General features: G+C 41.4%; 3 protein-coding genes across 3 annotated transcripts; all 3 read left to right on the forward strand.

The window, feature by feature from the left end:
• Nucleotides 1–3,328: 3,328 nt before the first annotated feature.
• LMAN1 (lectin, mannose binding 1) lies at nt 3,329–36,508 on the forward strand. Its single transcript, XM_054031707.1, has 13 exons — nt 3,329–3,586; nt 9,272–9,426; nt 9,515–9,622; nt 16,079–16,140; nt 17,076–17,175; nt 18,727–18,850; nt 20,260–20,318; nt 21,042–21,174; nt 22,783–22,976; nt 23,105–23,175; nt 31,940–32,093; nt 33,651–33,772; nt 34,369–36,508. The coding sequence occupies exons 1-13, from the start codon at nt 3,361–3,363 to the stop codon at nt 34,403–34,405; spliced, it is 1,545 nt and encodes a 514-aa protein (XP_053887682.1). The 5' UTR covers nt 3,329–3,360; the 3' UTR covers nt 34,406–36,508.
• A 14,570-nt stretch (nt 36,509–51,078) lies between these two features.
• CPLX4 (complexin 4) lies at nt 51,079–81,384 on the forward strand. Its single transcript, XM_054033236.1, has 3 exons — nt 51,079–51,245; nt 54,485–54,572; nt 81,157–81,384. Exons 1-3 carry the CDS (start codon nt 51,079–51,081, stop codon nt 81,382–81,384), a joined length of 483 nt encoding a protein of 160 aa, XP_053889211.1.
• A 26,143-nt stretch (nt 81,385–107,527) lies between these two features.
• RAX (retina and anterior neural fold homeobox) lies at nt 107,528–110,196 on the forward strand. Its single transcript, XM_054032879.1, has 3 exons — nt 107,528–107,800; nt 107,999–108,232; nt 109,741–110,196. The coding sequence occupies exons 1-3, from the start codon at nt 107,528–107,530 to the stop codon at nt 110,194–110,196; spliced, it is 963 nt and encodes a 320-aa protein (XP_053888854.1).
• The last annotated feature ends 5,905 nt before the right edge of the window (nt 110,197–116,101 follow it).

Raw genomic sequence — 116,101 nt, forward strand, 5'->3', positions numbered from 1 at the left:
GAATGCAGACCAAAAGGTGTATTGTCTTGCGCTGTATAGAAAAAACTGCACAGTGCAAGCTCATAAAAATTCGACCTCTCCTTCAATGTGAAGAGAGATATGCACAGCTTCTTGCCCGCCCAGATATGGATTGCACAAACTGGGTTACTACAACACAGATTTTAAGTGGTTATAAGGGATAGCAAACAGAACAAAGCAGATTACTAAGCAAATAAAACAAAACATGCAAACTAAGCTTGATTCACCAAAGAAACAGGTCACAAAATGTAATTTCTCACCCTAGATGCTGAATTAGGCAGGATGCAGAGTTTGTGTAGATTAGAGTTCCAGTTATCTCATTTTACAGACTGGACCTCGGTCTCAGTCTGGACTCACACCTGCCTTTCCCCTCAGGTACTTTCAGCAGTCTTTCTTCTTGGGTAGGCAATGGAGGAGAGTCAAGACCAACCCTCTCCCCAGTCTTAAAAAGGATCCTTTTAAAGTATATGTTTGATAATATAAGTATAAGTATATGTTTGATCCCCATCCCCCTACAGAGGAAAAGTACCAGCAGTGTCCAAGGTGATATTTTGCATTAGGTGACATTATCACCTGACCTTGTAGTGTCAATGTAGCATCCCAGGAAACTCCAGGAAGGTGAGAGATTAGTATCTTCAGAGTTCTAGTGTCCTTCTTAAATGGCTCATTCAGGCTGATTGCTTACTGTCTGGTGGGCATTTTCCCAAGGACACACACAGTTGTAATTGTTACATAGTCAATATTCCTAACTGCAGATACAGAAATGATACATGCGTACAAATTGGATAATCACATTCAGTAAATCATAATCTTTCCAATGATACCTTACATGAGCCATCTTGCATACAGTATATCTTAGTTATGCCATATTCATATTTTTATGAAGAATATGGGGTGTAACATCACACACTCTAATACCTTATTCATAATATGAATAATCTTGCATAGTGGATGCACAGGGTTGTCTCAGAGTTTCTCCTTGTTCTCAAGGTGGTACTACTGGAGCAGAGTTAAGGGTTGCCCTGGCACAGCTCATTGCAGGATTGGGGCTTATGTAAGCTTTAGTACCACATTGTGAAAGCAAAGATCTTAGCAGGTGACATGCTATCCTAATTGGAGTGGCTGGTGGAGGGGAACATAATTTGCATTATTTCATGCAAATCAGATATGGTCTCCTGGCACTGTGCTAATACAGAATCAAACTTTGGGCAAAGTTTGGGTAGGACCCCTGCTCTAATCTCAATCTGCTGCTTTCCCTGCCCCCGCGCCACAATATTCCCCATAATAACCAGCCAATATTTGAAAGCTAACACCAAGAAAGACACTTTCTGAAAACAGGGATATTCCTCTTCCAGCTAGGTAAAAATGTTGCCCGTCATTTCAAAATGGAACAGTGCATGCTATAGGCCCTGGCGTCTGCATTAAAGCTAAGGGGTGCTTCCAGCAAGAGGGTGCACCTGTACTGTGGGGCATGGTAGCTTGCAGCACCATGCACTCTTGTGCATTTAGACAGAGGGGAAGGAGTGACACTGGCCACAATCTACTGTCCCTTCCTTCTCCCCATGGGGGACTCCCCTCCCCCGCAAGACACTCCTCTCTCCATAGGAAGCTCTTTCCTCTCCCTATGGACCTTCTCCACCCCACCTATCTATGACGTCCCCTTCTGTCTCCCCTCTGACTATGTGATACTGAGCCTACAAATTTCCCCTAATTGTGAGCTCAACTGTAAAAAGTAAGTGACAGTATATAAAAGGTCACAATAGCATATAATAACAAATGTTGATGGGAAACGGTACAAAAGGGAGTCAGAAAGCCTGAATTAATCCAAACCAAAAGACCTCCTGACATAACTCAAGGACTTTGTTAAGATCATGCTTGGTGAACAAGAAAGGGAGGGAACCAGAAATCAGTGAACTAAAATTGGTGTGTCAGAAACTAGGCCTAATTGGTGGACAAAATAATGAGAGGACAGGCTATTCTAACCAGCACTCTTTTTTGCGGGTCCTTAAAGAAAGAAACTTTGGGGTAAAAATTGACTACTGGCATGAGTTTCATCATCATGATTGCTACCCCACCATTTCCTGGGACCTTGGACCTTCTACATCCTCATTCTGACAGATGTCCTGAGCAGACCAGGCCAGAGAGAGCCAGATGATATCGCCACTTTCATCCATTGAAGCTGACTTCTGAACACCATGTGAGACTTTATCTCTTCCCCCAACCTCATATGTCCTTTTCTTTCTCTACCTTACTTCTTCTGAACACCATGTGAGACTTTATCTCTTCCCCCAGGCCCCATATGTCCTTTTCTTTCTCAACCTTACTTCTTCTCTCTCTTTTTTCCTTCTGTCTAATAAGAGTGTGCCTTAGCCAGCCAAGACTGTATATTTTGCAACACTGCTGTAAGGCTGTGACACAAAAGAGGCAACTAATAGAAATTTCCTAAACAGCTCACACTGTGTGCTGGGCCGGTGTTCGTCCAGCAGTGAGGTTGCAAGTGAGAGTCAACACCAGAGATGGAAGCTGCATTTTCTATCTTTGCTGTTCTTTTCTTTCTCCTTTCTTTTGTATGCGTTTTGTCTTGTTATGGCTTGTAGGTTGCCTTTAACAAAATAGCAGCTGCCCATCTCAACTAACTTTTTCCCTTTCCCCCAAAAAGGATAGTTATTACCATCTTTAATACCACCTAAGAGACCATCAAACGCGGGGGCACGGAGGTTCCTTCTAAAACCTCTTTACAGCGAAAGGAAAAGGGCACAAGGGATATTGTTACAAATGAAGCCTCGTTTAATGCTGTTCAAAGCCTTTAACTGTTTTTCCTTCTTTTCTGCATCTTTAATGAAAAGTTGAAAGGATTTTTCACGGGGTGTTTGCCATGGAACTGAGCTGGCAAACCCCCGCACCTTGTTGAACGCTGTGTGATGCTGGACAGCCCACATACTCCATCTAAACTAATAGAGCAGGACCACCTCCCCCGGGGGCCCCTCCATGGGACTCCACCTCCCACCTGACCCCGCCCCCTCCATAGGATCCCTTTCCCTCCCTTTGTGGCACCCCCCCCCCGCTCTCTGCCGCCCGCTCCTGGCCGGGGCGTGGCGGGGGAAAGAAGGGAGCGGGGGGGGGGGCGGGAGTACAGTGAAGAGGCAGAGGAAGAGAGGAGAGGCGGGGCGGGGAGCCCTGGGGGGCGGGGCCTCTCCGTCCCTGTCCCCGCCCCCGAGCGGCGCTGACATGTAGCCACGCGCTCGACTTTGCCCTTTGGCCGGCAGTCCCCGCCCCCTGCCCCCGCAGCCAATCAGGCAGCGCCCTGTTGGCCGTGCCTGGCTCCCCGTGGCAGAGTCCAAGATGGCGGTCTCCATGCAGCGGGGATGCCTGGTTGGGGGGAACGTACTTTGGGCCGCGTTGCTTTGCCTGGGCTGCCGCCTGCTGCTCCCCGCCGGGGCCAGCAGCCTGGGGGTCGCGGGAGGGGCCGCTGCCCAGCCGCACCGCCGCTTCGAGTACAAGTACAGCTTCAAGGGGCCGCACCTGGTGCAGGGGGACGGGTCGGTGCCGTTCTGGGTCCACACGGGCAGTAAGTACCCGCCGCTCCGCGCTGGGCCGAGCAGTGACCTATGACCCCCGCAACCCCGGTAGCGACTCCCTCCAGTTGGGGGGCCGCCTGCCTCCTTGGCCCCGCCCCCCGCAGTACTGGCTCCCTCCGGCTGAGGGGACGCCTGGCCTACCTCGCCCCCCAGTACGGCCCCCTCCGGTCCCGGGGGGCGCCTGGCTCCCTTGGCGGGGCCATGGGGAGCGCCTGGCTCTATGGGCATGATCCCCGGATTACTGGCCCCGTGAGTGTGGGGATACCGCACACAAACGTACATGCAGCTTGAGGCTCTATAGTCAGGGTTATCCACAGTACCTGAGCTCCTCGCTCCCACCAACAGAGACCCTGGTGCAGAGCGTGGGGGAGGGGGTGTTTCTATAATCATAATCCCCCCGAAATCATCCTCCCTGTGCTGTGTCTGGTAGCATAGCTGACTTTGGGGATCACAGTAAAAGTAGATGTGGAATTCAGGGTGACTATTTAAAAAAAAAGTTTCTCATTGCTGTACAAAGGATGCAGCTCTATGTCATTACAACCAGGTATGTAGTGTATCAGAGGGGTAGCCGTGTTAGTCTGAATCTGTAAAAAGCAACAGAGAGTCCTGTGGCACCTTTAAGACTAACAGAAGTATTGGGAAGTTCTTCTCTTGCATCTGAAGAAGTGAGGTTCTTACCCATGAAAGCTTATGCTCCCAATACTTCTGTTAGTCTTAAAGGTGCCACAGGACTCTCTGTTGCTTTTTAACCAGGTATGTAGTGTAGTTGTAGCCCTGTTGGTCCCAGGATATTAGCAAGACAAGGTGGGTGAGGTAATATCTTTTATTGGCCCAACTTCTGTTGGTGTGAGAGAGAAGCTTTCAAGCCACACAGAGATCTTCTTCAGATCTTTGAAAGGTACTCTGAGCATCTCAGCTAAATGCAAGGTGGAACAGATTGTGTAGCATATGTAATTAACACACATTTTGAGGGAGCTTAAATTCATAACTGTACTATGATGCTTGGAATGTATTTCCCTGATCTGAACAACAACTCTGGTGGCTCAGAAGCTTGTCTCTCTCACCAACAGAAGTTGGGCCAATAAAAGATATTACTTCACCTGCCTTGTCGCTCTGGTAAATATGGTGTCATTTGTGGTAGGGCAAATGTCAAGTCACTCTAAAACAATTTTGTGGGAGAAAGACAGATGCACATGTAGTCAAATTCTTGTAACTAGTCCAGTGACAATATGGCATCTGGTCTGTATAGCTATAAACAAATTAGGGTAGCTGGCAACTTTGGTCAATTCCTTGGCATATGCTTTCATCGCATTTATTGCATAAAAGAAACTTGGTGCTGATGGATTATCTTTCCATGATCTCCAAGCACTGTAGTATTGTTAATGAATTAAGCCTCACAGTGCACCTTTTAGACAGGCAAGTAGAATCTTGCATCACAATTGTGTTATAGATAGTTTTGGCCTTTACCTTTCTATCTGTAATGAGATACCTAAATAAGTGGTTTGACTCTTAAAAGGTGTGCTGAAAATGAAGCTACTAGTTCAGGTTCTTCAGCCAATTATTTTGAATTGACTTGCTCAAGGTCATGCAGGCAGTCAGTAGCAAGCCTGATAATAAAGCCAAGTGTAAATAACCACTTGATAACGCTCCCATTTGCTGTTTATCTTCTACAGCAAATGTATGTATATGTTAGCACTTCGGCTACAAAGCAGGATTGGGAGTTTCAGGTTGTTTTTGGCCTCTTGTATGGATTTGAACAAATCACTTAACCTCTCCGTGCTTTAGCTGTAAAATTAGGACAATATGAATCTGAGGGGGATGTTAAGAGGCCTTGTTAATATTCATAAAGCACTCTGAGATTTTTGAATGGCAAATATATGAATATAAAGTGCCATGTTGAAATATGAAAATCATATCTTCATTATGGTTTAAACAAGATAATATAATACACAATAATTTCATTTAAAATCCATGTCCCTCCTTTCAAATATTATGCTTCAGTCTGCACTTTTGATTTTGTTTTTATTAATAAAATTACTTACTTAATTGTCAAAACAGGTTTACTTACTATGTAACATGAAGCCCTTTCTAGCTTAATGATATCAGGAAAGTGTTCTCTTGTACTGACTGTTCTGTCACTGATACAGAAGCACTTGAAACAAATTGTGGTTACTTTACAAAAGACCCATACTGGGTCAGACCAGTGATCCATGTGGCCCAGTATCCTGTCTCTGACAATAGCCGGTACCAGATGCTTCAGAAGGAATGAACGGAATGGGGCATTTTCCAGTGATCCATCCCCTGTTGTCCAGTCCCAGTTTCTGGTAGTTGGAGGTTTAGGGGCACCCAGAGCATGGAATTGCGTCCCTGACCATCTTGGCTAATAGCTATTCATGCAGCTATCCTCCTTGAGCTTATCTAATTCTTTTTTGAACTCCGTTCTACTTTTGGCGTTCACGACATCCTGTGGCAATAAGTTCCACAAGTTGTCTATGCTTGTGAGATGGCCTTCCTTTTGTTTGTTTTAAACCTGCTGCCTATTAATTTAATCAGATGACACCTAGTTCTTGTGTTGTGTGAAGGAGTAAATAACACTTCCTTATTCATTTTCTCCATATCATTCATGATTTTTTTAGATCGCTATTGTCCCCTGAGTGTAGTCTCTTTTCCAAATTGAACAGTCTTTTAATCTCTCATCCTGTGGAAGCTGTTCCATCCCCAGTCATTTTCATTGTCCTTTTCTGCATCTTTCCAATTCTAATATATCTTTTTTTGAAAAGAAGCAACCAGAACAGCATGCAGTATTCAACTTGTAGGTTACCCTGGATTTATATAGAGGCATTATATTTCCTGTTTTATTATCTATCCCTTTCCTAATGTCTCCTAACATTCTGTTAGCTTTTTTGACTGCTGCTGCATATTGAGCAGGTGTTTTCATTGCACTATCCATGGTGACTCCCAAGATCTCTCTTGAGTGGTAACAGCTAATTTAGATCCATCATTTCATGTGTATAGTTGGGATTATATTTTCCAATGTATATTATTTTGCACTTTTCAACATTGAACTTCATCTGCTGTTTTGTTGCCCAGTCTCCCAGTTTTATGAGATCCCTTTGTAACTCCTCAGAGTCAGCTTATATGTTCCATTCTATGCATCCGATGAAGTGGGCTGTAGCCCACGAAAGCTTAATAAAGTTGTCAGTCTCTAAGGTGCCACAAGTACTCCTGTTCTTTTTGAGGAATTTTGTATCTTCTCCAAACTTTGCTTCCTTACTGTTCATGCCTTTTTCCAGATCATTTATGAATATATTGATCCTTGGGGGATCCTGATATTGACCTCTCTCCATTCTGAAAATTGACCATTCATTTCTACCCTTTGTTTCTTGTCTTTTAACCAGTTACTGATCAATGAGAGGACCTTCCCTCTTATCTCATGATTGTATACTTTACTTTGGTGTGAGACCTTGTTAAAGGCGTTCTGGAAGTCCAGGTACACTATATACACTGGATCACCCTCGTCCATGTGCTTATTGCCACGGTCAAATAATTAGAATAGATTGGCATAATTTCCCTTTCTAAAATCATGTTGACTCTTCCCCCAACAAATTGTGTTCATCTATGCGCCTGATAATTCTGTGGTTTGCTATACAGTAGTTTCAACCAGTTTGCCTGGTACAGAGGTTAGGCTTACTGGCCTGTAATTGCCAGGATTGCCTCTGGAGCCTTTTTTAAAAAAGTCTGTTAATTAGCTATCCTGTAGTCATCTGGTACAATGACTGATTTAAGCATTAGATTACATACCACAGTTAGTAGTTCTGCAATTTCATATTTGAGTTGGTTCAGAACTCTTGGGTGAATACCATCTGATCCTGTTGAGTTATTACTGTATAATTTTATCAATATGTTTGAAAATCTCCTCTATTGAGACCTCAATCTTGAACAGTTCCTCAGAGTTGTCATGTAAAAAGAATGGTTCGGGTATGGGGATCTCACCCATCAAAGAATTAATGTAGCTTTGTCTTCCCAGAGTGCTCCTTTAGCACCTCAATTATCTAGTGGCCCCACTGACTGTTTGGCAGCCTTCCTGCTTCTGGGGTACTTATAGGGTTTTTTGCTATTATTTTTTTGTGTCCTTAGCTAGTTGCTCTTCAGATTCTTTCTTGGCTTGCAAGAGTTTAGGCTTCTTTGTATTTTTCTCAGTAGATCTTGACTTCAATTTTTAAAGGATGTCTTTTGGTCTCTAACCACTTTTTACTCTGCTGTCTAGCCACAGTGGCATCTTTTTGGTCCTCTTACAGGTTGGTTGGTTGTACAGTAGGACCCTCCAACCTAATTGGGACCGGGGCGAGATCGGATAATCTGGAGAATGGGGAAAGTCTAAGGCTGCACCCGCAATCTAGCTACCACAGGAGTGATCGCCTTCTTCTGGACCTGCATGTGCTAGTTGTTTGGTTAATATGGAGAGCCGGATAATGGAGTGTCAGATGAATGAAGTTTTACCGTATACATTTAGTTTGAGCCTCTATTCTGGTGTTTTTAAACGGTCTCCATGCAGTTTGCAGGCATTTCACCTTTGTGAGTGTTCCTTTTAATTTCTGTTCAATTTCTGCTTCCTCATTTTTGTGTAGCTCCCCTTTTTGAAGTTCAGTTCTATTATGGCACTTTTCCCCCTGCAAGGATATTAAATTTAATTATTTTATGGTCACTACTACTGAACAGTTCTGTTATATTCACCTCCTGGACCAGATCCTTTGTTCCACTTGGGACTAAGACCATGTTTACACTAGCACTTAGGTCGCAAAACTTTTGTCACTGAAGGGTATGAAAAAAACACACTCCCAAGTGACATACGTTTTGCTAGCATAAGCACTTGTGTGCACAGCACTTTGTCAGCAGGAGATGCTTTCCCGCCAGTATAGATACTGCCACTCATTGAGATGGGTGTATTACGTCTAGGGGAGAGCTCTCTCCTCTCAGCATAACGTGGCTACATGAGTGCCCTTACAGTGGCACAGCTGTATCAGTACAGTTGTGCCACTGTAAGCTTGCAAATGTAGACATGGCCTTAATCAAGAATTGCCTTTTCCCCTTGTGAGTTCCAGGACAAACTGCTCCAAGAAGCAGTCATTTAATGTGTCTGCAGATTTTATCTCTGCATCTCTTCCAGTTGGAAATCAAATTGTTTAGTGACATGTAGAAACTATACTTTAACGAAGTAGATAGAAGTTTTGACTTGAAAAGTAGATTTATTGTACACTGTTAAGTTAATTTCTACATGATTTTCAGTGATGGTTTAAAGACTTGACTGTACTTCCAGGAGGCAGAGTGCTGCTCCAACCATTAGCATCTGCTATCCCAGATGAACTTTGAATAAGGCACTGTAAAACATGGAGTTCCCTTTAATTACAACATTTTGAATTACGAGATAAACAATGAAATGTTAAATTTAAACATGTTACTACTTTAATTGCCCCTTAACTGTTCAAATGTTAGGTTCTTAAAACTACAATCCAAAAACAGTTGGCTCTTCAATTAGAGGGACCATCTGTCTGCAAAATTATAAGGTAAAGTGTGCTTAGCAAATTCAGTATTTGCCTTATAATTGCAGGATGTGCTCTTCATGTTCTCTCATATGTTCACTGTTGGTATTTTTTTTTTCTTTTTTTCTTTTTCAGATGCCATACCTAGTGCAGATCAGATTCGAATAACTCCATCTTTAAAAAGCCAGAGAGGATCAGTGTGGACAAAAACCAAGTCTATATTTGAATACTGGGAGGTTGAGGTGACATTTCGAGTGACAGGGAGAGGCCGGATTGGAGCTGATGGACTAGTAAATGAACTTGATTTAATTTTGAAAACAAATTTATTTTATAAATGTAGATCTTAATTTATGACTTTTTTTAAATTTCTGTGCACAGGCAATCTGGTTTACTGAAGGTCAAGGCTTAGAAGGTCCGGTTTTTGGGGCAGCTGATACTTGGAATGGTGTTGGCATTTTCTTTGACTCTTTTGACAATGATGGAAAGGTTAGTTGGAAGCAAACTCTTATAATAAAGGTTCCAGAATGGTTTCACTTTTACCTTTGAGTTCACACATGCTTATACTTTTTGTGAAAAATTAGCTGTTTTATATCAGGGGTTTTTGGCTTTCAGCTAGATGCAGGTTTTTTAAAAAAGAGAAAATGAAGCTTACAACTTTTCTGTTATGTAGTTTCCTAAAAGACTCCTTTTTGACCAGGCTATCTTTATTTAAAAAAACAAACAAACAAACAAAAAGCTGAAGCTTGAAAGATTAACCTTGCTGTAATTGAGGATCAGTGAGGACCAGTTCCTTTGCTAGATTTGAAGGGAAAATGGTTTTGATAGTTATACATGTTGAAACCCCTTGTACTTTTATTAAGTCTAAATGTTTATGTATTAGGAGAGGGATACTGGCATATGTATGCAGATCAGGAAATGCACGTTTTTGAAGCTTCTTCATTTTTGATTCTTCTGCATCCAACTGCCCTGTACTCTACCTACCGTATATACTCGTTCATTAGCCCGTTTGTTTATAAGCCAACCCCCCAAGATGGTTAGGTAAAAATAGCAAAAACTGTATGACCCTTTCATAAGCCGACCCTATATTTCAGGGGTTGGCATACTTTGCCTCCTGGCCTGTCAGGGTAAGCCGCTAGCAGGTCGGGATGTTTTGTTTACTTGGAGCATCTGCAGGCATGGAACCCCTCAGCTCCCTGTGGCCCCGGTTCGCCATTCCCAGCCAATGGGAGCTGCGGGAAGTGGTGCAGACAGTTTTAGTTCTGTCCTCCCTAGCTGGAGGAATGGGTAGTGAGGTGTTATCTAAATTCCTTGTCCCTGTCTACTCTTCGATGCCTTTCCACTATCTGGAAAGTGGTTTCTTAACTCCTAAGTGCTTACTACTTTTATAGGCACTGTTATGGTACTACCAAGAAGTATACCTGTGCCCCTGGTATTTTCTGGGATTAAAAAAAAAAGTAACAGTGGGGAACTAAATGTGTATAAAAATTATATTGGGGCAAGGGCCTCATTAAGGTTGAATAGTTAAAATGAGTAAGGGAATACAGTAATTAATGTTCCAACAGCAATGTTAAGTTTGCATGTGCATCCCTGTGTTTTTTTCTTATCTAAATATTAAGGCATTTTTGACATCCTATAATATACAGAATTTGCAGTGTGACAGAGTTGCTTTAGGGATTCAAACTTTTGTATAATTTGTTGAAGATGTTTTGTAATAATGTCAAACTATGTGAACTTAATTCATTTTTTTTTTTTTTTTTTTTTTTTTTTTTTTTTGGTAATTCTAATAAGAAGGTCATTCTTATGGATTCTGATAGTCAAACTTTACACAGTAGACAGACTAGAATAAATTCTTCAATTTTGAAATACTGTCAGAACTACCTTTACATATGTTAACCACACCTATTAATACAAAGCACAGAAGTCTAAAGACATAGGTGAGATTTTATGTTGTACCTCTAAAGGGTATAGCATAGAACTCACAGCCCGGGGACAAGGGGTAAGGATGCCTTTAAGTCACCATTATGTTCCCCCAGTTTTGAGAAGGTCTATGAAGCAGAGTGGACCCTGGCATCTAATTGGATAATCCTGGAGGACTGAGTTGTGGCATCCTGTCACTGCTTATAGGCAGCAGTGCTGCTCAGAATCGTCACAGCATTATGTCTTGGAATGTATTCTACACTGAGGTTTTTGAGAGGGTCCTCAAAAGACAACCTGTGGCTGTCTTTTTCTCAGTTCCTGTGCCAGAGGAGTCCTCTCTCTGGCTGTATGGAAGTCTATTTGATTGTCTTTACATAGCTTTGGCCCCTTAACTCTGCATATGTGGAGTGGAGCGGAGGTAAGAATCGAACCAACCCAAAGTCTCATGAATCATGCCCTCAAAATCATGAAATTGATTTAAAAATCACAAGGTTTTTTTAAAATTCTCTGTCTCGGTCTTCTGCTTTTTGAGCCTTAAGTTTCACTTGTCTGTTTTCCATTTTCTCTGCAACCATGGCAAGAATCTTTTTTTTCTTTTCTTTTTTTTTAAATGACAACTAAGATACTCATGATTTCAGGAGCTGGAGTTTTTGGAAAAAACACCAAATATCACAAGACTTGGGATAATATTGTGGGATAATATTGATACCCCATCATCTGATGTTAAGAACTTTTTAAAGAGCAAAAACTGTCTTTTATACTCTTTGATTTTAATTTCTTTAGCTCTTTTCAAGGCGTTATATCTCCTTTCACTATTTGTCCACGTCTTATTTTCAGACATGACCTTTTACAGAAATCTGCTTGCTAGTTAACAATTAACGCAGAATGCTTCAAGTTAGGAGCTCCTATAATCTCTTCTAAAATACTTAAAATCTTAATTGACTGTGCATTGGCCTTTGAAATGCAAATAATTTGTAAACGTAGTCTGAACTATGTGAAAATATTTAAAAAACTCATTAGTTTCAGTTGAATAGTGCCACTTTTAAACTTAATGAACAGTTAAATGGTGCTAATAAAGTACTTTAACTTGACTACACTGCACACCTTACAACAGCCCAGCTGCGCCCCTGCAGCCACGCCGTTGTAAGGTGTGCACTGTAGCTGCTCTCTCTCGCTGGGAGAGAGCTTTCCCAGTGACAAAATAAAACCACCCTGAACGAGGGGCAGTGGCTTAGTCGATGGGAGAGCGGCTTACGACCACGAAGTGCTGTCCGCACCAGTGGCTTTCCTCGTTAAAACTTTTGTTGTTCAGGGGTATGTTTTCTTTCACACCCCTAAGCAACAAAAGTTTTAATGACAAAAGTGCAGTGTAGACATGGCCTAACTCCAGATAAACACTGACATAATTGAATGTGGTTGTATAATTAACCTACAAGATTAATTCTAGCCATAGAAAAGCAGAAATATTTTGTTTGTTTGTTTTTTGGGGTCGGGGGGGTGGGGGGGTTTAGTATAATTCCCTATAGTCCTCACACACTAGGTATTTTTTTGTATTTTGTCATACTGCAGGGACACAGTCAAATAGTTTAGGGTCTATAGTCAGAATTTATTTTAAAAGTTTGCTTAAAAAACAAAAACGCTGGAGGCTTTAATATGGAGGAATTCCCAAATACAATTCAAGAACAATGGGAAAGTGAACTCCAAATTTATATTTCTATTTTAGATTTCTTTCCCTCTTTCTAAGGACTTTTCTTTAGAGAATGCAAAGAATTATATAGAATTCTAGTGGAATAATATGTTCTTTGAGGAAAGGGAAAGAATTTTTTTCACCTTTTTAGGGGTCTCCCAAACTCCATGTTTTCTGCATAACTAATTCATCTTCTCAACCCTTGGAAGCTTTCAGTTAATATGGTGTTGTAAATCTGCTCTTCTTATATCTTTAGTTTCTTCCAAGCTTCTAACAACTTAAACCAACACTTTCAAATATACCCGTCTCTTATATGTGTAGTCTATTAGAAATTATTTGTAAGTGTTTTTTCTTATGAATGTAATGAAGTCAACATAGATTGATAGATTCCAAGACCAGAAGGGACCATTATGATAATCTAGTCCGACCTCCTGTATAACACAGGCCATAGAACTTCCCCAAAATAATTTCTACAGCACATCTTTTAGAAAAACACCCCATCTTAATTGAAAAATTGTCAGTGATAGAGAATCCCCCACTACCTTTGGTAAATTGTTCCAATAGTTAATTGTTCTCACGATTAAAATTTTGTCTTATTTCCAGTCTGAATTTGTCTAGCCTCAACTTCCAGACATTGGATTGAATTATGCCTTTCTCTGCTAGATTGAAGAGCCCATTATTAAATATTTGTCCTCCATGTAGATAATTACGGATTGTAATCAAGTCACCCCTTAAAATTCTCTGTGTTAAACTAAATAGATTGAGCTCCTGGAGTCTTATCATTATAAGGCATGTTTTCTAATCCTTTAACCATTTCCATGGCTCTTCTCTGAACCCTATCCAATTTATCAACATCCTTCTTGAATTGTGGACACCAGAACTGGGTACAGTATTCCAGCAGTGGTCACACCAGTGCCAAATTCAGAGGTAAAATAACCTCTCTACTCCTTCTCGAGATTCCCCTCTTTATGCATCCCAGGATCGTATTGGCACTTTTGGCTGCGGCCTAACACTGGGAGCTCATGTTCAGCAGTTTATCCAGCACCCCAAATCTTTTTTTAGTTATTGCTTCCCAGGATAGAGTTCCCCATCATGTAATTATGGCCTACGCTTTGTTACTAGATGTATATATTTACATTTAGCCATGTTAAAACACACATTGTTTGTTTGCTTGTGCTCAGTTTACCAAGTGATCCAGATCACTCTATATCAGTGACCTTTCCTTGTCATTATTTACCACTCCCCCAATTTTTTGTGTCCTTTGCAAACTTTATCAGTGATGATTTTGTTTTCTTCCATGTCATTGATAAACATTTTAAATAGCATGGCCCCAAGAGCTGGAAACAGGCCCATTCATTTTGAGATCTATCAGTTAGCCAGTTGTTATGCAGACAAAACTACACAGGATCGTTTTAGGGGGCAAGACAAAGATGCCACATTTATTATGATAACACAATTTGATTTATGACTAATACCTACACACAATGTAATGCAGCTGCTGTATAGTTACCAGTCCTGAACATAGCTTGAGTTCGTGGCTTGGGATCATAGCTTGTGACGGCTAACTGGCCAGGAAAGCCGGGCACAAGGAAGGGCTGGGTCTGCCCTCCCATGTTGGCAGCAGAACGTTACCCTCCAAAGTCTTCCATCTCACCCATCCTTTTTGTAGGCTTTAGTTTGAATCCAGAGTCTATAGGTCTCGCTGTGTCACGCTGCCTCTGGGTTCGGTGTGATTGATCAACCGTCAATTGCAGATGTGACTTTCAGCCTCGGACCGGGCTTTGATCTTCCTTCTATTGTACCTTTGTTATTTTCTTTTTAGGGTGGACTCTTCTTACTTTGTTAGGGCTGTTGTCTGCATCTTCAGCCTTTGGTGATTGAACTCTATTTCATCAGGACAGGCTGGTGCTGGAGTTTGATTTCATCATCCATCCATACCTCATTCACACATGTAAACTAGTAAGATTACAGCAGGGTTTTGCAAAAATGAAGGTTGCAGCAGGCTTTTACAAAATGGAGTGAGCGTTTTAAAATAGAGTTTGTATGGACAAGTGTAAGGAATGACAAAGAGAACAGAAGCTACAATGTAGACAAGTATAATGAATGGCAAACAGTGAGCAGAAGTTACAATGTTGAAACAGTGCAAGTTTCAGTGATTTAAGCAGCAATTGGATTGAAAGTGAAACTTACAAGGGCAGCTGGCTGAAGGCTATGGCTCTTAACAAGCATCTTAATTGTCAATTAGCCAGTTATTGGGGTAACCAGTTTTATGAATGAATGTTATTTCATTCATAAAACTTTACTTATGAAGTTACATTAATAAACTGAACAATTAAAAACAATTTCATTCATCAGTTCTACACAGTTTTAATCCATTTAATGTGTACCATGTTCGTTTTATATTATTCTAGTTTTTTAATCAAATGTCATGCTGTACCAAGTCAAATGCCTTACAGAAATCTGAGTATATTATGTCAACACTATGACTGTATCAACCAAACTTATGCTCTCATCGAAAAAGATGAGTTAGTTTAACAGAACCTATTTTCTGTTGATTGGCATTAATTACATTACCCTAATTTAATTCTTTATTAATCAAGTCTTTTATCAGCCACTTCATTATGTTGCCCAGGATTGATGTCAGGCTGAGAGGCCTATAATTACTCAGGTCATCCCATTACCTTTTAAAAAATTGGCAGATCATTAGCTTTCTTCCAGTCTTCTGGAATTTCTCCTATGCTCCAAGACGTATTGCAAATCGACATTAATGATTCAGTGAGCTCCTCAGCCAGCTCTTTTAAAGCTCTTGGATGCTTGTCATCTGAACTTGCTACTTGAAAAATGTCTAACTTAGCAGCTTTTGTTTAACATCCTCCAAAGATACTAGTGGAATAGAAGGTCAGTCCTTCACCTACTACTCCTGTTATAGTGTTTAGGCGTGAAATGCTGCATCTTTATTGGATTTGATCATCTTTCAACTAATACCTTCAGTTTTTATTTTTAAATTATCAAATTACAAGCATAAATAGTAAATATGAAAATAGTATGTCCAGAACTGAACTCCCATGCTTTTTTCCACCCACAGATCTTTTATAGAACAAAAGCAAGTTGCCGTTCTTTGTGTTGATTGACACAGTGCTATTTCATCAAACTATTTAGTTTTCCTACTCCCCTCCCACCAAAGCTGCATCGGAGTTAAGACTTTGGCTGTCTCTATAGCCTACTACCATGCTGTTGGGAAGGCTGTTAATGATATTGTATATTGAATCTGTTTCTAATTTGTAAAATTACTTCATTTTAAATTTTTAAACCGTTTGTTCATATGGTTTGTCTTTCAGAAAAACAATCCATCAATAATTGTTGTAGGTAACAATGGAAAACTCCTTTATGACCATCAGAAGTAAGTCTATTAATTTTATTTGGATGTGATAGACCTGTGGTATTGATTGCTGAAATGTTTGGAGGCTTTTTAAATAAGGTTGAAGACACTTAATTTTTATTGGTAAGAGAATGTCAAATAGTTTTTGTTGTGTTCCATGTAGGTGCACATGCCAGACAGTGTGTGTATGTGTTATAATATAACTGCATTGATTGAAATCACCTAGAAGCATACACTTTTCCTACAGATTGTCTTCTTCCATGGGGGTTTGAATTTGAGTAGAACTATAAAATGCTTTTTTGTTGTTGGAGAACCAGTATAATTTAATAGCTTTGAATTTTTTTATTTTTTTTTAACTGTTGTGAATTTAGCAGAAGCTGCACAGGAGTGCCAATTTTTCTTAAAAAATAGCATGGTGAATGTTGTGATAATATAATACCAAGTGTACCGGGACAAGGTGGCTCAGATAAATTGGTGAGGTACAGAATTTTTCACCTGTAGCTCACTCGTTCAGATATGCCCCAAATTCTCAGTGATCACAAGTAGCTACCAGTTGACAACTGACATACCTCCTGTGAAATGAATTGGTGGTCTCATTCATATTCCTGATGGACAAATGTCTACATCACATTTGACACCCTTGTTAGCTGTCTGCATAGAGAGTCTCCGGGAGGTGGTCCCTCTGGGTCAGTACTGAAGCATGTTGGAAAGGTAGCATTGGGAAGCTTGTACTACCTCTGCCCATGCTTCTGTTCTGTGCTAAAGTACTTCATTTCACTTCCAATGCTGTCAATCCTAAACCTTTTGAAAATGCAAAACTTAATTTAACTGTCCAGAGGGCTTTTGTTCTTGCTTGACATTTGTAATCCACTAAAATAATGAAATTTTCATGCCTTTTTTTCTAGCTAGTACATAGTAAAGATGTAGTTCTGTAAGCAGATTCTCTTCTTTCATAGTGATGGTTCCACACAAGCATTGGCATCTTGTCAGAGAGATTTTCGTAACAAGCCCTATCCTGTCCGAGCAAAGATTACATATTACCAAAAAACACTAACTGTAAGTACTCTAATAGTCTTGAGATAACACAGTACATTATTCAACTTCTGGAGCTTTTAAGTATGAAATTTTCGTGAACTCTTTTATTTAAAAAAAAAAAAAAAAAAAAAAAAAAGCCAAGTGGACTAAAACTTATGAAAATGAGGGACTGATAGAAATCAGATAAAAGTATAGTGTCGACAGCCACTTTGCAAGCTTCCCTAACTCTATGCACCTTCAACATTCTTGCTTCTACATTCCAAGGCTGCTTTTGGCAGGTATGTCCAGTTTTGAGGTGTTTTTATGATGTAAGGAAATGTCCAAGAAATTTTTTTACGTTTGTGGTGGAATGAACCCACTCCAGATGGAGAAATGGCACTAGGATGAGGCAGTTTGAAATAAATATTCTATTTTTAACCTTAATTCTGGGCTTCCATAAAATGTGCCCAATTACCAAGTTCCAGCGTAGTTACGTGAGCTAATTAATATGTTCAAGTCTCTTGCTTTGGGATAAAAGTAGTAAAATGTCCTCCAAAAAGCAAACACCAGGAAGCCTTAGAAAAGATGCATCTTTCCTGGAGCCCTTAACTGAGTGGGCCCTGACGCTCTTGCCAGTACTTTAGATCTCAGTTCTGTTAGCCCAAGCAAGTCAGTGCCTTTTGTGGTGAAGGAGGCCGTCTCTAAGCTAACATCCAAATCCTTGGCTGTCCATTGAAGCCAACCCTTTGAGTGGCACCAAAAAGCATACAGGAAATTATTACATTTGTCAGAACTTGTGTAATACTCTTGCATGCTGGATAGAACTACTTGTATTACCCCAGTGATGCTTAGACCGAGGCTCAGGAGTGCAAGTGACTCTTTAATGCGTCTCGTGGCTCTTCGCAGCATGATATTAAAACACTGTGATTTGGTTAATAATTTAGAATAGTTAATAATCAGGATGCTTTTACTATGATATTACTCAATTGTAGTTGATAAAATAATAATACTTGGTCAGTCATTTTGCAGTGAGAATAACATATAAATTAACATATATAATTTCCCCTGTCATACTGTTTTTAAATATGAATATGTAGTACTATGGTAAATGAAGCCATGAATTCTCCCCATTGTGGCTCTTTAGGGTAACGTTGATGGCTAATTTGGCTCCTGAACCACTGACCGCTGAATATCACTGAACTGGGGAGCTACCTTTGAATTAGAATTTTAGTTTTTTTTTTTTCTTCCATTGCTACACTTTGGAAAATTAAGTTCTAACTGCTTTCTTTCACTGTTAGTGTCCTTTGGGGTATAAAAGATCTGTATTTCATACCCTGTATGTCTAATGTCTAATGTATAATCTTATAGATTTATAAAATAAAGAAATAATGCATTTGCTGCATACTCCTTAACTAGAACTTTAATAGCTAAAATTATGAGGGGTTTTACTAACTCCTTATTTCTAGAGCCTCTTTCTAACTTACCTAATGCACTTTTTACTTTGCTTTATGCAAGTTCTGTACTAATTAAACTGGCATGTTTTAAGCATCAAATGCAAATTTGTAGGTGTAATCTAGGTGTCTTTCTTTCTAGGTAATGATTAACAATGGCTTTACTCCAGATAAAGAAGACTATGAATTTTGTGGTAAAGTGGAAAATATGGTACTACCATCGCAAGGGTACTTTGGAATATCCGCAGCAACAGGGGGACTTGCAGGTAATATTTTTCACTGTATTTAAGTTTGAGGTCCATGTTGATGAGCTGTGATGTATAGGGCTTCAGTAAATCATTACTCGGCAACTGACATTTTAAGATAGAATGAGGCTAATTGTAAATGATGGGATGCCGAAGGGGGTTGGTATGGAATGATGGTGATTAGCTGATAGTAAGAGTCTAGGCTGTGCTGGTCATGATAGCTGTTTGGCCTGTGTGAAATGACTTGCTGATCACTCTCTAGTGTCTATTAAACAATTAGCCAAGCTGCAAAGCTATCACCCTAATTAGCAGTACTTGGAACCCTTGTTGGTGATTCACTGTCCCTACAGATAAGGACGGCATATTAGCAGGATAGTCTAAAAAAGCATGCGCAACTGCTGTCTGTGCTGCACCTGTTTTATGGATGTGAATATCAAGAAGCCAACACTGCCCAATGCCTGAATAATTGGTCCTTGTGTAAGGATCAGTTCTGGGTTTGTGTGAGTAATGGAATGAATGTTGTCAACCAGTGGATGGCACAGTTACTATTTCAGTCTTCCTTTACTGTGGTTTCTGGCCCCATAATATAGATACAGTGGTCTTGACCTCCCCTGAAACCACCTTTTATACTTTGGCCTATTTGTGGCTAGACCAGAGACTCTTTTAACTGTATGGAGAAGGACACCACCCTGTGCACTTGCTCTGCCTGTGCCACCTCCACTCCTTGCTCCCTGTGCAGTCCCACTGCCCACTTTCTGCATCTGGGTGAATTTTAGAGGACTGCAGTCTCCAACAGTATTAACTGAACACCATTCATGAGTACTAAGCTCACTGGGGGGGGAGAGAGGGAATCTTGAGGGGATATATGAAAGGAATTGTTGAAAAGATAAACTTTTTAAAAACAAACACCATCGAATTGTTTAGGTTTGAGATCTGCAACTTGGCAGTTTCATTCCCAAATAAAACAAAGGAGTATTAGAACATTTTAAAGCCAGACTGACTGTACTTCCCAAATTCTTTCTGTGTGTGTATGTGTATATATAATGTATATATGTATATAAATAAAATTGTTTTTGTGGGGTTGGGGTGGGCAGGCAGGCAGGGGACAGATGGGTGGAAGGGAAATTATCTAATACACTAGTTAGTATGTCCTTGTAACTTTTTAAAGTACTGTATAGAAGACTTTTCTCACTTCTTCTGTCTTTGGTATGCCATTCATCTGGGCTACAAATCCAAGTGACCAACTAATGAGAACTGAGAGAGCATGCCACAAAACACCAACAGTCAAAAGAAGGCTAGAATTTTATTGTAGTAAATCAGAAACTTCCATAATAAATTAGAATGTGTTAGAAAAAATATTTCATAACTAATAGTGGTAATTTAAATACTAGTATATTTAGACTAATTTGATGTATTTGCTTTTTATTCAGATGACCACGATGTACTGTCTTTCCTAACTTTCCAGTTGACTGAGCCTGGGAAAGAAGCAGTAAGCATCTTTATGCATTAGAATATATTAATTTTACAGATATGCATATGTTCAGCATGTGGCTGGGAGTCCATTAAAATGTCAGCATTGAAGCACCTTATTTCATGTTTTTCTTTTCTGTTTCAAAATGTTGATGTGGGTATACAGTCTACTATCTTGGGAAAATGAGACTAATACAATAAAATGTCTGAATAGTAAAATGTGGAAAAATCTTAAACTAGACACTTTGAAAGGGCACTGAATTAAATTGAATAGTTTTAAAAACAAAATATACTTGTTTTGTCATATTTATATTAATAGTGAAATTTTAAAAAAATTACTTTTCACTATTTCTCTTTCCTGGAAAAATGCTTGGCCAGTTTGACTTTCTACTTCGCATGGCTCTTGTTTAGTAATGTAATATTTGTTCACAATGTCTGTCTATCTCTCACAGTAGAAAGTTCTGATGTTTCTAACTGCAAAAAAATTCCCACAAATTAAAAATGGTAGGAATCACAATAGGGATGTATAGTGTCTTATAATATCAACTTTACACTCTGAAGTATGTGTTTCCATAAGTATAGATCTTATAGCAAGTAGCATGAGTGTTGAAGCATGTTTGTTTGCCTCAGAATGTGAACAAATCTTGACAAGAGAGCCCCTGGGAGATAAGATTTGTTGGAAAGAGGACTGAAAATGTTGAGGATTTCTAGTAATACCTTGTTTTTAAAAATTGCTTTAAAGCCTATTCCAGATGCAGAAATTCCCGAGACGGATAAAGAGAAATATCAAGAAGAGTTTGAGCATTTTCAACAAGAACTGGATAAAAAGAAGGAAGAATTTCAGAAGGATCATCCTGACATGCAAGGGCAGCCAGGCAAGTTAAATAAACAAATTATTAATTGTCAGGGAAAACACATTATTAAACCTGAAGATGATGATGATATCCATGCTCACGATTACATTAGCTGTGCCAGTGTATTTAGAGCTGGGGCCCAGTCCCATAAATCCTGAACTCCCCCAACTCCCTTATGTCAATTATTTTATCCAGAAGTTCTTTGGACTTCTCTATGCCAAGGGATTGCTGAAATATTAACAGACATGTATGGTGTTCCTTTGTAACTGAAGGAGTGAATAGAAGTCTGTGTGCCTGTAGGGTGATGGGTGGACAGGTGGTTTTCTAATGGGCCAGGGGAAAAGTTTGACAGTTTCTTGAAAATTTATTGAGAAAACTAATCTCTTCTGCTGATCTGAAAGTAAGGAGCCAGGCAAATGTTTTCTGTGGATCTTCTTTCTGTCTGTGATGTGTTGGTTGTTAAGGCCCTAATTCAACAGTCCATCCCTATTCACTAAAGCCTTTGAACATATGTTTAACTTCAAGCAGATATTTGAGTCCCATTAATTTCAACTCTGCAGAAATAACTAGCATTGAAATATTAAAAATACCAGTAACTCATGTTAACTCAGGGTTAGATTTGAAAGTTATGGCCTAAGTCTATTGTATACCATACCTCTAACAAATAGGACTACCAAATTATTAACATCATGGTATTTAAAATATAAGTACCTAACAGTAGGCTCCTAAGCCCATATTTAGGATCTTACACCTATAGCTCCCAGTGACTTAAATGAGATTTGTGAGTGAGCTGATCATAAATTCAGGTCATTTATATTTAGATACCTAAATATGGATTTAGGGTCCCAGTTTAGAAAATTTTAGCTATGCCAGGTCTGCTGCTAGGATCATCTGTTCTGTCCAGTCATATGACCACCCTGCCCCCCACTTTGCATTCCTCCACTGACTCCCCCTTGCCCACTGTATCAAGCTTAAGCTTCTTGTCTTCACTTTATAACCCTCTACCATTTTAGCTCCACCTTGCCTTTCAAATCAGATTTGTTTTTTTATTGCACAGTTGATTTCAGCTTTTACTTCGCTACTGAATGCTAGTTTTGATTGACTGCTTTTCTCCCATTCCCACATTGCTTGAGAAGAACTCCTGTCAAAATTTGGAAAGAGACCTCTTTATCTCAAAATTCTCCTTAAAATGTACTTTTACGATTCCTTCAAATCGCTCCTGATTGACAATGGTTAGGCTGGTGACTACTGAGACCACTATGACTACTAATTTACGCAAACATGTCTGTCCATATTATTACCTTGTCTTTCTTGCACATTGTCTGAATCGCAGCTTGAGCTTTCTGAAGCAGGGACTGTCTTTGGTTGGGGTTTTTTGTGTGTGGTTTTTTGTTTGTTTGTTTGGTTTTTTGGTTTTTTACTGTGACTAATACAAAAGGGGCTCTAATCCTAGGCTGGGGTTTTGAGGTGCTGCAGGTATTAATATAAATACAAAAATGAGTGTGCTCATACCCTCTGGGTGTTTTTGGGGGCTGAGGTGAAATAAAACTTTATGGCATATGAACATGCATGCACATATTTGACTATCTGAAAATGGAGAACTATAATAAGTCATTTATTTTTTGTTAGCGGATGATTTCTATGAAACTGTAAGTGATCGTGAATTGAGACAAATCTTTGAAGGGCAGAATCGAATTCATCTTGAAATCAAGCAACTTAATAGGCAGTTGGACATGATTCTCGATGAGCAGAGGAGGTACGTCTCTGCAATAACAGAAGAGATTACCAAAAGAGGAGCTGGTATTCCAGGCCAACAAGGACAGGTGAACTCAAAATGTGTATCATTGTTAATATGTTGACATGAATTCAAACATGTAATCAGTTTACTTCTTTTCTACATGCATAGCTCTGTACTCTGGCATTGACCATTTTGGGGGGGTTGTTTTTTCAGGTCTCCCAACAAGAGCTTGACACTATTGTGAAAACTCAAGAGGAGGTCCTCAGACAAGTGAATGAAATGAGGTAAGTGTGTGTCCTTAGTGTCTTGTTGAAGACCTGATTCAAATTTCTCTTACACTGGTTTTACAAGGGTCTAACTCAATTTTTTCTTCATTGTAATTCTTCCTGATTTAAACCAGTATAGGTCAGGTCAAACTGAAATCTGAAAAATGTGTACATGAGTGTAGAGGGAACTTCATGTACAGACAGTAGTTAAGTGAGCCTCTTTACATTTCTCTTACATAGGTAAATGAAGGATTAAGATTTCAGATGTTGTTCTGACAATACGAGGTTAAAGGGACATCATCAGCTGGCAGGCTAGTCAATTTTTTAAGAGGTTTCAGGTTACTGTGCTTGCCTTTGAGTCCAGGTGTCAATTTTTCTGTTTTTACAATCTTATTTTCCTGGGTTTTTTGTTCTTAAAAGAGAAAACTTCTTCCCTGTTTCATTGTGGAAAAGGAGCCACACAAATTGGGAAACTGACTGTGGAGGGGAAACAGTGAAAGTGACTTTTGAGGAGCGTTATAGAAAATATTTTCATAGCATTTGTGATTCCCAGGCAAATTATCTTGGCCATAGCAAGATCCTTTGTGGACCTATGGAATTGTCTCATTTCCTTGATTATACCAAGCTCTTCTTCCCTGCATATAAAATGCACACAGTAAACAAACTGAAAGACATTATCTTTTCTCTAATCTTTTTGTCACCACCTAAAATGACTGTTTGTACCATAATAGCTTAAAATCCAAACTAATTTTGTTTAGTGAAAAGTAGGCAACTTTTTAATTTGGCTGATATTTCTCAATCTTGTAGCCTCTTGAATTTGGCTCTGGATATTGTAAAAATAGAATTTTTTTGTTCACACTATTAATATTGTATCACTTCTGATTACTGCTCTCCCCATGACATGACACTATCTATATAGGGGATTAGGTTGATATAACTCAAGGGTCCCCAACGCAGTGTCTGTGGGGACCATGGCGCCCGCCAGGGCGTCTAAGTGCACCCGGGTACTGGCCAGCGAACGAGCATCCACCGAAATGCCACCAGGAAGCAGTCATCCAGAGGCGTCGCTGGTGAAATGCTGCCAATTTTCGGCGATGACGCCTCTGGGTGAGGCTGCTTGTCGGCGGCATTTTTAAGCGGCGACACCCATTGACGTTGCCACTTGTCGGCGGCATTTTGGTGGCATTTCGGTAGATGCTCGTCCGCCACCACGATCCTCCATAGACTAAAAAGGTTGGGGACCACTGGTATAACTACATCGCTCATGGATGTGGATTTTTCATGAGCAACATAGAGGTGTATAGTGTCAACCAGATCTTAGGGATAAACAGTCGGGGACACACGTGCTCTATCATGGCTAGTCGCCATTGATGGACTTATCCTTCCTGAGCTTATCTAATCCTTTTTTGAACTCGGGTTTGTACCTCATCATGAGAAGATGATATTGTTAGCAATGTAACTATCTCAGAAGACCTTAACATTAGTGCAGTGACTTTCAACTTATGGTCTGCGGACCCCTAGGGGTATGCAGACTGGTTAAGATTTCCAAAGGGGTCCACACCTGTATTTGAAATTTGTTAGGGGCCCACAAATAAAAAAAGGTTGAAAACCACTGCATTAGTGAATTCTGGCTTCTGAAAAAAGCGTTTTCTGCCAGCCAGAGGTGTTTTTCATGCCAGGAGCAAACATGTGAAATTAAATATTTCCAGTATATGTGTTTAGTGTCAAACAAGTTATGTTAAGGACGTTAGCTTTCCAGGGACATTGACTAGCACTGTTCAAAAGTTCATACATTTTAATATTTTTTGTATGTTCAGAAGTTACCATTCAGATAAGTGTTTTTTTCTTCAGTATGTACATCAAAAATTATTATGATTAGATTAGTTGGACTTGTCCCTCTAAGTGTATCTAATCTTTATTGCTCTGTTTTTCCATTCCTCTTGCTTAAAGATATCTAGCTGTATGTTATACCTACAAACTTTATTAGTTGGGGATTGGTCCTGCTTTGAACAAGGGGTTGGACTAGATAACCTCCTGAGATCCTTTCCAACCCTGATATTCTATGATTCTAACTTCATGCTCTTTTTTGCCATCTAACTTTATTTGATCACTTGTTTTGAGTGAAGCAGCTCTGCTTGAATTACTGTGTGTGTGTGTGTGTGTGTGTGTGTGTGTGTGTGTGTGTGTGTGTGTGTGTGTGAACACGTTTTAGATGAAGTGAAGAAGCGTAGCTCCTTACCATAATGGTAGTTGAGATGATCCCTTTCCTAGTCACTATGATGTCTAAATGGCTCCACCTTGATCTGTAGCCTGTCTTTTAGTTTGCATCCCACAGAAATATTTTTTACAGTTGTTTGCATTTTTAGTCACATAGACTACTCAAATCTCTGTAAGTCGTGTATCGTTGTCCTTTGTTGTTTGGACACTCCCCAAATCTCTGTATTTAAAAACAAATATTTAGTATCCTAGTGAGGGCCCAATCCTGCTCCTGCTGAAGTCAGTTTCCCATTGACTTCAGTGGAATGAGAGTTCAAGGACCAGACCTGAAAAAGTACTGACTGCAATGTTCCCTCTTTTTCCATCCATGTGCAGAATGAATTTTGTTATATGCACCAATATGGAGGTGATGTGTGGCAGGGGTGGGGCGAGAGGTTTGGCATGTGGGAGGGGGCTCAGGGCTGGGGCAGACGGTTGGGGTATGGGGGGGGTGAGGGCTCTGGCTGGAGGTGCGGGCTCTAGCGTGGGGCCGGGGATGAGGGGTTTGAGGTATGGGCCCCGGGGCTGCGGCAGGGTGAGAGGACTCCCCCGGCCCTCTCCCTGCTGCAGCAGTCCCTGGACCAGTGCAACAGGAGAGGCGCCCCAAACTCCCCCTATTCTCCCCCACACACACATCTCTCACCTCTCCAGGCCCCTGTGGCTACATGGCTCTCCTCATCAGGTGCACAGTCCTTGATGGGCTCCTGTGCAGCTGCGCAGGCATGCACATTAGAGGGAACACAGACTGAGCGCTCTCAACTGGGGCTGGATTTTCAAAGTAGCCCAGTGCCTCTTGTCAGTCAGAGCTTCTGGGTGTTGAAAAATCTTAACTCTTGAAAAGCTGGCCTCCACTGGAGCCTTCTGAAAATTCTGGCCTAAACTACAAAGAACTCCTATACAAGAAAAATAAACGGTGTACTGTGTTTATAATGCAAAAAGTTAGGAAAATATCAAGCGTAATTATCTCTAATCATAGTGTTCTCATACAGTATCTGATGCCAAGCTGCACATTAAATACAGAAATGTTAACTGTAACTTCAGATTTCCTGAGTTCATGTGTCATGTTGTTGTAAGAAACATGTTAATACAATCTCCTGGATTTTGGCGGAAGAAACATTTAACAATCTCGCAGTCAGAAAAACATTTGCCTTTCAGTAACTGCACTTCAAAATAGATACATTGTGCTTCTCAGCATGTGTTTGTTTGTATTCATTTAACTTGTTCAGATATTTATCATTTTAGAAATGAATGTGGCAAGTCATTGTAAAAAATGGATCTATCAATTAATACACCAAAGTGTCTTTTGTGTAGCACAATTAATGACATTAGAGGTTAGCCTCTCCTCAGGGGGGAGGGATACCTGAGTGGTTTGAGCATTGGCCTGCTAAACCCAGGGTTGTGAGTTCAATCCTTAAGGGGGCTACTTAGGGATCTGGGGCAAAATCAGTACTTGGTCCTGCTAGTGAAGGCAGGGAGGGGGCTGGACTCAATGACCTTTCAGGGTCCCTTCCAGTTCTATGAGAGAGAGAGAGAGAGAGAGAGAGAGAGGTACAGCAAGGCAAAAATATTTCTGCAAATAGTTTATTTGCTGCAAAATACAGTTTTGGTCAACTCAAAACTATTTGAGTTTGACTAATAGTTTGGACTGAACCAAAAAAATCAAAACACAAAAATTTCAAAACAAAATGTCAAAAGCAAAGGAGGACTAGATCCAGAAAATGGCAGAGGAGGACAACCACTTTCTTTATAACCTTTATCCTAGTTGGTAAGGTGCTCACCTGGGATTTGGGAGGCCGAGGTTCTATTTCTGCCCCTCTGCCTGATATGGAGAAGGGATTTAAAACTTGGTCTCCCTCATAGGGTGAGTGGTGGGCGGGGCGGTCATCCTAGCCATTGGGCTATGGGATATTTTGATATGGATCTCTGTTTGTTCTGTTGAAGATGTTCTACTTTTTTTAAAAAACGCTCATTGTGGTAGGGACTTGAACTTAAGTATCCCACATCCTAGGTGAGTGCCCTAACTCCTGCGCTGTAGTCATTCTGTCTTTCTCTGGTCCAATGACTGTTCAATGCAGGGCTTTGGAGCGGAACCCAGAGCTGGAGCGCGGAGCAGCTCCAGAGCAGTGGAGCTGCAGGTTTTTGCCTGGAGCTGGAGCGGAGCCGGAGCACCGCTCCAAAGCCCTAGCAATGTCATGAATGACAGTGAATTGCTACCATGAATTACAGTTGTCTCTGGGCCACTTGTTTCCTGTCTCTGGGCCAGGAAAAGAGAGTGAGAATTACTCCTGTAGCCTGTTAGGGCACTTACTTAGGAATGAGGGACCCAGGTTCAAATCCCTACTCCAATGACTATTTATAGAGTGGAACACTTCAACAGGCGAGACTGAGAGAGACCCAAATAATGCATGTTTAAAAATCTCTGCTCACAGTTGTATATTGGCACACAGCTACTCTTATTTGAATCTTTTGTAAAAATAAATTATTACTTTGTTCTTTGGTAGTGGCTTGTAGCTTAAGTATTAATAAAACTAATGGTTTTTAATATTGGGAATTTTCTGAAAGGCATGTTTGTACATTGTATTCAAAATTGTTCACAGTTGTATAATTTGATTCCTTTAACTTTGTATTCACAAAAGTTAAAACATTCATTATCTTTTGTAAAAATTTTGCAGACAACTTTATGCTATAATTTATAAACAATTGTATTTTGCCAGTATTAATAGTTCAAGGGAAACATCTTGTAATTCATCTAAGTAGGTCAGGTTTTTTGTAGAACAAAGATTAGAGTACTTCCATTTTCACTCTTGTTCTTCCAGGAAAGCTTTTATTTTAATATTCTTGACCAATCCTTATGCCAAGCAAGTAAATTAGATTTTCTTGTTAACATTAGTAGTCTGCCCTTTCAGTGACTACTTATTAGGTATGCATTTGCGTAACATCTTAATATTTTCTGCTTAGATTAAAGAAATGTCTTGTTATAGATAAGGAAATAACAAAAATGAACAGCCCACTGCTGCTGTATTGGTCATCCCTGGAGGAAAAGGACTTATTGTCAAAGTAATTTTCATGTCAAGATTTGTAGATTTCTTAATCATCTGATTACAGAAGAATCCTTGCCAGTGTAGACAATAGCAACAAACAGCATGTTGTCTTTGTGGGAGCAACATAATTTAAATTTGACATGGCCCACATTTATTTAGAGAACTTAATATTTTCTTTTAATAACAAAAATGGATCATTGTTAATTTTGTCTTTTTTTTTAATCTTACCCCATCATGTATTCTTAGTGCTAGAAGTCAATGGTTGATTCAGAGACTTAGAACACCTGCTCCCGTAAAGCCATCCCATATATAATGTACAGAAATTATTACAAAAATCAATTTACTGTATTTGTACAGATTTCATTACAACAAGCGTTTATTAGGTGGAGGTCACTATAGCTGTTGAATATAGCTTGCATGGCTTAGATTACAAGCAAAATTATTTCTCAAATATATGCAGTCTGTTCCAGAAAAAAGACTTGTAAAAGTAATTCAAACAAAGGCCTGGTTTCACAAATTGACTTCTGATACAGTGATGATAAGAAAACTGCGGGGGGGAAAAAACAGTGGATGAAAAGTTCACTAATCTTACTTAGCATGTATACAGTTTGTGTCACATTCAGAGTTTTATTTAGGCTTGGAAGGATTAGATTTTTTTTATAGGTAAATGTCTGTAAACGACAATTTTACACACACACACACACACACACACACACACACACACACACACACACACACGTATTTCCATCAGTGATGATCGAAATTTACATATTAGGCTAAGTGAGAAATGCTGCTTGAGAACTGATATAACTTGGAGAATTTTTTTCACTTCAAGGTCCCAGAAACAAAGACAAGGTTTTCATCTCGAGGCCAAAAGACCAAAAATATCAAGACACTTGATCACAGCCTTGGATAGACCAAGATAGTTTGATTTAAGCATATTTGTATATTTTGACATGTGATGATGACAATTTGTGTTTTAATAGCTATAAAGCTTTAACTATTCGAATTTCAATATCTGCTGTCATTAAATAAATTGTCACCCCTTTTGCCTGATCATAATTTCCCTCAACTGTGAAAACTTAAATAGATTAAAATTAAAAATGCTTAAAAATAAACACTGATATTATCTCTCAAAATTGTTTAAAAAAAAATCGAATTCTGCCAAGCCTAGTTATATTTCTGACTGTTGAAGAGGAAAATTATAGAAAGGTTGAGAGTTGTTTGTAGGGCCACTTTGGCTAGTGTTGTTAGCAGTGGCTGGCAGAAGGACAAGGTAAACCCCTCTTTCTCATAGTGCATTTTGAATTGTGTTCAGAATGGGAACTTATTTTTGGCAAATACCAAAAGTCATGCAGTAACTTATGGCTGACAATATTTTGCTTATTGTGAAGTAAATCTCCAGGAATTATCCATTCTAAATTTGAAATTTAACCAGGAACAGCAGACTGTAACTATGTTCTTAAAACTCACTTTTTCTTTAATAGCTTTTAAACAGAGTAATGTGGAGTGGGATACTTCTTATGTTAAGGGTTTTTTTTTTTTGTTTTGTTTTTTGGGTTTTTTTTGTCTTTTTGTGAGAAACCTGAAATGAAAAGGGGATTCCTGAGTTTTGTCATTTAAGAAGACTAGTGGAGAAGAACAGTAGAATTCTTGAAAAGCTGTACTAAGGAAAAATATATCTAATAATGAATGAAAGTCTAGCATGTTGTATTGGTTGATTTTTTTTTTTTTTTTTTTTTTTTTTTTTCCCCCTCAGCCTCATAAAGAAACTAAGGATAGTAACCAAATTCAAGAAACCGATGAAATATCTAATTGTCAGCTCATGAAAACAAGAATATTTCCATATTAGTAACTGAAAGAAAGAAATAGATTTTTAGGCTAGTCATATCTAAATATTATACCAGTATGGTTAGTAATTAAATAACTTGAGTGGTTCTTATTAACTCAGTACTGGTTATGTCTGGGGTAAAACTGAGATGAGTGTTAGCCCAGGATATACAGTACTGATCAAGTTAAGAATCCTCCCCACCAAATGATCTAAATACACTTCATTGCAATCACAATGGAGGGAGAAACCTCTAGTGAGCTGTGGTTTAACAATACATATACTATTACAATCAAAAACACTCACAGAATCTGCAGTCATAAATAGTATATTTGTGGTGTAGTGCTTGTAGATATGTATGGTGCATTGTCCTGTTACCTTTTGGATACTTATACTTTTTACATTTTCCCCTTACAGAATTCCAAAAATAAAGAGACTGATCTTGAAATTCAAATGCTTAGTTTAATGATGTGACGGGTAATTAATGCAAAAGTTAGGGGGTGTTTAAAGTTTTAATTAAATTAACCATTATGTTTATAGATAATCAGACACTAGCAGCAAAACTTGATCTTTGCTTTCACCTCTAGCTCTTGCAATAAACGTAATCCTATTTTGAATTTTAAAGAATGTATAAAAATGGTTTAACAGTCTTTCTAGTGCGTGGAATTATACGCATTGGTAACTGCAGTACAACAATGATAAACATTCAAGCCAAATGACTTGAGTTTTTAGATGGAAGTTGAGTCACAGACCGTTGGATGAAGAGTTAGGGCTTTACATACAGATAGTTGTCAAGCTGTCTTGTCTGAACAAAATGTAAAGTTTAAAGTAAATTAAATCCAAGATGTACATTTTGATTATTCTGTTAATAATGAAGGGATTAACATTCACATGATAAATGTTTTAGCTGTAGACTTTAATCCTCTTTGCAACTGAAAAGAAGCATCACAATAGGGAAAAATTATATGACCATATTGATAGAGGAGCATGTATGTTTTCTTCATTGATTAGTTTATATTAGTTATGGAGTTTCAACTTTTTGTGGATTTAATTTGATTTGTTGTAACAACAAAATGAATTCATGTGAACACCGTATTAAGTATTACAGCAGTGTATATGGGGAAATGAGTTTCTCATGTAAAAGGTAATCATGGAACATGAATGGCCCTAAATCTTTTCTTATCCCTAAAGCCTCTTCTTTATTTCTTACATGACTGCATTATTTTATTTTATTTTTTTTTGGAACAGCTTTTAGTTTCCTTAAAAGATAGCATTATACCATGTTTATCCTAAAGCCTTGGTCAGATCCACAGATTCAAAACATTTGTTTGAGACTTCATCAAAAAATAAGCCAAAGCAGATGCTTAGCAAAAGAATATTCACCATAGAGCTGATTTTGCTTTTACTATAGCTTTGGGACATGTTGCACTCTACAAAATTGAGATTCTTCTGCTCAATGCAGGTTTAAAAATAGGTATTTTGAAAAACTAAGTGCTTCTTCACAGATATTCATGGAAGCTATAAAAAAGTGTCCTACCTTTGTTTGTAAGATGTTAAATTGAAACTAATCTTAATAGGTTATAAATGTAGCATGTATGCAAGAGGGAATTTTTCAGGAACTGCCCCCTGCTGAAACAAGTCGTCTTTTTGTTTTCAGAAATTCCATGGGTGACACTCTGAGGTTGGTCAGTGGAGTTCAGCATCCTGGCTCTGCAGGAGGACTCTATGAAACAACTCAGCACTTCAATGACATCAAAGAGCATCTTCATATAGTAAAGAGGGACATCGAGCATTTAGTACAGCGAAATATGGTAATTTGTGTACTACTAGTGTAAAGAATGGCTGCGGAAATTCAGCATATGGCTGTTAGTGAAATGTTGGGAAAAGCCAGCATGTAATTTACTGAACAATTAATCTTTCATTAAGCTGCTCTCCTGAAACAGTTTTGCCTTAACTGCATGATCAGTGTTTTGATAAGATAGGCATAAAAAGCATGATATTTTTAACTGCCTTAACTTGAAATCACATTTATAATGTGCACGCAAATCTTGTATTAATGTAAATAGCCAGTTAAATGTACAACTGCCCATTTGAGCGTGCACAGGTCTCAATGTTTGCTGTTGTAGTAATTGCACACTCAAACACAAACATGGTTCAGAATCTGATCAAAAATAAATGGGTGACCACTTAGAAGATAATTCCTCAGACTACACTAGAATTTTTTTTTTCAAATTGCATGAAGAGGACATACAGCAATTGTCGTAGCTAATACTTAATAATTAGAAAACGCTTTTTATTATAAAGGTACCTGTATGTGCATGGGGGGCACATACACTACTTTTATCATACTTGCAAAGCAAGAGCTGCAATCGTTTAAAAAACCCAGCTGTAAGAAACTGTGGGAATTGCTGTCAAATACTGCATATTAGTTGCTTTAATATGGTGGTTTGAATATTTACCTATACGGTAGTCTGAAACTTGTAACCGGTGGAATCACTCAATCTTGGCGGTGTGTGTTTTGTTTGTTTGTTTTTGTTTTTGCAATGCTGCAATGTTTTCTTTGTAAGCTGGGAACATTGATTCAAATGACTTCCTATTTGTCCATCTAATGTATTTAGCAGAGCTCCATCCATAATAGGCCTGTTCTGTCTTTGGTAACAGGCCTGAGATGCAGTCGGAGTATGAATACATCTCAGATATTTTTTGGCCATCCCATATTTTTAACTTCTGTATTTACAAAGCAAAAACGCTTGGAATTTCCAGAAAACTGAAAGAAAAGGTTGGCATCTTTTGTCCCACAGTCTGATGTGTTCCCCTAACAATGGCACATTATTTTTCTTTTCATCAGTTTCTAAGACCATAAGTAACTGGCTTCAGCATGTGCTTCAGTAATATCATCTGCAGACTTCCCAGCTGCCCCTGTTGCTGCAAGAAAAGTCCAAGCATGCTGATGTGCTTTAACATGGAGAGTGTCTATTTTGCATATAGCTCAGGCATTCGGAACTTCCCAACTACAATCCAGATTAGATAATTCAAGGCCCCTTCACCACCACTGCGCTCAAATGGCTTATGAGTCCTGCAAGAAAAAAAAATTTTTTTTTTTTAATTATTATGTCTGGGGTGCTTAACTAAACATGTATCCTCGCACTCCCAGCCTCCAAGTAATTTCAATCTGTTCAGCTCTCGTACACAAAAATGAAAATTAAAACATCTTGAGTCTCCTACCCACACATTCCTTCACTTTCCCCTGTTCTTTTTGTAAACATGTATGTGCAACTTTCTTTTGAAAATGTTGTTTTCTAAAATAGCAGTTTTAAAAATTCAGTTGGCATCTTTCTGCATTATTTTAACAAATTTTTGCTTTCTAGCCATCAAATGAAAAACCAAAGTGTCCAGAATTACCACCGTTTCCATCATGCCTATCTACAACTCACTTCTTCATTTTTGTAGCGGTTCAAACAGTGTTATTCATCGGTTATATCATGTATAGGTAAGTTACTGTTTAAAAGATTGATAGCTATCTTTATGTAGGAGTTCTAATTTTAAGTACAGTTAAAGTGACATGATCATATTAATCATTGTTTTCAAAACAAACTTGTATTAAGTTAGATTTTTAAAATATTTTTTGATTATATATTTGCGCACACACTTTGTCCAGGCTGACAAATTAAAATAGCACCGTCAGCTTTCCTCTTTGATGTATGTATCCCTTAGCACAGTGCTACACTGTTAAACTCAAACAGGGCAGAGGAATCTGTTTAACTATTTCAGTTAAACTTTCTCAAAATACGCTAATTAAAACTTTTTTTATGTATTGGGCTTGGTTTTCTAAAATGTTGTTTTGTTTTTGGCGGGGGGGAATTGGGGGAGGGGAGGTTATTTTATTTTTTTATAAAACCTAAATTTTGGGTTGAAGGTTCTGTTAGCCAATCTGATTAATGTCCCTGATCGTGCCATGCTTGCAATGTAATTGAAGCTTTATTGGAAAAAAAATATTGCTTATATGAGTAGCCTTCTCACGTAATGAAATGTACTAAGTTCTTTGTGCATTATCTCCTGCTTTTTTGTCTGTTTGTTTGTTTTTAGGAGTCAGCAAGAAGCAGCAGCTAAAAAGTTCTTTTGATGATCTGTTCCTTTTGTGTGTATATGCCTGCAGTATGTATGCACAGAATATTACACAAGTCTGTAAATGAGGGAAATTCTAGTGTTTAAAATGCTTCAATATTGTAAATTATTGAATTTTTGCTAAACAAAATAAGTTCTTGTTTAAAACATTAATACTGTGGTTTAAAAACAGCCCCTAGAGCAATGGAGCAAGTACAAAGGAAATCTGTGGATCTTTTTTACTTTTAAACGTTTCTGGTACATACTGGGACTTGACCATGGTATTCCTATTGTTTTATCAATAAGTTTCCAAGATAGGAGAATTGGGGCATAGAGGTCCAGTCGCTATTGCTGAGTATTTCATGTCCAATGATTTGTGCAGAAAAATATATTTAAGCATCCTGACATACGAGATTTCTTTTAAATAAAATTACATTCCTCTAATTTGGGAAAAAAGCATCGTTATAAATATTTTATTTGTCATTTGGATTTCAGTTTGGCAATGATTTAGTGGCTTGTAGATCTAAATTTCACAAGAGTTTGTAGAAATAACTTGGTAATTTGTGGACCCTGAAAGACAAAGGCCTTTAATAACAGTCTGATTAGTAGCTGCTGGAGTGTAGAACAAAGGCTCTCTATGCAGAACAAGCAAACAAAGCCTTGTCTCTTATGAGACAATGGGAGAAAACAATACATTCTAATAGAGTAGAGGTCCTTTAAGCAGTTGTGTGGGGATTGTTAGGGTTATAGTAGTTTCATGACTGACCGTAACTTTGTAAAGTAATTAATGGAACCTCTCCGACAAAGAGATAATATTGCTGATATTTCTTAAACTCCAATTGAAATAAGGGCATATTTAGATTGACAAATGCTTTTATTTTTATAAGCTGTTTCATGAATCTAATAGAAATATCACAGTGGAGACTCTGGTTAATATTTTACATAGTAAGTGTTGAAAACTAGAAGTTCTATGTACACGTTTCCTACTTCCTCACAAGCCGTTGCCTCAGACGTGTTTTGCTGTTAGTCCAGCAATTCTTACTGAACCAGTATTGTGTAAGTTAACTAAGTGTTCAGTCTGATGGATTTGAAGATTGTTTAACATTGCTTATCATGTGAACATTTGCTTCAGGGACAAAATGGAACAGATGCTCAAATTAGTAATAAGAAAAGGATTCACTCTACTTTGTTTACATATCCATAGTAATCTGTTCTTGAGTAGCTCTCCTACAGAGTTAAAGTATTTCTAAGTTTCTGCAAGGCACATGATGAAAACTGGACATTGGGACTGTTCATTTTTAATTACAGAATGTGTTTGTCTCAATACCTGCAGAAATTGTCTAGAACTTAATGTATGTAACTTTGACTCCTTTGGAGGAGGCAACACATGCTGTCAAGTTCAGTGTCATGAAAAACTATTTGTTAGAATTGTGCCTGAGAATTTGGGGAAATAAAAAATTCTATACAATATATTTTTGTTACTTTAAAAATTAAACTATCATATAAATGTGGATGTCTATGCTATACCAATAAAGTGTGATTAGATCCATTCCACACCTATTTGTATAGCTAAAGTATGTGATACACTATAAATGGTATAGTTTAATAAATTTACTTAAATTATGGGAAGACTTTGTTTACTGTACCGATAGGAGAAACTACTGCCCCAAACGGATCTACATAGATAAAGACAAGTCAATGGCAGAACCCTTGCTATAGCTTAGAGGAACACAAGGCAGCAATTAATCTGCTCTCTTCTCTCACACCAGTAAGTATTTACAGATGCCTTGGACTAAGCTAAATTAATGAAGAAAAAGCCAGTGTTTTATCAGATTGTTGTATTGTAGTTCATTATCTTTCTAACAATGCACAGTATTATTTCTTTCACCTCTGGCGCTGGAACATGGTCAAACAAACACAACCTCCACTTTCATGATAGATAAATAGTTCGTATGTTCTGCTGAAAGAATAGATCTCATATGATCCTACTTTCCAGAATACATTTGGTAAAGTGATGTACAGTTCTTAAAGATATCTTCCAATTAATACATTCTTGTTTCTCCATTTTGTGAATCTCTCCAACTATGACTTATTCAATTTGAAAATTAAAACGTTGAAGCAACCAGTGGTATTGTATCTTGTGTTGGGAAGAGGAAAACACTGGGGGCAACTTGTGCAGTTTCTGAATTCGCTCACTATCTAAAATTGTATGTACACTATCATGTTAAATTAAAATGCATTTATGCTGCGGATGGACCTGATCCCACGGGAAACAGTAGCAGTTTGCCATTGACTTCTGTGGAAACAGAAGGCCCAAAATGTGTAACTTTCAAAAGGTGATCGTATGTAATTCTACAATGAAACAATAATTCATGGGTTATCCTTGCTACTTGCTGGAGGGGTGGAAAGTATAAAACATCTTGGTAATTACTTGACTTTACTCTCATTCCTACCATGACTTTAAACTGTGGCTTTTTCGTCAGACTATCTTGTTAGCTAAAATACTGTTTCATTAGTGCCACTGATTGTGGCAATGTTGAGTGCAAACACACTTGCTTTTTTCAAACAGAAATTGAGTCTTAGAGAGATGAAAAAACTTGGAATCTAATTTTAACAGTTTGAGGGGCAAATTAGCCTGGTCTGAGTCTTAAAATTGAGCGTAGCATGATAAATGGCACATGGAAATGGAGAGAGAATCTCAACACAAGTCATCTGAGCCCTTTAAGCAAAATGCAAAATCACTGTTATTTAAATTGACTGTTTCCTGTTTGAGAGACTTTGACTTGTATTGATGTATCAATTAATGTAACACTGAAAAGGTTGTCCATCTGTTGTTTTGGAAGTAAAGAACATAACCTTATTTGAATAAAGATACATATTTTAGTAAATGTTTTCCCTCTGAATTTGGTACAGTAACTCCTCACTTAACGTTGTAGTTATGTTCCTGAAAAAAGCTACTTTAAGCAAAACTATTAAGTGAATCCAGTTTCCCCATAAGAATTAATGTAAACTGGAGGGGGAGAGGTTAGGTTCCAGGGAAATTTTTTTTTCACCAGACAAAAGACTATATACACACACAGTATATGTTTTTTAAACAAACAATTTAATACTGTACACAGCAATGATGATTGTGCAGCTTGATTGAGGTGGTGGAGTTAGAGGGTGGGATATTTTCCAGGGAATGCCTTGCTGCTAAATGATGAACTAGCACTCGGCTGAGCTCTCAAAGGTTAACACGTTGTTAATGTAGCCTCACACTCTACAAGGCAGCAGGAATGGAGGAAGAAGACTCAATAGAGGCATGGCAGTGGCTGCAAACATTCCCTGCGGAAACTGAACCCACGCAGATGAACCCACGCTATCCCGCTGGAGCACACCACTCCCAATACTTTCCAAAGTGCCGGAGCTGGGAAGGTGCATGTGTGTGTGGGGGGGGATGCCTACACTTACCTCTGGAGCAATCGATCCAGCGGGGTCGATTATCACGTCTAGTGAAGACACGATAAATCAACTGCTGAGCGCTCTCCCGTTGACTCCGGTACTCCATTGGAGCGAGAAGCGTAGGTGGAGTCAACGGGGGGGGCAGCAGCAGTTGACCTATCGCAGTGAAGACACCGCGGTAAGTAGATCTAAGTACGTCAACTTCAGCTACGCTATTTTCGTAGTGGAGGTTGTGTAACTTAGACCGACTTAGCTCCTGCCTTCTCCCCCCGCCCCCTCCCCCAAGTGTAGACCCGGCCTCTGTGTGCGTGTGTGAGAGAGAGAGAGAGAGAGAGAGAGAGATGCATTGCCCCTTTTAAGTAGGCTGACCCCACTCTTAAGTACACTGCCTTCTTAAGTAGATCAACAAGTTGAGACAGCAGGTGCTGCCAGCAAGCTCCCTCCATCCTGAGCCCTGCTTTGTGGAGATGGGGTACAGGAGCAGGGGGAGAGGGACACCCTGACATTAGCACCCCTCTTCCCCCCACCCCCTGCACAGCAAGCAGGAGGACAGGAGCTGCACACGGCAGTGCGGGGTGGGACACCTGAATGGCCAGGCAATTGATAGCCTACTGGGTGGCTGCGGCACAGGAACTTAGGGGGGCTGCCGGCCCACCCTGATTCCAAGTCCCCCAGCTAGCTCCAATGGGCTTCTCTTCCTGCAAGCAGTGGACAAAGCAGGCGGCTGCCAAATAACATTATAAGGGAGCATTGTGCAACTTTAAACAAGCATGTTCTCTGATTAGCGACGTAACAATGGGATGACATTAAGTGAGGAGTTACTGTATAGCAGTCAATGAAGTCACTTCAAAAAAAATCTTCAATCTATTCCGCATGGTGTCATGTTGCATAACTTTAGAAAATTTCCTGGGCAGGCAAACTAAAAGTTCTCTAACTGCTGTTGCTGCTTGGCAGAGATTGGATGCTTTCTGGGATTAGGGGCTCAGTGTCTTTAATTTACAGTGAAATGCTGATCATGAGTGTATCGAGCCCTTAGTGCCCATTGGCCTGGGGACTGGGATTCCACCGCTTTGTCTCTTGGTTTAATAATACAAAATGCTTACAATGAGGATTAACTACACTAACTCTAGTATCAATTCATTTTGTGGAAAGGAACTAATATCCTTTTTATCATGTTCTGTTAGCTATAGCTACAAATCTTAGCATTTGACTACTCTCAATCTACTTCAGATCTGCCATTGATTACAGTAGTAGGGTTACACAAAAATTTAGGCTTGAATATGGCCTTTCTGTATCAGCTAAACATTTAGTTCCTGATTTTTACGTTCGTTTAAACCATGACAGTATAAGTGAGATAGGAGTTACTTGTCTGTCTCATTTAAGATATGTGGTAAGAAGAATGATGGTGGTGTTAGGGTGCAGCATGGTATTACTGCCTGTTATATAAGATTAACGACTATGTTTAATTCACACACAGTTGTGCATCTAAGTTGACAATTTTGGCCCTAGAAGTGTTTTCATTGAGCTTCATAACAAACATCTTTTAAAGAGAAGCTGGAATAGTTCACACCTCTGCTGTTTCATTCTGTCAAAGACAGACCTCTTCTACACTAGAATGTTGTACTACTACCTCTATACATGTATCATGTTATGGCTATGGATAAAATGGTACAAACCTCCCTAGTGTGGATGTAGTTATATTGGTATAAATGTGCTTTATACCAATATAGCTATTCCTGTATGGGAAGAGAGAGAACTACCAGTAGGAGGTTTTTTTTATTTATACTGGTATAGCAGTGTCCAATCTTGTACTTAGACTGGTATGACTAATGGTTTAAAAAAAAATCCAATCCCTAACAGATATAGTTAGTTATATTAGTACCACTTCAAGTATAGACTGTTCCAAAGTTTACATTGGTTAGTAACAGGGCTGTCAAGTGATTAAAAAAAAAATGTTAATAATAGAATACCATTTATTTAAATATTTTGGATGTTTTCTACATTTTCAAATATATTTATTTCAGTTATAACACAGAATACAAAGTGTACAGCGCTCACTTGATTTTTATTACAAATATTTGCACTGTCATAAACAAAAGAAATAGTTTTCACCTAATACAAGTACTGTAGTGCAATCTCCTCATGAAAGTTGAACTTACAAAGGTAGAATTATGTACAAAAATGAACTGCATTCAAAAATAAAACAATATAAAACTTTATAGCTTACAAGTCCACTCAGTCCTATTTCTTGTTTCTGCCAATTGCTCAGACAAACAAGTTTGTTTACATTGGCAGGCGATAATGCTGCCCGCTTCTTGTTCACAATGTCACCTGAAAGTGAGAACAGGTGTTATGGCACTTTTGTAGCCAGCGTCGCAAGATATTTCTGTGCCAGATGCACTAAAGATTCATATGTCCCTTCATGTTTCAACCACCATTCCAGAGGACATGCTTCTATGCTGATGACAGGTTCTACTCGATAACGATCCAAAGCAGTTCGGACCGACGCATGTTTATTTTCATCGTCTGAGTCAGATGCCACCCGCAGAAAGTTGATTTTCTTTTTTGGTGGTTCATGTTCTGTAGTTTTCACATTGGAGTGTTGCTCTTTTAAGACTTCTGAAAGCATGCTCCATGCGTCATCCCCTCAGATTTTGGAAGGCAAAAATGTTAGAGAGCTAATACTACTTAATCTTCCAGTGCATCAAAGCTTTTAAGGATGGATGAGGAAACATATATATGTAAACCACAAGATTGTAAACCACTTTAGATAGTAGGTGGGTAGGTTCTTTCAAATGAGGAAACAATCATATTACCACTTCCTGAAAATGCTTCCCTTTGACAATTGGCATAATTCTTCTTATCCAGAGCTTTCTTAAACCAAACCTGAGGCTTGCTGTCTCTCTGCTAGATGTTTGGTAAGGTAAGGCACCACCTGGGTCTTAAAGAGCTTGAGACGATTGTCCTCCAGCATGTTGATGATTGTTAGCTTGCTTTGTGTAAACATGAAACACAGACTGGTAATTCTACACCCTGTTCAACTCCACAGCCAAGGACCTTGAAAAGGAAAGGCAGTATCCTGTTTCCTCTCTTTAGGATCTGACTGGAATGATAAGAAACAGTGATTCTCTTCATCGATTCTAACTTTTGCTTGCCTTAACAACCAGCCATGCATAGTTGGTAATACTGAAGACAATTGAAAGATCTAGCAGTGTTAGCAAGGGCAGCTGTCCTGATTGGCTAGTGTCCATAACTTCAGGATGCCAATTCTCCATGCTCTTTCCCAAATAGCAGGTAGTGGTTGCATCCCACAGTTGATGCCCTGACACCTAAGTGGCTCTTCCACAACCTAGACAGAGTATGTTGCTTTTACTACAGTAGAGCATATTCAAGCGCTGGTGTTGAAAAACATCTAGGACTTGGAACAAGCTATAGCATAAGGAGATCTTGCATTACAGCTATAGAAGAAACCAAGAGATCCTTCTCCGGTGCTCTAGTGACCACATTGCAGAGCCAGCAGAGGACAAAATTGGGAAGGCCAATGGAGGGCAGGGTTTCTGAGAAGGGTGAATGCTAACTTATGTCAAGTAGGTCCCAAAATATTTCTCTTCCCTTACCCTAAAAATATTAATTCCTTTAAAGTCTGTGAATGAAGATTATAGAGATTAAAAATGTTGCAATAGAATTGATGTTCTGTGTGCAGTGGAATGTAAGAACTTAAGGGGGGACTTGATTACAGTCTGTAAGCGTCTCTATGGGGAACAAATTTGATAACAGGATCTTGAATGTAGCAGAGAAAAGTATAACACGATCCAATGGCTGGAAGTTGAGACCGACAAACTGGAAATAAGGTAATTTTTTAATGGTGAGAGTAATTGACCATGAGTACAATTTACTAATGGTCATGGTGGATTCTTCATCACTGACTATTTTTAAATCAAGATTGGATGTTTTTCTTAAAGCGATGGTGTAGGAATTATTCGGGGGAAACTTCTTTGGCACGTGTTACACAGAAGGTCAGACTAGAGCATCACAATGGTCCCTTATGGCCTTGGACTCTATGAATTTAAGTTTGTTTACTTGCTGCACAACTTAGGTTTTTGTTCCTGTTTCACACTCATCTCCACTCATTAAATGGAACATCTGTGTCTGGATGTAGTGCTATGTTAGCTTGCTGTGGGTGAAGCCTACATCTGGATCAAATATTCCTCCCATTTTAACACACAAGTAAGTCTTTAAAATTATAAGAGAAGATTTCAGAAGTTTCACTCCTTGGTATTATACTTTGTTTTAGAATATATTTGCTGTTTACCCTGAGTTCTGTTTCCACTTGTGAGAGTGATGAGGAATCTAACTCTTCTAAAATTCAAGTATAATTAAGTATTTAACTCTTCACCTGTTCCTCACCTCTTGGCAACAGAGAGCTACAGGGGGATTTCTTCACATCTGATGTATATTAGAGCTATGGTGTTTTCCAGTTCTAGTTAAGTATGAAGGTTTCTTTAAGACAAGATAGGCTGTTTGTTCATGCCTGAATCTAGGTCTGTTAAGTGCTTAGACTAAAATTAGGGAGTAGGGATTGTGACGCTAGTATGAGAAGACAAGGGGGTAAAGTAAACTTCCATATTTATGTTCCTTAAGTTTCCTCATCCTGCCAACTGTTTTCTATACTGCCAGATTTAAAATTAAGAATATGTTCCTTGAATCATTTTCACTATGTTTGCTCCGCTTCTGTGGAACCTAAATTGGGCAAACAGCATTAACTTCTCACTGACTTAACCCATGAACAGGCATGGTGATCACCCTTTATTTTTAGAATCGCTTGAGCATAACTGCTAGTTTTAAAGGGCTCTTAAGTTTTTGAGTTATGAGCATTAATTACTCCAAAACATTTTTATGGTCTGTCCAGTCGTGCAAAGGCCATGCCTCTCCAGACCCCAGGGCTTATGGATGGGTCCTCAGGAAGTCACCCTTCTAGCAGACTTCCTCATGTGCTGAGACCCCTTTATGGGCCTGGAACGGGGGTGAGGATATCACTCTGTGCCAGCCCCTGCTTCCCACGCTTTGGTCTCATCTGACTATGGTAATTAAATTGCCAAAATGCCCTCTCTTAACCTCTGTTTGCATAGCTGTCCTTTGCCTCTGGTTTGCTGCTTGCTCTATGCAGGGCTTGGGGGCATTGTTAGCAGAAATCCCTGACAAGGTGATGTGTAAGGGATATAGGTGTTAGAGGCAACTAGGAAGCAGAGTTTGGAGGGAGCTAGAGTAGGACTTTGTTGAACCAAAGACCAATTCTGGTTTGGTGTTTCCTCCCCGTATCAGATACCAATGAATCAGGGAGTAACTTACTAACAGGCTTCAGAAGTGGCTTGCTGACTTTATATGTGGAAACTAAGGGGAAATGGTACTTCACAGTATTTAGCAAAAAGGCAGTTGGGGAGCAACACTGTAGACCACACAGGTGGGTGTTGAAGAAGGAGACTAGAGAATCTTATATTTCCCATTCCTCACTCCTCCCCATGCAGCACACACTTCTGTTCTCCACAGCCCAGCTGCAGAAGCAATGTTCTATGTTTCTGAAAGCCAGTCTTGTCAGGTGCTTCAGCGGTGATGGTCAGCATGTGTATAATCTGGAGAGGAATAGCTGAGCAGAAATTTTCAGCTGTAGAAAAATGTCAAGAGTGAACACAATCAGAAATGGTCTCTTACTTCCCTCCTCCTCATGCCCATCTGCTAAATGGCATTGTGCCCATTCATGCCTTTTGACTGGTTTATTACAGCACAGACTCCAAGGACTTAGACAGGCAGCCTGCATAAAACTAAATGGCTTCTTGTATCCCACAGGCAGCTCCTCCTCTACACTGAGCTGGCTAGTGTTACATGTCTCTTCCATATTTTGACATTTACTTTTATTGTTGTGACAGGCTGGATCACAGAAACCCCCTTGGGAGCTGCCACCTAATGTACCAAGACTACCCCTGTTCCTGTTTTCCCTGCCAGCTCAGGACTCCAGCACCCTGTCTTGCAGAGCCAGACACTCCCGTCTGCTCCAACACAGACCCAGGGTCTGAATTACTTGCCCCAAAGCTGCAGGTTTACTTGAAAACAGCTCACAGCAGTGTGCTTGTCTATAGCATTCAGATGCCCAACTCCCAATGGGGTCTAAACCCAAATAAATCCGTTTTACCCTGTATAAAGCTTATGCAGAGTAAACTCATAAATTGTTCGCCCTCTATAACACTGACAGAGATATGCACAGTTGTTTGCTCCCCCAGTTAGTAATTAACTCAGAGTATGTATTAATAAGTAGAAAGTGATTTTATTAAATACAGAAAGTAGGATTTAAGTGATTCCAAGTAGTAACAGACAGAACAAAGTAAGTCACCAAGCAAAATAAAATAAAATGCGCAAATCTATGTCTAATCAAACTAAAGACAGATAAGATCCTCACCAGTTTCAGAATGCTTCCTTTTAGAGGCTAATCTCCTTTTAGCCTGGGTCCAGCAATCACTCACACCCCCTGTAGTTACTGTCCTTTTGTTCCAGTTTCCTTCCAGTATTCTCGGGGGTGGTGAGGCTCCTTCTTTAGCCAGCTGAATACAAAATGGAGGGGTCTCCCACGGGTTTAAATAGACTTTCTCTTGTGGATGGAGACCCCCCTCCTCACTCCTATGCAAAGTCCAGCTCCAACATGGAGTTCTGGAGTCACCTGGGCAAGTCACATGTCCCTGCATGACAGTCTTTACAGGCCCAAGCCATTGTCCACATGGTATCTTGTATGTCTCCAGGAAGACTTCTTATGTGGATTGGAGCATTCCAAGATGCATTGTTCCCCAAGTGCTTCCTGATCAGGTACTTAACCTGGCGAATTCCTTCCTAAAGAAACTGACCAAATGCCTCACAAAGCTTACTTAGAAACCAAGCAAGCCTACAGCCCATATTCTTAACCTCAAGTACAAAATGATATATATGTACAAATAGGATGAATAGATATAGTAGACCACAACCTTTACGGAGAGATGTTACATGGCACAGGCAGCACAAAATATATTCCAGTAATGTCATACATACATGTATAAGCGCACACACCCTCATAAAGCCTTATGGGGTACACTGTCCCAATTGCTTTATGGATCAGTATGGCTCGCTCTTGTTCTCTTGCAAATCCAAGGTAGTCTTTCACTCCAGGCATCCCTTCCCCAGTTTAATGTATTGTTACCCCTTAATGTCTGAGCTTCAGCTGCATCACTGCTACAAAACAGCATGACATTAACAGGGCAAAAAGACACTAAGTTTTGAAGCACCTCTGTTCTGCTATGGTGGTAATCAAAAGCTATACAACAGAACCCCTCCTCCCTGGCTAGGCTAGGAACGTTATTCTTGTAGACCTCCCAGCCTTTTTCTTGTCTAATGAAGGCTCAAATCAAGAACTGGAAGCTGAAGCGAAACAAATTCAGACTTGAAATAAAGTGCAAAATTCTAACAGGGTAATTGATCATTAGAACAACTTAGGGATGTAGTGGATTGAAATCAAAACTGCATATCTTTCTAAAAGATGAGCTCTAGCTCAATGAAACATTATGGGCGTGATGAAGGGAATACTGGGTGAAATTCTGTGGCCTGTGTTATGCAGGAGGTCAGACTAGATGATCATAATGGTCACTTCTGGCCTTAAAAATCTATGAATCTCCTACATGGCTGCAAGTGTGGTCACCAGCTAAGCCATGGCTAAACAGAGCAAAAAAGGTGGAGACCAAAAGACATCCTTTAAAAATTGGAAGTCAAATCTTACTGAGGAAAATAGAAAGGAGCATAAACTCTGGCAAGTCAAGTGTAAAAGTATAATTAGGCAGGCCAAAAAACAGAATTTGAAGAGCAACTAGCAAAAGAGACAAAACTAACAGGAAAAAAATTAAGTATATTAGGAGCAGGAAGCCTGCCAAACAATTATTGGAACCCCTGGATGATTGAGGTGCTAAAGGAGCACTCAAGGAAGACCTGGCCATTGTGGAGAAGCTGAATGAATTTTTTGCATCGGAATTCACTGCAGAGGATGTGTGGAGATTCCCACACCGGAGCCATTCTTTTTAGGGGACAAATCTGCGGAACTGTCCCAGATTGAGGTGTCAAAAGAGAAGGTATTGGAGCAAATTGATAAATCAAGTATGAGTAGTACATCCGCTCCTGTCCAGATGACTGAGGGATAGCTAATGTGATGCCAATTTTTAAAAAAGGCTCCAGAGGCGATCCTAGCAATTACAGGCCGGTAAGCGTAACTTCAGTACCAGGCAAATCGGTTGAAACTATAGTAAAGAACAGAATTATCAGACACACAGATGAACACAATTTGTTGAGGAAGGGTCAACACAGCTTTTGTAAAGGAAAATCATGCCTCACCCATTTATTAGAATTCCTATAAGCAGTTGACAAATGTGCAGACAAGGATGATCCAACGAACATAGTGTACTTGGACTTTCAAAAAGCCTTTGGCAAGGTCCCTCAATCAAAGGCTCTGAAGTTGTGGGATAAGAGGGAAGGTCCTCTCACGGATCAGTAACTGGTTAAAAGGAAACATAGTAGGAATAAATGGTCAGTTTTCAGAACGGTGAGAGGCAAATAGTGGTGTCCCCCAAGAATCTAGTACAGGCGCCAGTGTTGTTCAATATATTCATAAATAGTCTGGAAAAAGATGTAAATGGTGACCTGGCAAAATTTGGAGAAGATAGAAAATTACTCAAGATAGTTAAGTCCAAAACTGACTGCGAAGAGTTACAAAGTTTCTCATGAAACTGGGTGACTGAGCAAGAAAATGGCAGATGAAATTTAATGTTGATAAATCCAAAGTAATGCACATTGAAAAACATCCCAACTATACATAAAAATGGTGAGGTCTAAATTAGCTGTTACCACTCAAGAAAGAGATCTTGGAGTCGTAGCTAGCTCTGAAAATATCTGCTCCATGTGCGGCAGCAGGCCAGAAAGTTTAGGAATCATTAGAAAAGGGATAGATGATAAGACAGTAGATATAATGCCACTATATAAATCCATGCTATGCCCACATCTTGAATGCTGCATGCAATTCTGGTCACCCTATCTCAAAAAAGATACGTTAGAAATGGGAAAGGGAAACAAAAATGTTTTAAGGGTATGGAATAGCTTCTATATGAGGGGAGATTAAAAAGACTGGAACTGGTCAGCTTTGAAAAGAAATGATTGAGGGGGGAATATGACAGAGGTCTGTAAAACCATGAATGGTGTGGAGAAAGTGAATAAAGAAGTATTATTTAACCCTACACGTAACACAAGAACCAGGGGTCACCCAATGAAATCAATAGGCAGCAGGTTTAAAATAAACAAAAGGAAACATTTCTTCACACAGTGCACAGTCAACCTGTGGAACTCATTGCCAGGGGATATTGTGAAGGCCAAAAGTATAACTGGGTTCAGAAAAGAATTAGATAAGTTCATGGAAGGTAGGTGCATCAATGGCTATTAGCCAAGATAGTCAGTGATGCAATCCCATGCTTTGGATGTCCCTAAAACTCTGACTGCCAGAGGCTGGGACTGGACAACAGGGGATAGAATCATAGAATACCAGTGTTGGAAGAGACCTCAGGAGGTCATCTAGTCCAATCCCCTGCTCAAAGCAGGACCAATCCCCAGACAGATTTTTGCCCTAAATCCCTAAATGGCCTCCTCAAGGATTGAATTCACAACCTTGGGTTTAGCAGGCCAATGCTCAAACCACTGAGCTATCCCTCCCCACCAAAGTCACTTTTCCCTGACTGGAAAATGAACCCAGGCTGTGCCAGTGAAAATGCCAAATCCTAACCACTAGACCACCAGGGATAGATCACTTGATATTTACTCTGTTCTGATCATTCCTTCTGAAGCTTCTGGCATTGACCACTGTCTGAAGACCGGCTACTGGGCTGGCTGGACCATTGGTCCGACCCAATATGGTCATTCTTATGTTCTGAACATAGAACTAGAAGACTGTCCCTGCCCTGAAGAGCTGACAGTCTCAAAATGCTTTATTGTACTGACTAGTAGGAAGTGTCTATGGACAAGTGGTGGTCCATCAATCCAACTGCTGGCCTGTTGGATTTATCTGGGATGCAGGAACTCTAAATTCTAATCCTGCCTTTGACACTAACTCACTGAACGGCCTGGGGAAAGCCACTTAAAACTATGTCTATGACATTGAGAGTTACTTTGTATCCTGCCCATCTCTTATCTGTTTCCCCACCTATAAAGTGTGGCTGGTAACTATGCAGTGTGATGAGGACTGTGTGTGTGAACCATACAGAGCTATGAGATGGCTAAATGCTGTAAGTGTTACATTTTTGTTTGATGCCTCTTGAGAGGATGTTATGTTCAACTGCAGCTCGTTTAGGTCATTGAGGAATGATACTACCGAGCGCAGAAGGACAGTGACCAAAAAGAGGTGTGAAACAGAAAAAATGGGAGGAAGTCTGTATCGTTTGGGTTTTAAATATAGTTGTGGCAGGGAAGTCACTGGTGGGAAGGAAACATCCATCACATGGCTCATAGTCTCAAGTGGTCTTCGCACATGATTGGATTGCTATCACTGTGCACCACAGCCAGCAAATGTTTCTTCCCTAAGAGGAAGATGGGCTGCGCAGGAGTGTTGCCAGCCTGCTTCTGAGAGGTCATCTCCTGTCTGTCCCTCATGATACGATCTTATGTACATTAATAAACAGAGGACAGGTCTTACTTGATCCTAACAAAGAGAAAGGGAGTGCTTTCTAGGGCTGCTGTTCCAGAAGCAGCGTGGTGAGATTTTTCTTGTACCAATACATCTGAATTTGCTCTGTCACAGTAAGCTACTCCAAGCAAAACTAGAGAACTCCAGGTTCTTAGCTTCAGAGTACGTCAGCTAACTGCCTGAAGAATAAAATGCCCTATTCAGGTTAAGATGCACCAGTCATCGTGGTATTTGAGTACCCGAATCCCTGCAGAGCTGCCAGACTAGAGAAAACTTATGCAAGGGATTCTGAACACCAACTCCAGCAGCTCTCTGGGCACTTTGCAGGACTGGGACAAAGATCTAGCCAGATGTTCTGCAAAGTGTACAGAACCATGGGCCTATCAACCCACTTATGCAGGACCTAGTAAAAGTGATATTTCTGCTATGCCCACATAGCTGAAACATGCCCCCTGCTGTAGATTGGGGATGAAGACCATTCCTCAGCTCCATGTGCATTTGTCTGGACTGTGCACTCTACCAAGATTTTACCCTTTAACAGCAGCCATGATCCACTTTGGAAGCAACTTCCCATCTGTGATGAGCATTGTGATGCCTATCTATAGAATCTGTAAAGGGGCTATGTAAATGTAAGACATTAATTACTATTTTTGCTTAGTGCTACTCTCTTCTGTGTAATGTGGGCTCACAGTAATTTAGAGATTGGCAACTGTATCGGTGCAAATTAGTCCTTTGTCAAAGCAAAAGTGATGTTTCCTATCCTGCATGTATCTGTACTCTGGCCAATGAACAGAGCAGGTTGGTATTTTTGTTTTTCTGTTGCAAACTGTGTGACTAGATAATGAGTTTTATTCATTATTTGGCAAACAGTTTGTGCATCAGTTTCTGTCTGTGGCTTGCTCCTGAGCTGCAACTGGTCCAAATTTTCTATTCAAACTGTGATTGGTCACCTAATTTGCATGTTCTTGTTTCTTGGTCCCTGATTGGATGACTGAAACTCTGGAAAGTACTTGGGGCCCAATTTTGCTAGGGGCTGAATAAGCCAGCAAAGTAGAAGGCAATTCCTACTCCCAAAGAATTCAGTTATGCAGACTTTAAAGGGGAGCATAATGTTTACAAAATGATTTCAGGCTTTAAAAAGCAATAGTTTTGTAAATCTTTTCAGTAGACCAAATGTATTTTGCTGGATTTTAAATTCTCCTAAATAATATTTATCTGTTTTCAAAAGGAAAGTTAAAGTCAGTTGATTAATCAGAGATAATCCAGGATTACTGGACATCCTGCACTTTTTTTTTTAGTAGCAGGGAGTGCTTTAATTAGAAAGGTACTAATGTAGATTAGGGCATTAACTGAACTGGACTCCTCCCATATCGCCAATGAAATGACGACTGCATTGGGAGAGCCATTTTGATAATCAGAGCTCAAAAATATTTCATTAAACAGTACCCAATAATCCTCGGCGTGATTATTAAAATATCCCACAGTGTGCAAGGCATTTGAGACACAAACAATTTCCCATCTCCAAAGAGTTTGCAATCTTAAGTGCCAGCTCCTGCAAACCCTTTTGTGAGTATACCCAACTCACACAACTAATTCCACTGAAATCAATGGGCTCATTCATGTGAGTAAGGGTGTGCAAAACCAGCCCTAAGAAGACAATTTTCAGACAAAGGATATCAAAACTGTAATCTAGCTGAACAAAATGCATTTCTTCTTACCCGGCTAAGAACCTTCAGCATTAAATATTCCATGCAGTGCCAATCAAAGTGATGGTCTAGAGAGAGAGAGAGAGAGAGAGTATAGTGCCATGAGCAAATCAGAATGGTGGAGAAAAACAGGAAGAAATAACTTTTTTTTTAATAGAGGGAAGAAATTATGATCACACTAAGGATGCGTTCATCTGTCACAGAAACCAACCATTTAAAAGGCTTGAAAAAGCAGATGAAGAAAACCCCCCATCATACTGTACTTTCTGTCCAATGGGATAAAAACATTAATGGATAAAAGGATTGTTTTTGCTTAATGAAGAATCCTAGTTTTCAAATCTCATTGGACTGTGTACATCCAACAGGATTTGCTGCTCAGTACCCTGAATTTTACAATTCTGCTGTGATCATGTAATCAACCAAGTCTTATTTTAATTCAGAAACTGTGTGTTCTGACGAAGGCTCTTTGGTCTCCAAGTAATTGAGAGTTTCAAGACTAAAGAAATCAAAATGCTTCTGTGAACTATGTGAATTTTTCTGTATTTACAATTAGCTTAAGGTATTAATATTAAAAGTAGGGAGCTGCATCTAATGACTTTTTGGAGTAATCTGAACCATCTGCCTCTAGATACTAAGGAGTTCACCACTTTAATCCAGATTATGGCTGACGAACTGTTTTTGGCATCCACTTCTCACTAGCATTGTGCCCTTGAAGAGCTGCTGAGGCTGTAGAAATTCCCTTGCTGACAAACCTATTGTTGTCTTTCGGGAGCCTTTTTTGGTTTTGTTTTGTTTTTAAATTTTCTTGGGAAGAAAATGGCTTTCTTAATGAAAAGCATGTTGAGCAACCAGGTAAAGAATTTAGGACTTGGTGGTGGAGGTGAGGAAAGCAAAGAAGAAAGTGGTCCTTCCGACCCAGCTGCAGCAGCAGGAATGACTAGAGAGGAATATGAGGAATATCAAAAGCAAATTGTTGAGGAGAAGTGAGTACACATTCCCTTATTATCAATGTGTGACTAATTCATGATGACTTGGCTCATCTGAGAATAACCCCAGAAAAAGTCAGTACATTGTCTCCTTACCCCACATTCCTGTTTTTAAGCATAGGGAACATTGCCTTGCCGAACAGCCTCTCCAAAACAAAAGCTAATCTAGCTGTAAGATGTTTTGTATCGTGGTTTCATCCTTCACCCTCATTTCCAATCCTCCCCACCTCCCCACACACTCACCTACACATCTTGTGCTGGTGTTGCTTTCTGCTTCCATATGGGCAAGAGAATTTTTTTCAAGTTTATTTCTGTAGGTTTAATGGTGTAAATGCTGGTTGCAATCTAAGAATGCAGTGGTTAATGCTGAAAATCACATGATCTACCCTCTTAAAACATAAATCTGATATGCTTAAAATATTTAATCTCCTCCATTTATCATTGCAAAAATTGAGGACAGGGTAAGAACGAAGAATGTAAAGCTGGTAATGTTTATTCGAAGGATGCTTGACTAATTTCAAAACTAGAAATTTAAACCATTTTTTCAGTTGTCCAAACTCTATTAAATGAAGGAGAGAGGTTTTGATCTGTGTTTATAGCTCAGGAATTTTATTTGGCTGATAATTGCAATCCGTAACCACATTCTGACAAGTAAAATGCAGGGGTACTGTTTACATAGCAGATATAAAGTAAAATAATGAGTTTCAAGCAGGTAGGAGTTTAAACCCTGTAGAATTATAAAGAAAGACAATTGAATTCTAAATCTCCACTGCATCTAGTTCACTAATGATCAATTACATAATGGTTGTCTAAATCCTACATTTAAGATGATTATAGGTGAAAGGTTAATGACTTATAGAATTTAAGAGGTATCCAGGTCTATATTTAGCAGCAGCAACTTCAGTCATAAAATTCTGAATAAATGTAACCTGTTTGTAAACACAATTCAAAATGTTACTTTCTTTTGTGGTACATTACATAGGGGGAGATTCTTTTTTCTTTTCAATCAGCCTGCAAAAAGATGCTGTGCTGGAATAGATAAGCAAAGCAAGAAATCCGGAGAGGAGGAAAGATTTGAAAGAGAAGAGCATGTTCTTTTAATAATGTTTTGAAGCCTGCTGTGTTTGTTAAATATGAAGCTGTGCTATAAGTCAATCACTGAACAATATTCCTTCCAGCACAGGTGGGAATAGGGGAACTGTAATGAAAATGGTTGTGTTTTTGCACAGAAAAACTGAATGATGGAACTGGACGCTGCACTGGTTCTGTAATTGTATTTCAGTTCATCCTGGAAACATGATCACAGATGCAACATCTGGTTTTAGTGACCTGCTAATTTTACTCAGTTTTACAGCTGCACAGCCTGAGGATCAAAGAGGTTAAGTGACTTGCCCAAGGTCACCCAGTGAGTCAGAGGCTCAGACTGGATTAGAACCCCTGACGTGACCCCGTTGTCTCCACTATTTTTGTTTAACCTCTAACCAACACTGCTTAGGTTAAAAATGTAAAAATGCATCAATCACCATCTGGAAGGCATGTAAATGAGCAAATGAGAGACTTGTTAAAAGCAAAGGGGTCCTCTAATGAGTCACATAGTCCATTCTCCTGCATCATAAAAAGGTTGATTTCACTATTCATGATAGATAAGCATCAATTCTAGCCTTGATTTTCTAGAACTTCATCTCTGAAGTCACACTTTGACCCCATCTTCTTTATAAAGATTTGAGGATAGCAATAAATAAGTGGGAAATAACTGTCTACAAGTATGTGATGGATGTAAAAATGCAGAAAGAGAATCTCTTATTATTGTACATGGGCAGGCTACTTAGAGTATTGGGATGACATTAGGTGAGAAAATGTATGCTGAATATCAGAAAAAGTTCCTGAGTGAGATCTATTCGGCGGTGGAATACCTTTTCAAGTAGACGCTTAAAACTAGCTTACGTGAAACTTTAGAATAGGTTCCACAGAAAATAATGTTGCACCAGCAAAAGGGTGAACTACGCGACCTAATAGATATGTCACAGTTGTTATGAATCTACGACAGCCCATTAACCTCTAGTGGACAGGAACAGGAAACTGCATGGCAGGCAATTGCACATTATGTATGCAGGTTTTTAACTTTAAAGGAAGTTTTTCTGCTAAATCCACGTATATTGTTTTGAAAGCTTATGGTTAAGATTTGATCAAACCACTTTGGTATATGTACAAAAAACAAACATTTTATGAAAAAAATTCATGAAAATTAAGAAGTTTGGAGAGTGTGTGTGTGTGTGTGGGGGGGGAGGAATATTTCTCAACCAGCTGTAGTGCTATCAACTTTACAGCTGAAAATATAAACAATCTAACCAAAAATCACAGTGAATTTTTTTGAAATCAAATTAAGTAAAATTTTACCTTGATTCAGTAAAATGGCCATTCATAAATTTGGCAGTGACGAATGGCTGTTTACCCCTTATTTGGCTTCAGTCTCGGAAGGTATTTGATAGGAATGGCCAAATCCTGGAGTTTTGATTAAGGACTGTTGCATTTGGCCCAAAGGTAGCGTCCCTATAAAATATTGCTTGGAAACAATGGTCATGTGAGGGGTAAACAAACCTATGACCACTTTTTTTTTATTTAATTTTTTTATCCCATTAAATTTGTGGTGATATAGCTGCCTCCCTTCAACAGGCACATTGTTACTGAATGGAGGAAAAGATTCTCCTCTAAGATTATGAGGGAAAGATTTTAACTTTCAGATTCTGTTGTACAGAGCTCTCCATTGATCTCAGTGATAATCAATGCAAGATCCAGCCACGTAGAGAGAATAAAACTGGAGGAGAGACCAAAACATCACTTATGTCATTAGACTTGTCCTTCATTTCTTACAGAGATTAATGACCTACTAGACTAAGCACAGGCCTGACTTCTAGTGCAACCTCTAACCATGACTCCATTTGTAGCTTTGGACCAGTAACTTAACTTTGTGACTCAAGTTCCCCTGTAAAATGGGCATAATACTAGCCTACCTTCCATAGGTGCCGTGAAGCTGACTAGTAAATGTCTGGAAAGAGCTCTACATATGTTCGTTGTTGTTTGTTTAGTCTGATACAGATTATGCTGTGTTAAAGCATAAAATGGGATGAGAATGACTTCAGCCTGTAGTTTTCTGTAGCTGAGTAATTAGTTCCGTGACAATGACAAGTTGTCACATGATAGGTTTCTGGTTACACACCTATTATTTTGATTTTCAGGATGGAGAGAGATGCAGCGTTTGCACAAAAAAAGGCAGAGAGAGCTTGTCTGAGGGTTCATCTGAGAGAAAAGTACAGGCTTCCTAAGGTAAGATGAAGTCACAATCATGATCTAGTTCGCAGGCCAATTTTAAAACAGTTGCAGTCTGACCTGCTGTCTGGCTGTGGAGATTTCCATACCCATGTCATCTTCCAACAAATGTGCACATTGAGACTATCGAGTCTCTCGGCCAAAGAGATTCCTATGCTACACTACACTTCACATAACACAAAAATGGAGGAAGGCTGGCTCTAGGTTCTCAAAAGCTGCCAGTGATTTTCAGTGCCTCCATTTTAGGTGCCCAACCTGAGATGCTTTAAAGGGACTTGATTTTTAAAGGGTGCTCAGATAAATCTCCATCAAGTTTGGCACACAAAATTGCTAGTCACCCTTGAAACCCTGTCTCGTTAAGGTGTGGGGATTGGGCTTCGGAGACCTTAGTTTTATTCCTGGAAGAGATGGCTGAAAATTTTCCATCGGTATGGGTTTTTCAAGAAAATTGGGGTTTGATCAAATGAATTTTTTGGAAAAATGTGTCTGCTTTAGAAAACTTTGATGGTTTTTGTCAAAAATCTTTTGTTTTTTTCCAAGGAAAAGTCAAAATTATCCATGGGGGGTGGAGGGGGGGCATTTTCTGACCCACTCTAATTCCTGGCTCTGCCACAGCCTGCCTCTTGCTTTGGGACCCAGTATAGTATCACTTAATCTCTCTGTGCCCAAGTTTCTCCACTTTACCTCGCAGGATTATTGTGAGGCTTCATTGATTAATATTTATATGAGCTACTTCATATGGACAGCCCTATGGGAGTGAAAAATATTTTAATGATAAAATTGTGTTACTGAAATAATTTTTAAAAATCTTATGGTTTCTTACTCCAGTTGTCCAACCTACAATAATGAGGGTGAACTGCCCTTCGCAATATTACCGGGTATCACCACTATTAAATATTTGGGGTAAAATTTTCAAAAGTGCCTAGGTGATTTAGGAGCCTACATTCTTTTTTTTTTTTTTAAGTGACACACTGTGGAGGCTAAATTCCATTGATTTTTCAATGAGACTTCAGCTCATAAGTGTGTTGGTCATTTCTGAAAATGGGATATAGGCTCTTTTGAAAATGTTACCCTTGGTTCTTGGTATGTATGATTAAGCATAAAAGGGGAGGACAACTTGCGGGTGAGACTTGTGTAGCTTTAGGTTCCTGTTACTCCTCAGTGAGAGAATTTTGGAAGGTCTGTAAGCAGAGTGCTTTGGCAGCAAAAGAAAAGAAGAAAAGAGGAAGTTGGAACTGAATTGGCATTGGCAGTGGTTTGAGCATTGACCTGTTAAACCCAGGGTTGTGAGTTCAATCCTTGGGGGGGCATTTAGGGATCTGGGGCAAAAATCTGTCTGGGGATTGGTCCTGCTTTGAGCAGGGGGTTGGACTAGATGACCTCCTGAGGTCCCTTCCAACCCTGATATTCTATGATTAGCATTTGGAGCCTTTTTTAAATTTAAATGTTCATATAGAGGCTGTATACCAAGCATTGCTGCTGGACTATTGTATTACAGAGTCTGCAGTTAAATGACATGATTTAGTTACGACTTAATTATTAGGTTTTAACAGCTGTACTTATACTGTAAATATGGGGAAAGAGTGTGTTTCTAGCTTTGTTCTGTACTGCACTGAACAGAGGGCCAATGCTCAGCAAGACATACACAATAACATTGAAAACTAGGGCTTTCAGCATTTTGATGGCATTGCAAACTCCCACTTCAATGTTGTAGGTTCAAACCCTCTGAACCTTTTGAATGCTGAGTTTCATTTATTCTGCCATTCTTATAAGGTCAGAAGTTTGTTGCAATGGGTAGTCTCTCCTTCTCCCATCCCTGTCCCTAATGCCACTAATCAAATATTAACTGAGAAACCAAAAGGTAACCCCAAAAGAAGTAAAAGCTGTCAAGCAACAAAGATATCTGGAGCATTGCTAACAGCCTGGGCAAGCTGAGATGGCTTCAGGAGCATTTTAGATAGCATGTTGGAGCTGAATTGGCATTGGCATTTCTTAAGACAGTGGCATTTCCCAGACTGGCATCCAAATGAATATGTAGAAAGATGTATATATGTTTGTCCATAGAGTTAAGTCAATGTGAAATCATAGTGTCTGAAATAGTTGCTCAGAAAATTGACAGGGATTCATTGAGACTCCAGCCTGTTCTATCTGACTTCATGCCTGGCTTCCTCCAGCGGCTGCCAATCTGACCCAAGTATGTGATTCATCTCCACTAATCAGAACTTGCAACCACACCTCCTTTTTCTTTTCTAGTCACGTCTGAGTTCATAGTTGTAGCGTTTTGCTATGGTTTCAGCCTGTGGAAAGTAGCAAAATGTATTTCTTTCCTTCTACATTTCTCTGAGACAAGGCCTTAGAGACCACTGTGGAATATTGTGGACCATAAGTCACTGCCACCTGCTGAGGTGGAGAAGGCTGGGGGGGGTGGGGTTCCACAGTACTTGGGATAACTGAACTACTAATCAGTTTTTTCTGATATTGAACTTATTTTTTTTCTCTTATTAGTGGACTTGTCTGGTGGGTTAGGAGAGCTCTGCAGGAAGATCTAAATATTGCTTTGGTTAACTTCATTTGCCAATTCTCTGCTTGAAATTTCAGCTTTTATTCCCTTTGCTCTAAAAGACTGGTTTGTCCTTATCGGTAATATGGATTTTCCCCTTGATTCCCTACTCAACCCTCTTTCTGAAGGCTAAGAAGCCCTACAAATAATTCTGGGCCACTCAGCCTTCCTGGGGAGCTAATAGCTGTGTGAACAGCTACACTAGACGAGGCATGGATGTAATGCTTAGTCTCTTCACCTTAAGCCCTTTTGTACTGGACATTTCTGTGTACGGTGTGAGCAACTGACTCCGTAAAGTTTAAAAGCCAGCCTTACATCTTCGTTTCCTCAGGCAAAGGTCTGAGTTTACATAATAACACATCTGCTCTTCCAAGACTGCCTTGTAATACAAGTATTTTTCTGACCACAGTTTAACCAGACCAGGAACCAACTCAGTTTCTTATACAGAATCAAACATCTGCTGCATCAATCAGTACTACAATGGTTGTCCTTGAAAATCTTTACACTTTTTTTGCCTAGTGCAAAAAGATAAATGGTTCTCTGGCATATTCCATATAAAGTGAGTACATGGACAGTGGGTGGTATAGCAATATTAATTACAATTGTCTTTGTAATTTTAATGTCCGACTCTTTGAAATGAACGTATTAATCCTCATTACACTTACCATAATTGAGTCACTGTTACCTCGTGCTCCCCACAGCTGTTTGTTGTATCCACCTGTTGTCTCTCATTTTATACTTTTTTTTTCCCCACCTGGAAGGCCTTGCATTATCAGATCCGTTAATTGTGCCTCATTATATTTGTCTATGCCTTTGTACTTAGCACATTTAGAATAGAATGAGATGAAGCCGGTTCAAAATTCTGTTGATATAGGACTTGGTCCAGCAGTTTTTGATCATGTGTTTCCAGTGGGGCTATTCGTGTAATTTAAGGCTGCATGATCAGGCCCATAATAGAAAGGGTATTGGGGAGCCATGTAAATGGGGCTCCATGCAGGTGCATTGGGGTCTAGTAGTCCATATTAATTGCGAGCCTAACTGTGGGAAAGTGGATAGAAGGTTAAAAATGGTTAAATTACCTGTAACAGGCAGAGTTGGTCATCTGTTGCCTTTTCCCATCAACATTTATTATTATAGATGATTTGGACCATTTTATAAACTTCCATCCACTTTTCCACAATTAGGCTCACAATTCGGGCAGGCCTATCAGGCTCCAATAGGATCACTTCACAGCATTTTAAAGATTCCTAGAGCGTTTCTCTTTCCATGTTGGATAAAATAGCCATTGTGTACAAATACAACATAAAAGGGTTTTTGGTCCTCAACTATACTGAATTTCTGAGATTTTAGATAGATTCATACTCTCAGATTTTAAGGTCAGAAGGGACCATCGTGATCATCTAGTCTTACCTTCTGCACATTGCAGGCCACAGAATCTCACCCACCCACTCACTCCTATAAATAGACCCCTAACCTCTATCTGAGTTACTGAAGTCCTCAAATCATGATTTAAAGACTTCAGGTTACAGAGAATCCACCATTTACATTAGTTTAAACCTGTAGGCAACCTGTACCCCATGCTGCAGAGGCAGGCAAAAAAACCCCAGGGTCTCAGCCAATCTGACCCAGGGGACAATTCCTTCCTGACCCCAAATATAGCGATCAGTTAGGGGTATATTCCTTCGTCAAGAGTTCCTCTGGATGGCATCGACTGGCACCTTCTTGGAACAGGGGGCATTGTCTTGAGTTCTCTGCTTGGTGTCCTCCTCTGGATCCCTTGTTTGATCCTGTGATCTATACGCTCACCCGTGTTTTTCATTCTCTCTCTCTTGTAATCAGCTGAGTTTCTGGCTCTGTGGCCCTTCTCTCACCTGAGAGGACGGGTTTTCCTTTGTTTTGGTGGACTCTGCCCCCGACCCAGGATTCAACTAGGCTGAATCAAGATACATTTTATCGAACATATGACTGCTGAGTCAAGGCCTTATAAGTAAAGTTCTAGTAACTAGTGCAGTGTATGTAAACGTCAGGTTATTGTAGCAGTAAACTCATAGCATTTTCCTGCAGTCTTCTTTTACTGGTGAAAAAGGGTTAGGGTTTATCTGAGATGATGGCCCTATTAAATGTTGAGAAGTCTCCATGCAACTTTGTTCTCTATATTAACTAAGCAGCAATAATGAAATTAACAATCAACAGGGAGTTCAACACATTCAAAATGCCCTCAACTGACAAATTATTAATCCGCCAAGGTACTTCATTCATAATTGCTCGGGGTTACTATCACAGAGGCTATGTAACAGCAGGGAATAAAGAGTCAACCATGGGCCCATCAGCAACCACCCTATTAAGGCCCAACTTAAAGAAAAGTTAAGAAAAAAATCTTCCCATGAGCTGTCAGCTCTTGTAATTTTAACTTTGCCAAAGCCCGGATTTGGGAATGGATTTTTCTGGGAGGAAAAAATAAGCCTATGGCATCTTCTTTCCTGTGCAAAAAGAATGTGCTAACTACTGAAATGGGTAAGGAAAATGTAGGATGTCAGCAATAAATCTAACACAGTTGAGCCCCTCTTATATTAACCCCTCTTATCCGGATGCTTCTGTTATCCTAATTTAGATTACGTTCTTCTGTGAGCATCACTTACCTGGAAAAACTCCCACTTTTATTAACACTTCCATTTACCAGAATAAATTCCATGACCTCAGTTTTATTTGGATAAATGGGGTTTTTACTGTAATAGCATAACCATTGCTGAAGGCTACCAACAGAGATGGTCAGAAAACCCAGGAAAATAATGTCACACTTTAAAAAAAAAAAAAAAGTTCCATTTTGCATGATTTCAAATGGATTCATTTTCTGGTTTTCATGGATTATTCACAATATTTTTACCAACATTTTATAAAAATGTCTTATTTAATAAAAACAGTGTATTCTTTGTGGGGGGAAAAAGGGAGGGAGTCCATTTTCTATAATGTCTTAAAAACAATTTTGATAAAATTTGTCTAAAATATAGATTAAAGTCGTAGCAAGTTTCACCAAAAAAAACAGAAAAAAAATCTGTCAATTTTTTCTCAGAAATGTTTGTAAAAAGGCCATTATTTCATTAAAATCTTTTTGTGTGGAAAAATTTCCATCAGCTTTAGCTAGCAGTATGAGACTTCTTGCCATGAGTTTTGCTCTTGCTTATTTGAGCACAATAAGAAGGATTTAACCTGATCAAAGTTGATAAAAATACTGAAGTCACTTGGTGTCCCTTCTTTGCTTTGATCTGAAGGTGATGGAGAAAAATAAACATACTGGAAGAGTTAGACAAGGGTTTTTTTAGCAGATTTTTGGGTGGGGCGTTTTTTGTTGCCCAAACTTATCTGATTTTAAAATAATTTTGAAATTTAGTGAGAATCGTGGCAGTGGAGTTCAATATAAATGTATGCCTTGTTTATGTATTGTTCGGGTTACCCCAATATATCAATGAGGAACAACAAGAAGTTTCTTGTTCTGGCAGAGGTGCATTTTGATATGCTTCCTAAAATGGCTCTGTGGTTCCTTGGCTAAAATGCCAAATGTTGTTATTAATTATTTGAATTGTGGTAGCACCTTGGAGACCCAGTTATTGTCCAAGATCCTATTGCATGGAGCTGGGTGGAAATTTGTTGACAATTTTTTTCATCAAAACTTGCCAATTCATCAAAAGTGGAACAGGGACACATATCCCGACTTGAAAAGAGTCAATTTTTTTATTGTAAAAAACAAAACAAAAAATTGGTCTTGACATTTTTTGACACAACTTTTCATTTCAATGTTTAAGCTAACTAGTCTGAAAAAATGTTTTTAAAAGTCTAAATCTAAACAAGACATTTCAAAATTATTGAAACAAAATGTTTCAACTAATCCAAAACAAAAACATTATTCATTAATATTTTTTTAGATTTGGGTATTTTGTTCTGATTCAAAACAGGAAAAATTTAAGTCTTAAAAATATTCATAGGACAAGAAAACTATTTTCAACACAACTCTACTATTGCGCTTGATGCAGTCCATACACCAAACAAAAGGACAGTCCCTACCCAAAAGAGCTTCCAATCTAAAAATTTTAGCCACCTTATAACCCTTTCTAAAGTGGCATTCAACTCTTCAATGCATCAGGTACTTCCTTTATCACCATAAACGTAAACTACTATTTGCCTGTTTTCTGTGAAGGTAAGGCACAAGATAAGCAGCACCCTATCACTTTCCCTGGTTGGTAAAATTGGGAATAAGAGACCTGCACAGGTCTTGTGAGTTTATTTGCATGAATGTTTGTTTTTATAGCTAAAAGTCAGGAAGCAGAACTTGTAGTAAAAAATCTTCACCAACTAAAGTTTTCCCATTAAGAATACTGTAGTAATGTTCATTGTGCAACAAAATAAAGGCCTTTTTCATGGAGATTCTTCACCCACTGTTAAGAAGTCTCCAGTTTCATGCTACAGGACTATGATTGAGCCCCAAAGTGCTGTTCAAACATGGTGACATTTTTCAAACTAATCTTTCATTTTGGTCTGAAAAATGGACCACCACTGGTAGCTGTCTGACTCCCTCTAACAACTCTCTGGTATTCCATGCTGATATAAATCACAGGGGTCGACCAGCAAAACTAAACTTGTCATGCAGATTTCTTAAAACAATTCCAGTTTTCCATTGCATGCCAACAATTTTCCTGTACATGAGTGTTGATTGCTTTAGGAGGCCCATCACCCACCTCTGTACTTTTAACCACTGTTACTTGCAATCCTAAAAGAACCTTCTGCAATAATCTGGTTTAATGTGAGTAGGTAAGCTGTCTTGTTTAAGAAATTTTCTGTTGCCACTTCTCAGTCTCCCTGAAGAATATTATAACATTCATTAAACCATCACACAGCCACAAATTCGTCAAGGCCTTTGTTGGAGCTTGTATCCTTAAGCAGTCTCTGGAGGGCAGCCTGTATGTCTTCATTTGCTTTCTTTCCCAGGGGAGGTGCTTTTTGGTAGGTCTTCTGTGTGCCACTGCCTCCACCCTGACTCTGTATTTAATGGCACTAATGAGGTTGGAGGGAGTTTTACTGTATAGTGGGGGGGGAGGGGAAGAAATCAAAGTAATTCCCTAAAGCATACATGAGCACAAAGCATTTTAAGAAAGTTGCAATCTGTGGGCTCAGTTACCCAGTGCTGTGTATGGGATTTTGGAGAGTCCTGCGTCATTCATATATCTCCAGTGGTCTGCTAGAAAAATAAATAAAACCCGACTGGTGTACCATCACACTGTCTCAGAGAAACAGCACCCTGACTATTGAAATAGCCTCTTTGAGAGCCTTCCCAAGGCAAAAATATTGTAAGGAAGTTTACATACACTTCACATGGCCAGCTTCATCTAATATTTTAATGTCATTCAAAAACTCTTCTGTTTTTTGCATGAAAACCTGAGACTGCTGGTGTATGAATTAAATGGAGAATTTAAAAACACATTCCCTAACCTATAGCTGAACTATATTTTACACATCTATTTCCTACAAAAAACATAACTTAGTACGAAAGTAGTTACAGCCACCTCTGTCCAGTGGTTTAAAGAATTCCCTTCCAAAACATCAAAAATGTTTAAAACAAACAAACTAAACAAAACAAAGCTGGGAACCTAACCACAAAGTAGTTAAACTGATCTATCAGTTAGAAAACAAAACCACATTGCTTCAGAAAATGATTATAAACACACACATGTATTTAAAAAGCAAGTATAAATCTGTGTATTGTATGTAGTGTAGTTCTAACCTTTAGCCATTAAAGGCCCTCTGGTGACCTTTTCATAACATTACATCACTCTTACTTTAAAGCATAACCAAATGTTGGTATCTAAAACTCACCAGCTTTAAAAGCAAATAGCCCTGTTAAAAAAAAATCAAACTTGCAGCTTCAAAAAATTATGCCATCTTTCTTTATATGACTTGGCAAACCTTGTTCATTACCAGATGTAAAACCAATTTTTTTTAGTGATCCAATCTATCATTTAAAATATATACCCTTCTCCATAACTGAAAACTTGCTGACTGACTTTAATTGCTCAGTGACATCAATGAAAACTGCTGCTATCAAATGTGGTAGGATTATTTTTAAATGACACTATGTAAAAATGTAATTGGCCTTCTTTGTTTGTCACCTTCTCCCTTTCAACTCTTCATTATTGAATAGGACATCTGTGAACTATTAGAAAGCTAAAACAATTTTATATTAGCCCTTAGACTGGGATATTCAAAGGACCCTAAACCTAAAATCACAGCCTAAGAGTCTGAATGGACACACCTTTTTTCTTTTGCAGTTGAAAGTTATCTCACTTGTGGCTTTTCATTGGATTTCTCCATTGTAATAACAGCACTAACACTTCTTAGGTCTTAGATTCATAGTTTCCAGGGTCAGAAGGGACCATTGTAATCATCTAGTCTGACCTCTTACATAACACAGGCCATAGAACTTCCCAAAAGTAATTCCGAGAGCAGATCTTCTAGAAAAATATCTAATCTTGATTTAAAAATTTCCAGGGATGTAGAATCCACCATGACATTGGTAAATTGTTCCAATGGTTAATAATGCTCGCTGTTAAAAATATGCACCTCATTTCTAGTCTGAATTTGTCTACCTTCAACTTCCAGACATTGGATTGTTATACCCTCCTCTGCTGATGAGCCCATTATCAAATATTTGTTCCCCATGTAAGTACTTGTAAACTGTGACCACGTCACACACTAACTTCTTTTGTTAAACTAAATAGATTGAGCTCCTTTGAGGCTATCACTATAAGGCAGGTTTTCAAATCTTTTCATCATTTTTGTGGCTCTTCTCTGAACCCTCTCCAATTTATCAGAATCCTTCTTGAATTGTGGACACCAGAACTAGACACAGTACTCCAGCAACGGTTGTACCCGTGCCAAATTCAAGGTAAAATAACATCTTTACTACTCAAGATTCCCGTTTTTGCTCTCAAGGATCACATTAGTCCTTTTGGCCAAAATGTCGCACTGGGAGCTCATCTTCAGCTGATTATCCACTGCCACCCCCCAAAAATTTTCAGAGTTGCTGTTTCTCAGGATAGAGTCCCTCATCCTGTAAGTATCATGGCCTACATTATTTGCTCCTAGATGTACACATTTAGTCATATTTAAAACACACATTGTTTGCTGGAACCCAGCTTACCAAGCTATGCAGACTGCTCTGTACCAGTGATTTGTCATCTTCATTATTTACCACTCCCCCAATTTTTTGTTATCTGCAAACTTTATCAGAGATGATTTTATATTTTCTTCCAGGTCAGTAATAAAAATGTCCAATAGTGTAGGACCAAGAACCGATTGCCGTTGGACCCCACTAGAAACACACCACTTGATGATGATTCCCCATTTACATTACATTTTGAGACCTAGTTAGCTAGTTTTTAATCCAGTTAATATATGTCCTATTAATTTTATATGCTAGTTTTTCAATTAAAATGTGCAGTACCAAATGAAATGCCTTATAGAAGCCTAAGTATATTACATCAACACTATTACCTTTATCAACCAAACTTGTAATCTCATCAAAAAAGGTATCTAGTTAGTTTGAAATGCTCTGTTTTCCCTAAGACCATGTTGATAGGCATTAATTATATTACCCTCTTTTAGTTCTTTATTAATTGAGTCCCATATTAGCTGCTCCATTATCTTGCCTGGGATCAATGTCAGATTGACAGGGCCGGCTCCAGCATTTCTGCCACCCCAAGCAAAAAAAAAAAAAAAAAAAAGCCGCGATCAGCGGCCGCAATTGGAAAAAAAAAAAAAAGCCGCGATCAGCGGCGGCAGTTCAGCGGCAGGTCCTTCGCTCCTAGAGGGAGTGAGGGACCTGCCGCCCCTGAATTGCCGCAAGTGCCCCCCCTCTCCCTTGGCCACCCCAAGCACCTGCTTGTTAAGCTGGTGCCTGGAGCCGGCCCTGCAGATTGACATGCCCATAATTACCTAGGTCATCCCATTTACCCTTTTTAAATATTGGCACAACATTAGCTTTCTTCCAGTCCTCTGTAACTTTCCCAGTGCTTCAAGAATTATTGAAAATCAGCATTAATGGCCCAGCAACCTAACTTGCATCCAAGAGTTTTAAAAGAGCTGGCTGTCTGGACCTTCTGATTTAAAAATGTCTAACTGCTGTTTAATATCATCCAGAGATATTAGTGGAATGCAAAGAATGTTATCAGATTATATGACTGCATAATGTGTTTCCTCCTCCCTCCCACCCCCCAAATACAGAACAGAAATATTTATGGAATGTTTCTGCCTTTCCTGCTTTATTATTGATCATTCTATCATTGCCATTTAGTAATGGATCAATACCACTGTTAGGAGTCTTTTTGTTGGTAATATTCTTTAAAAACTCCTTTTTATTGTCCTTAGCTCTGCTTGCCGTAGATTTCTCCTTGTGTCCCTGTACTTCCTTTATCAATTTTCTACAGTTCCTTCGCTTCTGATTTATATTCATTACTATCAGCTTCACCTTTCTTCCTTTTGTTGTACATTATTTTTTTTATAGCTGCCTTCACTTCCCCTCTAAACCAGGTCATATTTTTTAAGCAGCACAGCCTTATTCCTCGATTATGGGATTGTGTCTTTGGGGGCATCTAGTAAAATGTTCTTAAACAATTACCAATTATTAGTGACATTTTTCTGATTAATTCCTGCTACCAACTGACTTACCTCATAATTGTTTTAAACTTTGTGAAATTGGCCCTTTTAAAGCACTAAGTACATATATCACTGGTCTGGACTCTATTCTGTTTGCATATTACAAATGTGATCAAGTCATGTTCACTTGTACCTACACTATCATTAATTTTTAGTTTTGTGATCACTTCCTTTTTATCTGTCACAATGCACTCTAATATAGATTTCCCCCTTGTTGAATACAACACTTTTTGAGTTAGGAATTTGTCATCTATTATATTTAGAAATTCCATGGATGGCAGCATGACATTTCCTGATCTTTCCTTGGGGATACCCAGGGTGGGAGGTACCTTGCTACCACCTGCCCTACGCATGAGGAAGCCTTGTCTGTATCTGTCCCCCTAGTCTGTCAGCTCCCCAACTCCACCTCCCCCAGGCAAACACAAATATTCCCCTCTTAGCCTATGCAGACTCTGCTGTCCCTCTGCAGACACACTGCAACCCCTGGGCCCTCTGAGCATCCCCCTAGAGTGTCTAGTCTCTGTTCCACTGGACACTTGTAGTAGTCATAGATTCATTGTTCCCAAAGAAGCAGTACACACCAGCTTACCAGTTTCACCTCAGATCACCGCTCAGGTTAACATACAGCACTTAGATATGCTTATAGTGAAAACCAATAAAAGTAAACAAGTAAAAGTTTATTTAAGAAAGTACAGAGATTTGAGAAGTAGCAAGTCAAAGTATTGGAAACAAATGGTTACATGTCAAATAAAATTATAATACACGTTCTATAGCCTAGACTTAATTAACCAGATACTTTCCTGTCTAATGAAGTTTAGCTCCCCAAAGTCTTTGCAGTGTTTTCAAGCCAGGTTGGCTGTGACCTTCCTTTCATAAGACCGAACACATTGACAGTTCGTCTCCTCAGTGAAGGATCCCAGATGTAGCTCAGTACTCCCGGTTCTACCCCAAAAATCCATTGTCTTTACCTGTAAACAACATGCCCCAGTTGTTTTTGTTTTTTCCTGCAGGTTGCCTCTCATGTGAATTCATAATCTCTTCATTTGCATCAGGTTCAGTAAGACACTGTGAGACATTGACTACACAATGACCAGCCAGAGAGATGAGGGTCTACTACCCCCTCCCTGAACAGAACCTGTGTATCACCTTCTGGTGACCTGTCAGCTCACATAATTTAAGGACATATTTTTCAGTATGGATGCATAACTCCTTAAATGTTATCTGTACCTTTGATGACTAGTAAGCTATTGGGTCTTGGTAGACACCTTACATGCCACCCTTTAGTGAACTATTATATAGATTCCTCATCCAGGGAATCCCTGTAAACCCTTATGTATGTACCCTTTATTCCTTCTGCCAGTTTGCACCACCAGTTTGCATATGTAACTCAGGCTGATCAGACAGCTTTATTTCCTACACATTATAGATAGGTGCATAAGGAGCTGGTCATCCTGTTCTCTAGTGTGATTTGGTGTTCTGTAGCAGACACCAATTACGACCCCATCTTGTGCATTGTCTGTCAGGATGTTAATCCGTAAGCATTCAAGATGATTTACTTTGAGTTATCAGTGACATGAAGCAGGCAATGCTATTTTAGACAAAAAGGGCCACGTCCCTTCCCCTTTTGCCACTTGATCCTTCCTAAATACAGACGCTCCCCAGGTTACACAAGACTCAACTTACGCAAATTCGCACTTACGGAAAAAGTTCCATAAGCCAGAAACAGGATTTTCGAGTTGCAGACATTTTTGCGTAACTTACAGGTATATGTTTCCAATTTACGCAAAATTTGAGTTACACCAGGCTTTCCGGAATGGAACGATTGCTTAAGTCGGGGGGTGTCTGTAGGTTAGAACCATTGATTTTAACATTCCAAAAGTGTGAATCATCCCACTAGGTTTCAGTAATACCAACTAGATAAAATGTATGCTCACAAATGAACAAATACAGTTCGTGTGTGCTACCAGGCTCCTAGCACTGGCGTAGTCAAAGAATTTCTTTTTTTCATGCCCCTGCAGCCCCCGGGGGGGTGAGGAGGATGATAGAGGGTCTCCACACACTGCACCTGCCTGCAAGCACCGCCCCCACAGTTCCCATTGGCCGGGAACTGAGGCCAATGGGAGCTGTGGGAGCAGTGTTTGCAGGCAGGGGCAGTGCTCAGAGCCCCCTTCTCCTCCCCCCCCCCCCGGGACATGCCAGCTGCTTCCATGAGCAGTGCAGGGCCAGGGCAGGCAGGGAGCCTACCTTAGCTCTGCTGTGCCGCTGATCAGAAGCTGCCCAAGGTAAGCACCGCCCGGCCGGAGCCTGCATCCCTCACCTCCTCCTGCAGCCAAACTCCCTCTCAGAGACCACACCCCCCTACCCCAGCCCTCAACCCCCTCCTGCACCCAGACTCCCTCCCAGAGCCTGCACCTTGCTCCTCCTCCTGTACCACAATCCCCTGCCCCAGCTGTGAGCCCCCTCCTGCATCCAAACTCCTTCCCAGAGCTTGTACCCTGCACTCCCTACTCTACCCCAATCCTCTGCCCCAGGCTCAGCCCGGAGCCACCTCCTACACTCTGAACCCCTCAGCCCCAGCCCAGAGCCTGCACCCCCTCCTGAACCCCTACCCCAGCCCTCAACCCCCTCCCAGACCCTAACTCCCTCCCAGAACCTGCACCCTGCACCCTCTCCTGCACTCCAGTCCCTGCTCCAGCCCTGAAACCCCTCCTTCACCCAGGCTCCCTCCCAGAGTCCGCACCTTGCTCCTCCTCCTGCACTCCAGTCCCCTGCCCCAGCCCTCAACCCCCTCCCACACCCAAACTCCTTCTCAGAACCTGCACCCCCTCCTGCACTCCATCCCCCGCTCCAGCCCTGAAACCCCTCCTGTACCCAAACTTCCTCCCACAGCTTGTACCCTGCTCCTCCTCCTGCACCCCAACTCCTGCCCCCGGCTCAGCCCGGAGTCACCTCCCACACTCCAAACCCCTTGGCCCCAGCCCAGAGCCAATACCCCCTCCCGCAACCCAACCACCTGCCCCAGCCTGGTGAAAGTCAGTGAGGGTGGGGAAGAGTGAGAGAGGGAGGGAGGGGGGATGGAGTGAGCAGGGCAGGGCCTCAGAGAAGGGGCGGGGGCAGGGATGGGGCCTTGGAGAAGAGGCGGGGCAGGGCCACGGAGCAAAGGTGTTTGGGTTTGTGTGATTAGACAGCTGGCAACCCTAGTAATGCTTAAGCCCTGATGCTGCAGTAATCTCTAAACAGGTGGTCTCCTCTCCCCAAACACACACACACACACACACCTCTGTCCAAAATCCCAATGAGCCCAGTGGATTTCTCCAGTGCTCATTGTAGGATTCTGGCCTCATTTTTCATGTCCCCTCTAATCAAACTTCCAATGACAATAGTGGGAGTTCTGCCCAAGTAAGGGCAGAAACTCTGAGTCAGCAAAACAGTTAAGCACGTGCTTTGCTGAATTGGGTCCTAACTGGATAAGTGTTGCAAGATTCACCATTTTGGATCTGTGCGTCTATATGATCTGTTATTTTCTTGGTTGTAACCCAGCTTTCCTCCCTCTGATCATAGAAAATATATATATAAATTATACATTGAAAAAAACAAAGAATTAGATTCAAATTATCTCCCGCACAAAAGCATACCCCTTCATTATCCTTCTAAAGCACTGCATAATACTCTCAAAAAGGTAATACGGCAGCCCAAACTGCATTAACCAGTTGGAATCGTTGGCCTGAATCTAAATAACAGGCTATTGAACTGAAAGGCGTAAATTTTAACAATATCAAAAAGTATCCTAAGGTGTAAATAAAATAATGAACATCAAGATTAAAAAGGGCCCCCACATCAGTGCAAAACCTAAAGCTCCATGCTATTTGGACCAGTTTTATAGGAGAAAACAGTTCCTTAATGAACCTTAATCCTATTAACAGAATTGTCAGCTTAGGTTTGTCATTGAAAAGATGTTTTCATCCATGAGAGGTATTATTTGTTGACAACTTTCGCCTCTCCACTGTAGTCAGCATATCACCTATTTCCAAGGTAAGATCTGTCTCTACTGCATGTTTTTAATACAGTGAACTGGATTCAGCTTAATAATTTATTTTTTTACCCAACACTGGGCTTGGTCTCAGTTGAGTATTTCTTACCCACCTTACCCACACACATGGTCCCATTCAAGTCTCAAGTTTGTAGGATTAGGCCTCAAAAAGAAAGTGAAAATAGGAGATACCTTATGAGTTGCATTTTAAAAGCTCATCATTTGAGGAAAGTTCTTGTTATCCTAACTTAGGTTATGATCTCCAAAATTGTGTTCTAAATAGTGTCTCTTTTCAAACATCATCATAATGGGACTGTTAGGCTAGTTTGAGCAATTGATATAAATATACAGCTAACCTGAGATATTTGATCAGCCAAGGTAATTCCAAAACCAACCATGACATGCCAGTAACAATAGGAACTTATTTTAAAGATGATCAACAATGAAACCAAAATTAGGTCTACTATTGTTTCTTTATAATGTATTCAGAGAGCCTTTTTTTTTTTTTTTTTTTAAGAAAGAGGTTGAATGAGAAGTTGCTGCTTGTTACTTGCATTAGAAAGTCAGGCCTTGTGTCTCTTGGTTTTCTTCGAAGGCTTCCTGGATGACTGGAGAGCTGTGAGGATGAAGTTATTAGAGAAAGCATGCAAGGTGGAACCTTGATAATGTGTGAGGGGAAGTGATTCTTATTCAGACTGTTTAAAATGTTGTTGTCTGACACCTCAATGGACTGAATAAGAGTTTGAAGAAAAGCTCTTTGGGTAAAAAAATCTGTAGCTTCCCACTTCAACTGAAGGATGAGAAAGTTCCAGATTTATATGTCTGGCTCCTCTAAGAAAGATTTTCAGCAAAATTGAGAAGATGGCACTTGGCATTCCTAATATTTATCAGGTAAAACAACAAAATTAAAGCACCAGGCATAATGAGACCCCAGTTCTGATTGGGGGGTTCCGGGTGCTGAGATATAAATACACCTCTACCTCTATATAATGCTGTCCTCGGGAGCCAAAAAATCTTACCGCGTTACAGGTGAAACCACGTTATATCGAACTTGCTTTGATCCGCTGGAGTGCGCAGTCCCGCCCCCCCGGAGCACTGTTTTACCGCATTATATCCGAATTCGTGTTATATCAGGTTGCGTTATATTGGGGTAGAGGTGTATTTAATAATAATGATGAGGCACTTTGGGACTGCATGCACAAAGGAGCCAAGAAACTTGGAGGTGATTGTTCCTCTCTGCACAGAAAAAGAAAGCATAACGGTAAGGGAATTCATCAGTAGTCAGCAAAGAATTCTCTGTGAGATAGGGGAAGAGCACAGCTCTCTGCCTTAAACATTGCATTTGGGGACTTGATTCATCACTACCTAACTTCAGTGTTATGCTAGTGTAATAGTGGAAGAACAGTGTGGATTCAATACCTTGACTGGTAAGCTTTGTTACACCTGCAGATATGCTGCTGTGTGCTGCCCACTGTGATTGGTCTAGAAAAATAGATTGAAAATTCAAAGACCTTGGTGAAACTAACGTTTTCATTTTAAATGATACCAAATCTGATTCTAAAAAATATTTTTGCATCTCTGAAGTTGACATCTGAGCAGCACCTGAGATGTCAGTTCTCAATGTTATACTCCACTATTTGATTTATAGCTGTTAGTTAGACAGAGATGGTATTGCATTATTATTTTTAATTAAGGCACAGCCAGGGATAGAATCCAGCATACTGAGTCCTGTGCTAGATCAAGAGATATCCATAGTTTTGTTTCTGTTGGACTTCTATATCAGATAGGGTTTGTTTTTAAATGTAAGTCTGGACTGTGTTCTGCTTTACCCCAGTGTAAATCAAAACAACATTATTATCTTTTTGTCATAGTAGTACCTAGTGGCTCAACTGAGATCCCACTGCACTGAGCTGCACTGTACAGACATATAGTAAGAGACCATCTCTGCCCTGCAAAGTTCTCAGTCTAAATAGATGAGAGACAGAGTGGGAAAGGATAATGGAGATGAGACAACTTGCCCAAGATTAGTGGCAGAGATGGGAATAGAGTCTGGGTGTCCTGAGTCCCAATCCAGTGCCTTATTCACTAGCATCTCTAGCACTACCAACCACAAAAGTCTTCATAAAGTCTGGATTTACACTGTTGTAACTGGCATCAAAATCTGGTGTGGAGTCGTCATCATCATCATCATTCCTTATCCACTGGTGCCCTGTTCTTCTTCTCTCCCCGGGAGTATAATCTACCCTCTGAAAAGTAAATTGGTTTATTTTCACCTTCAACGGTTCTTTTCCTTGGCTCTCACCTGTGTTGTGCTATTGAATGCCCAATAATAAGACCATGGAGTGGAATTTTTAGCTCTGATTTTTTGTGTTTATCTCTTGCACATTTAAAGCCCAGACTGGCATATTCAAATCAGTAACTGTACATCTCATGACTCATGCTCAGGTCGTTCGGAGGTGGCTAGAAAATCTGCTTTCTTGTTGCCTTACCCTCCCTCCCCCAAAAAAGGGCGGGGGGAGATGACATCTCTCTAGCTGTACATGAATGGCTTATAGCTTCTTTAAAAAGAAGGTCTGAGGTGGCAGTAAGGAACCAGGTGGAAAAATTGTAGGAAAAATTAGATCTGGGCAAAATGTCAGAATGAAATGGTCAAGGGAGAGAGAGAAAGAATTGTGGGACTTTGTCAGTTTCTTGAATTTTTGTCATGAATATTTTTAGAAGTGAAACATAAATCCCCCCACCCCCAGCTTTTATGTAAGACTTTGCAAAATATCATTCTAAACACCATCTGGACTGCAGCTGAAATGTACAGTATAATCTAATCTCTGCACTTTCACTGTCCATTGACGTTGCTCTGGCAGATTCCTGGTGGCTGGGTATGAAGAGTCTCTTAGTCATTGCCACTTGAAGGAAAAGGTTTACAGATATCATTAAGCATCTTCCATATAACAGGCTCATTATAAAATGATGCACTTACATTCTCTTTGTTTTTAAGTTAAAAAAGGAATACATTTTCCAATTACAATGCATGAAGAACAAAAGAAACATCATTAATTACATGCAGCCTCATAATCCCTAAAAAACCTTTGTTTTTTTTGAGCCAGACTATCACTGACTCAGTTTAATAACTGCACTATTCTGAAATAAGTGATTTGCTAAACGTTATGCTGCATGCTACATAATCTCTTTCTGCCTCATAGATAGTGTCAAAGCACAAAGGGAAACTTTCCTGAGGAGGAGAATTTGGAACACTGAGTTTTCAGAGAACTGTCTGTACAAAACATATACTGGACTCCCTTGTAGGGCCAAATCCTCTCTCTTCAGACCTAATAGAACAGATATAGCTCTACTGTAGAAAGAGGAGTAAGATTTGGGGATTCCATGCAGGCTCCACACACCAGTTGTGCGCCATGGAGCTCTGCAGGGATGGGAGGTGAGATCTTTCTCCATTGCAAAGGGAGTTTGTGGGGAGAAGGGCTAGTGGATCTATAAATCTGCCAGGCATTCTTCTCCACAAAAAGGTGGGAGTGCACTGCGCACAGTGTAACTGAAACCCTGAGGCTACAGCAGTGCCTGGGGGTGCAGAATTGCTTCCCCTTGGCAATCCCAGCACACAGCCATGGCCCTAATGAAGTCAGATTTTGCATGCAACTTTCATTGTAGGTGCAGATTCACTCTAATTGGAATTGCCATCTGCCCACTGCAAAGCACTGAAACAACCCTGAATTCTGTTCAGTTTCACCGTATCCAAATACCGCTGTACGTTAGGCACAGGCAAATCACATGACAGAATGATCAACCTAAATGTAGTCTGTTGCTTAATGATATTGAGGAGATCATTTGGCTCCCCTATGGATTAGTCTATGATCTTTCATCCCTTTGGCTTTGATTTTAAATAGAGTTGATCAGACTGAATGGTTAGACTAGATGATTGCTAATTACACTGATGTATAAGGTCCATAATCAGGGCTCTGGCTTAGAGCAGATGCTGCTTTAAAGGAAGTAGGCTAACGCAAAACCGTGGCTAATGTTCTCTATACTCTCAGAAGTGCAAGTCCTCAAGTGAGTGTTGAAAAGCACTTGCAGAGTCATGTAGAAAGTAGTGTGTGATTCATCAGTAGACCACAAGCCTTCAAGTAACATTATGCTTTCTTCAGTTAAAATAATATTGAAATCTGTGCTTTCCCCACCAGTGAAAACAATGTTTCCACCTATCTATCTTAGGATTTCATACTGGTACCTATTCATAGTGTCTGAGCACTTTCCATGTAAAATCATTAAAAAGAATTCGCTGGCCGGGATTGGTGGGTTTTGGTATAAATGTATTACAAAGGATATTTTTATTTTTTTCAGCAGGCTCTAAAATGAATTTGCTATTAAGGCCAAGACTTTCAAAACAGGGTGCTAAAGTTGACCACCTAATTCTTTATATAGGCACCTGAATGATAGAACTGATTTTTTTAAGTATTGGGCACCAGCTAGCTCCCACTGAAAAAATTTGTTTTCTAATAGAAATAATAAGGGATTTGTTCTATCAGGCTTATGCAAATCAGTAGAATCCAGATATCTAAACTAAATTTCCATTAAACAATCAAAGTAGGAAAACTGGAGCTCTGAGAAGCTGCCTCGAAAGGAAGGTTGAGGTTTACATTCTTCTTAGTTTACCATTGGTAGTCTATTCCCTACTGGAATTCTTAGCAAGATTAAGAGACACTGGGCCAAATACAGATTTGGTGTAAGCAGTTGCAATTCCCCTGACTTCACTAGAATTGTACTTGCTTGCATCACTTCTAAATTTGGCCCACTATAGTCAGAAACTAGTTAAATCCAAAAGTTTCAGAGTAGCAGCCGTGTTAGTCTGTATCCGCAAAAAGAAGAACAGGAGTACTTGTGGCACCTTAGAGACTAACAAATTTATTAGAGCATAAGCTTTGGATGCATCCGAAGAAGTGGGCTGTAGTCCACGAAAGCTTATGCTCTAATAAATTTGTTAGTCTCTAAGGTGCCACAAGTACTCCTGTTCTTCTTTTTTTTAAATCCAAAAAATTGCCTCCTGAAACCAGACTTCAAACACTTCAGTTCAACCCCATCATTGCCTATGTAGAGGTAGGCCGAGTGAGTACTGTATACACATGTGCAGGTAAGGATTTAATATACAGTAATTCATTATGTAGTAGTATTAGGGCATTTATTGCTACAATTCTGAAGGTTGGGAAATCTATGGCTGCCTAATTTGTAGGGTAACTTTTGTCATCTGAAGTCTGCCTTCATCCACCTATACTACTGGTTGGGAAGAACCTCAAGAAGAGAAACTCCTTCTGTAGCAAAAGTTTCCTTATTAACACATTGTTAACTCTATAAAGAATATTCATTATAATATTGTTGCTGTCTTCAACAGATCTAGTGGTAGCAAATCATATTCCTATTGTTTCTTGCAAGCAGCCACGAGATAGCATGTTGATTTTATTTGCATCATATTAACTCTGGTGTTGTCCAGGCTATTTTAACAGCATATGAAAAAAAATCAAGTTTGAGGTAAACAAAGCTATCAAATATATTGTCACATGGAAAACTGTTACAGTAAATAACGATTAAGCAGTTGGGTAAGCCAATCTGAGCTCCCTTGCTATAGAACCGAGACTGAATGTCCACTGCATATGTGCATTCTTTCATTCATTCTTACATTGATTCATTCAGATACCGGAACCCTCTCACTCGCTGAAACACCTCCTGCTGACTGCATTACTGCTTATTCACATTGGGCCTTAGCCACTGTCATGCTTCATTTTGGAGATATAATGAGGCATTAATGCTTATCTTTGATGTGTGAACTGTGTCAAAATATCCTGCTCTTATGAATGCTGGACCCATCAGAATTCACCATAAAATTTGAACAAAATGGCCATTGTTTGAAAAATTGACATAGTCCCATTGGCAGGGCTTTTCAGTGGGCAAGCAGGAAACAAGCGTGTATAGTATTTGCTGCATTTTGTTCCCTTTAATTGCTTAACTAGTTCCTTCCCTTGCCTCTCGTTTGCATTCTCAGCCTCATGCCCAACTTCCACCCTCTCTTTTGTTGTCTAAGTCCTCCCATTACCCCACTTAATGATGCTGCAGCCAGTGCTCTGATTATGCACAATACAGTCCCTCACTGTCAGCATGTCATAGACCGGGGCGGGCAAACTTTTTGGCCTGAGGGCCGCATCAGGTTTCAGAAATTGTATGGAGGGCCGGTTAGGGGCAAACAGGCAGGCATGGCCCGGCTCCTGCCCTCTATCTGATGCTCCCTGTCCCCTGACCGCCCCCGGACTCCCCGCCCCTAACTGCCCTCTACCACCCCATCCAACCCCCCTTCCTTCCTGACTGCCCGCCCAGGACCCCTGCCCCATCCAACCACCCCTTCTTCCTGACCACCCATAACTTCCCCCCGCCCCGACTGCCTCCCACTGCCCCATCCAACACCCCTCTTCTTCCTGACGGCCCCCCCCGGGACCCCTGCCCCATCCACACACACCCCACTCCCTGGCCGCCCCCAGAACCCCCACCCCTGACTATCTCCCGTCGCCCCATCCAACTCCCCGTCTCCTTCCTGACTGCCCCCCCGGGACCCCTACCCCATCCAACCACCCCTTCTCCCTGACCGCCCCTGGAACCTCTGTCCCCATTCAACCCCCCTATTCCCTGCCCTCTGATCGCCCTAACCCCTATCCACACCCCCGACCACCCCCCTGCCCTCTATCCATCCCCTCTGTCCCCTTACCGCACTGCCTGGAGCACCAGTGGCTGACGGCGCGGCTGCACCATGACAGGCAGCCGTGCTGCCCGGCTGGAGCCAGCCACGCACCGTGCAGCACAGAGCACTGAGTCAGGCTGGACTCTGCAGCTGAACTGCCCCAGGAGCTCGCTGCCCAGAGCATTGCGCCGGCGGTAGAGTGAGTTGAGGCTGCGGGGGAGGGGCCAGGGCCTAGCTTCCCAGGCTAGGAGCTCAGGGGCCACGGAGAACGGTCCCGCGGGCCGGATGTGGCCCACAGGCAGTAGTTTGCCCACCTCTGTCATAGACAGACGCGGACTGGAGACCTAAATATAGTTTGTTTTGTATATTTGGTTTAAAGAAGATGGAGAAGAATTTGTCCAATTATTTATCCTGTATAGGATCTAATACCACACTTATCACTGTAGTACGTGAGCGCCTTCTCATGCTGACACACTTTTTTGAGGAGCCTTTGGTGGAAGAAGTTTTGTTCTTAAGGCTTGTTTACCCATGGAGTAGTTCCTGACTAACTCCATGTGTGGACATTCTTATTCCGGCATAAGAGTACCGTGTTCCTGTTTAACAAACGCTTAAACTCCACGTGTAGATAATCCCTAAGATTCCTTATTGGCCACCAGATTCCTTGTGTTATGAGAAGGAGTAAATAAAATTTCCTTATTTACTTTCTCCACACCAGTCATGATTTTATAGACCTCTATCATATCCCCCCTTAGTCGTCTCTTTTCTAAGCTGAAAAGTCCAAGTCTTATTAGTCTCTCCTCATACAGAAGCCATTCCATACCCCTCATAATTTTTGTTGCCTTTTTCTGAACCTTTTCCAATTGCAATATTTCTTTTTTGAGATGGGTGACCACATCTGCATGCAGTATTCAAGATGTGAGCATACCATGGATTTGTATAGAGGCAATATGATATTTTCTGTCTTATTATCTATCCCTTTCTTAATGATGCCCAACATTCTGTTTGCTTTTTTGACTGTCGCAGCACATTGAGTGGATGTTTCCAGAGAACTATCCACAATGACTCCAAGAGCTCTTTCTTGAGTGGTAACAGCTAATTTAGACTCCATCATTTTATATGTGTAGTTGGGATTATGTTTTTCAATGTGCATTACTTTGCATTTATCAACACTGAATTTCATCTGCCATTTTGTTGCCCAGTCACCCAGTTTTGAGAGATCCTTTTGTAGCTCTTCGTAGTCTGCCTGGAACGATCTTGAGTAGTTTTGTATCATCTGCAAATGTTGCCACTTCACCGTTTACCCCTTTTTCCAGATCATTTATGAATATGTTGAATAGGACTGGTCCCAGAGTATAGACCCCTGAGGGACACCATTATTTACCTCGCTCCATTCTGAAAATGGACCATTTATTCCTACCCTTTGTTTCCTGTCTTTTAACCAGTCACCAATCCATGAGAGGACCTTCCCTCTTATCCCATGACAGCTTACTTTGCTTAAGAGCCTTTGGTGAGGGACCTTGTCAAAAGCTTTCTGAAAATCTAAGTACACTATATCCACTGGATCCCCCTTGTCCACATGCTTGTTGATCCCCTCAAAGAATTCCAGTAGATTGGTGAGGCATGATTTTCCTTTACAGAAACCATGTTGACTCTTCCCAAATAAATTATGTTAATCTATGTGTCTGACAATTGTGTTCTTTATTATAGTTTCAACCAGTTTTCCCGGTACTGAAGTCAAGTTTACTGGCCTGTAATTACCGGGGTCACCTCTGGAGCCCTTTTTAAAAATTGACATCACATTACCTCCAGTCATTTGGTACAGAAGCTGATTTAAATGATAGGTTACAAACTACAGTTAGTAGTTCTGCAATTTCACATTTGAGTTCCTTCAGAACTCTTGGGTGAATACCATCTGGTCCTGGTGACTTACTACTGTTTAGTTTATCAGTTTGTTCCAAAACCTTCTCTAATGACACCTCAATCTGGGGCAGTTCCTCAGATTTGTCACCTAAAAAGAATGGCTCAGGTTTGGGAATCTCCCTCACATCCTCAACCGTGAAGACTGATGCAAAGAATTCATTTAATTTCTCCACAATGGCCTTATCGTCCTTGAGTTCTCCTTTAGCATCTCGATTATCCAGTGGCTTCTGATGTACTTTAAAAAATGTTGCTATTACTTTTTGAGTCTTTAGCTAGCTGTTCTTCAAATTCTTTTTTGGTCTTCCTAATCATATTTTTACACTTCATTTGCCAGAGTTTATGATCCTTTCTATTTTCCTCACTAGGATTTAAATTCCACTTTTTAAAGGATGCCTTTTTGTCTCTCACTGCTTCTTTTACTTTGTTGTTGAGCCACAGTGGCACTTTTTTGGTTCTATTACTATGTTTTTTAATTTGGGGTATACATTTAAGTTGCGCCTCTATTATGGTATCTTTAAAACGTTTCCGTGCAGCTTACAGGAATTTTACTTTTGGCGCTGTACCTTTTAATTTCTGTTTAACTAACCACTTTTTTGTGTGTAGTTCCCCTTTCTGAAATTAAATGCTACAGTGTTGGGCCACTGTAGTGTTTTCCCTGCCACAGGAATGTTAAATTTAATTATATTATGGCCACTATTACCAAGCGGTCCAGCTATAGTCACCTCTTGGACCTGATCCTGTGCTCCACTTAGGACTAAATTAAGAATTGCCTCTCCTCTTGTGGGTTCCAGGACTAGCTGCTCCAAGAAGCAGTCATTTAAAGTGTCAAGAAACTTTATCTCTGCATCCCGTCCTGAGGTGACATGTACTCAGTCAATATGGGGATAGTTGAAATCCCCCATTATTATTATTGAGTTTTTTATTTTTATAGCCTCTTTAATCTCCCTGAGCATTTCCCAGTCACTATCACCATCCTGGTCAGGTGGTCGGTAATATATCCCTACTGCTATATTCTTATTTGAGCATGGAATTACTATCCACAGAGATTCCATGATACAGTTTGGTTCAGTCAAGGTTTTTTGCTTCATTTGATTCTATGCTTTCTTTCACATATAGTGCCACTCCCCCACCAGCATGACCTGTTCTGTTCTTCTGATATATTTTGTACCCTGGTATTACTGAGTTCCACTGATAATCCTCATTCCATCAAGTTTCTGTGATGACTATTATATCAATATCCTCATTTAATACGAGGCACTCTAGTTCACCCATCTTATTATTTAGACTTCTAGCATTGGCATATAAGCACTTAAAAAACTTGTCACTTTTTAGCTGGCTGCCATTACATGATGTAACTGAATGAGACTTTTTTTCATTGGACTGTTTTTCAACAGATCCTACCTGTATTTTATCATCTTCCATCCTCTCATTCTTATTAGGACACAGGGAATCTCCATTTATAGATACTCCCCTAAGGGATGTCTCTGTCTAAACCACGTGTTCCTCCGCACCTGTCAGCTTTCCCTTAGAAAAGTGATTGCATGGGAACTGCAGATATTGTTTACAGCTTGGAAAGAAACAGATCAGAAAGAGTGACTTACTGAGTTTCTAATTTGGGGGTAGAGATGTGGCAGCCCAGCATAATGTTACAATGGCCAAATTCTAAAAGAGCAATCCCCATCCTCGGCACAACCACCACCACCATTCCTTTGATTGGAGGCCTTTTCAGAGGGTCCGAGGAAATACAAATCTATTTTTTCCAGCTTTCACTTGCACTGTGCAAACTGGCACACTGGCTTTGTTTTCTGGATCTAATAGATATTTTGCAAGTGTTGCAAGAAAAAAAGGACAGCACAATTTCTCTAAAGCTAATGACTTCTGGACCACCTGCACAATAGAATTCTTAGCCTAGAAAATATTTAAAAATATACCTTCATGTCATCTGTAAGTCACAGCTGAAAGAATAAGCTTCCAGAAGTGAGTTATGCTGCAGGTTAGCTATGGGAGTTGCACCAGGTTGATTTTGATGATGTTGATATAGATAGATCACATGCACAGGGTACCAACTTGTCACCTCCATTAATAGTGATGGCCAAGATTTTCGAAAGTGTCAAGTGATTCTGAGTGCATCAATTTTTGATTGTGTTACTTGAGACACTTTACAGGAACCTATTTTCAGAGGGCACAAGCTCAACATTTTCTGAAAATCAAGCCTCTTTATGGTTTCCCAGGCTGGACACCAAAATTTACTTGTTGTGTCTAAAAATTTTGACTGAAGTGCCCATGGGTTGCTTCTAGTCCACTGAAGTCAATGGAATGACTCCCATTGACTTCAACAGGTGATAGGTTACGTTAATTTTTTTACATTTTAAATTAATGGAGATATCCTATCTCCTAGAACTGGAAGGGACCTTGAAAGGTCATCAAGCCCAGCCCCCTGCCTTCACTAGCAGGACCAAGTACTGATTTTTGCCCCAGATCCCTAAGTGGCCCCCTCAAGGATTGAACTCACAACCCTGGGTTTAGCAGGCCAATGCTCAAACCACTGAGCTATCCCTCCCCCCAGGTTAGGTTCTATATTAGCAAAGGCAGTGTGCTGTCATAATGGAATGTACTATATTTGTTTTTCTCACAGAGTGAAATGGATGAGAACCAGATACAAATGGCTGGTGATGATGTGGATTTACCAGAAGACCTCCAGAAAATGGTGGCAGAGGATCAAGTAGAAGAAGAAGACAAGGAGTCTATCCTTGGACAGTTACAGAACATTCAGAATATGGATATAGACACTATTAAAGAAAAAGCCCAAGCCACTTTCACTGAAATAAAGCAAGCAGCCGAACAGAAATGTTGTGTCATGTGAAAGAGAAACCAGAGCTTGAGAGTTTTTGCGAACCATATGAATTTAATATTGTATCATGGGAGTTGCTGGACGGTACAAGCAAAATTGATGGCATGCCATATAGTTCCAAAGCAATATGTGTACATATGAGAGAGAGAGACTTCTAAACCTCCAGATTTAAATCAATGTAGGCAATGTACCTGCTTAAATAGCACTAATCTAGAGCTGGTCAGCATTTTTCAATCAAAGTTTTTCCATGGAAAAATGGCATTTTCAAAAACAACATTTTTCATGAAAAATTGTCAAATTATTTTTTGCAAAAAGTGCTGCCTTTTTTCCAAAAAATGTATTGAAAACATCAAAAAGCTTATAAGAATGGTTTTTAATTTTTTAACCAGAAATTGGGTCTTTGGTAAATTAAAAATGTCTATAACCACTGTGATGTTGTTTTCAGAAAAAATAAATCATGGAAAAAATGTTACAAATGAAAATTGGGTCATTTTCAAACTCTTCAAAACAAAAATAATGTTGAAATTTTGACACATTTTGCAAAACTAGATTTCCCTTTTTTGACCACCTTTATGCTAAACATAAAAAAAAAAATCTTGAAATGTATAACAATGCATCATAGGACAAATGCTTTATGGATTTAGAACTTGCAGGAAATGCTGCACAATCACACAGCTCTGAGTGAATATAGTGATTTTTGTGGTAAGTCAAAGATAGGTGGCTAGCACTAGAGCCAGGAATAACGAATAACGCAAACTTCCTCCAATTACTTTAACTGCTCCTCAATCCCGACCTACAACACAAACTTACTATTACAGTAGTGGGTCTCTCCTGGATTGCCATTGGTGCCGAATGCTGTGGGTTTCTGATGTTGACAAATATCCAGCATAGGCTAAACTGAGATTATTAAATGAAATGAATTTGGTTCTTATTCTACAGGTGAAAGATGCAAAGTATGATCATTATCAGATCCCCAGAAGTGACAGGTAAGTATTTTAACTCATGGTGTCACCTGATACTCCTGCAATCATCTTTGTTGTGCATCTTATACTGTATACATGTGTCCTGTGTTAGCATTTAATCTGATCGAAGTCTGGGATTTGCACAACTTGAATAGTAGCTTTGTTTCTTTTTCAGCTGTTGATTTTTTTCTCTCTACTATTTCTCGTGCTTTTCTGTAACTAAGTTACAGTTATTAGACACTGTAGAATATATTTTACTTCTCTTGAAATGTGCTACTTATAAATCTCAGAACAAAGAACCAGTGAGATCAGGAAAGAGGAACCAATGCAATTGTTAGACACGAGTATTTATCTTACCTGCAGTTTTGCAGGTACACCTCTACCCCCATAGAACGCTGTCCTCGGGAGCCAAAAATACCTTACTGCGTTACAGGTGAAACCGCGTTATATCGAACTTGCTTTGATCTGCCGGATCGCGCAGCCCCGCCCCCCCGGAGCACTGCTTTACCGCGTTATATCCAAATTCATGTTATATCGGGGTAGAGGTGTATTTACAGTGGGCTAAATCCTAAATTCCTTACTCAAAACAAGTTTATGATCAGCTACACCAGTGTCAATTCTGAATAATTCCACTGACTTGCTTCTGATTTACACTAATGTAATAGCAGAATCTGGCCCTTAGGTTTTAGTCTTGACTCAAGCAAAACTTTCATCAATGTCAACCAGAGACTTGCCTGAGTAAAGCCGAAGTAAATGCCAAGAGCCTGATTTCTCCTTTCACTTGCCCTGATATAAAGTGGGAATGACCGAAGCATAAATGGGGAGAATTAGGTCCTGAATAAGGACTTTGGGATTCGGTCCTGTAATCAGGTGAACACGAAGATATGATTAATCATAATTTGATTGATTTAGCCCTTTTCATCCCAACAGTTTTCAAAACACAAAGGTACAGTATGCAACGACCAGCTTCCAGCTGAGACAAGCTTGGCACAGCCTCTACTGGCTTTGTTACAGGGAGGCATAATTTTGGATCACTTGCTAGAACTGCTGCCTGTGGACCACAAGGTTAGTTAGCTGGCCAGTCCTCTTCAGTGACTGGCAGACTTGAGGAATTTATTTTTTCTAAAAGAGCCTATAATAAGTGACATTAAATTAGGGACTATGAGATAACTCGTCGATAGCTAGTGCAAAGCATAGTCTTGTGGTTAAGGCAGTGAACTGGGACTCAAGATCAGATTCAGTGCCTGGTTCTGTCACAGACTTCCTGTGTGCCCTTAGGCAAATCATGTACTCTTTCGGTGCTGGAGTTCTCCACCTGTAACACAGGGATAACAACACTTCTCTGTTGTAAGAATACACTTATTAATGCTCACAGGGCTGGCTCTAGGTTTTTTGCTGCCCCCTCCCCCCGCCCCCGCCAGCCCTGGGCTCTCTCTTTCCCCCCCTCCCCCTCAACTGCACCCTCCTGCCGCCCCAGCCCTGGGTCACTGGTAGCTCACTCCCAGGGCGGGTCATTCAGCAGGAATTTTGAATGTGCACAGAACACAGACAGGATTGGTTCCCATATGGTTACAGAACTGCAGTAAAGTGGAACAATTTTCAGCTTGTGTGATTGAAGGCTATCTGGATGCATATTGTAAGACTGTCCTACATAAATGAGGAAAAGTTGAGGTGCCTTTATTATTCTTTTGTTCCATTCTTTGTTTCTATGGGGAATTTGCCAATGCAATATCACTGTCTTCCTTTTAAACAAATAAAACTAAAACTAACAAAAAAAGCAATGGCTGTTGAAAATAGCAATTCCAGTCCTAATAACCACTGGGAAGCATTTCTTGCTCAATTTATTTTACTTTTCCTACAGCAAGTTACAGTGGATCAGTATATTTGATTTGGGAGAAATGAAGTAACAGCTGCCCAAATTGAGCTTGAGCACTCCTGAATTTTGAGGGTGTTCAAATCTGGAAGGCAGGTGCTAGATTCCCTTTCTAAATATTAGCTAAATCTGGAAAAGAAATGTCAATTTCTGCTTCCATGGCTCAGAAGTGTAAATCCTCCTACGTGCCTGGTACTGTATCTAAAGCTGCCCAGGTCCTAGTAGAGCCACCCCTCCCTTACTTTTCATTTTAAATTCTAGTGGGATCCACGTACCTCCCTTGCTAAGCTTCAGATAGAGAGGTGCACTGTCCATTTAGTCCACCCAATTCTTTTTTGGGGGGAGAGCCCAGGGCTGGGGAGGCAGGAGGTGCAGGGAGGGGAGGGGGGAGCCCAGGGCTGGGGCGGCAGGAGGTGCAGGTGGGGGCCAGAGCTGGGATGGCAGGGGGTGCGGATCGGGGGGGGGGAGAGAAGAGCCCAGGGCTGGGGTGGCAGGAGATGCGGGTGGGGGGAGAGCCCAGGTGGGGGCCAGAGCTGGGGCAGCAGGCGGTGTGGGCAGGGGAGATTCCAGGGCTGGAGCAACACGGGTGTGCGGGGGGAGCCCAGAGCTGGGGTAGGGGCAGCAAAAAACCTAGAGCTGGCTTTGTCCCTACCATTCACAGCAAGCTGCAGCATGAGGTTTCAGCTCCACACTCCTTCCCCTCCCTTTCCTGTTAAATGCGGCCGAGGGAATGCTGGGAAATGTAGTTCTTTCCCTGCTCCAGGGCTGGCTCTATAGGCAGGGAGCTAACCAAGGAACTACAGCTCCCAGGGCCCCCTGTTGGTTCTCAGCTCCCATGCTGGGATTCTTGCGCCCCTGCAAATTTGCCGCCCCAAGCAACTGCTTGCTTTGCTGGTGCCTAGAGCCGGCCCTCAATACTACAGTGACGCGGGCTGTGTAATTCCTTGGACAGATAGGCCAGGAAGAAATTGACAAATATTCTACAATGTGTGTACCTAGATTAATGCTATTTGAGAGGTTTATATGTCTCTCTCTCTCTCTCCTCTCCCCCTTAAGTAAAGGATTAATTTAGGATGAACAAATGCATTAAAATATGGTCGCTTTTTCATTGTGAACACACAAGCCAAACCTGGTCTCACTTATCTTCCTCGAAATGGCCAAAGGCAGCTTTAAAGTGGACTTCAGATATGAGATCCATTAAGAGTTCAACCCCCCTGCCCCCAGTCCTCCAGTTTTTAATGACTTCTTCCCAACAGCTTCCACCTTTAATATTGGACTAATGGGTTTATTTGAATTAAAACTGGCCTCTGTGGGATCAGCCCCCTGAAGCCCCTAGGGGAGGGAGTGCCTTGTATCTTTCAGTAGCTACAACATGGTCAGTGAAGGAGCTTTGTTGAGAAGCTCCAAAGGAATTCCTGTTTGACTGTCTTCAGAAAGGAGGTGTGGTTGCTTTGAAATGGGACCTTCACAGGGTGGATATGGTGTGGAAGTAGCTGGGCATTCTCAGAGTCCAGTGGTGGATACAGAGAAACACCTGCCTCTCTATTACTGAACATTTAAAGGGATTCTGTCAACTTAAACCAGGTCTGGTAAACACATTTCTTTCCCTACGTTCCTAATCCTACCCTAGGTACTAAATGTGAAAGATCCTTTAAAATCTAGTGTACCTGTCTTTGCTGATGCTCTCTCTTTGCCTGTTGCATCTCCCTTGGCTTGGCACTGAATATCAAAGAAGCCAGTTTCACTTTCAGGATTTGGTGCAGCAATGATTGGATTGCAATGTTTGTATTGATTGAAACACAATGGTTTTAATTAGAATTTAAAAGCATTGACGAGACATTTATATTGATCCTAAGCATTAGTTTTATAAAGTTTTGCTTTCACAAAATGTGTATTTTGCTCAATTGAAGAAGGCAACCTCCCCTTGGAATATAAAGTTCTTTCCCCTTTATTCCAGCCCCCTACTTGAATAAATGTAATAAAAATATACTTCACCAGCTTTATGAACAACAGCGTATAACATTTTCTTGAACCAGAAAACAAACATTCATGTGAATGGCTGCTGACAGTTTACTCATCCCATGTATGTAAGAAAGAGGAATTAAAAGACCTCAGTAGGGGGTTGATCCTGCACCATTCAGGTCAATGGGAGTTTTCCATTCATTTGAGTAGGATCAATTTCTAAGAATGGGTTAATTCCCTAAATGTAATATATTCGCTCACCTCCCCCACCACTCCATTTTGTTAGCGGTGACAAGGCTTTGGCTTAGGTGTTGTGTCAATGCTTGCATTTAGCCTGCAAGCTTTCCAATATGGTGCTCAAGAAGCAATACCTTAGGTGCTTTATCACAGAAAAAATAGACTGGATAAGTTCCTCCAAAACTTTTACAAGTTTATCATCTCAGCAAGGGCTATAATACTGTCCCCCATCCACAGTGCAACTCCAGTTGCACAAAGGGATTGAGAGCACTGTATGGCTTCAAATGTTCATTACTGTATATATCATATCAAGGGCCATTTTTGTATTCATTTGGGGGGAGTATATTCAAATCTTATATATCTGTGTACCTTTGATTTATTTTCTGCCACAACATTTTCTAACCTTTTGTAATTTTAAAGTGGTTACCTTTTTCTGTGAAGTGGGAAAATGTAGGTGATCTTATTTAAAATGTGTTTGTTTCCCAGCACTTGCTTCAGAAAATATGCTCTGATTAGTTCAGGTTATTTAGAGATTTCAGCAAAAAATTACAGGAATGTTTACGTATTTAATACATCAGTCCTGGCTGCTGAGCAGTTAGGAAAGATTTGAATATCAGGGATGGGTTTATGAGGGACAAAAGAGACTCAGGATATTGTGTCCAGTCTATTTTTGTTACCATTATGTACATAATATTGTTTCTATGGTTTCTTTGAAGGCAGATAGTAGCTGGAAAAATGTACACAGCTGTAGCCCCATTTTCAGACCCTCCCATCAAAGTAATCATAGTTCAAGCCACCGACTATACTACTCCTTTCACATCAACTGTCCCTAGCTCTGTGTTTTTCTGTCTCAAGCCTCAGCCAACAGAGAAAAAAACCCTTTAAGGTTGAGGTTATCAGTCACAAACTCCCAGGCAGGTGTCAATCAAGTACAAACACACACCAATCTGATGTTGCCTGGCTTCTCAGAAGGGGCACTTTATTTTAATTTAATATATGTGAAAGGAACTTCTGCCTTTGAGACCGTGTGCTAAGAATTATGTAAGTTTCCCATAAATCTTAGGTCCTGATTTTTCAAAGGTGACCCCTGCTTTTAAGGTCCTTTTTGCTTTTCTGTGATGTTTAATGAAGGTCTAAAAATTTTATTTATTTATTCCTAAAAAACCTGACACTGAGAGGGAGAGTTTCCCTACTTGCTTTTTTCCATTAATAATGCAGGTCCTCTCTAGCATGGAAGACCCTATGATGACATTTTGTGAGCCCAGAGATTGAGACACGTGCAACTCACTATGCAGCTTGAAATGGGTGCAGGGCTGTGCCTGCACATAATTAATTGCAGGATCTGGGCCTGAGAGGAGGGGAGATTTGAATCAAGGTGTTGGCCATGTCTACATGCAAAAGTTGTACTGTTTTAACCATACTGGTATAATTAAAGTGGTACAATGCGCCTGGAGTGGATGCAGTTATACCTGTATATCTTATTCCTATATGGGCAGGGGGGAAAATATATATCTGTAAAAGGCATCTTTATAATGGTATAACTGAGTCTACACAAGGGATTGTCTCGGTATAACTACACTGGTAAAAAAACAAAAAACCACATCCCTAGCCAATATGGTACAAAAGCGGTGTGTAGACCTTGACTCTTAAAGTTTGAACACCCTCTAACTTCAGTAACTTCAATAACATTTCTAGGGAAAGAAAGCATTTGCTAAAGATTCAGTACTCTCCTTCAGTTATGGTGGGAGATCTAACAATATAGACCTGCTGCATCCCCCAACAAGTCCTCCAACAAGACCAGGTGAATCAGACCTATCATTCCGAATACTGGTAAGATAAGAAAACAGTTAGAAAGTAGAAGAAGAAAAGCTTTCCTCCCCTCTTTGTACAATTGCCAAGAATCACAAATGGTACAAGCCCAAAGTTTTAAAAGCCCTTTGCAGGTGACTTTTAGGACAAACATTGAGAAGGCTACAGTGCATTTAAAGACTTCTCTTAGAAAGAGGAGGGCATCTGTTTCAATTAATTTATTATTTTTTGTATCTTAACTGCTTTGGCAACACAGGTAACACATCCTGTGGAAATGAGCTACAATCTTGACCCAGGCGGAAGTTGCATTTATTATCAATGGGGGTTCAGCCCGAGTCAGGCGTACAAGACTGGTTTCAAAATATGGCAAAGGTGATGTGTAAGTAAAGAGAAGGGAAAAAATTGTATATATTTATTACTGGTAATTTATAAACCATGCTTCCCAAAACATGTGCAATCAGCATTATTAAACCGTGGGCTCTGATATGTTATAGTAACCAGATGATTACAGATACACCAGGTGTCATACAGTGTGTATCTATTAGAAATCTGAAAGAAGACTAAAACTGGAATGTTCAAAGCCTCTCAAAATATATACGCCTCCTCCTGATGGGAAGTTGACCATGCTTAACCCTGTACAGGTAATCAAGCTGTTGGTAGCAGGTTTGTCTCTGAGTCAAGTGTTGCAGGTTCAAGTACAGTACAGGATCAGGAACTTTGGCTCACACCTACTGTGGCTGCTGTAGGAGGTACTCTAGTGCTAGATGTGTCATCCCTAATCTAGCAAGTTTGAACTGACTGTCCCTTGGGCCTCTCAAGGTGAAAGTTAAAAATCCAGCAGCCATGTAGAAAAGAGGAAAGGAAAACGTCTGGCGGTGTGTGATGGGGTGGACTAGGCCCAGAGGCCCCCTGCTGGAGGCCTCAGAGTCCTGCCATACTTGTCCCAGGTGAGAAGCAGTGGAGAGGTCCTCCAAGCAGACTAGAGTGGCTGCAAGGGAAGCAGCCAATAAGGGCCCAGGAGGGCCCTATAGAATGGAGCTACAGCGCTGGAGACAGGCAGTTCCTTGCTGGAGGTAGAAGAGTGTAGAGGGGCTCCAGGCTGGCAAAGGGAAGACCAACAGAACGGATAGCTCAGTGCTAGTGAGGAACAAGGAAGAGCTCTTGGCTGGCTACTGGGCCTGAGCTTAGAAGAACCCTGAGCTAAGGGTAAGGCATTGGTGAGGGCTGGGGCCATGGGAAAGTGGCCCAGGGAACTGAAGATCATTTTACTAAAGGGATGCGGTGGTTCATAGCTCCTCTGCTTAGTATTCCTGGGCTGGGACCAGAGTAGTGGGTGTACCTGCCCCCTTCATCCCCCCCCCACACACACATAGGCTACTGGGGAAGGGCCTACAATTGGACATCAGTAAACTCCCAGAAGGGGACTGAACTGTCAGGAGGCCCAGGTGAAGACTGGGGCCAAAACAGGCTAAGAGAGCAAAACCATTGCCTCCAGGGAGGAAGCCCTGGGGGTACAACCTGATGGCAGGGCTGGGACTGGTTGAAAGACCGTGGACATATGCAACCAGAGGGGGCGCTCATGAGGTGGGTGCTGACCCTGTTACAGTGTGCTCAACATTTCCTCCCTAAATTTCTTGAAAACAGATACTAACGTCTATGGCTGTGGGTCAGCTATTTCTAAGCTCATAATAGCTACTCCATTTGCCTATGTATTTGCTGCAATACCAGTAACTAGGGGTCTTGTTCTTTGAGGGGCTTAGACTCAGCAACTTCTGCTGCAGCTGAGACCTGTGTTTAGTAATGTTCAACCTTTCAAACATGGAGACTAAATATACTAATTAGTTCTCAAACTATCCAACACCCTAATCCTCCCTGCAACTGATTCTCCCTCCCACGGAGGGAACTGGCTCACTTCCAGCCTCTGACCCAGCCCCACCCTCACCACTTAACTCATACGAGAGGCCAGGTTGGATTGCTATTTCTTTCTTCTTAAGTGCTGCCCTGTTACCATCTGCTCCAGCTTCCCACCAGTTCCTTCTCTTTGGAGAGGCATACATCATCCAATCGCCTCCCAATTGCCAATTCCTGACCTAGTGGTCCAACCTGGGCAATGGCAAGGTAAGTCACATGGAAGGCATGTGCTGGAGATAGAAGTAAAGCTGGGGGGAAAAAAGCCAATTTCATGTTGAAATCTCAGAGCTGTTTCCATTGTGCAGGGTTTGAAGCAAAACACTTTTTTTGGTTTTGAATATTTTCTAGGGCTGTCGATTAATCGCAGTTAACTCGCGCGATTAATTGAGATTTTTTGAGTTAATTGCAGTTTTAGTTGCACTGTTAAACAATAGAAAACCAATTGAAATTTATTAAATATTTTTGGAAGTTCTTCTACATTTCCAAATATATTTATTTCAATTACAACACAGAATACAAAGTGTACAGTGCTCACTGTATTACTTTTGATTACAAATATTTGCACTGTAAAAATGACTAGTATTTTTCAGTTCATTTCATACAAGTACTGTAGTGCAATCTCTTTATCATGAAAGTGCAACTTACAAATGTAGAGGGTTTTTGTTACATAACTGCTCTCCAAAACAAAACAATGTAAAACTTTAGAGACCTACTAGTCCAGTCAGTCCTACTTCTTGTTCAGCCAATCATTAAGAGAAACAAGTTTGTTTACATGTATGGGAGATAATGCTGCCCACTTCTTCTTTACAATGTCACCTGAAAGTGAGAACAGGTGTTCACATGGCACTTTTGTAGCCGGCATTGCAAGGTACAATATTTATGTGCCAGATATAATAAACATTCATATGCCTTTTCATGCTTCAACCACCATTCCAGAGGACATGCTTCCATGCTGATGCTTGTTTTAAAAAAAATGCATTAGTTAAATGTGACTGAACTCCTTGGAGGAGAATTGTATGTCTCCTGCTCCATGGTTTTACCCTCATTCTGCCATATATTTAGTGTTATGGTAGTCTCGGATGACAACCCAGCATATGGTGTTTGATTTTAAGAACACTTTCACTGCAGATTTGACAAAGCACAAAGAAGGTCCCAATATCAAATTACTAAAGATAGCTACAGCACTGACCCAAGGTTTAAGTGCCTTCCAAAATCTGAGAGAGATGAGTATGGAAGATGGTTTCAGAAATCTTAAGAGAAACATTCTGATGCATAAAACTACAGAACCCGAACCACCAAAAAAGAAAATCCACTTTCTGCTGGTGGCGTCTGACTCGGAAAATGAACATGCATCAGTCCACACTGCTTTGGATCATTGTCGAGCAGAACCCGTCATCAGTATGGACGCATGTCCTCTGGAATGGTGGTTGAAGCATGAAGGGACATATGAATCTTTAGCACATCTGGCAGGCAAATATCTTGCGACGCCAGCTACAACATTGTCATGAGAACGCCTGTTCTTGCTTTCAGGTGACATTGCAAACAAGAAGCGGGAAGCATTATCTCCTGCAAATGTTTAAAACAAAAAAAACTTGTTTGTCTGAGCGATTGTCTGACCAAGAAGTAGGACTGAGTGGACTTGAAGGCCCTAAAGTCTTATATTTTTATTTTTGAATGCAGTTATTTTTTGTACATTTAAGTTCAACTTTCATGAGAGATTGCACTACTGTATTTGTATGAGATGAATTGAAAAACACTTTTGTTTTTTGCAATGCAAATATTTGTAATCAAAAATATAGTAAGCACTGTATACTTTGTATTGTAATTGAAATAGATATTTGAAAATGTAAACATCCAAAAATATTTAAATTGTATTCTAGTGTTTAATAGCATGATTAATTGAAATTAATTTTTAAATCGCTTAACAGCCCTAATATTTTTTGAAAAACAAGTTGTTTTAAAGTTGAAAAAATTTCCATCTTTTTGCCACTGAGCACAACAAAATGACTGATGCGCCCAGGGGCTTGGATTCTCCCCCTCCATACACACACTTTTCCTTTTGCTAGTCTGTCACTTTTCAAATCTTCATCAACTTTGGAATAGTTACAGATTGACACAAAATAAAAATGGGTGTGCATGAAAATCCTAGACCGCATTCGTGCTATTGTCCTCAGTGTCAAGGAAAAGAGAAGAGAGCAAAAACTGGGGACAAAAATAGATATTTTTGGCTTTATCCTAAAAAAGGGAAAAAAGATTGAGATGAAAAATTTCAGCCAGCTCCTTGAGACTTGTTCTAGTATACTCTGGCTCCTCAGTGCCTGAAAGGCTTCCAAATGTCTGAACAAGCAACGCTTACCAGAACTGGCTACAAAACCTTAGATGCAGACAGTATCCAGGTATTTGCTTCCTCCAATCTGGCCAGTTTATTAACAGTAAAAAAGGCTTTGAAATTCCTTATAAGAACATAAGAATAGCCATACTGGGTCTGACCAATGACCCATCAGGCCCATTTCCTGTGTTCTGAGAGTGGGCAGTGCCAGGTGCTTCCGAGGGGATAAACAGAAAAGGCCAATTATTGAGTGATCCATCCTCTGTCCAGTCCCAGCTTCTGGCAGTCTGACGTTTAGGAAATCCCTAGAGCATGGGGTAGTGTCCCTGAGCATCTGGGCTAATAGTCATTGATGGACCTATCCTCCTTGTGCATGAACGGTGCTGTATGTAGAACCAAAGGAGAGTCTCGTCTTACCTGCTGTGTAATTACATTCCTCAGTTCAATTGTTTGAACCTGATCCTGCAGCCCTTACTCTGAGTGCAGGCTTCAGCAACTGGCCTTCACTTGGATTTCTTTATATTGTCTGATGTGTCAAGTACATTCTTTGTGGTTTCACTTAAATATAATAACTATTCTGTGACATTATCAATGAAAACTGACTGCTCTTGGGTTTTAGAGGATGGATGATCTTGTTATGATTAATGGAAGTATAAAGTGTATTTTTTAAAAAGTAGGGAATTAGATGGATGATGGCATCAATTTTATGTGTAAAGGTTTGACAAATTAAATATTTCTGCTTCCCAATGACACTGTTTGTTCTGATTGCTCCAAGGGGAGAAAGGGAGCCCTGTACAATGATGCTGGAAGCATTTCATTGTTAAAATCTACATTGTATTTTAAAGTCAAGTTAAAAGTGAAAGTAACAAACTTAAAGGACCTGATTCTCATGTACATTGAGGTCCCTTTATACCACTATTTATATTCACATAAGGCCCCTTTATGCAGCCAGAATGGGGTAAATGAGAATCAAGCCCTCAATTTGATGTAGTCTTTGTTCATTAAGGACCAAATCCTGCTTCCTTGGGCCTTGTCTACCTGTCCAATACAACCGCATCCGAGAACTTGGATAATAATCAATCATATCCCTTAACTCCCTTACAAACAGGGGCCCTGATCCTGCAAGGAGAACCACTCAGACAGACTCCGCATCCAGATGGACCCCTGGCTTTAGTGAGACTTCATCTGCATGGTTCTCTTTACAGAATAGGGGCCCTGGGATGCAGAACAACTCCCAGTGACTCCAGTGGGAATCTTTGGTGGGAGTTGCATCTAATTTGCAGTATAGACAGCTGCTTCCTCATCTTTCCAAGAGCTCCTTGTTAAGACTACCCCCTTCACATGTGGGCTTCCCACAGAAGGGTGGAGTTAGCTGCCTCCACAGTACTCTTCCCTCCCCACCCCCTTCACAGGACCTCAGGAGCAGGACAATGATGAGGTGACTATCAGGCTCTGCACCAAGGATAAAGGGAAGTAGGCAGGGACTAAGTGGTCCCTCTGTGGCCCTGGGAATGGAGATGTAACTAGTCTCCTGATCTTCCCCATGGGACTAACTCAGAAAAGCTAATATAACCACAGTCAAAGGAGCTGTACTGCTAGGAGCCAAGGGCCTGGTATGGAGGCATCTGTCCTGTGTCTGTCACCACCTGTGGATCTCTGGGGCTCTTCCAGGGTGGGAGGAGTTCCCTGCAGCTGAACTTCACTGGTATCTCCTAAACCTACCATTGGAGCAACTGGGCTGGAGCTCTGCAAAAGGCTTCTTGGAGATACACCCTCCCAGCGTTACTCTACCGCCGAAACGGATGTTCACCCTCAAACTGCGAGTTTTCTTGTAACTGGCTTCCCTGCTGTGATTCTAGTCACACTGTAGACAGGGCTTCATGCATGTAAGCAGCTGGAGACTTCATATGTGCAAGGGAAGCAGGATTTGGCCCTAAATCTTTTTTTTTTTTTTTAAGATGTACAGTCTGAATTTTAGATATAGACTACAGAGGTGACTGCTACATACAGCCCTCTATACCTACCACGTTATTATTTTATCTATTTCTATTGCAACAGTGAGCACCCAGAGGCCTCAGTCAGAGATCAAGACCCCATTTTGCTAGGCTCCCCATACTATAAACTTTTGTTTGAATATTCTCATTAATATGTTTAGATGCAAAATTTAAAAATAATGTAAGCCCAAGGTTTGGGCCTTGATTTCATTGCAGGTAACTTATTTAATTCAGTCTAAGAACCTTTAGTGACACAATGAGTGATGAAATTCAAAATTTTATTGTGATAAAATAAAGCATGTATAGAAATTGCAGTATAACAAATTAATGCTATATTTATACTCACATTGCTAAGATGAAATGTCACTCCTTGGTGTTCAGTCCTTTGATGAAGGAATGGGTGTAGAGTCCTTCCATTAAGCTGTGTATGAGCTTTCCATAAATTGGTAGCTACCCTATTTATAAGAAAATACAATTGGCTAATGAATAGTAAATCTACCTTTTTTACTAGATCTCTTCTGCTACTGTAGTTAATCTTCTGTTCTAGTGATAGATGCCTGAAGGGGTTTGATTAAACAAATTATTTTTAATTCCTTACAAATGGGCTAGTCCATTTAATGCCAAAGTTGTGCAATAATTGCGTGTGAAAAGCAGGGTGTCTGAACACTAGGGCTTAAGTGTGTGGGTGTATATAAGGGTGTGGTTGTAAAGACAGTTTGGTTTGACTCAACCTGTTATTTCCACCAAATAAGCCCTATATGTAGTGCAAATTTGACCTTGGTCATGCCTAGGTTGACAGATGTATCAATATGGGTCTTTTTTGTGCTTCCTATGTAATATTAAGGGGTGGGGAGGAATGGATTTGTGCCATTTTAAAAAAAGCTTGATTTGATTTGTTTTTTCAAAATAAAATTTATTTTTTTTTAATTACAAAGTCCATTCTTATCTGGCCTAGAAGACTCTGGAAGACTGCAATACTAGGAGGATTATAACATCCCAGATACCAAGGATGAGAGAGCTGGTTATGTTCCCAAATTCTCACTTGTGCTTTGCTGCACTACAAGTGTTCTTATTGAAGTCAATGGGCCACTAATAATAGTGAAATTAAGCACATGCATTAGTGTGGGCGGGGTATAAATGAAATGGTGTTGTGGTGGGTTTTTTGTTGTTGTTGTTGTTTTTGTTTAAGTTCTTTGGCCAGAAAACTTTCTTTCACTCTTACAAAACCCTGACAACCTAGATTTTTGCTTTTTTTATCATCTTTGTCACATTTACACTGTATTCACAGGTTTCAGAGTAGCAGCCGTGTTAGTCTGTATCCGCAAAAAGAACAGGAGTACTTGTGGCACCTTAGAGACTAACAAATTTATTAGAGCATAAGCTTTCGTGGACTACAGCCCACTACAGCATATGCATCCGAAGAAGTGGGCTGTAGTCCACGAAAGCTTATGCTCTAATAAATTTGTTAGTCTCTAAGGTGCCACAAGTACTCCAAAAAAAAAAAAAAAAAATGGAAATCCTTCTTTTTACTGTATTCACAGCTATTGGTTGACAGATTCCTGAGTGTTGAATCAAGCTATTTAGTTTTAATTCAGAATCACCTTATGAAAAAAGTGCTCCCAATGCGTGTGATCGTGGGATCATAGACGTTAGTGATAAAGATCTGTAGATCCATGCAACTAACTTCACCATCATCTAGTATAAGGTAGTTCCATGTGGTATAGTTTCTAAGTTTTTAAACCAACTGTGATGCAATTGGAGCTGCTCTGTACTAATTTATGAATACTGTATGTAGACCTGGTGATTGAGATGTTTACTGTATGAATATATTGGTTTAATGGTGGACTGTCAGGAAAGAATGGCTCAAGATAAGCCACTTCTCAGCAAACACTTGAGGGTCATTAAGGGACAATGTCAGAGGAGGATCCTGGCTTAATCTCCTACTGAGCCTACAGGCCTGAGTTTGTCCAGAAGGGCCAGAGCTCAAGAATGCAGAACAGAAAAAGAACTCTGGCTGTTTAAAAAGAGTGTCTCTTAATGGAGTGAGGAGCTGTTCTGGGAAACCAGATTGAGACACAGGCACTTGCTGGGGTGTCTGAAGAAGTTAGGCCTGCCTAGGTTACCATAAGGGGATGCTATGGACTGTTTGGTTTTTAAACCCTTTTTTCCCCTAAATGCTTTTTGTTCCTATTGCAAAACAAACAACACTTTTAGCTTTAGAAGGCTGCCTTGTCACTATTTGCCCTTGGACACAGGCTCCTAAAGGGAAGAACTGCAGGTGCCACACCCTGTCAGATCTGGTGAGTAAGCCTGGTGGATCCATGGGGACTATAGCCCCAAGGCCTGGTCTAAGAGTGGAGGAATTCTGAAATTCCATCCCAGAATAGTTTAAGACATGAGGCCTGGCACCTGGAAGATGCATTTGGAGAGACCAGAGTGGGGCAGCGGTACAGCTAGCCGTGTAACTGAGACACCCATTACGTTGCATCTCTTGGCAACTATTGTTTCAAAGGTGAACTGCAAAGGATTGCTAATAACTGGATTTGTTCTCCTCTAACCCACGTACAAGCATGGGGCGTCCCTCCCCCCCCCCCCAAAAAAAGTATTGTGTGTAGTTTTTTTGCTTTTTCACCTTAGAAAATAGCAGGAATGTCAAGTCTGGTTTTCCCTTCTTTTTCTGAAAGACTTCTGGGACATCTCTAAGGCGTGTATTGTGAGTACTCACATCTTAACTGAAGGGGTGAGGATAAGCGTTAATAAAGACCCCCTCCCTTTTTCCAAAGAGTACTTTAGTCAGAGTTTAATATTTTCTGCTTGAAAATCTTCCCACCACACTTGGTTGAGTTTGTCTCTTGTGATGTCATCATGTAACCAGTCACCAGAGTTTTCAAGAACGTTTTTACTTAGGTTAAAACAAAATAAAACAGATGTGTGTTAAACTAAAAAGTTTCAGCCTGCTTTTCTACATCACAAAGGGAAAAAAAAAATTGTCACAAGCCCAATTTCAACCTTTTAACTTCTGGTGATCAGTCCATGCCTCCATTTATATTTTTTTCCCTACATAAATCTGATACTACCGCTAAACCTTTGTCTAGCTTTGCAGATTAAAGTACCTTATCTAAAAACACCACAGTAAACACAGCTAAAGCATTTGACCTTTGAATTAAAATGTGACAGAAACATCTTGAAAATCTTATTGAAAGCATCTGGTGGTTTCAAGCAGCTAATTAAATTGGTCAGTACATATAGGATCAGCATTTTCACAGTTTAAAGGGTCAAAGGAGAAAGTACAATCAGAATCACTACACAAGTGATTAATGAGATTCCATAAAAATTAAGGGTTGAATGAAGCAAATAGATTTGAAGTCTAATTATAGAAGTCACGGTTGGAAAAGACTTTTCGTGTACGCTGTCCCATATTACTAAAAAGTAATGTCTTTTTTATGTATGGGTGATCTGTACCAAAATATGGGGGCAGCTATATAAGAATTTCAAAGCAAAGGGGTGCTGTAATAAAGCTGGGCTGATATTAACAAGAGTGAAGTGAACTAAAATACCTTTAGAAAGGGATCAGATTATTTTATGCACCATTTTTTAAAGACAAGCTAAGGACTTAAAACAAAAACACACCAGCTAGAATTTTGAAACTTGGGCGACTAATATTCAGTACCCAGATCTACGTTTAGACATTTAAGTGGTTTGATTTTCATTGGAATCTGTAGATATTCAACTCCTCTGGGAATCAAATCACTTACTTGAGACAAGTTTCAAAATCGTATACGGAAGAGATGGCACTTTGCTGACAGAGGCATAGTGCTGCCTACAAGAAACACCTCCAATGACTTGTGAACAGGAATGCAAACATACATCACTGAACAAAAACACTGACCCAGGAACCTATCCTTGCAACAATGCCCACTCTGTCCACATATCTATTCAAGTAACATCATCATAGGACCTAATCACATCAGCCATACCATCAGGGGCTCGTTCACCTGCACATCTACCAATGTGATATATGCCAGCAATGCCCCTCTGCCATGTATATTGGCCAAACCGGACAGTCTCTACACAAAAGAATTAATAGACACAAATCTGACATCAGGAATCATAATACTAAAAAACCAGTGGGAGAACACTTTAATGTGTCTGGTCATTCAATGACAGACCTGTGGGTGGCTATTTTACAACAGAAAAGCTTCAAAAACAGACTCCAACGAGAAACTGCTGAACTCGAAGTGATATGCAAATTAGACACAATCCCTTTAGGTTTGAATAAAGACTGGGAATGTCTGAGCCATTACAAACATTGAATCTATCTCCCCATGTAAGTATTCTCTTCTTATCAAACTGTCTGTACTGAGCTATCTTGATGATCACTTCAAAAGTTTTTTTTTCTCTTACTTAAGTGGCTTCTCAGAGTTGGTAAGACAACTCCCACCTGTTCATGCTCTCTGTATGTGTGTGTATATATATCTCCTCAATATATGTTCCATTCTATGCAGCCGAAGAAGTGGGCTGTAGCCCAGGAAAGCTTATGCTCAAATAAATGTGTTAGTCTCTAAGGTGCCACAAGTACTCCTGTTCTTTTTACACATTGCACTTTACGGAGAAATAGGGGAGATTCCCATTCGGCTTTAGGTTTGCAAAAATCTAAAAGCAGCAGCCAGCAGAGAATGAAAAGCAAGGGGATTGAAGAGTAAATCCTTCCGGTCACCTGACCCACCGCCTGGCACTTTAAAAAGATGACCTCATGCTCTGCTCGTTAAAGGGCTCGCGTTTTCAGAAATCAGCTTGCCCCTTTCTTCAACAGCGTTTACAAACCTAGACAAATACGGAGGGGGAGGAGTTTCTGGGTAATTGACAGGGTTATTTTTTTTTAAATGCACGAATCAAATACGGAAAGACATTATTTGCCCCGATGACTGTGAGCACTAGGTCCATTGCCTTCAATTAGATTACTGGCAAGAGATCGTTAAATATGGGTGCAAAGCTTTGAAGAATCAGTGTCTTAAATTGTCTCACAGGGAATCTAGCGGTTTATGACTAGTAAAAACTGACAAAACCCTTAACACCACCACTTACCTCTTAAATAGCACTTTTCTCCTGTGGATTTCAAAGTACCTTACAAAGAAGGGAAGCAGCAGTAATATCTCCGTTTTACCGATGGGGAAACTGAGGCCCGGCAGTGAAGGGACTTTGCCAAGGACCCTCAGCAGGCCAGCGGCAGAGCTCTGAACCGAACTGATTTTACACACACAAAGAGCTCAACCATCCCACCTGCATCAATCAGAAGCACAGTTCCCAGCGGCTACCAGTCCATTGGTGGTAAAAACGGGGGAAGGGGCAGCCTGGACCTGCTTTGAGCCTGCGTGGAGGACGGTGTTTAAACACAGCTGTGACTGATCTGCATTAATGCTCCCAGGAGTGGCGCTGCGTAGGGGCTAGAGCAAAAGTGGGAGAAAATCCTCAATGTAGACCAAGCCCTCTACGTATCTGCCACTTCACCTTGGATTAGTAGGTGTCTGAGCTTTGTTGGGGTGGCCCTTGGCGTGTGGGATTCAGTCCATTCCTCCTCACTGAAACTCAACCTTCTGCAGGGGGAGTTGGGGTTGATCCCTGTGTCGCTCACCTCCGCGTCCCCTGCCCCCGGTTATTTTTCAGAGACATGATTATTATTATTTCATGTTTATATAGAGGAAGTGCGCGCACACACAAACACCCGCGCCAAAAGCAGTCCGCAAGTGAAATGTTTTGTTTGTATTCGATGTGAAACTCCCCAATTTACTTGGTGCTACACAAGACACACAATGAGAGAGTCCCTGACTCCAAGGGGTTCCCCTCTAGCAGCAGGTTTTGGTTTGCTTTGGTCTCTTGCATGTTTATTAGAGGCATCTTGTTCCCTTTTAAAGGCACTGTAGCCTTAAACTGTAATCTTCATTAGCTACATCTCACCCTGAATGTTGTGGCACTGGTGGGCCTTTTAGAAATAAAGCTCGGGATTGTCCAAGGAGTTTAAGGGATTTAGAGTCCTTTGATAACCCAGCCAAAATTATTCTTGTCCTGCTTCTTGATTAGTGCATCTGGACAGCAGTAGTGTTACTACAGCTTTGCATTTTACGGAGCACCTAACTCCGCTTCCCAAACGGGAATTCACTCTCACTGCATGGTTGGGGGTAGGTACACGTCTCCAGTTTACAGGTGTGAAAAACGGAGCGAGGGGAAGTCCAAAAAAAAAAAAAAAAGTCATAACGAGACCCTAGTTGTGAGCGCCTTCGCGGGCGGTGCCCGGTTTGAGACCCCCTCGCGCCTCAAGACTCGCAGGCCCCATCGCCTGCACATGGAGTTGTGCTTCTGAAAATCAGATCTGCGGTTGGGTCAGGCTGGCTGAGCATACAACCCCCGCCACCACACACACACACACAATTATAAATCAATGGGCGCTTCCCCGAGTGACTTGCCCTAGGTCATTAAACCAGCCTGGGGCAGAGCCAGGAATAAGCCAGGCCCAGATTCGCGCTCCTTTTACACCACCACTAATAATTAATAACTGATCTTGCTCTAAGTACTTTCTCTAAACGTTCTCGCCCGCAGGCAGGGGACCGCATACGGGTGTGGGGGACGCGCCGGGAAGACGGCAGATTAGCAGGGGTCTGTCACATGGGAGCTGCTGCTGTTGCTGCTAGAGGGACTCTACCTGGGATTTGCATTCTTACCGCTAATAGGATCGCTAGAGCTCAGGGCCGTCATCCCATCAAGATAAACGTCTCTGGTGCCCACTTTTAAGCAATCTGAATTCAATTAGGCTAATTGGAAAACAAGTAAAGAAGGATTGCATTAATATAGCTTTGCGGCATGAAACTCCCAGCTCCGCCCTCTCAGGAGAAATCACTGGTGCAACCGGCCCAGGTCTGTGCTTCTCAGCGGCACACACCTGGCTTATTCACCGACCACAGAAGTGACCCATCGTTATTTATTCTTTAACATGGCTCCTACTGGGGGAGCGCCTTGGCAAATCGGGCTGAATTGTGCAGGACACTGAACAGATACATAGTTAATCTCAGTCTTGTATACTCCCACGTGTAGTAACCTACAGCGGACATCTAACCTTTTCCGCGTTCCTTGTTAATGCTGCGTGTATGTTTCATCTACACTGGGCTGAACAAATATCATCAACTGTCCAGGTGGATGGGAACTGAAAATGCCTCTGTCGAGAAACAAATGTTACACATTTGTTCACTTGCATCTGAAGAAGTGAGGTTCTTACCCACGAAAGCTTATGCTCCCAATCCTTCTGTTAGTCTTAAAGGTGCCACAGGACCCTCTGTTGCTTTTTACAGATTCAGACTAACAGGGCTACCCCTCTGATAAATGTTACACAGCACTGCAAGGGAACCCGCAATAAGTAATAAGCGAAGGACGCCAGTTCCCCAGTAAAGTTCAAGTTGTGTTTTCAAAAAGAGCGCTTTAATGTGCAAATAAGATGACCTATGTAGAGACAGGAAAAATACAATACAAATTGCTATAAATTTTTATAACTGTCTGTTGGAGGAAGTAACAGGGAATATGAATGTTCCAATAAGCACGGGCTGATACTGTCTTGTGTATTTTTTTCTCTTAGTTTAGACTTCGCTGTCCATCCAGAGAGCCATATTTACCCTTCATAAAAAGGGCCATACTGGGTCAGACCAAAGGTCCATCTAGCCCAGTATCCTGTCTTCCAACAGTGGCCAATGCCAGGTGCCCCAGAGGGAATGAACAGAGCAGGTAATCATCAAGTGATCCATCACCTGCCGCCCATTCCCGGCTTCTGGCAAAGAGGTCAGGGACACCATCTCTGCCCATCCTGGGTAATGGACCTATCCTCCATGAATGTATCTAGTTCTTTTTTGAACCCTGTTATAGTCTTGGCCTTCACAGCATCTTCTGGCAAAGAGTTCCACAGGTTGACTGTGCTTAGTGTGAAGAAATACTTCCTTTTGTGTGTTTTAAACCTGCTGCCAATTTAAAACCTGCGCTCGCACTCCGTTGTTTCATACACCCATATTGGTAAGTATTGTAACGGTTAAAACAATTTTTTTGTTTATGTACAGTTTAAGTGTGTGTGTGGGAGGGGTAAAGGCAATGATCATTTGATCTAGACAAATAAAGGACATGGAAAAGGGAAGCAGGATTCTGTGGGTCAGTGCTTTGTGGTTCTGCTTTCATCCTGCCCTATAAGGGAGAAATTGATGCATATCGCTGAGTATTATTGACAGGAGATAAGTTATTCTCTTCTATTCTGCATCATGTGTAGAAGCTGGTATATAAACGCTTCACATAATCTCTGTTTTTGTCTCACACTTTTTTCATAAAGTACCTGCAACAATAATAGTAATAATACAAAACACCTTTGCAAGAAGCTAAGGAATGGGAAGGGGCGGGGACTATCTCACAAAGGAGAGGAATATCCCAGCTACTTGATTCAGATGATTGATATTTTCAGATCTTATCCTAGTCCCCTATTTGTCATTTCCAAGGCGAAATCGTCTTTGCTAAGCTCCGGCCTATCGTGGGATCAGTTTCTGAGATGTCACACTAGTGTGAGATGGGATTCAGTGGTGTGCAGAGGATTTATCTAGTGGTTAATGCTTTAGTATCAAAGGAAGACGTTCAAGCAATTACCCTTCCTCCGTTTGCTAACCTAAACTGCAAGTGTTAGTCTTGGTTGGGGGGGATAAAGTAAGACAAACTTGTTATACTGTCTGTGCAGTAATCGCTAGTTCTCTCTGAGGGGAGTTGGCAGCTGACCCCCTCACGTTATACATCATGTTCTGGGTAGTTATTGCAAGCCTGTGTGGTAATGGATGTCATATAGGTATTTATAATAGATTATGGGACGCTAAGGTAAAAAATAAAATAGGGGCTCCTTAGCCACGAGGAAGGAACCGCGGACATTGGATAGGATATTATCCTGCTGTGTTAGGTCACAGCGGAAGACTCCTGCACACTGTGGTCTGGAGACCTGGACCCTCTTGCTTCACCCTACCTTTGATCCAACCCTGGTGAGACACGAAAACAGCCCATCTGCAGGACCACAGTCTGTGGCTTTTGCAGAAGGTGCGCTCCCCTGGCTCCTTTGTGCCCTTATTCCCTGCTCGGGAGCTGAGCAGCACGTTTGTAATTTCATCTTCTTCTACGTTTTGCTGCATCGTGCAGAGGGATTCCGTGCCCCGTGTTTCTGGAGGGACGGGAGCATTTTGTGTGCGGGTGTGAGGGCCCTAAACATCCAGCTCCAAATGAGAAGAAATTAGGGACATTGCACCGTCCATTCATCTTCACTAATAGCGCTCTTGGGAAATACACATGTAGATTAAACCATCACAATGACCCCCGGCTGATTGCTTTGAGTACCCTCCAATGCCCCCACAATGGTATTGACTTGCTTTTTATACTGCACACAAAAGCTAGCCTAACCTTTTCTTGTCCTTTCTCTGGCTCTTCTCTCCTTGCCAATGGCTGCTGAGTTTTTTCCTGCTTTCCCCCAATACACAGTAACTCCAGGCTAACCTCAGCTGGCGCTATGCGGGATAGCCGGGCAGTTCTAAACGGAATTATCTTTGGGGAAACAAACAAAACCATAAGCCCCTTAGCAGCGTGTGGGCAGGAGCGCAGGAAAGCGCTGCCAATCTCTCTTGGAGGAACAAACGCGGGATCTGAACGTGCCCATAGGCTACAGGCTGCTGTCTTGTGTATTTTTCTCTCTCACTTTAGACATTTCTGTCCATCCAGAGAGAGAGAGAGAGTCCACTTCCTCAGGTAGGGGGAAAGACAAGTGCCAAGGGAAAATTAACTAGCTCACTAACTTCCTCTCCCTCCCGGTGAGCAGAAACTGAACAGGCACAAACTCCTCTACTGACTGTCCTACGTGATGGGCGCACGTTGGCCATACCATTGGCATAACTATTAACTCTGACACTATCCGAGACAGCAAAGTTCTATGAATGGTTTCCCTGCCCTGCGGGAAGCTCATTTGCAATTTGTTCCGTCCCTCTTCTTAGCTGAAGGTCCACTCAGTGGCCCCATGTCTGAGCATCCAGTACAAAATCATTCCATCTCTAGGCATTAGGCAAATCTGATCATTTCATCACTGCTTCTATCCTGCCTCGGTCAGGGTTATCGCCCCGCGAGGAGCCAGGCACTCCTTCCAGCCGTCGTGTAACTCAGAATCTCAGTTTTAACCTCCTTTATTTATGCTCAGCTTGTTTTAGGAATAACGCCCAGATCCGTTTTCAGATTTAGAAATAATGGTAGATCAGTAACTGTGATCCCAACACATAACCCCTCTTCGTTTGAAGTCAGCTTCTATTTGAAACCTATTTATGCTTCTTTTTTTTTAATTACGTTGGCCAAATTTGGAGAGCAAAACGTCAACAGATGGTCAGAGAAAACGTCAGGTATGCACCAAGAACTCTACCTGTTAATGGATTATTTATTGTTATGGTTAATGTAATTAAAGGTTTCTGATGAGCTGAGACACACGGTAGAATTTTAACTACCCGGTTGGACTTCGTGAAAGGCTCCAGCAAGCCCATTGTCAATTTTATGTAGGTTCTCCCTGCTATCACCGAGCTCTGAGCGTTGGAAAGGGGTCGCTGTGCTTTGCCTGGCAGCCAAGCCGAGAGTGTCTCTCCAGCACCCCTAAGTTGCTGAAGAAGTTAGTTGGTCTATTGGATGTGCAGCTGGTGCCCATGCAGAATTGCTGGAGAGCAATCCCCTGGCGAAGGGAAACGATCTGATCGGACTCCGGCTGCTGACCAGCACCATGATTGACGCCCCTATAATGCGGCGAAAGTCTGTCTACGAAATCTCTTCCCTTCCCTTCCCCAAGCCTGCACTGGTGTCAAGGCATGAAGCCAGACCCTGCTTGTTTTACTTACTCCCATAGTCCCATTGGCTTCAATGAGACTGGGATTTAGTGGGACAAACTGGGAGGAGTAAAACCAACAGGAAGGAGCTGAAGATGTTGTGATATTTCCAGGAAACAACGCCCCTTTTCGTGACAACTGGAATGAAGAGGAAACATTTAAATCAGAAGCTGTGTTAAACCTGCGGTGGGTCCCAGGGTCTGAGTCAGTGGTTAAACTCCGATGCCAGTAACGTTTGGATTTTCTATACACTTCGTTCTCCAAAGTAACCATCAGTGTTTTACCGTGAGAAACGCGTCTCTTATACTTGCTTGCCCTTCATTTTCGTTCACTTGGTTTTTCCACGCACCTTTGGAAATCTATCCACAAATCTGCACTAACATTGAGAGCAAGAACGGATTTTTATTAAAGAGGAATAGAAAAACGATTAGCATATGTATTGCTTAACGAATTTAGAAAAAGACTTTTCCCTCCCAACAGAGAGCAAAAAATGCATTTTACAGAAGACATTAAACCAGAAATATCCAAATACAGAGCAAACTAATTAAAATCTAAAAAGGGAAATGGGATAAAAAGACAACCCAGAAAGCAAGGTAATCAGAATCTAGCAAGGCGTCCTGATATCTTTTTTTAAAAAATCGATTTAAAAAGTTTTTAAAAATGCATATAAGTAGACTTCTTCCCAAATAATGATTCAACTAAGGTCAGCTGAGTTAAATCCATGGTAGGCCCACATCTTGAATACTGCCTACAGATGTGGTCTCCTCATCTCAAAAAAGATATACTGGCATTACAAAAGGTTCAGAGAAGGGCAACTAAATTGATTAGGGGTTTGGAACAGGTCCCGTGTGAGGAGAGATTAAAGAGGCTAGGATTTTTCAGCTTGGAAAAGAGGAGACTAAGGGGGGATATGATAGAGGTATATAAAATCATGAGTGGTGTGGAGAAAGTGAATAAGGAAAAATTATTTACTTGTTCCCATAATATAAGAACTAGGGGTTGCCAAATGAAATTAATGGGCAGCAGGTTTAAAACAAATAAAAGGAAGTTCTTCACACAGCACCCAGTCAATCTGTGGAACTCCTTGCCTGAGGAGGTTGTGAAGGCTAGGACTATAACAGGATTTAAAAGAGAATTAGATACATTGATGGAGGTTAAGTCCATTAATGGCTATTAGCCAGGATGGGTAAGGAATGGTGTCCCTAGCCTCTGTTTGTCAGAAGGTGGAGATGGATGGCAGGAGAGAGATCACTTGATCATTACCTGTTGGGTTCACTCCCTCTGGGGCACCTGGCACTGGCCACTGTCGGTAGACAGGATACTGGGCTGGATGGACCTTTGGTTTGACCCAGTATGGCCGTTCTTATGTTCTTATGAGTTGTTTGAAGCAGTATGATAGCAACACAGTAGGTTAGATGTCGAGGTCACTACATCTGAATGATCTGATTAGGGCAGTAGCTGCATTTTTACCTGGGTTTTGTGATTGGCTTTGGTCAATTGAAATCCACTTTTTAAAAGACCAAGTGGTTTTCTAATCGGGCCTTCCCCACATTGGGGTCTGACGATCCAAACCCGGCCCAGCGCCAAGAGGATTTGAGAGTTACTCATAACTGTGGAATAATTGTTCCTCTGTCAAGCCTCCGGCTAATTCCAGCTTCGGCAGCTCTCGCCCTGCGAAGCTGGGTCTGAATGCGTAGGGCGGCCCCCGCTCCCTGGCAGTGCGGGGAGGAGTCGAGCGCCCCATTCACTCAGGTGGACACAGTGTCCCCAGGAAGACAAAGCCCCCGGGCTGATGCCGATCGTGGCAGTGGCGGAGAGGAGCGCACAGCGGGCGCAGCTGACCACGGCCCGCGGAAGGGAGCTTTAAAACTCTCCGGCGAGCCAGGCCTGAGCCATTCGGCGAGGAGAGGTCACCGGGCACCGAGCCGCGCCGCTTCAAGGACAAGGCGGCCACGGGCTCTGACACCCAGCGCAGCTTAAGGACTCAGTGTGCTCGGGGGCTGGTTTACAGCCTGCCCGGGCTCTGACATCAGGGGATCGGGGGGCGGCTCGCTTCCCCCCCCCCGCCCCCGGAGCTCCGCGGGGCTTCGCCTTGGAGTCAGCCCAGCCCAGCTCGGAGGGGCAGCGGGCGAGCGCCGAGAAGGAGGGACGAGCCGGGGCAGAGGGTCTCCATGCACCTGCCCGGCTCCCCTCTGAGCATGGCGGACGGGAGCTTCTCTCTCTCGGCCCACCTGGGCAGGAGCCCCGGCGGCCCCCCGTCCCGACTGCACAGCATCGAGGCCATCCTGGGCTTCCCCAAGGAGGACGGGCTGCTGGGCGCCTTCCAGCCCGTGGGCAGCCCGCGGGCCCTGAAGGAGGCGGACAAGCGGAGCCCCCGACCCTGCTACCCCAAAATGCCCGGGGAGCCGCCGGAGGAGCAGGAGAGCGGGGCCGAGGAGTACGAAGGTGAGCCGGGGGCTGGGCGGGGGGACCCGGCTGGGGCGGACTCAGCCCCCTTCGGGGAGGGTGGGCCCCGGGCCTGGGGCTCTTTCCCCCGGGGAGCAGGGCACGTGCGTCCCGGGCCGCGGCCTGGCTTGGCAGCCTGCGAGCTCTGCGCCGCGGGTGAGCTCCGGGCCCCGCCTGACGGTCTCTTCCCCCGCGTTGCCCCAGAGCCCGGCTGCCTCCAGCACCCGCAGGAGCGGCTCAGCCCGCCGCTGCCGGACGCCAAGCTCGCGGACGAGGAGCAGCCCAAGAAGAAGCACCGGCGCAACCGCACCACCTTCACCACCTACCAGCTGCACGAGCTGGAGCGAGCCTTCGAGAAGTCGCACTACCCGGACGTGTACAGCCGCGAGGAGCTGGCCGTCAAGGTCAACCTCCCCGAAGTGCGCGTGCAGGTAAGCGAGCCCCGCGGCCCGCCTCCGGGGTGCTAAGCCGCGGTCCCTCGGAGAGCGCCCCCGAGCCCCGCTTTCATTCGCACGCCCGGGAATCGTGCGGGGAGGCGTTTTGTTAATCGCGCCTTTTGCATCGGAGATTGCGATCGGCCTAATTTTGTTCCCAGGAGGAACATTTCTCCCTCCCCTTGGTAGAGACCCACGGAAACATTCCCCGCTCGCCGGCCAGCCCGCAATCTACCTTCGTTCCCACCGCGCGGCGTTTAAACTGTTTTGCTTTAATTAAGGCTGAATTATCTTTAATCCCCGGGTCATTAAAATGCTTGAAAAGCCTTCAATATTTACTAGTCATCTGTGAAAAATCTGGGAGCGGGTCCAAGCGGTGTGGGGGTTTTAAAGCTGCCTGCAAGGAAAATTGGTGCTAATTTCATCACAGCGACTAGTGAGACCAGATTTGGGTGGATGGGGAATTATTTGATTGGGGAGGGTGAGATAAAATTGCCTCTAAGGGTTTTCTTTTAAAAAAAGATCAAGCTTGATTTCAGCCGGGATCCCGCTTTAAAGGGTTTTATGTAACGCCCTAGCTGCAGGGTGAGCGCTCACCGCGTTGCTTTCGGGGCGTCTCGTGGGGCTGGTCCAAAACCGCACTGAAGTCAGTGGAAAGGTTCCGATTACGTTCAGTGGGCTTTGGATCCGGCCCGAACTCATTGCGTTTAAACCATGGCTGTTTCCCTATAGTCCGGAAACGGCACGGAATATTTCTGTACCGTGGTTACCAGTGCGTCTTGGAGAAGTTATTAGGGATAACTCCATCTTTTCTGCAGTAAGGCCATAATATTCCGATAAAGCCACACCCACACACTAAGCGACACCGAAGGCTAGGAAGGTTATCCCGGGAGAACTCCAGAAATAACCAAAATTTCCCACCTCAACTAGAGAACGTGAGAAGAAATGATAGATCTGTGTGTCTGTGTTTTATATCCCAGACACTTTCCTTGTCTTGCTTTCTTCTGCCATGTATGTCTCCTTAAAGGAGACTTCAGATATATTCTTCTGGTTTCAGAAAGTTTCTCCCCAACCCAGAAACCAGCATATTCTCCCCCTCCTCCCCCAAATATGGTGATTCTCCACGTAAAAAGGAACTCTGCCTCCTTTGCATCGCGGATAACCCGCATCTTTTCTCGCTCTTTTGCCTTCGGATGAAATTCAATCCCACCCATTTCCCGCAAGCGATTTTGAAAAGATTTCGGTTTAAAAGAAACGATTTCAACCCAAGGAATCGCTTTCCCCCACCCCAGGCCGCGCTGGAACTAGTTCGATAGTCCAGCGCTTTTGTTGGCCGGTGTCTCAGCTAGCGGCAGAGCTGGGGGCATTCTTCGAGAAGCAAAGGAGCCCAGCGGGGAGACTGATTGTTATCCTATGGTTTAATTATTTGCTCTTTGCATTGGAATTGACAAGAGGAAAATTAGAATTTCCCCCTTTCGGTGCTAATCCCCAACCTGTGTTTTTAGGTGTGGTTCCAGAACCGGAGAGCCAAATGGAGAAGGCAAGAGAAACTGGAAGTCACTTCAATGAAGTTACAGGACTCCCCTATACTCTCCTTCAGCCGATCCCCCCAGCCCTCCGCCATGGGCACGATCAGCAGCAATTTACCGCTGGAGTCTTGGCTCACCCCTCCGATGGCTAACAGCACCCCTCTGCAGACTCTGCCCGGCTTCGTGGCTTCCCCCCAAAACCTCCCCAGCAGCTACACCCCTCCGCCTTTCCTGAATTCGCCGCCACCCATAAGCCACACCTTGCAACCCCTGGGGACAATGGGGCCTCCCCCGCCCTACCAGTGCGGGACCAATTTTGTGGACAAATTCCCTTTGGAAGAGACGGATCCTAGGAACACCAGCATAGCTGCCTTACGGCTGAAAGCAAAGGAGCATATTCAGTCCATTGGGAAACCGTGGCAGACAATCTGAAGGGACGCGCAGAGATCCATCTCCCCACCCACCCCAGAACAACAGAGGACCCTACCAGCATGGCTGGTACCTTTTGATAAAGAGATCCCCCCCCAGGAAAATAAGTCACCGATCTTAGATCTTTCCTCTGCTGTAGGCATGTAATTGAGAGGAAGGAACAGCCTCCTAGCGTAAGCTGCTCACATCCCAGATGGAGCGAAGCACTAAAGAAATGCGTTTCCTAGGTCCCGGTAGCCTCCCGCCCCTAAAGTTGCTCTGTTTGTATTTTTTCGTGTCCCTTTTATATCCCTGTGCAGATTAGGGTTTGATTCTAGTTTAAAGACCTAATAATTTGATATTACTTGTTGGCTGGACACTTGGTTATATTAAAAACTACAGTAGGGGCAGAGAAATGTGTAATCGTAGGGGGTTTTGTAACATTAAAGAAGGACGATTTTAAGACCACGCATTGTACTTGTTGATTCCGAATGGATCTCTACTAAATATGAGCAGTAGCTAGTGTGTCCTCTGATTCTGTTTCATGTTTTAGTACACAGTCTAAATGTCTGGTCTCATTACACCACGGGTCGGGAAGGGGCAATCTCCGGGGCCCGGCCTGGAGAACAACTGTGTTAGACTATTCTTGTTCTCCACAATTAGAGAGGAAAATACAGTGTGGTGTTAACGAGGTAGCACACAAGTAGGTGTGTTCCAGGTCCATCTCCAGTGCAGAGTGATCTGTGTGTCGCTGTCACGCAGACAACTAAGTCAATAAACCGGTATTTGTGTGACAACCACCCAGGTTAAAACAGCTGTAAGTAATCGAGGAGGCTCCTCTGTTTAAATTCTCATTACCTTTCTCTTCCTCCTCCCTCCCCCATTTATCTGTTTCAGTCAAAATGTCATTGCAAATATTTTGGCCTTGTATTTAGTGAAATGACACGGGCTTGGTGCGTTGCTGTAGCTCCGCATTCACCTGCATCTCTCTCCCGCTGTTAACTGCGAATAAAAAGTCACTGCGGTGTGAAACCGGGACTGGAAAGATCAAAACAGCAACCAGAGCTTTTTAGAGCGGGCTGGATTCCATTGGTGCAGCAGAGGAAGGGATGAAGAGTAAATTGTCCCCATCCAGTTGTCACTTTTCCCCAGGCACTGCTTTCCAGGCTGGCCACCTTTCCCCAGCTGAACTCTTCCTGCCCGGCCTGCGTCTGACTCTGCGGCCACCTAGGCAGTGTAAATCAGAGGTAATTTAAAAAATAAAAGCCACCCTTGTAAGAGCTCCCTCCTACAAGTGGCTGAGCGTGCTGGTCCCAGCCCAGCAAAGCCTAGTATGTAAATATCTGCTTAACGTTCCTTGTATGAGTAGCCCCAGTGAGTTCAACGTCACTACTCAGGTGCTTAAAGTTAGACAGCAACAGAGGGTCCTGTGGCACCTTTAAGACTAACAGAAGTATTGGAAGCATAAGCTTTCCTGAGTAAGAACCTCAATTCTTCAGATGCAAGAGAAGAACTTCTTGCATCTGAAGAAGTGAGGTTCTTACCCACGAAAGCTTATGCTCCCAATACTTCTGTTAGTCTTAAAGGTGCCACAGGACCCTCTGTTGCTTTTTACAGATTCAGACTAACACGGCTACCCCTCTGATACTAAAGTTAGACAGGTGGTTAAGTGCTTTGTTGGCTCAGGGGTCGAGTGCTCTGCGCCCATCTGCCTCCAGCCCTAGCTGAGGGCTTGTTTGTATTTTTACACCAATGTAACTACTTCCATGTTGCTGTATCAAAATAAACTGCTAGTGCAAAGATCCTGCACTGGTGTAAAATGTGACTTGTGCCAGCCAGCGGCGGAGCACACGGATGCAAAAAGCCCAGGTCATACAGAAGGCAATCAATCAGTCTCCGTGAGTTCAGCCCCTCCAACTAAGGGACCTCAATCGGGAAGGATCCTTTCCTAGTCCACCCCAGAAGCACGAGTCCTTACGACATTCAGAAGAGCTATCGCACTGTGAAGAGGGTGGTTCGTTTTCCTATAACAGGGGAAGGGAATTTGGGGTTCAAATGGGGGCATTCTAGTGAATTTTGAGTTAAGAAACATCACAAGCTTCCTTTCCTTCTTCGTGCAATCAGAAAAACCCCACCCAGTCCCTCGGGAGCCAATAGCAGGGTCCAGCCTAAAATGAGAACTCTTCCTTGAACAAAGATATCGCGTCCTAAGGGTATAAAACTTTGAGACAAGAATGCAGAAGGCGATTCACACGGCCAGTGTAACTCCCAGAGCTAGGTGGGTACTTCCAAAACAACGGTTAGCTGTGAACTTTCCCATCGAGAAGGACCCAGTTGTCCTGCACAATATCGTATTGAAATAAGGAAGTCTAAGCTGAGCCATGAATTCTGCATGAAACCTTTTCTTTCTTAAATCCGGACCATGAAAGGTGTCTGCACAGCTGGGTCACTGGACCCTCGCATGAAAACAAAACCCAAACAAAAGCATGGAAATAAATTCAGCTCCCTCTCCTGCCCATCCATCTATTTTTGCTAAAATTCCTCCAGTTTTAATTGACTAGTTTCGATGTTAAATCCACCTCCCTGTTTTAACATCTCCTGTGCAGTTTGCACTCAGGGGGACGGGATGACGTTATTTTCTGAAGTTAGAAGTGTAGTATTGTTGCCATTTTGTAAAGGCATGACAAATATTGCTATACTCTCACCCACACCCTTCCTCAACCCCTCCCCCTCTTTTTTTTTTAGCATTCTTTCCTTGGGGCCTGATCCAAAGCCCTTGAAATCAATGGAAAGTTTCCCATTGACTTCAAGGAGTTTTGGATCAGGCCCTGTCCATGTGATTCACTCTCGGAAAACCAACCAACCTCTATTGCAATGCGGGGGTGGAAGTGTCCTCCCGGCTGTCTCTTCTGTAGGAGGGGCCAGAACTCCCCAAGGGGTCTCTCACACCCCTGCCGTCGGAGCAGGAGCCCGGGAGCCCGGAACCCCCACGTGCTGGCCCCAGCTCTCTCATACACTCTGTGTGTGACTTTGGGCAATTCGACTAAGGAATGGTGTCCCTAGCTTCTGTCTGTCAGAGGGTGGAGATGGATGGCAGGAGAGAGATCACTTGATCATTGCCTGTTAGGTTCACTCCCTCTGGGGCACCTGGCATTGGCCACTGTCGGTAGACAGGATACTGGGCTAGATGGACCTTTGGTCTGACCCCGTTTGGCCTTTCTTATGTTCTTATGTTCTTATGACTAACTTCTCAGGGACTCAGGTGCCCCATCATTAAATGGGGCTAACACTTGTTCACCCACCTCACAGAGGTGGGTTGAGGCTTCATTAGTAACTGTCTGTGCAGATGGAAAACGCGGTAAATATTATGATGCTGTGATTCACCCATTGGGTGAATAACTGATGTCAGCTTCTCCCCCGGGAACGGCTCCGCCTTTCCCCGGGACAACCTTCCAACATGCCCCGGAAAACAGAAACATGGAACTGAATGGTGACCGCATGGCTGGCAAGTCCGTTAGGCGCTGGGAGACTTGCAGCTTTCCCGTGACCTCCAGGAGCTTGTGGCTGAAATAGGGAGTTGAGCAAGGTACCAGCCATAGTCCTGTCATTGCAGCAGGTGAGAACAGGCTGGTGACGCGCACAGCTATCTGGAGGGTAAGCGACAGAGGTGCAAACGTGACTATTGGAAATCAGCTTCACACAGGCGCCCATCCTGCAGTCTTTATACAGGTAACCCCCTATTACCTTCACAGGGTATTTAGGGTCAGTGCCCCCGTCTTGCAAAGAGCTTACTAGACGTGACTTTCCTCTCGCCTCTTTTGTACTTGTCCGTTGTGTTTGTTTAACATCATCAGGCACCAATCCGCAAAGCCCCCGCTATCGCGTGGGAACTGCGGAATAATCATTAACCCCCACAAGGCATATGACAGGAAATCGCTAACTAAACTGTCAGGGCTGGGGATGAACCTAGTTTGTTCCGGTGCAAGGCAAGAAGGGAGTTCCCATGAGATGCTGTTCTAATTCCCAGGGCTAAGACCCCGTTTGATCCTTGGAAGCAAAAGCTCCGTGCCGGGTAGTGTTACGCTGGGGCTCTTCAGAAATAAAAACAGGTAAAGTCCCAAATCTCTCTCTCTCTCGCGAGCGCCCTTTCCCTAAAGCCTCCCCCAGCCGCAGGCAGGCCGGGGCGAGCAGGCAGATTGCAGGGAGCAGCCCCCCGGACGTGTCCGGTCCCTGCCCGGGGGACGCTGCAGGCTCCATGTGAGGGAATCAGCGGCAATTAAAATTACACATCTGCACCGAGCCCCTCGCCATTGTCCGAGCTGCAGGAATTAAAACCACAGCGTTTTTCTTTCCCATTATCTCTGTTACCACATTTCATGGGGCTGAGAACCTTTTAAATAAAACACCCCTTCTTCTGGCTGGGCACAGGGTGCTTTACACACTCTGGAAATTGTGGCAATTAACGTTTCTCATTAGGGGAAGGAGAAGGACTCACAAGCCCCCTCATTGTGTCCTGGGGACGGGTCAATAAAGACGGGGAGACCTCCTCTTTCAACATTTCCCACTCATTGTGGCCAGACAAAGGCTGGCTTCTAATTATATTTTCACAATCTGTGCGTATCTTTAAGGGGCCTGTCAGAAACAAGCACGTCAGCTTTGTTCAGCTTCACTTCAGGGAGCTTTTTAACCTTAGACAGCAATTTCTAAACAGCCCTTCCCAACAACGTGGCCCATTTGCAGACTTGAGAGCTGCTTTTGCAAAATAATAATGGCAATCGCTGTATTTTGAAAACAGCCTCCTCGCCTTCCATCTCCCCTCTCTTTTCCTTCTCCAGAGTAGAAGGACACACACTGCTTTGGGGACCTGAAAACGAACAGGGAGATGGTAGGGGCATTGGAAGAGAATTCACTCCCCCAAATCTTCTCTGATCCCTTTGAGGACTGTATCTTCCAGCAAAACACCCTTCCCCACTCTGAATTCAACACATTATAAAAGATTGGGCCTAATCTTAGCAGTGACTTCAAGAAGCTATGGATCAGACCCATTATGTACTAATTCCACTCTCAGTCATGTCGATGTAAAGCTGGAGTAACTCCATTAATGTCAATAGCATTACACCATCTTCACAGAGGTGCCCCTTGCCCCTTGGTAACAATAACACTTCATTATCTTTCATGACCAAGCAAAGTAGTTTGTAAGTTTCTAAGGAACCGATGTGAATAAAACACTGGCTATAGATTGCCAAGGAAAGGCTGCTGTTTATAGCTTCAGTTGTGCAAGTTTAAGGCCTGATTCTACAAATTCATAGTTACTTTTACACAGGCAGGGATTTTTTTTTCTTCTGCAGAATGAGAACATCTATTTTCCCCCTTGGCTGGCATGATTACACATATTAGTATATATGCAATATCCTGTTCATTAGAAATGCACTGAGACCTTTACATCAGTTTGCAAAGTGCCCAGCACTCTTTAGGCTCTAACAATAAAGGACGAAACAATGACAACAATACTAATGAATAGCTACTGCCTCAGTGGTAATCATCATCATCTGGCAACAATTCAACAAAGGGTCTGATCCTGAAAACACTTATGCACCTGAGTAACTGTTTGCATGAGGCCCTAATTTCATTGTTGCCTGATACTGCTATGTCTGTTCTTTCTAATGATTAATAAGTACCTTGCTGAAATTTCAATGATAGTTTGTCATTTATCTATAGATATAAATATATATATATACATACAATTTTTTTAAATCTAGCTCTATGAAGTCCTGATCCAAACGCTTCCTGTATTGAAGTCAACGGAAAGACTGCTAAGGACTTTAATGGGCTTTGGATCAGGGCCTTAATAAGTATATATATACTTGTCCTATGTGTACAAACACACCCCTAACATAATATATGCAGAGAATGTAACAAATAGTGGTAA

Source organism: Malaclemys terrapin, chromosome 6, assembly GCF_027887155.1.
Source record: "Malaclemys terrapin pileata isolate rMalTer1 chromosome 6, rMalTer1.hap1, whole genome shotgun sequence".
NCBI classification, from domain to species: Eukaryota; Metazoa; Chordata; order Testudines; family Emydidae; genus Malaclemys; species Malaclemys terrapin.

Bases quoted from the DNA above. Each gene is read 5' to 3' on its own strand.
- LMAN1 (XM_054031707.1), top strand. From the start codon at position 3,361: ATGGCGGTCTCCATGCAGCGGGGATGCCTGGTTGGGGGGAACGTACTT. The intron at 3,587-9,271 runs GTAAGTACCCGC...TTTCTTTTTCAG, and splicing joins GTTCTGGGTCCACACGGGCA to ATGCCATACCTAGTGCAGAT. The intron at 23,176-31,939 runs GTAAGTGTGTGT...TTTTGTTTTCAG, and splicing joins AGACAAGTGAATGAAATGAG to AAATTCCATGGGTGACACTC.
- CPLX4 (XM_054033236.1), top strand. From the start codon at position 51,079: ATGGCTTTCTTAATGAAAAGCATGTTGAGCAACCAGGTAAAGAATTTA. The intron at 51,246-54,484 runs GTGAGTACACAT...TTTGATTTTCAG, and splicing joins AAGCAAATTGTTGAGGAGAA to GATGGAGAGAGATGCAGCGT. The intron at 54,573-81,156 runs GTAAGATGAAGT...TTTTTCTCACAG, and splicing joins AAAAGTACAGGCTTCCTAAG to AGTGAAATGGATGAGAACCA.
- RAX (XM_054032879.1), top strand. From the start codon at position 107,528: ATGCACCTGCCCGGCTCCCCTCTGAGCATGGCGGACGGGAGCTTCTCT. The intron at 107,801-107,998 runs GGTGAGCCGGGG...TTCCCCCGCGTT, and splicing joins GCGGGGCCGAGGAGTACGAA to GCCCCAGAGCCCGGCTGCCT. The intron at 108,233-109,740 runs GTAAGCGAGCCC...CTGTGTTTTTAG, and splicing joins TCCCCGAAGTGCGCGTGCAG to GTGTGGTTCCAGAACCGGAG.